Consider the following 144,179-nt stretch of genomic DNA (forward strand, 5'->3'; position numbering starts at 1 on the left):
AAATGGTACACTTAAAAATGATTAAGATGGTAAATTTTATGTGTATTTTACAATTTCTTTTTTAATTGAAGAAAAATCTAGTAGATAAATTAGAAAATTATTCCCTTCATAGGTTTATCTGCATTCGATTCTCCCATACTTGTACAAGGATTTATTTGTATTCAAATGGAGAAATTACATAATAGGAAATATTTGAAAATATTTATCATGGGTAATTGATATTTTCATTGACTTCCTAAGATTTTATGTAATAATCATTTGAGCCAATATTGATAGCTAATGTACTAATCTAATACTGAAATCAGATTGATATCTTTGTTACTTAAAGATAATTTGATTGGATCAACAGTTATTTCAAATTGATTAAACAAAAAGTTATAAAACACCTAGTTTGTGCTAAGCAACATAAGGCAGTGATCATACAGAGATAAAAGTCCTCACCTCGGAGTTAAATATCTACTAGGAAGATAGTAAGAATATGTGATGATACAAACTTGAGCACAGAGCACTCTGAGAGTGTGGCAAGCATCATTTTAAGTAGTCTCACCAGCCTCATGTTTCCCTCATATACATCATCCAGGTCAAGGTTCAGTCAGAGAAGCAGAATATATGTTTATATATAAGGAATTTGACTACCCTGTTGTGGGAGCTAAACAATCTGTAAAGCTGTTAGTGTTCTTTCTGATGCTGGAACTTGAAGTCCACACGACAGTTGGTTAAGGGAAGATGGATGTAAAATGGGAGACAGTGAGAACAAGTGGAAATAACAAGCACAGACAAACCCACGGCAGTTTGTATCATCTCTGGCCTTGATAATGTGGTTGTTCTGTATAACCCCATATCCAACACAAACACGTGGTTTAGAGAAACCTGGTTAGAGAAACGAGTGATCCAGGGAAAGGATGGGAAGTTGTTCAGCTAGCTATAAAACAGCTGCTGCTTCACATTCACCCTCCAAATTTTGCTCAAGACTTGTGACTTACAGAACATTGAAGGAAGATAATTCTGGAAAATTTAGTTCTGCCTGACCAAGCTGACATTACAAACCACCACACTAACTATCCTATCAATAATTGTTAACCTGAATGAATAATGCTTAAAAATTTCAGCCTCAGGAGATCAAGTAAAACATGGAGAGAGAGGAAAGGTGACAGGTCGGAAAACAAATGGTGTCTGAGCTGCCATTTGGAAGTTAGCCGAGAGGGTGTCTCAAGGATTAGATAGAGTCCAGGAAGATGGAACAGCATTTGTGATTGTAAAGATGTAGCAGAGTGTGACATTTTAAAAACTCTCAAGTTTGAGTGAAATACAAATATTTAATTTATATTAATGGGTTTTGGGGGTTTTTATGTTTTCATTTTTGTTTTTGTTTTGAGATAGTCTGGCCCTGTCACCCAGGCCAGAGTGTGCAGTGGTGCAATCTCAGCTCACTGCAGTCTCCGCCTCCTGGGCTCAAGTGATCCTCCCACCTTAGCCTCCTGAGTAGCTGGGACTACAGGCATGCACTACCACGCCCATCTAATTTTTGTGGCGTTTTTGGCAGAGACAGGGTCTCACCATGTTGCGCAGGCTTGTCTCAAACTCCTAGGCCCAAGCAATGTGCCAGCTTCGGCCTCCCAAAGTGCGGGAATTACAGGCATGAGCCACAGCACCTGGCCTGTATTAGTGTTCTTAAATGCTGTGCTTAGAAGTTGGATTTTATTATGACAGAGGGCAGCCCCCCAAAAGTTTCAGGCAATAGGAATGATGACTAGATTTTTGTTTCAGAAAAATCACTAGCAACAGAGGATGGTTTGGAGAGGCAAGACTAGTTAGGCTGTTGAATCATTCTGGCTAACTGACATTGAAGGCCTTAACCAAAGGTCTTGGCAGTACAGATGGAAAGAATTGATGAGAAATATTAAAGGTAACATTTGTAGGACCTGACTGTAGAGACTACGGAAGAAAGAAAGAATCAGGTTGACTCAGGATTCTTGCTTGAGAGAGTAGAAAAGGGAGGCACTATTCACTGATTTGTAATACAGGGGAAACTGTGCTTCAGGAAAGGAAAGAATAGGGCTAAGTATACAGCCATGAAAGCACATCAATGTTTGAGGCATGGCAGATAAAAAAGAATTCTGCAGAAGTGGAAATGGCAGTCATTGGACGAAAACCAGAGGGGAGTAATGTCATAAAATTGAGAGAGTGGAAGTTTTCATCTATAGAAGAGTCAATAGTAACCAATTTTTTAGGGAGAAAGATTAAGAGAAGGACTGAAAGTGCCAATTAGAGCTAAGAGCTTAGAGGTCTTTGATGCCCTTACAGTAGTTTGGCTGAATGGTAGGGACAGAAAAAGATTACATGGGGTTAAAAGGATTGAATGGCAATGGAGAAATGGACTTAAATGGAATAATTTCCAGAACATGTCTCACCCCAGTAACTAGAGGGAACCAAAGATTGGCTCAGGGGAATGTTGTTTTAAGACAAGAGGCTTGAATGAAGAAAAAGTCAATGGAAGAAGAGGATGAAAAGAAAATGGTGAAGGAAGATAAACATAGTAAAATCCCTAAGTGGAAGAATAATATTCAGATGACAGGAATTAACAGAAGGTAAACATCTTCCATTGAAACTAGAAAGGTAAAGATGGACCTTGAAAGAATGACGTTTTTCAGTGGAGGAACAGGAAGCTCATTCAACAACCATTTATTTAAAAAAATACCATGTATCATGCTTACTGCTAGAAATTAAGGTAAGACAATATGTCATCTCCACAGACCTTACAGTCTAGCAATCTAGACATTGAATAGTATAAGGGTTACAATTGTTAAAACTGTAGGGTGATGGGGCATATGTGAGTAAACTTAATCTAGCATAGGAGATTATGAAAGGCCTTCTGGAGCAAGTAATATTTAAATTGGTATCTGTAGAAAAGAGAGATCATCAAACAGAGGGAATATTAATACCTTGTGCAAAACCCCTGAAATAGGAAAGAACATGGCACCTTGAAAAACAACCCTAGAAATGAATGACTGGAGCACAGAGAGGGAAAGGGAGGGTGCAGGAGATAATGCTGGAGAAGTAGATCATCCAGATTATGCACGTTTATGGCCTTTTTGACCATATTAGAGAATTCTATGTTTTTTTAAAAGAATGGAAAGGCGGTTCTTTTTTTAAGAGACTTTATGCAAGGTCAGTATAGATAATGTATTAAAAGAGTTACCAGCAAACTTTTCTTCTTTAGGGCCAGATTGTAATAGTTCAGACTCTGAGGGCCACATACAGTCTGTGCTACATAATCATCTTTATGTTTTGTTGTGTTTTCTTTTTACAACCGTTTGACCCCTGTAAGACTGTAGAAAACAGTAAGAGTAGGTGGTGGGAGCATCTAGGAAGCTATCAAAGTAGTCTAAGGAGTCTAGGACATAGCTACACTCATTCATTTACATATTGTCTCTGGCTTCTTTGTTACCATGTTGGCAGAGCTGAGTACTAGCAACAGAGACCACATGCTCCGCAAAGCCCAAAATATTTACTATCTGCCCTTCACAGAGAAAGTTTACCTACCCCTGGCTTCCAATGTGTTCAATTTTTAATGTGTAGGTGTTCTTGAAAAAAATCTGTACTCTCCAGATAACATATGCAGGGTTTTATATATGTTTATTAGATTAATCTTACTGACTGTATTACACAAATTTATATACTTACAACATTTTGTCTGCTTAATCTACCAAATACCGAGAAATGTAAACTAAATTTTCTAATTTGGCAGTGGATCTGTTAAGTTCGTTTTTTTTGTTTGTTTTGGGGCTTTTTTAATAGTTCTGTCGATTTTACTTTATAAATTTGTAGTTTAGGTAACTAGATGCAAATAAGCTTAGAATTGTTATCTCTTCTCACTGAGTTAAGCTTTTATCAGTATGTAATGATGATCTCTTTTTTTAACTAATAGTGTCTACATTAAGCCATATTTTGCCTGATATGAATATACCAGCTATCTTGTTAACATTTTTCCTGGTGTAACTTTTCATCCTTCTTCTTTCAACTTTTATGGCTCTTTAAGTCCTAGATACATCTTTTCAAATAGCATATAGCAGATTTTTTATTCAATCTGGTAGTCTTTGACTTTTAACTAAAAAGTATAGTCCATTTTCATTTATTGTAATTAGCAATTACTGTTCTATTCTGATTCATTCTCACTAATATATTTTATATTTTCTGTTTTGTGGCCTATTCTGGTTTTTGCTATTCATTGTTTTGGATTGACTAATTCCAATTGTTTTTTCTCTAACAGTTTGAGTTACTCTATTTCTATTATAATGATCACTCTAGAAATTTTAATATTTTAATCTCTCTTTCATGTTTTATCTTGTTGTCTCTCTGTGTTATATTTCTAGTCCACTATTTTTTTCTTCAAATGTTTTAAACTTGTTATTTGTCCCCAGTATTGAATTTCTGTCTTAATCCATTTGTGCTTCTATGACAGAATACCTGAGACTGGATAATTTATAAAGAAAATACAATTAATTTTTCACAATTCTGGGGGCTGGAAAGTCCAAGATCAAGGTGGCAGCCAGATTGGTGTCTGGTGAGGACTGCTCTCTGCTTCTGAGATGGTACCTTGCTTCTATACCTTCTGGTGGGAAGGCATACTGTGTCCTCACATTGCAGTAGGGACAGAAGGGCAAGAGAGGGCTGTTTTCAACCTTGAGCCCTTTTGTAAGGATGCTAAATCCATTCAGAGGACATGGTCCTCATGACTTAATCATCTACCAAAAGGCTTCCCCTCTCAATACCATCATAATGCTGATTAAGTTTCAACATGAATTTTGAAGGGGACACATCCAAACACAGCAATTTCTAATTTCAATGATAGGTTTAACATCTTTACATTCTACTTATTTGTTTTCAAATTTGCCTGATTATTTTAGTACTTTTTTGTTCCTTCATTACACTTTCAATATCCACTTTACTTAAAAATATTGAGCATACTTTTATTTTAGATCTGATCATTCTTATACCTACAGCCTTTGCAGGTCTCTGTCTCTAACCTTTGTGGTTTGTTATTTCTGCTGTCTCTTTCATGATGGCTTGATTACTTTTCGTGTTTTTGTGATTTGTCTTGTTGTTAGCTCATATTTATTGGAAATGTGTCTGTGGAAGTCTTTGACACCTGGTCGAAGAGGCATTCTTCTACAGATAACTTGCATTTTCTTCTCCCAGGGTCCAACTTAAACAACCAATTTAAACTTGGAATTTTGAGGTCCACAGAGAGTACAAAGTCTGGCCTAAAACCTCCTAAAGTTAGGTTTGTGGTTAGGAATGTCCAAGGAAAAGGTATTTTGTTTTGTTTTTCTTTTTGTCCCCTTCTATCCAGAGCGAAGCTTGTGATAAACGTGTGACAGGCAGAATTCTATAATGCCCCATGATCTCTGCTCCCTTGTGTTACCCCAAGTATAATCCTCCCTCCCCTGAATGTGGGTTGAATCTGTGACTTGCATCCAATCAATAGAACATGGCGAAGGTGACAGGCTGTCACTCCCATTATGACATTATGTTATATACAACTTTGTCTTAACAGGCTGGAGAGACTCTTCCGTGGCATTCAAACTGCCATCTTGTGAACTGCCTGTGGAGAGAATCACAAAGCAGGGAACTCTAAACAGCCTCTAGGACCTGCAAACAGACTCCAGCTGACAACCAGTAAGAAGCCAGGGCCCTCCGTCATATAAGTCACAAGGAAATGAGTTCAACCAACAACCAGACGGAATTTGGAAGTATATCTTCTCCTAGTGAAGCCTCTGATAAGAACACAACCCCAGCCAATACCTGGATTACAGCCTGGTGAGACCCTGAAGCAGAGAACCTTGATAAAACATGTCCAGGCTTTTAACCCATAGAAACTATAAGATAGCTGGGCGCGGTGGCTCACGCCTGTAATCCTAGCGCTTTGGAAGGCTGAGGCGGATGGATCACGAGGTTAGGAGATTGAGACCATCCTGGCTAACATGGTGAAACCCCGTCTGTACTCAAACTACAAAAAATTAGCCGGGCGTGGTGGCAGGCGCCTGTAGTCCCAGCTACTTGGGAGGCTGAGGCAGGAGAATGGCGTGAACCCGGGAGGCGGGGTTGCAGTGAGCCGAGATCGCGCCACTGCACTCCAGCCTGGGCGACAGAGCAAGACTCCGTCTCAAAAAAAAAAAAAAAAAAAAAAAAGATAAAGATAAAGAAAGAAACTAAAAGATAAATGTGTATTGTTTTAAGCCTCTAAATGTGTGATAATATGTTAGACAGCAATAGAAAACTAATGCAGCAAAGAGCTCTACCATCTCCATCTGTGGCGTGGATTTTTTTTTTTTCCTGGTCCACCCACCAGGGGTCCCTTTTCAGAGAGTATAATCCAAATCGCCACCTTTGTGCAGGTTCTAGACTTGGTTTCCTAACCTTGCATAGATGGCCTTTAAACCCAACCTTCAGATCACCAAAAACTGGTAGCCAAACCCAGAGCAAACACCCATTTCAGGTCTCAATCAACTTTCTTATTTCTTTGAGGATTTCCCACATCTACTTTAGCCATGCGCTTTTAAATTATGGTGTTTAAAATATTTTATCCAACAAGTGTTATGTTTTTTAACAAGAGGATTTCTTTACATACCTAATCTGCTATATGCCTGGGAATTTCCATTCCTGATCAGCCCCATTGGAGGTAAATTTCCTACTACTACCACACCCCAAGCTACTTAAGCAAAAGAGATTATGATCTCTTAATTGCCAAATCCAGTCAACTCTTTCCAGTCCTCATGTTACTTGGCCTCTCTTTCAGCTGCATTTGGAACAGTTGGCCACAGCTTTTCCTTCCTTTCTTTCCTCCTCTGGCTCCTAATCACATACGTTTATGCCATTTCTGCTGTCACTGTTTCTTCTCAATTTCCTTAACTGACTCTACTTTTTCTGCCTCCCTTTTAAATCTTGGTGCTCCTCAGAGTTCTATCCTAGGAATTTTATTCTCATTCTATAATACATATTATACGTGGATTACCTCATCCATTCCCATGGCTTCTACTATCATATACATGCTGGTGACTTCCTAGTCTATATCTCAAATTATATTTGGAAAAATAGATTAGGTTAAGTGAGATGAGATAATAGCTGGGATCATAGGTGTGTGACATTGCACATGTCAGATGCAATGATCCCAGCTCTTAGGGAGGCTGAAGTGAGAGGATAGCTTGAGCTTGGGAGTTCAAGACCAGCTTGGGCAACATAGTAAGACCTGCCTTAAAAAAAAAAAAAGAAAGAAAGAAAGAAAGAAAGAAAAGGTCGACCCAAAATCTCAGTAGATTAATATGGAAAAGTTTACTTTTTGCTCATATAGAATCTATTGAAGGTCCAAGTGACTCCCCAAAGAAACTGTCCTCCATATGCTGACTCAAGGATCCAGGGTTAGAACTCTCACCTTCACCTTCCCATCATAAAATCTCCATTGTTGTGGGAGAGGGTCAGAGGAGGTCTTGCATCAGCAATTAAATGTTTTGACTAAATGGGACATGCATCACTTCATTCACTGCCCATTGGCCAGAACTTGTCGCATGACAAGGGAGGTTCCACACAAGAAGGAGAGGAGAACTGGTTGTTGGTGAGAACTAGTACTGTCTACCACACAATTCTAGATATCTTTTGTGAGCCCCAGATCTGTGTATCCAACTGCTCTCTCAACATCTTTACCTGAATGTTCCACTGGCACCCCAAATCCAATGTGTCCAAAATTAAACTCATTATTTTTTCTCAATCCTATAACCCCTTCTTTTATATTCTCAAAGTTAGTTGATGGATACAATGCAGGAAACATAGTTATTACCGCCTCCCCTCTCTCTCTTACTTTCCTCTCACACCTAATAAATGACTAGACTCATCACCTATCTACTCTACCTCTTCCCCATGGCCATTGCCTCTATTCAGATCATCCTAATTTCTCACTTGGAACTCTACAACACCAAAGGATTCTTCACCCACTGTTTGGCACCTCACTGGTCCCCTCTACACTCTGTTGCCTTAACCCAAATGTGCTTATGTTACTCCTCTTCAGCAGTCGTTCCATTGCCTATAAGGGTAAAGTATGTTTAGGGCCTGCCATTACCTGGTTTTATCTATCCTCTCCAGCCTTTCCCCTTCCATCCCCCACCCTTATCCTATCCTCATTCCCCATAGCACCACCTATGCTGAGATACTTGCATTTCCCCAAACTCAAGTATTGTGCCAAAGCATGCTCTTGTTTACCCTGTCCCTCTACCTGGAATACACTTCCTTCCTCAGTCTGCCTAGAAAATTATTCATCTTTCAAGGTGCAACTCAAACATTATCTCCTCTATGAGGCTTTTCTTGACACCTATCCTCCCTCCTTATCGTGTAGCCTGGCCCCTTTGTTCATTGCATCTCACTGTATCCTGTACAGATGTCTCACATCTACAATATTTCATTATGCTTATTTTTGTGACTGGCCAGTCTGGAGCATGCTTTTGTAGATGAATGAACATATCTCTCTCTCTACAAGAGACAGATCCCGCAAGCCAAGAACTATGTCTTACTCATTATTGAACCTCCAGAGCTCGGCAGAGTGTTTGAGTAGGTGCTAAGTAATGTCTGATTAATTAGTTAATCCTCCCTCTAAGTCTTGAACTACCGCTGTTTCCTTCTCTGGCTCCTCTTCCTCCTTCTTGCCCTTTGGTGGTATCTTTGATCATTATCTGATCTTTTATCCCCCATTGTTTTTGCTGCCACTTTCCTAAATATCTCTCAAATCCATATATATCTCTTCATCTCTCTACTGCTACCATCCTAGTCCACGTTACTATTACCCTCCTCAACTGGATCACTGCAGTAATCTCTCAACCGGTCTATTTGTATCTATTCTGGCTAACTTCCAATCTGTTTGCTCCAGTTTTAGTGATTGTTCCATAATGCAAGCCTGATCGTGTCACCCTTGTTTAAATATGTTTAGTACAGATAAACCCACTTCTCTTAAAGACAAAAGTTGTGAGGGACTGGCCCCTTCCTGCCTATTTAACCTCATCCTCATCATGCTCCACCCCCTGCCCACACCCCAGTGCCACTTCACATACTTCCTCTTTCAGTTTTTGTCAAACTAGTCTTTTTTTTTTTCCCTTCAACTTCCTACCCTCCTTCTGGCACAGGGTTTTTAAATGTTCTATTCCCTCCAAACTTTCCCTTCCTCTTGGTCTAGTGGAACTCCAACTCACATTTCTGATTTCAGTTTAAATGTTGGGTCGTTTTATTTTTTGGCTCTAGGAAGGCTTCCCTGGTCCTCTTCCCCTCTATTGTAGGCATCCATGGCACAGGGTCCTGATCCTTCACAGCACACTTAACAATCACAATTTGCCATTTCTTTGTGTGGTAAGGGCCTCCTTTACTAGTGTGAAAGTTCCATGAAGGCAGGCCCTCATGCTTGTCATAATATCCTCAAAGCTTAGAATGGGACATAGCACATAGTAAATGTTCAATAAATGTTTTGGAGTAAGTGAATGAAGAAATGAATTATCTCAGCAACTGGGGTTCGAAAACTTGAAGTAATCATTGACTCATCCTACTGTTTTATTCCCCGTATCCAGGTCCCAAGTTATATGTCCTCCAATTTTATGATCCCTGTGGTTTCAGCCCACACCCTCACTACACAATACCCAGCATATCCCCATACCCTCTAGTTTGTCTCTACCCAAAATTTATCTTATATGATATGATACAATCTGTCATAAAGGTTATGTTTACCATGTTATATCTCAATCAAAAAGATTTAGTGTTTATTTTAAAAATATTTTAAATATATCTTGCTTGGATTTAAAGCTCCCCACCATCTGGCTAAAATCCATCTATGTCAACTATTTTTCATCTCCCACCCTCTCCAAATGCCCCTCCCTATTTATTTATTTATTTATTTAAGCACCCTGTCACCCAGGCTGAAGTGCAACGGCATGATCGTGACTCACTGCAGCCTCAAACTCCTGGGTGCAAAGGATCCTCCTGCCTCAGCCTCCCAAAGTGCTGGATTACAGGCGTCAACCACCACACCCAGTCAAAATGTTCCACTCTTGAACTGTGCTAATATCCTAGAAACACATCACTTGAATTTCAGCAACCAACCCTGGGCCTAGGACACTTCTCCCACAGCCCTTTCTTCCTCCATCCATCCAAAGCCTATCTGTGCTCCAGGTTTACCTGCACACATCCTTGCCTGATTTTTCCAGCTCTGCCAGCTGTGAGTTACTCTTCTCTCCACCTGAAAACCTCTTCCTCAGACTCTGTGCCTGGCTAGCTCCTGCTCATCCTCAAGTTCTCTAAGTGGAAATGTCCACTTCTTAGAGAAGCCTTCCCCAGTCCTCCATCTTCTCAAAGATGTTCTCCCAGTGTATTCTCTCTAGCTAGCACTCTGTTTCTTTCCCTCATGGCCCTAATACAATGTGTCATTGACTTATCATTTCCTTGTTTTTCATTTCTCTTCTCAATTAGGTGGTAGAGTCCATGAGGCAAGGAACTTTTCTGCCTTGCTCTCCAAAAAACCTATAATAACCTGGTCAGTTATTAAACCCATATAACCTGGTCAGGCACGGTGGCTCACATCTGTTATCCCAGCACTTTGGGAGACTGAGGCAGGCAGATCACCTGAGGTCAGGAGTTCAAGACCAGCCTGACCAACATGGTGAAACCCATCTCTACTAAAAATGCAAAATTAGCCGGGCATGGTGGCGCATGCCTGTAATCTTGGGAGGCTGAGGCAGGAGAATTGCTTGAGCCCAGGAGGTGGAGGTTGCAGTGAGCTGAGGTTGCACCACTGCACTCCAGCCTGGGCAACACGCATGAAATTCCATCTCAAAAAGAAAAAAAGAAAAAAAAAAACCTATAGCACCAGCCCACTGTATGGCCTATAGCATTTACTTAATTAGTATATTTATTAATATTATTTTACAGAAAAATTTATAAAGAAATGATTCGCCTTCCCTTTGAAGGGATCTCATACTCTTAACACATTTGAAGTCTGCACAGCTAGTACTTAACTCTTAACACTGTTTGCTCTTCGTTTTTCGTTATCAGCCTCATCTCCCTGGTTAGAATAGATGAGATTATAAGGTTTTTGATGGCAATAATAATGTCATACTGATGCGATCTCCACAGTAAATCTGGCACAGTGGTTAAAGTAAATACTTAGTAAATATTTAATTAGCAAGAAACCTGTCTTACCTCCTTACATTCTGGCATTCCTGTGTCAGACACAAAGAAAAGTTACAAAAGAAAGATGAAAAAATCATAATGTTGACCTCAAAGAGGAAGCCTACCCTTGAGTTTAGACAGGATCTTTGCGACATACAATGTGATGCTGGAAGTGGCAGGGGCAGTAATCTTTATTTCGTCATTTCTGAAACATAGGAGAGGTAACGGAAGCAAGTGAAATGCTCAATCTTAGACGATTGCGTCGTATGACCGGACTTTTTCTTGAAAGGTAAATGCATTTACCACATGCTCTTAATCTAGATTAAATAATCACTTACCAAAAGAAAATGTCGTCTAATTGTTAGTGGCTTCTATCACTTGTTTTATTTGGTGCGGGAAGGGTTGTATTTGAATGATTCTATTTAGTTGATGGATTTTACAGCAGTCAGTAAGATTCTCCAATGCTGGATGAAACGTGAAAAAGTATATATAGCACCGCTTCTCTTTTAATTTATGCTTCTGCCAAATGTTTAGGTTGTGCTTAAAGGGAAATGTATTTCCTGCTTTTCTTGGCCTGGATTTGTGAGTAACTATTTCCCTGTATGTGATGATTTTGTCCATTTATGTGAAAGTTCGGGTGGAGTGGCCTAACGTTTTCACAACGGCTATGGTAACATTTTTGTAAATTCAGAACTGCTGCAGTGAATTTCAGGATTTTACAGAAACCTATGATCCTATCTTCTTCCACCTCTTCAGTGGCAAAGCCTAGTGTAAGCTCATATTCTGTTTAGCACCAACGTATATTTCAATATTTTAAAAATATTATGTCAATATTTAAAGAATATTATGTCAATATATTATGATGGTCTGCAAAGAGCACCATTGATGTACAAGTTAGAAAAGGAGCAAAATGTGTCAGAATAATTACCACTGCCGATTCTGCTGAAGACTGTGGGCTTCCTATTCTCATGGCTCAGACTCCTCACCATATTTTCCCATTGGCCCCTTTCTTATCTGACATTGCATGATCTAAAAATGTTTGGTGAATTGTAAGGTGCTTGGTAATGTTGCTGTTGCTGCTATTGTAACAGGTATAGGGAGATGAGGTGTCCTCCCAGCCCTCCCACAGGTCCAAGGACTTGGAAGTTAACTTATGAGAACTGAACAATACAACAATAAATAATTGATGACATTTGTTTAAAGAAATGACCTTAAAATATAGAAGAAATAACAAAGCCAAAACATTTTGCCATGAGTTTGCCTAAATATGAAGTAACATTTTGGCCCCCTAAAAAAAAAAAAAAATCAGGGAGGCATACAATGTTTTATGCACAAAAATATCTGTTTCATTGTAATTGATTCAAATAAAAATGGAAACAATTCTATCAAGTGGAGAATTTGTTAAGCAAGTTATAGTACATAGCTAGAGCAGAAAGACCCATCACCACTAAAAATGTTATAAAAAGTTTTTAGTAACATAGAAGAATGTGTATGGCAAAAATGCTAAATATAAAAGGAAGATATAACCTTTTATAAAAAGAAATATCTCAACTAGCTTTTTAAAAAATGCATGGAAGTCTGACTAAAAGGAAAGACAGTAAAAATATTAATGAGTAGTAGGAGTTTGGGTGATTTCACTTTTCTGCCTTTAGATGCTTTATACATTTTGATATAAAGCCTAAACAAGACTATTGGCAGACTTGAGAAGATAATACGTGAGCAGATTAGAAGTGTCTAATGAGGTCTAGAGTAAGGGTCTCCAAGAGCAAGTTTGTCAAAGTTTATGTAGCAATGCCGGGGAAGAGTAAGACTGATACATCAGACCCAGTTGGCAGTCAGTATAAAAATCATCCATTCATCTTCTCTCATACTTACTTCAGTTCAGTGCTTATCAAGCGAAATTATTATTTTCGTTGGCATTCTTATATATTCCCCTGATAGGCAAAATTCACTGATTGCACCAACATGTACCTTATGTTATTTCAGTTTATACATCAGTCTCCTGTGAGTTGGTTGGTGGGAATCAGTTCTGGAGAAATCAATCAATTCTTGGTGCCCTGATAAGATCAAATTTCTGGACCTGCAAACCTGAAGGCTGGCTGCTGAGCTGCAGAAACAACACCAGAGTTGTTGACCTCTGATGAGTGGTCTGTGACCACTGATGGCACTAGAACACCCACAAATTGCCTCTCATTGTTACTACTCTTATATGACAATCACAGTCTCAGAGCCGGCCCTTCAGCTGGCTCTCCTCTCCAAGCTTTCTAAGAGATACCTTGTTTTATTTTCAGGAGATGACAGCATGGGAGGAATTAGCTCCACATCTAAACCCTACACTGGTGAGTTTATGACAGGAATAATTACCTGCCTCACTTCTGAGTTAAAATAACTAGAAATTGTGCTGAAGGGCTGTAATGGAAAGGCACTAGCTAGTGCATTTCTGAAGCTGGAAGAATCCAATTTTACCAGGATACAGAATCTAATGCCAGGAGGGGTAAAAGGGGGAAATCACAGAGACCTGCCTGGCCCTCCAAATCTGAGTAGAGTGTCTCTGCTCAATATCAAACTAGGTGGGTCATTCTCCCCTATTTGTGGTGTAGGCATTGGGAAAACCACTGTGGCTGTTTTTGGCTATGCACTGGTAATAGCTGCTCTGCAAAAAGAGCAAACAAAAAAGGGCAGCGGTTTTAAGGTCAAATTCCCCAAGGACTTTGGCAAGCATTTGTTGTTTCTCCCTAGCTGGGAGATGCTTTCCTTAGGTCAGAAGGAGCACATCTCTTCAGGGGTTCCTATTAAACTCTTTGAGGAGGGCAACACATGAGGTTTTTTTTTTTTTAATCAAAGGGACACTAGGCTTGTATTTCATTTATGTAGCTGATTTTTAAGTTCCAGTTCTAATTTTCATGTAAAAGTACTTGGAATCTAAAAAACAACATTCTCACATTTTTGCAAGAGTTGCAGGCCCATCCTTAATTTCCACTGGCTGATTGGGTAGAATGGGGCACATGGGGACATTTAAGCTGGAAGGATATCATGAAAAGTGACAGATACACTAATACACTAATTCCTTTTATGTTTTCTTGTAGAAAAACAAGGCCCTTTCTCCACAGCAGCCCCAACAACTAGCCCTGCATCGTGTCTCTCTAACCACCACAAGTAAATGAGCATTCTCCCATCTGTTTCATCTTGTACCACATAGGATTTGATGTTATGTTGACATCCTTGGCTTAGGGACTTGGGCAGGGAGACTGGGGAGAAAGGACTAGAAACAGTAAAAGAAAAAAGTCAGTTTGTGATCTCAGGAGTATGGCTCTTAATTTGGCATCCCCTAAGCTTCAAGAGATCCATGGATCCCCTAAGCTTATAGGTAAAATTTGCTGGGTGGGATATTATGAACATTGTGTGGGTTGAGGGAGGGGGAGAAGAAGAGGCCACAGCTTTCTCTGAGGCCTCAAATGGATGTGAAACTCAAAAGCAAAAGCTGAAAACCACTGGGTGAAAATTCATTAGTCAGTGTGAAAACAATTTCAGGAGTCCATCCATAGGCGGGAAAGGTTTCACTCTTTAGGAAAGACCTTCAAAAGCCCAACAGTTCATCCTCTGCCTTTCTCTGCCAAAACAGCAAAAACCATTTAATCCTTGCCTTTTGTGCTGGGGTTCTACTGACGCTGCTGCTGATAGCCTTTATCTTCCTCATCATAAAGAGCTACAGAAAATGTAAGTGGTCTCCAAGGGATAGGACAGCCCTTCTCTGTCTGCCATTGATACTAGAATTAGCTATGAGTGAGTAACGGGAGGAGGTAGGGGAGGGTGCAGTGTGATAAAACCTGCTTAGCCCACCCTGTCTGCAGACTGAAGACTCAAATCCCTTCATTTTTCTTCTGCCCTGCCCCCACCCACCTGCCAACACCCCCTCCCCACCCCACCCTTCACCCAAGATCGGAGGGAGAGGTTTCCCATTTCCCCAGGCCCATTGCTGAGATGGGTCCCTCTTCTTTCTGGCACCATGGCAGGTCACTCCAAGCCCCCGGTCCCGGATCCTCACTCAGATCCTCCGGCCAAGGTAAGATGACCACACTGTTTTGGCGACACTGAAGGGCTACCATCATTGGAATTCCCCTCCATACTCTGAATTATCTACTAGAATGGTGAGATTGATTTCCAGACACTGGGCAAGTGATTCTTTGACCAAAGTGCTCAGGTTGCTTCTAAAGAGCAACCTTTTTGCTCTAAACTGAACTCACTCCTTCCTCCTTTTTCTCCCTCTGCAGCTTTCATCCATCCCAGGAGAATCACTTACCTATGCCAGCATGACTTTCAAACTCTCAGAAGATAAGAGCAATCACTTGGCTGAGGACCGTTCTGCAGACTTTGACCCCATTGTCTATGCTCAAATTAAAGTGACAAACTAACCTGGCTTTTCCAAGGAGGCTTGAATCCATTTCCTCTCATCTCGGCCCCATCTTCACACATCACTTTCCCTTTTTTACAAATTTTGGATCACCACCTGTGTGAAACTGTAGTCAGAGTTGTTTAGGTGTGATCTGGCAATGCTATCCAGCAGCTTTGGACACCAATGGTCAGTCTTTTCCTGGCCACAGCAAAGATTGAAGGCCCTCCCACTTGAACTGACAGCCTGTGAGCCCCTTGGGGGCATAGACTGCCTTCCTTGGACCCTTCCAAAGTGTGTGGTACGGAGGTCAGTGCACAGAATATTCACCCAGCATCATGAATCAACTTGGGAGGAGTCAACCAAATGAACAGTCTACCAAGAATTTCAAATAAAGTCAAACCCCCCACAGTGCTGCCTCTGTCTTTATTATTTATTTGTCTGTTCCTGCCACCTTCTCCAGAGGTCAAGACTAAAAGTGCAGAGCTCATTCACAGCCAAAGACACCACCAAAAGTGATGGCACTTGGAAACAAGCTCAGATTTGACTGGGGTGCAGGTACCAAGCTATGCCACCAACTAGTGGCATTCATTTAGGCAAACTTGTTAAACTTTTCAAGGCTCAAGTCTTTCATCTTGAAAACAGAGATAACACTTACCACTAATGTTTAGTATGAGGATTAAATGAAATATCTTATACATAAGCATTCTACACATCCCAGAGCTCTACACAAACACAAGGTCCCTACTGTATAAAGCACTATGCAAATGGAGATTTCTACCTCCATCCTATAGCATAAGAGATATGCATAACAATATTATATGAGAACCAAAGATAAAGATTAATCTGAACATTAATTCCCCCAAAAACCCAATGAATAATCACATATAAAAATCCCATTAAAAATATCATCAGATGAATCCCAAAGGTGAACAACAACAAAATATCAATAAGATTATTTTTCAATGGGCAGGCTTACTCTGAATTTCCTACGTAAACCATAAACAAGACAGCAAATCCAGAAAAATGTATAAAAATAAATAATAAAAGTTATATGGGAAGGCTAGCCCTTGCAGCTAACTAAAAGTACCTGTTTTATTAAGCATCACTAATTAAAGCAATATGTTAATGGTACATGAATAAATAAATCAATTGAATAGAATTTAAAAACCAGAAATACATCAAAATACATAAGGAAATTTAGAGTATGATGAAGATGGCATATGAAATCATTTGGGAGAAATTGGTTTATTCTATAAGTGGTATTAAGATAACTAGACAACCATATAAATGAAAATAAAGTAGGATCCATATTTCACTTCTCATATGAAAATAAATCCCAGACATGTCAAAAAATTTAACTGTAAAAAAATCATAAAAGCACTAGAAGAAAATATGGGAGAATTTTAAAAAATATTTTTGTAGAGCATGCCCTTTGAATGTATGTCACAAAGCCCAGAAACCAGAAAAGATTAACTTGACTTCTAAAGTACAATTAAAAAGTCCAAAGTACCATTAAAATGTGAAAAGGCAAATGACAAGCTTAGAAAACACTTTCAAAGCATCTTATAGACATAGAAAGATCATTTGTAAATCAACAGGGGAAAAAAATGAACAACTCAATAGAAAGGACAAGGGATGGGGTGGGCAATTTGTAGGAGAGAATATATAAATGGCTCAAATATATGAAAAGATACTTGACTTCCCTCATAATAAGGTAAATAATGATTGCAACTACAATTAGATAATTTTTTTTCCATCAGTAAGACTGGCAAAATTCAAAAAGTTTGCTAATAGACCGGGCAAGACTGGGGGGAACCAAGACACACATACACTACTGGTGGGAGAGCACATTGGTACAGCTACCACAGAAGATCATTTGGCAAAAGCCAACAACATTCTAAATTCTTTTCTAAGAATTTATAAATAATCCTATTTCTAAGGATTTATCCTACTCAAATACATGGAAAATTGCCTACATAACTTGAATTGCAACAGTAATCAAATTGGCTAGAACTCACTGAGGCTTATTACACTTTTAGTACAAATCTAAGTGAGTGGCATGTATTCATGGAATCCTCACAGAACACTGTGAGGTTACAATTATTACAAATTGTATATACAGAAATGGAGGCACAGAGAGGTTAAGTAACTTGCCCGAGTTCACATTGCTGCTAAGTAGTGGCTCTGGAACTCAACCCTGGGTAGGCTGGCTCCAGAGTTTGCACGTTTATCTATCATGCTCGATTCTCTGAAACAGCAAAAGATTGAGAAAATCTTCACTGTACACGGAGAGGGGACTGGTTCATTCGGTGCAATGTAGCCATTAAAAAGAATGAGGCAGCTCTGTATGTTCTAATAAAAACAGATACCTATACTGCAAACTGTTGAACAGAATTATGAATATGCTCTACTCACGTGTAGTACAGTATATGTGTATCTATATATTTAGTATATCTCTGGAGGAAAACACAATGGATGGTCTTGGTGACAGCCTCTGGGGAGAGGAAATTGCTACCTGTGGGACTGAGGATCTCTAAATATATAGATATAAATAAGAGGACTCAGCAGACAGAAACCAAAGTATCGTCTTTATTATGAACATGGTCAACATTGGAGAATAGAGCTTATACTACAGCTGCAAAGGAGTTCAGAACACTGAACCCCACAACTGAGTTATAAACTGCACCACAGCAAGCCCACCGCTCCCAACAAGCAATGCAGTTGTTCAGCCTGCCCCTAAGGAGCTGCAGAAGAGATCACACACTCTTTCAAAGCTGTACCCAAAAGAGTAAAAGAGGAAGAGGAAGAGAGAAAGCATGTATGCCCAGTTCCTATTCCCAGTCTCCCATGTCAGACAGCCCCCTCTACCTCCCATAGGTGGTCACCGAGGAGTGTGACCTCAGTCTACACCAAAGGAAGCAGGAGTGGGAGAGAAACGCCCACCACAGAACTTTCAAAAATACATTAAATAATATTTTGGGGTCTGGGTGTGGTGGCTCTTGCCTGTAATTCTAGCCCTTTAGGAGGCCAAGGCAGAAAGATTGCTTGAGCCCCAAAATTTGAGACTAGTCTGGGCAATATAGGGAGACCCCATCTTTACAAAAAATAAAATAATCAGCCAGGCATGGTGGTGCACGCCTGTGGGCCCAGCTGCTTGGGGTGGTGAGGTGGGAGGATTACTTGAGCCCAGGAGGTTGAGGCTACAGTGAGCCAAGATTAAACCACTGTACTCCAGCCTGGGTGGCAGAATGAGACTCTGTCTTAATAATAATAATAATAATTGCAAAATCAAGTTAAGAAAATTGAAGTCCAAGGAGATGAAATAATTTATTCAATGACACCTGGCTAAAAATAAATGGCAGAACAAAAATTTAAATCAAGTCCTCTGGCTTCAAATTCTTTGCATCTGGCCTCCACACCAAGCTGCCCCACAGCACTTGCGGTGGCAAGGAGACGAGAAAGGCAAAGAGTCAAGTGATGTGATCCAGAGAGCATGTTCTTTCTGAGAGAGAGCAGCTGCTGCTGGAAGCTGGATTTTGAGGGAGAAGCCAGTGGAAGAGAGTTTAATTTAAAAAAGAAGTAGTCTGTCTGTGGGAGTGAACAGGTCTAGAAGAAAGACGGGTTTAAGGGAGATAGTTCAGTGAGGCGGCCACAGCTCCACCAGGGCAGCCAGCCCCACGAGGGCAGCAGAGACCCAGGAACGGTCTTCTCCCGTTCGCTGATCTTAGGAAGTGCACACAGGGAGGCCTCTTGAGCTTTCAACTGTTCCCAAACTCGGGGCTGACATCAAACAATCCTGCCATCCCTGAAGCTAGAGGCCATATCAGCTTTCCAGTTCAGGGCCAGCACCTTTTAAACATAACGGCAAGAGTAGAGTAAGCACTATCACATGGCATCTACTTGTATAAGAAATATCAAATTAATTGCCCTTTCCTGTTTTCTTGAAGCTGCCCATTTTTTTTTAAACGGTATAGCCCTAAACAGAGTCTTGTTTTTTTGTCTTCACACTATGCAGCCAGCCTTGATGGAGGATAAAATGAGTAATTAAATGATTGACCCCAGATTCAAAGATCTTTGCTAGGTAAGAGCAGGCTCTTGAATCCTGGATCATGGAATCAGAACAAATCTATAGGAAAATAGTTTTCCAGACATCGTGAGTGTAAATCTTCCAAGACATCTATAGATGTCTTCATCTGCTGTGGAAGATCTATGTCTGCTATCTTGCCTTGTAGAATGGAATATCCTAACCAAACCCAAACTGGATTGCTATTTGCAGAACTGATGGGTTAATGACCCCGTTTGTTTAAAATCAATACAGGGCCATAGGGGAAGAATTGGGGCTGTTTTGTGGCTAAGGGAAAAGAGAGCACTTTTGATGTTGTTTGATCTGAGCCTCTGGCAGGAACGTGGGTTGTTCAGAAACACAGAGGTGGGGTATCCACACCCTCATCTCTTCCCATCAGGACGTTGAGTAGCTGTGAATTCCCTACCTTTGGGGAGAGGAGTTAGGGTGGAAGCTGAAGGAAGTGTGTTCATGAAAGATTTTGTGGGAGTCTGGATCTAAACACGCAGGGGATGTGCAGAATCATATCAACAAACAACCTCTCTGTTCCAACTCTGCTCAGACCAGAAGGCCACTTGAGTACCCTGAGGACTGAGGCTGGCCAGCATGCCCATTAGAAGAGATCACGGCACGGTGAAAAGCAGGCTTGTGATGACGGCAGCACAGACAGTGATGGGGAGGCCCTGGAAACTCCCAGAAATAGCAGGAGAGGCCCTATATGGGGAGAGAGGGTGTGGATATGCGGGTGGGAGCTAAGAGTGTTGGTGATTCTGGCATGAATGGCAATATAACCTCATTCGCACCCATGGCTGCTGATGTCTTGTTCTTGATTTGTTTTTCCCAATTTGAATGACTATTTCACTTAAGCTATCACACCTTGGTTTCTCATTGATCAAAAGCAGCATCCCTTTAGTCAGGTGGCAGTTTCCCATAAAGGATGAGAAGAATGGCCTTTTCACCAAGAGAATCTGAGAACCACTGATTTAGTCTATCTCCCTTTCTTTGGGTTGGGCAGCATTTGATACCAATTCAGAAATGAGTTAGAATATTATTCTTTGAAAGAAACGTTTCCAGAAATACTTTTACAGTGATACCCTAGAAGAAGTAACTCATACTTTGCAGTTCATTCAACACTGGCTAGGAATTTATTGGCTAAAAAAATACAAGTGATTTCCTGGCCCCCGATCCAGATTCTCCACCTCTTCTTCATCTCTGACTGATGGAATGCATGAGAACTAAGATCTTGAGATGTTATTTGAGTGCAGCCTTGCTCGGGTTTGGTCCATCATAGCTCCTCTGACTACCGCCGTTGTTACCTGGCTGCAAATGATTGTTGGCAAGGATAGAGGGTCCTTCAGAATTCCTGGGAGATCGGAATCAGTCTCTGAGGTGTGGGCCATTTGTCATGGTGATTATTCTGTTGTAGCATCACTTTATTTATGAACTAAATAAAAGAAATCTTCAGTCACATCTGTTCAGTAGGAGCCATTTCCTTTGGAGTCAGGACACGTGAGAAGGGCTTCAAAGAGTTGCCTACTTGGTTGGGGAATAGAAAGGGAAAATGGAGTTGAGATCTATTGCCTACCCCTGAAGAGTGTTTCTGCAGCAAAAGTTCCAAACTCTATCATGGGGCTTTTATGGGGACTAGACACAAGTTTATTTTCAGGGCCGAGATCAGATATCATTACTGCAAAGCTCATCAGTAGGAAAGTCAATAGGAAGGCTTGGTACACAGAGATTGCAATCACCTCTCACCAAGTTTTGGTGATGTGAACACAACTGAACTTCTTCAGAACCCAAGAATGTCAAAGCTAGGAGCCTTGGTTCAGGCAGCCACATTTCAACTGCCTGAGTTTGAGGAAGCAGGCCATGGCAACAACAGGCTGTACAACTTCTTGCTAAAAAGGAATAGCATTGAGTTCTACAGCCTCATCTTTCATAGTATCATGTACTTTTCCTTCAGAGCACTGACTCCAGGTGGCAATGTTACATTTGGGTGTTGATGTGTGATAGTTTGTCTTCCTCCCCCTCTACAAGTTCCATGGACACAAATAGCATTTGTTCTGCCCATCTTTGTATCCCCAGCATCTAGCTAGCATGGTCATTTTTTGTTGAACTAATAAATAAAAATATTGGGGGGTATGAGAATGAGACCCTCAATTTCTAGAAAAGAAAACAGACCCAGAAAAGTATAAAGTTGCCCAAGGTCACACCTTAAAAAAGTGATAATGGTTTTAGCAAAAACCTAGACTACAACTGTGTCCCAAAGGGAATGGTCTTGGGCAGACCTGAGAAAGGCATTGTCTTGTCCACATGCCCCACCTTCGCAGTTCCCAAGGCTGCTAGAGGACAAAAGGTCAAGAATGCTATGGGAGCCGCTACTTTCCTTTCTTTAGGGCTCCTATTCTGACCACAGGAACAAAATATCACAGGGAAAGTATGAGGCCTTGCAGCCTTTGCTTTGCATTTCAGATTCTTCTGGCTATGGATCCTGGTGTGTCACTAGCAAGGGTTACTAGGAGTGTTTTTCTCTTTTTTTCTGAAATGTTTTTCTTCTACATTTCCATACCCACGGGTGGTTGCAGTCTGTTTTATAATTATGCCTACAGACTCTTCATTGCCTAAGGTGTTCCTGTGGTTTCTGAGAATAAAAAGAAAAATGTAAAACTACTATTAGCCAAACAGTGGCAACTGTGCAATGTTCTTTCTGCTCTGTGTACACTTCAGAGGTTGGCATATTTGCCACATGTTGGTCTGGAGGATTCTCCAAACGGTAAGACCAGCCTTGTCTTACTGACCAGTCATGTCTCTGGTGCTGCCCCACAGGGAAAGGTGGGCACACAGTCCCTTCTCTATTTAGGAATGGGGCAAGCTAAAGATCAGGCTTGAGGCAGGAGAATCACTTGAACCTGGGAGGTGAAGGTCGTAGTGAGCTGAGATCAAGCTGAGATCAGGCTGTACTCCAGCCTGGGCAACAGAGCTTGACAATGTCTCAAAAAAAAAAAAAAAAAAAAAAGTTAAAATTGGCCAGACATGGTGGCAGGCACCTGTGGGCCCAGCTATTTGAGCGGTTGAGGTGAAAGAATGACTTGAGGCTAGGAGCATGAGGCTGCAGTGAGCTATGATCACACTTCTGCAATCCAGCCTGGGCAACAGGGCAACACCCTGTGTATATGAAAAAGGAGACTCTTCTATACCTGCTTACCTATGGGTCCCAGAAGCTCATTCCTGTGCCAGGAGCCCAAAGTGTGTGTGCTGGGGAGGTAGGTGGCTCTGCAGATGGGAAACTGTGAGGTAGTTGTCTCAGGATCTCCTTCCTTCCTGATCTACACGTGTATCCACTTAAGAAAGCTGCAATGCTCCCTCTGTCACTTCTCATGATACCTCATCACCATCCAGCAGATATCTACCCCAGCCCATGGCTGGCTACATTGGTCTCTAGGTGACCAGACAATATGAAGAGCTCTCATTCACTCATTTGAAAGCTGCTCCTTGACCTCTTTCATTTTCTCTAATTCTTGCCCACCCTCTCCCCCAACAATAACTACTTACCCCTTCTATTCCTTTGACTTCTCCTCCTTTTGGTCAAATGACTGATTATAGAGATGATTCCCAAACCCGTGATCAGTATGCAAATGATGAGAATGGACGTCCTAGAAGGAACCACAGCAGATTTCATGTTCCTTGGAAGAAACTGCCTATTGGTTCTTAGCTCTAGATCCCTTTTTCTGGGATTTGCACCCCTGCCCCCACCCAACCCAGTTACAGTAGCTTCTGGCAACTGTATTCCTTTAGAGTGACCCTGTCCTTTGGACCACACTCAATGGGACCTGCTGAGCATCTGACTAAGCTGGGCCAATGAACCCTTTCCTCAGAAATTAACTGTGGATTGGGAATAGGAGAATCCAGTCTCAGACTTGCCAGTTTCTTGAATGGGGGAGAAATAAACTCAGGAACCACAAATGGATGACTGTTAGGGGAAAAAAGAGAAATATACAAGGGCAATACAGAGACAGAAGGAAGGAAACACACAGATTCGAGGCAGATTAGAGACTGAGGTAAATTCGTGATGATGCATCTGACAATTTCCAAGCGTGACCACAACCCTGCTCCTGCACCTCTCTCTCCTTATGATAAATGTCCCCTTTTAATTAAACCAGCTAGAGGACATTTTTGCTGCTTGCAACCAAGAGTCCTAAACTATATTTTTTTTTGGAAAGAAACCAAATACTCACATTAAGGATACACAGTTAAGGTGGAGAAATAATGTGCAGCAGAAAAGTTACTGGTACAAATCAACTGTCATATCATACTGTTGTCACGCCAGCCCCTACCTCCACCCCACCGCCCCAAGCCCATTCATCTGCCAAGACTATGACTCACCTGGAGTGGTCAGTCTCACCAACAACTTTGGGAGCCTTGCAGCTTCTGGTTTTGTTGCCTGATAGGTCTGAATCAGAAAGGATTTGCTAAGTCAGGTGAGGCCCATAGCCAGGTCCTGCCTCTGCCTCCCAGCTGTAGCTCTGCCTGTCATTCTCTCAGTCTCCAAAGAGTGAGTTCCCTGGTTGACTTCAGAGTAAAGCAGAGGCACCAAGTACAGTTGTATAAATGTGCCCGGCACAGGGAACAAAGCTGAGGGGACAATCAGGGACCAACATTTAGCCCACACTCTGCTTGCTAGGCCATGCACCCTGCCACTGGGCTCCATGCACCTGAAGGAAGGGGCCCCTTTTCCAGATTTGAACAAAGGCCCCAAATGGACTAGAAGTGGCCCATGGTTAGAGTCCCACAGAGGTCTCTTCCCCATAGAAGGGGATGCCAGAGGCACCAGAGGGCCAATCCTATCCTTAAAGAATTGCTCATTTGGTGATGTAATTGCCATGTTTTTCTTATGACAGCCACCAAAACCCAATGGAAGCAGTGGCACCACGACCACCTACGATGCCCCCTCTGATAAGATGTGGGAGAAGTCTGTGTTTCATTTAAACTAAGGAGTACGTTCAGGTGGGAACATTCTCTTGTCTGAGCCTAAGATTCAGGTCAAGATGCACAGTTAAGTAAAAGGAGAACCACACAAAGTAGAAACACTGTGGGTGTGAACGATATTACATTCCATAAGATGCTTGCTGAATCAATCACTAGTTGGTCAAGTGTTAGCAAAACTCTCTTTCTAGCATGGGGCTAGGTTTCCCAGGGTACCCCTTAAGCCCTTCTGGTTTGTTTTCCTACCAGCATTGTGCTCTGGACTGTAATAGAAAAGGACATCCTTTCTAGAAATGGAAACAAGGAGAAGGCACAGGGGAAAGGAAAAAAAAAAGAAGAAGAAAGAAAGGCTAGTGCCTTCCGTAAGTCCTCTGTCTGGGAGACAGAGGTTTTCTAGTGCAAAAGGAGGTTTTCATCATTCAGCAGAAGGAACCTGAGTGAATGTCTGGAAATCCTAAGTCTTAGCTCCAGCCAAGAGTCACAGTTGGTTAACTCAGACTTTTCTGCTGTGGGTTCCAGTTCCACCCATACCTTCTCAGCGGTCTCCAGATATAAACTGCACATTCCTTAAAAGCAAAAGAGGGTGCTTACTAGCTGGACCGCTAGTTGGATATTTATATCTGTAAATTATTATTATTATTATTTTTTGAGACAGGGTCTCATTCTGTCGTCCTGGCTGAAGTGCAGTGGTGCAATCATGGCTCACTGCAGCCTCAACCTCCCTGGACTCAGATGACCCTCCCATCTCAGCCTCCCGAGTAGCTGGGACTACAGGCAGGCACCACCACATCCAGCTAATTTTTGTACTTTTTGTAGAGACCGGCTTTCTCCATGTTGCCCAGGGTGGTCTTAAACTCCTGGGCTCTAGCAATCCACCAGCCTCAGCCTCCCAAAGCGCTGGGATTACAGGAGTGAGCCACGGCACCTGGCTACCTCCGTATATTATTAAATTATTTAAGCTGACAGTTAGCAGGCACCTGGGTCATTTTTTGCAGCCTCAGACACCCCTCAAGAAACTAATCTTCAAGATTCTAGACCCACAAGGCACACAGACATCTTCTTTTTTTTTTTTTTTTTTGAGACTGACTCTCACTCTATCGCCCAGGCTGGAGTGCAGTGGCACAATCTCATCTCACTGCAACCTCTGCCACCTGGTTCAAGCGATTCTCACACAGACATTTAATAACAACTTCAAAGCCTTTCAACACAAAGATCTCACATCTATTAGACCCTGTCAGCCCTCTTCTAAGGTCCTTAAACCAGATTGCTGCAAGGGAAGAGAAGTTCTAAAAGTGCCCCAGGGCACAGACACCCTCCTCGTCCCCAACTTCCACTATTCGCCAGCACTGTTAATGACCACCCTATGTTTGCTGGTGGAAGAGAGAGGCCAGGCAGGCCCAAAGTACCCCGTGGGAGTCTGAGTTGGGGCTCACTGGCTTCAGAGAGTGCTCTCTTAGCAGCAAACACCCATGGCCATGGGTCACATCCAGCCAGACCCCAGGCAGGCTCCTTACCTTTTCCAGACCAAAAGTCATTGGCCAGGGTTCCTTTGTTGTCAGTTACAATCAGCTCTGTAAAATCCATGTCATCCCTGGCAAAGTCCCGCTGGATGCCACACCAGTACCAGCCCGTGTCCTCTTTGGTCAGGCAGGACATAGTAACAATGAGCTGGTTCCCTGTGTCCCTCAGGGCCACATGATTGGTGCTGTTGGGGGAGAAGGCGATGATGTTGCAGTAGTCACGGAAATAGCCTCGGCACCAGTATTTGGGGTGATCCTTGTAGCGGGCATTGTAGTTGCAGATGGCAGAAGCCGTGTCCAGCACAAAGCTTTCCTTGACCTTTTCATCCATGACCATGGCATCTGTGAAAACACACACACACGCACACATGCACACACACAAGCACCATTGTTCTCTCAAAACATTGCAGCTCCTGCCCTCCTGAAGGATAATTAATTAAAGAATCGGAGGCTGATTTTTTGCCTCTTTTTGATTGGCAACTGTTATGGGCTGAACTATGTCCCCTTCAAAACTCATATGTTTCCATCCTAACCTCCAGTGACTCCAGAATGTGACTGTATTTGGATATAAGGCCTTCAAAGAGATAATTAAGTGAACATAGGGTCATTGGGGTAGTCCTTAATTCAATTCAGCTGATGTCCTTATAAAAAGGAGAGATGAAGACACTGACAATATAAACAGAGGAATGGCCCATGAGGACACAGCCAGAAGGCAATCATCTGCAAACCCAGAGATGGCCTCAGAATGAAACCAAACTTGCCAGACGCCTTGATCTTGAACTTACCACCTTCATAACAGAAGGAAATAAATGTCCATTGTTTCAGCTGCCCAGGCTGTGGTTTTGTTGCTGTTGTTGTTATCACAGCCCTAGTAAACTGATAAAGCAACCCTGGAGAAGTCTTTTTCCCTGGCTTAAGAGTGGGTAAAATATGGAGGCCTCCTACCACTGCGTGACAGAGGTCCTTGAAGAGCCTGAGGCTTACCGTTAGGAGGCCCTCTGTCCCTAGCTCCCAACCCACCTTAGCACCCTCAGAAAGAAAGTGAGGTTTGGAGGCTTCTGCTGGCTGCACAGGGCTAAAAACAGAGGAAGTCATGTTCTGTCTTTAGGGGATAAGAACTTCATGTTCCCTCCATACAAGACCAACATAGGCACCCCTATCATCTCAGGATATTGCACAATGAGGAAGTCGTGCACACCATGTCCAGCTTGACCATGGGAGGGAAAGTGTCTGACCAAGAAAAGAAGATGGGACAGCAGAGCCCATCCTTCTCTCAGCCTTCCAGATGTATAGCAAAGACTATTAAAATGCAGGCTCAGCTTCTTTATAACATTTTGTTTTCATAACAACCCCACAAGGAAGATAGCATGATCTTCAGTTTATAAGTATGAATGCTGACCCAGAGAAAGGTTCAGCAACTCTAAATGCCACGCAACTGAAGGTCAGACAGAGCTAGGAAAAGGCCAGTGTTCCACGTCTCATCTTTGGGAACAAGCACGAGTGGAAAGGGGAAAGTCATGTCCTCATATATGTGCACATATATTTTTGAGGGGACAAGGGGGAAGGGGAACCTGGGTGAACTAAAAGAGAAAATGCAGAGCTCTTTATTTTATTTTATTTTATTTTATTTTATTTTATTTTAGTGGAGATGCTGGGGAAAAATATGGAATGCATAATGAATTTGCATGTCAGCCTTGCACAAGGGCCATGCTAATCTACTCTGTATCATTCTAATTTTAGTATATGTGCTGCCAAAGTGAGTGCAGAGTCATCATTTTAGTCAAGCTTTTCAATTTCCTCACAAACTCTCTTATCTGAGCTAAGAACAAGAACTAATATGGACAAGACCTATTTTCATCGCCTTTTATTTTCCCATCCCATTCCTTAGACGGTTCGAGTTAATAAGCAGGGACTCCAAGTAGGAGAGGACTTCAGTGCAAAGTCTCTGGAAAGGGCACAGCTTAAAGGGCTGGAGCTGTTCCTTCCCCCATCCTACCTGAAAAGAGAGCCAAGAAGAGTAGAATGAAGAGCCACATGACTGGAAGGAAGCAAACTTTCAACTGGAATGACAGAATGCACCCAGGGAGCCCAGGAATTCTGAATCTGTTTAAGGGAAACACATATGCTTGAGTTTAATATGGCTTTATCCTGGTTTGAAGAGACCAATGAAAAAGGAAAACAACCAGTTAGTCCAAGCAGTGCTGCCACGTATAAGTACACCGCACAACGCACCACACCCCATGCTCTTCATAGACATAAACTTACTGATGGGGCAACCAAGAAAATTCTGGGCAATAGAGATCTCCCTCCTGCATAAATAGGCTCTGGCCCACACTCAGAAAAGCACACACAGACAACCATCACTGGTACCCATTTGTATGTGCTCTACTGTGCCCTGTCCTGCTGCCAATGTCCTGGCATCATCAGAGGCCACTTTTGTCTGTCTACCACTCTTGGAAGCCCAATTTCTTACATAGCTGAAAGAAATCCTAGTAATCAGATTCCTAACTAACCCAGCTCCCAAGTGGACACTGCAGGCTCATCTGGGGAGTACAGCCAGAGGTGGAGCATGCCAGCTGTCAGTAGCCTGCATGTCTGGGACGTGGAACATGTGAGCAGGTGGAAGTGTGGGTGTTTGGATGGCCGCAGTTTGGGCTGCCATCTTCAGACTTCCTGAAAGCTTTCCTGAGAAGAGGGACAAAACAAGAAGACTCGTATTTGCAGCAGCAGCAGCTTCTCCTGATTCTAATGGGACTCTTGTGCTCTGACCACTGGCTTTAAAAGTTTGAATTATTGAACCACCTCTCCGGTGAAGTTAAGCTGGGTGCTACTTATCACATCCCAGAGCCAGCACGTCCCATCAAGGGTCATACATAGATTGTTCAGGTTATGCAATAATGTCCTCTCTGAAGGAAGGGGAGCCTGTCTCTAATTAATGTGAAGTCAGCATGTGGGGCAGCAGCAAGCCTGCATCATGGTAGGTTTTTATCTACATCACCTCAGTTGTTCCTCATCAAAAACCTCCATGAGTTTCACAAATAAATTACATAAATATAAAAGGAAGGAAGGAAAGGAGAATCTATGGATCAAAAGGGACTTAAGAGACATAATGACAAATTATAATATGTGGAACTTAACTTGGATCCTGATTGAAGCAAACAATTTAGAATATATGGACAGCGATACTATTAGGATATAATTCTTCAATTTATTTTTTGAGATGTGATAATGGCATTGCCATAGCCAACCTTCATGATGGCTCCTGGAATTCATGCCCTTATGTAGTCCCTTCCCACACTGAATCAGGACTGGCCTGTGTGATCAATAAAATATAGCAGAAGTGATGGCACGTGATTTCAGAGGCTAGGTCATAAAAGGCATGCAACTTCCACCCTAGTCTCTCATGCTGCTCCCTCTTGGGAAAGTCAGCCACCATGCTGTGAGAACTCTTAAGCAGGCCATAGAGGGACCCGTATGGAAAAACCAATTCACCAGGCATGTGAGAGTTATCTCAGAAGTGGATCCTCCAGCCACTGTCAAACCTTCAGATAACTGCAGACCTAGCACACTCATGAGACACCATGCATTAACCACCCAATCATGCCCCCTGAATTCCTGACCCATAGAAACCATAAGAGATGATGAAGGATTGCTGTTTGAAGCCTCTAAGTTTTGGGTATAATTTGTTGCACAGCAATGAATAATTAATACAAATATTGTGGTTATATTTTTAAGAGGCAGTCCTTATCTCTGACAATACTTCATGCAAAACAAACACACTCAGCATTGCTCAGAGACGGCAACATGAAACCAAAGAAAGCAGCAAAAAGAGAAATGGATTGTGCACAGATATCGGCAACATACCCAAGACATGAAAAAGTATCTTTAAAGGAGAAATCGAAACTACTAGGGAAAGGGAGGGCCCACTGAGAACCATCCCACTAACCCGACCACTGCTGGCCTTCGCAGGACACCATGAACCGCACGGTCCAAACCGTCTTCTCTCCTGTCAACAGCGGCCAGCCCCCCAGCTATGAGATGCTCAAGGAAGAGCACAAGGTGGTTGTGCTGGGGGCGCCCCACAACCCTGCTCCCCCGACGTCCACCGTGATCCACATCCGCAGCGAGACCTCCGTGCCTGACCATGTTGTCTGGTCCCTGTTCAACACCCTCTTCACGAACCCCTGCTGCCTGGGCTTCATAGCATTCACCTACTCCGTGAAGTCTAGGGACAGGAAGATGGTTGGCGACCTGATTGGGGCCCAGGCCTATGCCTCCACCGCCAAGTGCCTGAACATCTGGGCCCTGATTTTGGGCATCCTCATGACCATTCTGCTCATTGTCATCCCAGTATTGATCTACCAAGCCCATCGATAGATCAGGAGACATCATTCAGGCCAGGAGCTCTGCCTATAAACTGTATCCCACGTGCTCCACCTTCCATTCCTTGTCCTGCCCCCGGAGCCGAGTCCTGTATCAGCCCTTTATCCTCACACACTTTTCTACAATGGCATTCAATAAAGTATACATGTTTCTGGTTACAAAAAAAAAAAAAAAGTGTCTTTAAAGTAAATGAAAGTGCTAGAGTTACAGAGAATGAATGATGTATCTACTAGTATTCTGAATATTACTTGGTGCATTAATTCCATAGAATTAACTTTCATTCTATTTAGATGTGTAAATACGAAGGTAAATAGGCAATAAGAATAAACCAAATACTTTTTAAGACATCTTTTAGAAATCCAAACTGAAAAGTTTATAGATGAAATAACTTAATATCTAAAATTTCAAGATAGTCAGGCAGGGTAAGCGGATACAGGCACAAATGAAACAAGATTGGCCATAATTTGATAATTACTAAACAGGATAATAGATAAATAAGGGGTCCTTCTTCTAGTCTGCTATAGTTTGTATATTTGACCCTCCAAACGTCACACTGAAATTTGATCCCCTATGTTGGAGGTGGGGTCTAGTGGGAAGTATTTAGGTCATGGGAGCGGATCCCTCATGAATGTCTTGGTGCTGTCATTGTCATCATGGTAATGAGTGAATTCTCAATCTATTAGTTCCCATGAGAGCTGATTGTTTCAAAGTGTCTGGCACCTCCCCGCACCCTGCTTCCCTTGCTTTCACCATGTGATCTCTGCATGCTGGCTCCTCTTGGCCTTCCACCATGGGTGGAAGCAGCATGAGGCCCACACCAGAAGCCAAACAGGTCCCAGCACCATGCTTCTTATACAGCCTGTAGAACTGTGAGCCAAATAAACCTCTTTCCTTCATAAATAACCTGCCCTCAGGTATTCTCTTATAGCAACACAAACAGACTAAGACATAGTCACTCCACTTTTGTATGTTTGAAGTTTTCCATAAGAAAAAGTAAAAATCAAAAAACAAAAACAACTTCGACACAAGTATTATTAATCTGATCTTACGAATGAAGAAAATTGAGGCTCAGAAGTTTAAGTAGCTTGCCCACATTCACACAGCTAGTAGAGCCACTGTGATTTGGTGGTAAATCTGGGAGGAAAACAAACATTGTGCTGCTTTCCCAATAGTGATAATACTGTAAAATTGTAGAGCATATTAGAATTTACAAAGGATCTTTACAGACATCTGTCATCTGAGTAGCTGGAGCAAAATGCAGCCCAAGTTTTCTTATGCCCATCATACTCGGCTATAGTAGCTAAGAGCAGTTTCTCTAGAAAATGTGCATTTTGTTAAAAGAAACTGAATATACAAGTGGACTATGGCCAGAGCATATATGAAAATAGAATCCTGACCTGCAACCTGCAGCAACCTGCTCAGGAAACCAACTGGTAATCAATAAATAGTAAGCCAGCCTGCTGTAAGTCAGACTAACAGGAAGTCAGATTGCTATCTTAAGCCAGAAAGCCAAACAATAGCCCCTTTAACAATCAACCCAAAATGGCCAGGACTCAAAGCAGTCAGGCAAGAGACATAAATAAAGGGCATCTAAATAGGAAGAGAAGTCAAACTACCCATGTTTGTGGATGACATGATTCTATATCAAGAAAATCCCATAGTCTCAGCCCAAAAGCTCCTTCAGCTGATAAACAACTTCAGCAAAGTTTCAGAATACAAAATCAGTGTATACAAATCACTAGCATTCCTATAAACCAAGAAGAGCCAGGCTGAGAGCCAAATCAAGAATGCAATCCCATTCACAATTGCCACAAAAGGATAAAATACCTAGGAATACAGCTTACCAGGGAGGTGAAAGATCTCTACAATGAAAATTACAAGACACAGAAAAACATACCATGCTCATAGATAGGAAGAATCAATATCATTAAAATGGCCATATTGTCCAAAGCAATTTACAGATTCAATGTGATTCCTATCAAACTACAAATGATGTTCTTCACAGAACTAGAAAAGATTACTTAAAAATTGATATGGAATCAAAAAAGAGCCCAAATAGCTAAGGCAATCCTAAGCAAAAAGAACCAAGCTGGAGGATATGACATTACTCAACTTCAAACTATACTACAGGACTAGAGTAACCAAAACAGCATGGTACTGGTACAAAAACAGACACATAGATGAATAGAATAGAACAGAGAACCCAGAAATAAAGCTACACACCTACAACCATCCGATCCCTGACAAAACTGACAAAACAAGCAGTGGGGAAAAGACTTCCTATTCAATAAATGGTGCTGGGATAACTGGCTAGCCATATGCAGAAGATTGAAACTGGATCCCTTCCTTACACCATATTCAAAAATCAACTCAGGCGGATTAAAGATTTAAATGTAAAACCCAAAACTATAAAAACCCCGGAAGGCAAACTAGCCAATACCATTCTGGACATAGGAATGGGCAAAGATGCCATGACGAAATGGCCAAAAGCAACCACAACAAAAGCAAAAATTGACAAATGGGATCCAATTAAACTGAAGAGCTTCTCTGCACAGCAAAATAAATTATGGGAAAAGCATTTACAAACTATTCATCTGACAAAAGTCTAATATCCAGCATCTATAAGGAACTTAAACAAATTTACAAGAAAAAAACAGCCCATTAAAAAGTAGACAAAGGACACGAACACTTTTCAAAAGAAGACATACATGTGGCCAAGAAGCATGTGAAAAAAAGTTCAATATCACTGATCATTAGAGAAATGCAAATCAAAACCAAAATGAGATACCATCTCACACCAGTCAGAATGGCTATTATGAAAACGTCAAAAAATAACAGATGCTGGTGAGGTTGCAGAGAAAAGAGAACACTTAGATATGCTGTTGGTGGGAGGGTAAATTAGTTCAACTAGTATACTAATTGAACCAATTACTAAATAAAATTAGTTCAATTCATATATAACTAATTTGTGAAAAGCTGTATGGCAATTCCTCAAAGAGCCAAAAACAGAACTATCATTCAACCCAACAATTCCAATACTGGGTATATACCCAAAGAAATATAAATTGTTCTATCATAATGACACATACATGTGTATGTTCACAATAGCAAAGACATAGAATCAACATAAGTACCCATCAATGGCAGACTGGATTTAAAAAAAAGTGGTACATATACACCATGGACTACTATGTGACCATGAAAAAGAACAAGATCATGTCCTTTGCAGGAACATAGGTGGAGCTGGAGGCCATTATCCTTAGTAAACTAATGCAGTAACAAAAAAACAAATATTGCATGTCCTCCCTTATAAGTGGGAGCTAGATAATGATAAAACATGGAGACAAAGAGGGAAACAATAGACACAGGGGCTTACTTGAGGGTAGAGGGTGGGAGAAGGTAGAAGAGCAGAAAAAATAATTGTTGGGTACTAGGCTTAGAACCAGGGTGATGAAATAATCTATACAACAAACCTATGAAGTTACCTATATAACAAACCTGCACAGGTATCCCTGAACCTAAAATAAAAGTTTAAAACATAAAAAAAATTAAAAATTTTTAAAAAGAGATGTTAAAAAATACCCAGGACTTGATTAGTAACTGAAAAACTCCCCTAATTTTTGTCCCCAGTTTCAACTTAGGATCAACCAAGAAAGCCAAATATGTGCCCCCAGTTAATCAAATAGGCTACCCCATTTCTAGTTACCCTGCCTACAGCTTCCCCATGCCAACAGCCTCGAATCAAGGTACCCCTAAAGCCTTTCCCTTTTTTCACTAATGAAAAAAATTAATTGAACAGCCATTAGTCAAAGATGGCTCTGGCACCTCGGATTCCTACATAACAAACTGAAACCCAACTCAGTGCAAACAGTAAAACAAAACTTAAGCTTAACGAATCAGAAAACACCAAACTAACCTTGAACTAGGGACTTCCCACTTTAACCAATAAAATATATTTTCTTTGTCTTACTTTCACAAATATCTCATAAAAGTTTCCTCTCTTGCCCCCTTTGGTGGTGCACTGAACCACTTGCACTCTGGTGCTGCCCAATTCATAAATCATTGAATGCTCAAATAAACTCATTAAAATTTGAATGTGCCTAAGTTTGTGTTTTTATGCTACTATAAATGTTTCCCACTCTTCTGCCTACCTTTGAGTCTCTGCCAAAATGCAGGTGACTACAGCTGACCCCCTTGCTATAGCAAGCTCAGAATAAATAGCCTTTGCTTCTTCTCATTAGGTGGGTCTCTACTTTTTTCCCCAGTTGACTTGATTTTTAAAATAAGGCAAATAAACCCACTTATTCAACATCCACCCTAGTTCCAGCTTACTCATATGGAGGAAAGGGAGGAAGCAAACCTCAGTTTTGTCTGGGTGGCCTTTTTAATCTTATTCCTTTAGAATAAAAGTCCGCAGTTATCCTTTACCATTTAGCTGAAAGAGAGCAAGCCAGAAGAGGGGCTCCTGGGAGATTCCTGTGACACTAATCTCTAAACCTGAAACCAGAGTGGATCTTGTCACTTCTAACCAAGCTCCTCACCATGATTCTTCATTCATCTTTTTTGAGTTTACTTTGAAAGACATTTATTTTCACTGTAAGGACTCCTGGGCCTATGGAACACCTTAAGTCAGAAGATTCCCGTTAGACAAAAATAAAAAAACAACTCCCAGCAAGCTATCAGTGGACTTGCTAAGCAGTGGCAATCAGAAAAAGAAAAAAAGAGAGAGAGAGGGAGAGACAGAGAGGAGGAAGAGGAAGAGGGAAGAAAAGAAAAAAGTAAAAGCAGTTCTGAAACTCAGAAGCTAAGGATACCAAATGACTCAGGACAGAGTGCTGTTTTGTCTTGAGGGAAGTGGTCCATTTAAATCAAGTTTTAAAAAACAGGGCAGTGTTAAGTGTTTCTATGGCAACGTAGTGTACAACGTAGTGTATCTACGTTAGAAGCTGTTTGTAAATTAAGAAGCATGGTGTGGGGATTATCAGGAGACTGAGGGCTGCAGGACCCTTCCTCTCATTTCTCCAATGGGGCAAAAGTTGTTCCAAGGTGAACAGTGTGCCTGAGACTCCCGAAGCCCTAGAATAAACCTAGGGCCTCATCCTGGAAGTGCCTTTTAAATACCACAAGTTAGAAGGGAAACACCTAGAATTATTGATTCCTGGGCTGGCAGGAGGAGAAGCAAGGCTCCTTTGCTGAAATGAAACGTTAAGATAAATTTGGTTATCAGGCTCTGGCCTAAAATTAGGTTCAGGATAAACCTTCAGAACTGGCTAAGAATTAATTTCATTTTCAGATATGCTTACCCACTCTGATGCTGTTTAATTGAAATCTCCATCTTATTGCTCTTGTCTAGCTAAAATATTGTCTTGAAAGTGAGAGTTCACAGCAGCAAATTTGGATAGATCAAACCAGAGATGACACCTTGAATCTCTAGAGCCACATTCAATGCTCAGAAGATGTAACTGGCACTCTATCCTGTCTAGTATCCTGATTAATTAGAGATCAGCAATAGTAGCTAAGGCAAAACTCTGGAAGTCCTCAAGTGTACAAAGCTGTAGTTTATACCTATCTGTTAATCGTACGTAAGATGAGCTTGAAAGTTTGGGCTTTAATGTTACAAGTTCCTCTTTATGTCTGAGAATGGGTGGCAAGAAGCTTGAGTTCTACAAGGCAGGGGTAAGCTTAAATTCTGGCTCTATTATTTGTTAATCATGAAACTATGGACAAGTTACTTAACTTCTCTGTGCCTCAGTTTTTTCTTCTGCAAAATGGAGATGATCACTATAGTGGTACCTACCTCACAGATTGTCAGGATCAAAGGAGACAATGCATGTAAAGTACTTAGTGCATAGAGAGTACTCAACAGGCCAGGTGCAGTGGTTCACACCTGTAATCCAACACTTTGGGAGGCCAAGGCAGGAGGATCACTTGAGGCCAGGAGTTCGAGACCAGCCTGAGCAACATAAAGAGACCCTGTCTTTACAAAAAAAAAAAATTAAAAAATTAGCTGGGCTTGATGGCTTGCACCTGGTCCCAGACATTTGGGAGGCTAAGGTGGGAGGATCCCTTGAGCCAGGGATGTTGAGGCTGCAATGATCTGTAATCGAGTCACTATGCTCCAACCTGAGTGACAGACCAAGACCTTGTCTCAAAAAAAAAAAAAAAAAAAAAAAAGAAAGAAAGAAAGGAAAGAAAAGGGCTCAACAAATCATAGTTATCCGTTGTCTCTTTTTGCCCTATCCCCATTACTCCTATGAGAATGAAACACCAGGGGAAATGAATAGGATTCTTTCTCTCACAATAGATGAATGGTTCATAAAGTTGACAAATACTCTGATGAACCCAGGAATAAGGATCAGGGTGTTCTGGGGCTAAGAGTAAGAAGGTGTGTATGCCACCACATGGCTCCAGGTAGCAAGCAGGCTGAGTGCCAAAGACAGCCAGCTGGGTATTTAAGCTCCAAGTTACCCCAGCAAAGAGCTACATGAGAGTTAGCTATTATCTTTTATTTACTCAAAAACATCCACAGGTGAATTCAGCAGTTTAAGTCCCCCTTAAACTCAGTTCATTCCTTCTGTTCCCAACATCTCCTAGGCATCCTCCGAGAGCAGGTTCTCTGCTCAATTCCGCAATGACATGGAACTGAGTCACCACCACACACATGTTCAGCCCAACTAGAGCCTTTGGTCAGTAAATCAACTAGGCACCCTTCAGGCTCCATGACTTATTCTTCTATTTGGGAAGGAGGAAAACAGACAATAGTATCAATAATATGTTGTCCTCAAGTCAGGCCTCCAAAACATTGAATACAGAAGAAGGCCAAGAGAAAAATGAAATGGAGGAAGAGTAGTGGAGTGGGGGAGATAAAATTGGGGAACACCAGAGATGCTCCCACCTCAGTGGAAGTAATCAAGGATGTAAAAATCCCTTGGCCCAGGCATACAGGCCCTCAAGTGTTTGTTGATGGTGAATCTGAAGGTCAATGAGACAGAGAGTCATCTCTGATGGATAACTACTCAGAATTCTTCTCAATGCTTGTGTCCAAAGAATCAGAGGGATGGCAGACCACACAGCCTTTGAGGATGAAAAGGTAGGTTTCCTTGAACTTCTTTATTTTATAGGCGTAGACGATAGGGTTCATCATGGAATTGGCATGGGACAGCAGGATGCCCATGTACAGCACAAGCTGTGGTACCTCACCATTAAAGTAGATGATGCAGTTGATGATGGATAAAGGCAGCCATGACAGAGCAAACAAGAAAAGAACCAGAAACAAGGACTTAGCTGTCTTGAACTCCCGTCCATAAAATGCACCTGTCTCTTTGGAGTTAGAGAAGTTCTGACTGAGTTTGTTCCGGATGATGTAAAAGATGTCAAGATAGATGGCACACATGACTACCAGGGGGATGAAAATCCAGGTGAAGAAGCTGAAGTATACCATGTAGTCCATTCTCATGACAGAAAGGAATTGGCATGAAAGGAAGGTGACATTTCTGTGGTACTCTGAGGTCAGTTTCATGTTCCAGCCAAACATGGGGGTCAGTCCCACCAGGAATGACACCAGCCAGCAAAGGCCCAGGGCCAGCCATATTCTTCTGTGAGTTGTGACCCTCTTGTATCTGTGTGAATGAAGAGAGCCAGTGAGTTCATAACAGGAATTGCTAAAGGGTAAGGGAGATGGAGCTGGTAAAGGAGAGAGAGAGAGGTGAGATAAGGCATATACTCTCTTAATTCTCCAATCTTCTGCTAAGGGAGGGCGGCGTTGGTATTCTATGGTGATTTCAGCTAAACTCCACTGGATATGAAGACAAGATGAGCAGACAACGATTGGAGAAAAATCCAGGAAACGTCTATGGGGACTTTTCTAAAGAAGAACACTCTTGAATGGATAAGGAAGATGTTGCCTAGAGTCAAGTGCTTACGTGCCCCACTCAGGGCTCCACTTCCTGAGAGCTATACAACAGTTACCTATCTTTTTCTTTCTTTTTTTTCTTTTTTTTAACTCAAAAACATCCACAGGTGAATTCAGCAGTTTAAGTCCCCCTTAAACTCAGTTTACTCCTTTTGTTCCCAATAAGGCGTAAGCCCAAGAATTATTCGATTCCTGGGAGCTAAGATTCATCTAAGTCTCCGAGGATTGTCTGCCTGGTGAGAAATGATATTCTCAAAGCAAGCTTGCCTGCTGCTCTTGGCACTGTTCTGTTTGGCTGTTGTGCAGATTTTCATAAATTATACTATGCCTCCCCAACACTTCCCCTCTACCTGTGCCTGCTCCTGCTTCTCTATCTGCATGGGCATCCATACTTGGTATTTGAGTTAAATGAATCAATGAAGTTACAAAATTGTGTTGAAGTGTTTCAGAGACCTGAAAAGACTCATCCAGTAAGAGTCCTCATTTCTCCTTAAACTATCCTTCCGGACAACAGCCTGTACAGACCACAAAAAGGAAACAAATATAGTTAAGTATCAATAGATTTTTATCTCAATTACATCTCACAACAAACAGGAGATATTTTATTATAACCTCCATTTTATTGATGGCAATTGTGAAAATAATAGTAATGACAGCCACCATTTATTGAGCACAGACTGTGTGACTGGTATGTTTCTAAGAGCTTTACATATGTTAACGCATTCCATCTTATGAGGATACTGCAATTATCCCCATGTTATAGATTAAAAGTGAAACACAAACAAGTAACTTTTACAAGTTGGAAGTGGTGGGGCTAAAACTAAAAAAAGGTAAGTCTGAGTTCCGAGCATCGTCACCACCGTGATACAGAGTGGAAACCAAAGGAGACAAAGTTAAACAACTTGTTCAAGATCAGATCTCACATCTGGGATTTGAACCCAGACTGTCTACATCTAAAGCTTGTTTGTAGCTCCCTCACTCTGCTCTTTCCTCCAGAGAAGTGAAGAGAAACATGAGACCAATGCAATTTGGGTCGCCCGGGGAAGTAGATTTCTCCATTTGGCAGTCCGTTCTCTTCATATAGTCACATGTAATGAAAAATATTTTTAGGAAAAAAGCTCTCACATCTCAGGAGGAGAAGGAGGAAAATATACATACACACACACACACACAGGATACATATATTTAATATAATAAATATATATATAGGAATATATATATATATATATATTCCAAGAATCCCTTTCTCAACATTGAAGTGGGCACAGAATAGGAAGCTAAGATAAAATAATAACCTACATTTGCAAAACAATAGAACCATCGGTTTATCTCCTCTTATTCTTATCTGCCTGCTTCTCCTAAAATAATACGTCTTATCTTAGTAGGCTTTTATCATTTCTAAAACTGAAGAGAATTTTTTACTAATTAAAGATGCATCAAGATTTCATCATTTCTAGCCAAGGATTAGTAATTACAGCTGGAGGGATTGAGCACCCACCCCTATCAGTGGGGAGAGGACTGGAGCATTCCTCTGATTCTAGCTCCTGAATCCCAGCTCATTGTTGCTAACCCCCTCACAGACCATATCACAAAAAGACACTTACTGCCCTCTTTCAACATCAAGGGCCAATTTGGATTCATTTTTTACTCAAAAAGTCTGGGCTCTGGGCTTTGTAGTCTCATTTCCCAGGTGCCTCAATTGCTGCCCACCCCACCCTGCAGGCTACCTGACGGTAAGCTTGACCCGCAAGTATCGGTCCACAGCGATGGCCAGCAAGGACATGATGGAGGCGTGGGTAAAGATCAGCAGTAGGCAGGCCATAAAAAGGCAGCTGTAGAAGTGGATTGTGATGCCCAGACTGACGACAACGGCCAAAGGCATGACCAGCACCCCAACAGCAATGTCAGCCAGGGCTAGAGAGACAATGAAATAGAAGGTGGTGGTCTGCAGGCTGGGGTTCAGCTTGACCACCCAGACGACCAGCACGTTGCCCACTATGGCGCAGAGTCCAATGAAAATCTCCATGGTGATGTAGGTAACATCGGTCAATGACGGAGCAGTGCTGTTGTTGGGCATCTTGCCTTCCCAGGGGAACCTCCACAGGGACAGGTGAGCCAGCAAGATCCGTCTGTAGGGCCAGTGGGCCTAGCTCTCGCCAGACGTCTTCCCAGAGGTCCATGTGCAGTGACAGTCTAAAATTCCCAACTCGCTCATTCCTACTCTTTTCTGGTGGGGTGATCTCTTAGAAGGGCTCATCACAGGTGGATCACTTCCAGCCCCTTTACGCGCCGCACATCCTCAGGTTCCCAGAACCCTGGAGGACAGTTCTATATGGACTGAATCTGAAAGTGCTGCTGCTCTTAGTTCCCCAAACCGATGCCCTCAAGGCCTCTGCCTGCAGCTTTTTGGCTTTCTGAGTTCCATCGAGATAAGCAACCCTCTTCAGGCTTGTTTCAGGAAGTGAGATGGGCCAAGAGGAAGTACAGAGCCAGGAACTCTCAGTAGAAAGATGGAAAGAGCAGAGAAGGAGTCACGAGTGGCACAGAGAAGGCTCAAAGCAAGATTGGGTGCCAGAATTCATTCATTCAGGGACCAGATGACAGTGCAGAATCAGGTGGGAGAGGAGCTGGAAGCACTGACTATGCAATCTTTCTGCCAGCTTAGCAAAAAGATCTCATGACAAGCAGGCAAAGGGGAGAAGAGGAACAAAAGGGACTTTAGTGGCAGCCTCCTAACCTTAGCCAGAACTATTCCTGCTAAGTTCTTGCTCCATTGAGCACAGCCGATACCCAGCCTTTGCAGCAAGGATCCTTGATCAAAGGGATAAGCAAAGATTCCCTGGTCAGAAGGGCAAAATCTCAGCACCTCTGCAAAGCATCACACCTGCTTAGCCTCCACCTCTGTTTCTCAGCTCACACCCCAGCAAAATCACACTGGCCCTGACACTGGCAGCCGGCCAATGTCCAACCTATGTGAGGAACGACAGAAGAGCAGAATGACCAGACATACAGAAGGAAGGGAAAAGAACGTATGCAACAGAATCAAATGGCATGTGCTCCTGCCCACACTCCCCAAGCCTCAGCCCCATCCCCGCAGAAGCAGGCAACTGCCTGGGAATCAGCCCCCTCTCCCTGAAGCTGCTTACCTAGTCACCAACTTCTGGGAACGAGACACTTGCACACCATTGTTATTTGCGGAGTCCATCTGGTTCAGATGCTTCTCAGCACCACCCAAAAGGATTATTTTAACCAGGCATGTTAGAGAGGCAACAAGAAGGAACACTTGGACCGAAGCCCACACAGTAGCTTGAGAGCTTTATTATTTTTACCTTAAGCATCTAAATATGTACAGCCGAAAACAAAATTCAGCAGTAACAACAATAGTGTTTTGGTGTTTACTAACAAACACTTCGGAGTGGGACATAAGGGAGAGGCCTCTGCCTGGGGCCCATCAGGGTCCTCTTGTTAGTTCCTCTGCTTTGGCATCATTCATTGATTCCAATCCCTACCACCACCACTGTATCCCAATTTGATCCAAGTCTTACCAAATCCCATATTCATCCCTGCCAGACTTGTCATTTCTCCCGGAGCAAACTCCCCAGACATTAAAAAGGGGCAGTCCTCTCCAACTGAATTTCCATCATTCTAGTATATTCCAACATCAGTTCTGCCCACATCCCTGCACTGCTGGAACTTGAAAAGCTTCGTCAGCCTCCAATGCATCCTCTCACAAATGTTTCTACTGTAATTGCTTTCTTTATCTGTGCTTCAGAGAAGGAAGTTACTGAGAGAAATTTCTAAGAGGCTGTATGCTACCAAAAAAAAAAAAAAAAAAAAAACCCCAAAAACCTTTCTCACTATATAGCACTCTTTGAACCTTGGTTAAACACTGCAAAAAACCCTCCCTCCCCTACTCCAGTATATAGGTGAGTTCTTTTGTAATCAGTCCATCTCAGCTGGGTCAGAGAAACCAAGGAAAGGGGTTTGTGTCCAAACCCAGCATGCTGTATGCAAGATAACACATGAAAGAATAACCCACTAGAGAGAAGAAAGGCAGGAGACACACTTAGGGTCACCAACCTAGCCACCTCTGCCCACCTGGGAATTCTACCCTCAGGATTCTCTGCACATACCATGGGGGGTTTCTTTTCTGTGAACAAGGGAAGCCCTTCCTTCATGTTCTCTGAATAGACAAGGTCCATCACTGCTGGGGTTGGGGTTGGGGGTGATTTGAGAACAGAGAGGAAGGACTTTCACAGTCACTTAACATTTTGACCTGGAACCCGGCCCTAGATTGAAAACCAAAAGGCAATCTGGGAAAGGGGACAGAGAGGCTGGGGCAGAAGACCACCTCATTTGCCCATTCCTACTGCTGCACCCACAGCCCATGGCGCGCAGCCATTCTTGGTCATGCACCTCATCACATCTCAAGTAGGAGATGCTGCAGCCTCCTACTCCGCGCCTCAGGCAACCAGAGGAACCATGCCAGAGCTCAACACCCAGGATGACCCCTGCCGCTTCCAAACCATTTAGTCTGTGCATTGCCTCAGGATCAAGTCCAGACTCTTTAGAGTGGCTTACACCCTTCTGATGGGTCTCCCGGTCTCTGCAGTCTCCTGACACCTGGGTCCGCTATGCTGAGCAATTCGTGGCTCAGAGTCATTCTCTTTCACTTCCTCTCCGCTGTGCACACACTCTTTGCCTGGTTTGCAGGGCCCTTCTGCCCCAAGTCCGCCTAGAAAACAAATACTTTTCCTCCAAGACTGTTCCCCAACAGGACCTTGAAGAAAACTTCCCAGTCTTCACTTCTCCTCCGGGACGGCACTGTGCTGGGTGTATATGACTTCCCCACTTAGCCTGTGAGTTCCTGGAGGGCAGGGACCACCACTTTCCATTGCTGCATTTCTCGCCCCTACTATGATGCCTGGCAGATCACACACACAGGTGCTCAGTACATTTTTCATGAATGAATAGGAAAGCACTTCAGTGAATCAGGTTGCATAAACTAGGCATTGGGTATATAAGGAAACAATAAAACAGCGAGGACTCTTAAGTGCTCTCCATCATACCAACTACTCAGTGTTAAGCAGCTTACATTCATAGACTCATTCAATGCTCTCGAATGAAATAGATACTACCATTATGCTGAGCAACTTCCCAAAGTTGTAAGCTAGGCAGTGGCAAAGCCAGCATTCAGACCTAGGCTTCTGCTTCAGAGCCCAGGTTCTGAATGGCAGCCCTCAGTAAGTAAATGAGCAAATAAACTACACAAACCTTTCAAAAGTACAAGGAGTCCCTGGGTTTGATGTTGCCATGCTATCAAAATCAGTAGAGATCAGTATTCTCAGATCTAAAAAAGAAAGCAGCCACCAAGACTATGGGCACAAAGCGCAAGTATAACGTAGATCTGGCAACTGCTCTGAGCTAGGAAGAGATGGCAGGACCAGATGACTGCATGAGCAGACCGCTGGTAAGGCTGGGGCCCCAAGGTGAGCTCTGGGCCAGAAAGGAAAACATTTTTATTGGCTCAAGGTGCAATTTTTTCTATTAAAAAAAAAAAACAACATATATATGTTAACTGTGGTTAACTGTGGTTCAGGAGAATTTCCCACCTAAAAGAAAGGCCATGGCTGTTTTCAATTCTGCTAGAAGAGGCTGGGTGTGGTGGCTCAGCCTGTAACCTTAGCACTGTGGGAGGCTGAGATGAGAGGATTGCTTGAGGCCAGGAGCTCAAGACCAACCTGGCCAACGTAGTGAGACCCCATCTCTATTTTTTTTAAATTAAAAATAAATTTTAAAATTCTACTAAAAGAACCTGAACTCCATCAGGGAAGCAAAGATCTAGGAGAAACCATTGGCTTAAATCACAGGAAGAGTGACTGGAGGGGAAAGGCCTCACCTGTCCTAAGCCCTGGCCTGGGGCCCACTTGGGTCTGATGCAACTGGGCACAGCTCAACCACAAGGCTGCAACCTTGCCCTTGGGGTTCCGCTTAACAATCTGAGAGGCTGGCAGGAGAGATGATTCATCTGATCCTTTGCAGCTTCTCAGAAAAGCCTAGAAAACCCCAGCTGCCAGCCTACGAAAACAGCAAGATGCAGTGCTAGCAGGAGCCCAGGGAAAAGGCCTCTGGAGCCCTAGAGCTGGTCCCCGGGCAGCTGAGACCGGATGTCAGGCAGGCGAAAGGTGGGGCTTCTGCCCAAGGCTCTCTCCCACCCCACGGCGGCCTGCAGAGTTGCGCAAAATTAGCTTGCTCACTTCCTCTTGACCCCATCACCACTTCCCCAAAGCCTTATATTTTTATAGAGCTTCATGTTTGCTAGCCGACAGCAGAGGCTTAGAAAAGACAAGTGTTCAGGGTCAGCCCCGAAGGTGCGGCTCCCTAGGCCCCTCCCCCACCACTCTTCCGGGTCTGCCACTCCATCAAGCCCCAGGGGTCAGGCCGGGCTTTCCCTCGCCCAGGGGCTGGTCTGGAGCCGCTCTCCACAGGGGCCTTCTAACCAGGGCCCAGCCACTGAGGCCAATCCAAGGAGCCCAAGACTCACAGGCTGTAGTCTGAGTACCTGGAATTTCACTCCGTGCCAGCGTTGGTGGGAGGGAGGGTGAGGCCTGGAAAGGGAGGTCAAGGTTCCTTCACTCTGAGCAACAGGAAATCCTGCCCAACGACGGGGAAATGCTCTGGGCGCTCAGCCTCACCCACCAGACCCCCCACCCACACCGAGTGTGTCAGGAGGTCTCCAGGCCCTAGGAGGAAGAGAAGGATTCAGCTAACTGAATTCAAGGCACTCAGAAAGTGAGGAAGCGTTTCAACTGCCGGAGTCTTAGCACGGTAGCATCAGCTTCAAGCGTCTGAAAGAATGACTCCTGCGTCCCAGCTGAAGCGCTATGCTCAACGGTGGCCACCAGAGGGCAGCACGTTCCTGCTGTCATTCGGGACCCAGGCTGCTGCTGAGAAAGAGAACGGGAAGAACTTGAAATGCTCCTTTGAAACTGCTTAACCAGCAACCTCAGATGGTGCAGAAAATGAAAGAAGTGAGAATTAAGGGAAGGCAAAGGGGACAAGAATAGGTAGCCAACTGCCTAAAGTCAATCCAATCCCATAGAATATTCCTGGGCAGTACCAAATTCAGTCCTGCTGACTCCGGAAGGTTGAGAAGCAGCTTTGCCTTTCAAACCTGTGACTGTTCCAATAAACACAGTATTTGTGTTTTGCTTTGTCATGTGCAAAGCTCCTTACGCAGTAAACTTCACTGAATTAACCCAACAACCCCACAAGACAGGTATCACCAATCTCATCTCACAGAGGAGGAAACTGAGGCGGGGGAATGAGTGATCTGCTCAGGATCATACACCGCCGGGCATGGTGGCTCATGCCTGTAATCTCAGCACTTTGGGAGGCCGAGGCGGGCACATCACGAGATCAGGCGTTCTAGACCAGCGTGGCCAACATGGTGAAACCCTGTCTCTATTAAAAATACAAAAATTAGGTGGTGTGCGCCTGTAATCCCAGCTACTCAGGAGGCTGAGGCAGGAGAATCGCTTGAACCCGGGAGGCAGAGGTTGCAGTGAGCTGAGATCACACCACTGCGCTTCAGCCTGGGCAAGAGAGCAAGACTCCCTCTCAAACAAACAAACAAGAAAACAAAAGCAGCACCAGGATGGGAGCCCAGCTCCTGGTCTCCTTGCTTAAGATGAGAATGGAGAAGACCAGGAGGGATTTGCCAGTAAGCGGTTGCAGTGGGATTTTTAGCCACATATGTCATTGATCCTTCCCTTGGCACCTGTCAACCTCTGACCTATCCTTCCCCTCCTGTGAGTGCAGGTCGCACTGGTCAATTTTCCCAGCTTTTGCTGGAGAGCGTCCAAGAATTTTACAAATGTCCTCATGTCTCTTGGCCACCCAGCCTTCTCTTTGTCACAGCCCTCGGCTTCTGGGTGCTCAGGCCCGGTGTCCCCACCCCTGTCAGGGGTTATTCACTGTGGTAGGGCCTCATCCCTTGATTTCACCCAGGAAGACTTTGGATCCTGATGTTGATTCTCATGCCCTTTATCTAAACACCGGGAGGTGTAGGAATGAGTTCTGGATATATCAACTATTGATCCCTAATGTTTACAGCAGGGCAATGTCCTGGTCTCCTTCTTTTAACGTGCTACCTATCAAATGGGACAAAACTTCTCAGAGAATTGCATGCAAACCCTACCGCCACAGTGAGAGATAAGCAATCTCCTGATTTTGATGACATGTGTCTTCCCCTCCTACTGCACAAGGTCCTTTCATAATTAGTACTGTAAGAGCTACCATTGATAAAATGCCAATTCACATGTGCCAGGCACTTCACCAGGTGTTTTGCACACATCACTCACAATTCTATATCAATCCTGCCGGCAAGTATTATTAGATCCGTTTCACAGATAGAAAACTAAGGATAGGAGACAATTGACTCACTCTGGGCAGCACAGCAGCAAATGGCAGAGCTAGGGCCTGAACCCAAGTCTATCTTGGCTGCAAAGCTCTGACTCTTTCAATGAGCCACACAAAAACAGTCCAATATCAATTATGCCAAAATCCAAATTGCCATTTTGGGCAGACATTCTTCAGTATCCTAATGGGTAAGACTTGCTTCCTAGGCTGGGCCAGCTATTGAAGGCTGTGCATTCTATGTCAATTGTCTACTCTCCAGCTCTTGTCAAAGCTCAGCCAAGAGTTTTATTCCAGGCCCATGGAGAGCAGCCAGCAGGCCCTTCCTCTACACTCCCTACCCGCAACTCCTGCGTCTACTCCCTGATCAGACAACAACATTGCAAAACCGTTTTACTTTAGTTCCCTGCTGAAATGCCTTCCCAGATGACCTTAGTTCCTCTGCTTTTTATGAAAGGTTAATATAAAAAAACTGTCCTATGAAGTAAGTCTCGGCATTTCATCATGATCGAAGATACTATCTGTTGCTATGTCTCTTACATAAAGTTTCATAGGATAAATTTCTCTGAGGAGTTTTAGTCCTAGAAAAGAGGTCGTTTTTCTTAATAAATTAGACTGCCTTGTTCATCTGGTTAGTGGCAGAGCTTTGTCTCATTCATTTGTGTGTGAGCAGCCGGGAGTGTCAGAGCCGATGTTCAGTCTCAGTAATCACACTTGGCTTAGGTTTTCTAGGATGTCTGCGTGCCCCAAATCATTCCTCGGCTACCGGTATTTTAGTAATTCTGTCAGGCCCTGTTTTCATGAGGAGCTGCACGTCGTTTCTGGCAGTATGCAAGGTATAAGAAATAACTCCATAGATCTCACGTTGGAAGGAGTACGCATTTGTTTCCAGGCATATTGCAGGTTGATCGGCCCAGTCTGTCATGCAGGGATAATTGTCAGTACCCCCAGGATTTGGGGGTGAGGATTTTTTTCTCCCACAAGTGGCCCAAATAACATTTTAGATTATCAATTTTGGCAAAAGAGAAAAAAACTGATGAGACTAAAAATGTCCCCTCATTTGAAGTGAGTCTTTTAATACAGCACTCATAGGCACCCACATCCGGCAATATTTAGGAAATGCTTCCTTAGGAATGGCGCTGAGTAAACCATAATGCTATGATTCCCCCAGGAAGAATGTATTTTTATTGATGTGAGCCCCACCTATTTCCACAAAGGACTAAAGTTACTGTCAAGCTGAGTCGATGGCTTCTTCCTCTGCACTCCCACATCAGCTTACACATTCCTCTCTTGGAGCACTTACTACACAATTCTGTAGTTATTTATTTACATGACTGCTTCTCCCACTAGCTGGCAAACTCCTTAAATGAAGAAATGATGCCTTATTCATTTTTGTATCTTCCTCCCACTCCCCTTCTCCCCAAAGCATGAAGATCCTAAAATACACCTGACACATAAGAAACCTGCAATAAATTCCAGTTGAATGTATTATGTATTATTCTCAGGTCTGTCTTCTCCTTACCTGTAAGAATGCTGGCTATACCTCTCTATGTCCAATGAGGAATCAGAAGGGATATTTAGAAGACCTCTCCCTAAACAAAAAGTAGATTTTTGCGTCTTCTAACTTCAGTCACAAACCAGTACAGCTAGAAAACACCACGTGACCTATTTGGGTCTAGTTAAAGGAACCCTCAGAGAGAATGTCTAACATTTACATTACAGTTGCTATTTCAGCATTTTTACCTATAACAGTCCATTTCATTCCTTCATCTCTGTGATCTATCTCAAATGGTGCCCTTTACACACACACACACACACACACACACACACACACACGCTCTCTCCATCCTCTCTGTGTATTTCCTATGCCGCACCTTCCACAGTCAGAGCTCGTTTGTTCGTTTACTTGTCTTTGATTTGTCCCCTTGCTTGTCTTGTTCACACTTCTATCTGCCAGACCTGGAACCACCTCTGGCCCTAGTTATCAGCTTAGTCTGACACATTACTCCTGATCACTGACCACTGATTTTGCCCCAAATCACTGTGTTCATGATGGTGTTTTTAGGGCGCAACACATTTGGAGTGAGATGGAACACCAGAGGGGATGGAGGCCCAGAGTGGCCAGTTCAAGGTCAAAACTGGAAAAGCAGCCCGCTTTCTTTGCTAGCAAGCCCCCTTCACTGGCTCCTTTGTCACTCTGTCCCCATTTTCTGAAACCTGGGCCAAAGAGCTTAGGGCCCTCCAATCAAGCACACAGCTGACCCTTCCTTCTTCATCACTGCACTTGCCTTTTGCCAGTTGGCCTGTCAACCCATGCTAATGGGTAGAACAGTGGGTGCTAATCAGTTACATTATCCACGTCAGCAGTGCCGTTCAGGCCCTCTCAAGCTGCGCCTAATGGATGTTCAGCTGCAGTGAGACACGGCCACCTGTGTGCCCAGCATAGCACGTACTCTAGTGCCTCCTCACTGGGCATCAGGCCTGCCCCACTCCACTCAACCCAACGTGCTCCAGAGGAGAAATCACTGTCAGGCTTCAGGCATGTGTTTCTGAATATGTTGCGTCTCTCTTATTTTGAACTCTGTTTCTAAATGGATGACTTGGCCAAACTGCTGAATCTCTGTGTCTTCATTTCCCCCTTTGATAAATAAGATACTTCTCTGTGGACTGGATGAAGTAACTCAGGCACGGCAGTTGGCACAGCACTCGGTCCCCAGCACCACCATCTCGGGCAGCTACCAGAAATGCGAGTACTACAGCTGGGTAGGGTCGGGGGCTGATGTTTCACTATCAGAGCCACTCCAGTGCCCAACCCGTGCTCCACTTCCACTTACAAGGTGCTTGGTGGAGGTTGAATTAAAGGAAAGTCATTCCACATCCACCACCCTGTGGGCTACTGAACTGTGAGATACAGACTTGTTGGGAAGCTACAAGGATGTGTTCCATAGACCCTGTCTTTCTGCAGGGCTGATTGTCTCAGTCTTTCTCTGGAGGTGCTCTATCCCTGTCCCAACTGCCCCAATGCTACCTCCAGCTTTAGCAATAGGAAGTATCCAAAAGAGATTGTGGGAGGCGGTACCATTTTCCTCTCCTTTCTCCATCCTTGCCAGGAAGCAGTGATTTGTCAGCATAAGCAGGCCTGCTGGGTGGACTTTGTGAACCCCGGGGAAAGGCTGCCCCAGGTCTGACAGTTCACAGCTTCCAGACACATAGTTTTCCAGGTCACCAGTCCCCAAGAGCCACCCAGGCTCCCTCAGATGCTGCAGGTGAAGCCCTCTAAGAGCCAGATATCAAGAACTAGAGTATTCAGAGCAATAGTCACAGTTTCTGTTTCTTGAGTGTCACTCATTTTAGAAGGCCTGGCGGATCACTCAGCACTACTCACTACAATAAAGGGGCCACCTCCTGCGCAGGGTGTGAGGGTTGCTGAATAACAGCAACAAGGGGGGGTATTACAGCCAACTCCAGCCACAACAGCTATACATGGGCAAACACGGAGGCACATGAGGCCAGTAATTTAATTTGCATTACATTTATTTGTATTTTCTCTTGACCTGAAATACAAAACATCCTCTAATCTTTCATTAACCCTGGAATCATTTCTGCTTTCAAAGAAGTAAAGAAATAGAATTTATTCTAGTTGAGAGTTTAGCCTCAGGGCTGGGCAGGGGAGCCAGGCTCTCCAGTCTCTCCTAGGCCTCCAAGATAAAATCTCATTCTGTTCTTGTCCCTCTAAGATAAGTCAACAGGCCTGCTCATTCCCAGAGGAAAGTTCGACACTGCTTCAGTGACCATGACTTCAGCAGGGCCAACAGAACTCTAGGTCACTGCAGATGGTCCAGCCTATGCCCCCTCCCTCCCTCTACTCCACCCACGCCTAGTGCCCATGACTAGGGCTTTTTGTGTTATCTCGGAGTTGGCACCCTCTCCATTTCCTCCCAATAATGCTAGCTGTTGTTTCTGAGCAAATGGAACAAATGACCAACGTGAACTCCATGCTGTCTGCGAACTGGAAACATCTGCAGGGAGGCAGGGCAGCCCCTAGTTGGGGTGGGGTTGCACGGGAGCTGGTGGGAGGGGCTGTGGGAAGAAGGTCCAAGAATCTCAGGGAGGAGGGCAAAGGGTGAAGCCTCAACAGAAAACCACACATAGGCCGGGCACGGCGGCTCACGCCTGTAATCCCAGCACTTTGGGAGGCCGAGGTGGGTGGATCACAGGAGATCTAGACCATCCTGGCTAACATGGTGAAACCCCTCTCTACTAAAAATACAAAAAATTAGCCAAGCGTGGTGGCGGGCACCTGTAGTCCCAGCTACTCGGGAGGCTAAGGCAGGAGAATGGCGTGAACCTGGGGGACAGAGGTTGCAGTGAGCCAAGATCGTGTCACTGCAGTCCAGACTGGGCGACAGAGCAAGACTCCGTCTCAGAAAAAAAAAAAAAGAAAAGAAAACCACACATAGGCACACAGGTCTCACAACCCCGTCCCTTCTTCTTTTACTCTCCAAACATTCAGTCTTTGCAGTGTCTTGACCAAGTGAAAGGAGGATGCACATATCCTTTTATAAATATCATTTAAAATGTTAAACTCTTGTGTGGTAAAGCCAAAATGGCTCTTAGAAAACAATAAGTACAACTCGCCATTTCAGAGATGACGACAAAGGCCCAAAAAGGGAGTAGATGTAGTAGCTACAAGTAAAGTCTAGGATGTGCGGCAGCTCACACCTGTGATACCAGTGCTCTGGAAGGCCGAGACAGGTGGATTGCTTGAGGCTAGGAGTTCAAGACCAGCATGAGCAACATAGCAAGGCCCCGTCTCTACAAAAAAAATCAGAAAAAAATTAGTTGGGCATGGTGTAAAAAAATTATAGACCTGCACCTCTAGTCCCAGCAACTTGGGACTTGGGAGGTCACGGAGGTCAAGCCTGGGAGGTTGAGGCTGCAGTGAGCCAGGATCACACCATCACTGCGCTCCAGCCTGGGTGACAGGGTGAGACTTTGTCTTTAAAAAAAAAAAGCAGCAGCAAAGTCTGAAGCATACCCAGAGCCGCCATCACCCCACTGCTAGTATATCAGTGTGCGTGCAGTGTGGGAACACACACACACACGCACAGACACATCATACCATGCTGCCTCCCTTAAAGTCATAGTGAAAAAAGTCATGCCTCCCTTAAAGCCAAGAGCCATGCTCAGACTTCCCCATGCAGTAACACAATAATGGTAACACTCCAGGGCTGTCTCTGGGCCTGGACCACACTAGCACATCCTCTAATCTTTCATTAACCTTGGAATACTCTTGTCAGAGGCTCTCCCTTGATCCTTGGCATAGCCCTGTAATAGAGCCTGTCATTTTCATCACCTTTTCTTTTCACAGGTAAAGATATTGACATTGAGCAAGGTCAAGCAACTTGCCCAAGTTTCCACTGCTAGCAAAGGGCAGAGCCCACCTTGACCTCAGGCAGTCCCATGCCCAGTCGCCTGTGTTACACTGCCTGGAGTCCCTCATTGAATCCAATTGCAACCTTGAGAAGTGGGATTGGCTCATTTCTGCAGATAGAAAACAGAGGCTGAGAGTTCAGAATCCTGAATTCAACAGAAAGACAGCCCTTGGTCAGCTCTTCCACTGCGGAGGGAATCTCTAGAGTGAGACCTAGTTCTTGACCCAGACTAACCTGGAAGTGATTTTCTGAGCATCACAGTGGCCGGCAGAGTGGGGAGGATCGACTGGCTCTTCCTGCCTGATTTCACTGGGGTCGCTGAACCAGAACTCCCACCTACTAAAAACTGAGCCTGGCTTCTCCTGTGCCTTGGGGAAATGCCAGTTCTCTACCCTGTGGCCTGCGATCCTTAGCCCTGCTTGTGCGAGGAGGGAGTCGCCGCTGAGAGGCTGTTCATGCCCTGGTTGTAGAGATTGGTAGAGGACAGGGGCGTCGTGTTCCCCAATGGGAGCTAGGGACGCTGCCAGTCCCCTTTCAGCAGATAACAAGGAAGAAGGTTCCTGCAGCAGCCAGCTGCGCCAGAGGCGATGCGCGCCGAGCCTCCTGGCAGCGTCTGGGTTCCGCGGCTGCACGGCCGCTCCCCTGAGCCTGGGAAGGAGGACACAGAGGCAGCCCAGGAGCAGCGCTGAGGGGGCCCTGGCGCCAGGGACTGTGGCCCCTACAACCCCCTAGAAGTCGCAGTGGCGTGGGCTCTTCTACCTTGCTCTACTGCTGCTGGCAGAGGGGGCGGAACTCTTGACCTGATTCATCCGAGACACAATTTGAGGATGCTGGGGCTGCGCGGGCCGGACGCACTCCTCCGGAACTCCGGGAGCCGGGGAGGCCGGAGGGAGGGGTGTTCCCCCGCAGCTCTCAGAGGTCAGCACAGCCCTGGCCCAGCCTGGAGGAACTAACCGCGGCGTTCCTACCGTTTATGTCAGGGAGTGGCCGGGACCTGCAGGTGGGACTGCATGATTCCTGCTGGAGGACTGATCGGAGGCCAGTCCCTGGGAGGCTGGGAGTCCTCTGCACAGCCCTATCATGAGAGCAATTGGGTTTGCCCCCTGCCTGCCAGGACAGCGCCCTCAGCACCCCTGTCTGCAAGGCCGCTGTCCAGGGCCGACAGCCCTCACCTCCCAGGGCCTTGCAGGCAGCACCTTATGCTAAAGTTGGCCTAAGCAGGAAACTGCTCTCAGGGCATTTGAGAGAGGGGAGTGGAAATGTGAGCCAAAAGGAAGTCACAAAGATCAACTTAAAAATAACCCCCTCCAGGTCAGTCAGGAGGAGGAACTTGCAGAAAAGCCAAGTTCTGATGGTGATGGCTCAGGGCTACGTCAGGAAGGCCCAAAAGCAAATCAGCAGAGGCCGGGCTTGGAGCACATCTCATGCTCTTATCAGCCTCAGCAAACCACTGCCAAGACCTCTTCTTCTCCTTAGACTTCCGCCCCAGCCAGCATCTGTTTCCTCGCCTAAATTTAAACAACCAGGTTAGTGAACTCGAGAGAGCATTTCTGCCCAGGGAAGAACAGACCCTCCTACGCCCTCAACAGAACACACAGGACACACAATGACACCAACCGAGGCCTGTGACCTGTTCTTGGCTCCTCCTCAGCTTCTGCTGGGTGAGTGGGACCCAGGGTTTCTGAGAAGGCCTCAGCTCCCATTATTCCAGGCAGAAAGCCGCAAAGCTGAAGTCTGAAGAAGACCTCAGCTTGGAAGAGAGTGGGCAGGCCAGATGGCTGGGTTGTGCCAGTATGAGCAGTGTGCGATGCCCTCCTACACGGGATAAGGTGAAGGGGACCCTCGGGAAAGCCAGAAATCCACAAAACAACACTTGTTCCACAGCCCCAGCCCTGAGTGTTGATGTATAAACCTCTTAACACAGCTAGTCTTGGGATAAATCAGACCTTTCGGCTTTTTCCAAGCACCATTCTCACTCTTATCTAAATAGAGCTGTTTGCTTAGGGGAAGGTGACAGCAACTACCTAGAACCTTTCCCTGGTTCTGCTGGCTTCTCAGTCCCAGGCTAACATGGCCCCATCCCACACTCTCTCACTCTCCCTCTCCCTTCCTCCCTCCCTCCCAAGTGCAGAAGTGCAAGCTTATGCTTGCGCACGTGTACAAACACACACACACGCATGCACACACTAGCCTCATGAAAACATTTAGTGCAATGAGGGATGTCTGAGGAACCCTCAATCTCTCCTGGAGAGACTGAGTCCATAGCCTTTCTCTTAGGCTATCACGCCTCAGACATTTCCAAGAAATGTTCTTTCTAAGTAGCTTTATGCTGCTATAGCAGTACAGGATGACTTCCTTGGATTTACCAGTTGTCAACAGAAAAAAAAAAAGCAAGCAAGGACCGCGCCTGTTAATTGCATCCTGCCGTCCAGATTGCCTGTCACTCTCTTCTCTACATACCCCAGGCCATTTGTTGCAGCCAAGCTACTAGAGCCAGAGGCTTGGTTTTAAATTTCTCTTCCTTTCCTTACATATAGAAACCTGGTTAAATGTTTCATATTCTGAGAATTTGCTGTGAGTAGAGCATTTCTGAATTTCAGCCCACAAAAAACACACACCAGAATCACGTTAGGATTCAAAACCCCAGCCCTGCCACTTAGTGGCTGTGTGAGTTTTGGCAAATTACTTTAATTGTTCTGAGCTTATTTTCACATCTGTGAAATAGGTTAATAAAAGCCACTTCAAAGAGCTGTGAAGGGGATTCAATGAGATGTTAGTTATAGATACCTGGCCCCTTGCCCAACAACTAACAGTGGGTCCTCAGTGGGTTGATGCACTTTCCTACTGCTGCATGGATGATTTATTTCTGTTTGGTGCGTTCCCTTTCACACTCCACATCAAAAACTTCAGAGCTTCTTATTCAAACCAGTGCCCCTCTCAGCATTAGCCTCATAACGACTCCCCCAGTAATAACAGCAAATACTAGTTGAGTACTTTCTATGCAGACTAGGTTCTTTTGTATGTTAACACATCCCTGTGAGGCGGATATCATGGTGCACCCATTTTATAGATAAGCAGGCTGAGGTTCAGTGACTTACTCAAGAACACATATGTAGTTCATGGTAGAGCCAGGATCTGGACCCAAGCAGGCTGGCTCCAGAGGAACCACTTTTAACCTTTTTGCTATACCTGTGCTGTTTGACAGATTGCAGCTACCACTGTTAGGGAGTTTTTCTGAATATAAGACAGACGTGGATGGTCTTCACTTCCCCAGAATCTGGGTTTTAATCAGCCACACTGAATTGATCATTTGACAATGGTAGCTACCATTCATTCAGCATCTACCTATTTTAAGCCAGACACTTTGCATACATTATCTCTAAACCAGGATTTCTCAACCTCAGTCCTATTGACATTTTGGACTGGATAATTCTTCGTTGTGAGGAGCTGAATGTGCACTATAGGATGTTTAGCAGTAACCATGGCTTCTGCCCACTAAATGCCAGTAACATCCCCCACATCCAACTCATGACAATCGAAAGTGTCTCCAGACATTACCAAACATTCCCTGGGAGAATTTGGAGGATGAGAATCACTCCCAGTTGAGAAACAGTGACCTAAATGAGAAGCCTAAAGTTCAGAGAGGCTAAGCAATTTTCCCAAGGTCATAAGGCTGGCAGGCAGCCGAGATAGAATCTGAAACAAGCTTTGCCTAACACCAAGGTCCAAGTATGATCATTACATCATGCTCTCTCCTAGTTCCTAAATAAGGAAGGTGTGAACTAGATACTGAAATCTATTTGCCCAGAAGCAATAACATTAATGCATTCTGATTCTCCTCTCCTAAAATGGTTCAAATTCTGAACTTACAATCTCTGGCTACTTATCAGAGAATAATCTAGATGTAAGATTTTTCGAGTTAAATCAACTGACCTAGGCCATCCTTCCCCATCTGGAATATTTTTGTCTTTTGTTTGTTTGTTTGTTTGTTTTTTGTTTTGTGAGATGGAGTCTCACTCTGTCACCCAGGCTGGAGTGCAGTGTCACGATCTCGACTCACCGCAACCTCTGTCTCCCAAGTTCAAGCGATTCTCCTGCCTCAGGCTCCCAAGTAGCTGGGATTACAGGTGCCTGTCACCACGCCCAGCTAATTTTTGTATTTTTAGTAGAGACGAGGTTTCACCATGTTGGCCAGGATGGTCTCGAACTCGCGACCTCAGGTGATCCTCGGCCTCCCAGAGCAGTGAGATTACAGGTGTGAGCCACCGTCCCCAGCCTCAACTAGGAATTTAAGCTCTTGCTTACAGTCCTGTGTCCCCTGCGTGTGCTACGAGGCTTGGTTTGAGCATCTAGTCCACTAGTTCTACTGGAACCACTGAGAAGATCATGGTCTTGGGAAATAATGGCAGCACTTTGTGTTTCTTATCTTCAGTCATTGTTTAAAAAGAGCTGAGGGCAGAATCACAACTCAAATTTCTGCCTGAGTTTCATTTCCTTTTGGTTCCAGATTAATTTATTAAAATCTTTATGAACACAAAATGGACTGAATTTGCAAATGACCCTACAGCCCGTGACAAGGAGAGATGTGTAATTAAAGAGAGACCACCAGGCACATAATTATCAAGTTGCATACAGGAAGACTCATTCATAGCAGAGTTGAAACTAACCCAAGCCCAGGTTTCATTTTTTTTGTTCTCTCTTTCCCTCTTCTAGCTTAATGTCTTTCTCTCTCTCTCTCTTTTTTTTTTTTTTTTTTTTTTTTGAGATGGAGTCTTGCTCTGTCACCCAGGCTGGAATGCAGTGGCACGATCTCGGCTCACTGCAAGCTCCACCTCCCAGGTTGGAGTGATTGTCCTCCCTCAGCTTCCTGAGTAGCTGGGATTATAGGCACCTGCCTCCACACCCAGCTAACTTTTGTATTTTTAATAGAGTTTGGGTTTCACCATGTTGTCCAGGCTGGTCTCGAACTCCTGACCTCAGGTGACCCACCCGCCTCGCCCTTGCAAAGTGCTGGGATTACAGGCATGACCCACCACACCTGGCTGCCTTTTTCTCTTCTTTGCTGAGCCATGTTGTACACAGACCCAGTTAACCACTGTTAATGTACTGTACGTTAGCGAACAGGACAAACAGGAACCTCTTTCCATATCGTCTTCAACGCACAGGCAAAAACAACAACTAATGGTAAATTCTTCAGGAAACTAAATAGGTTGTCATAAAGAGTGGGTTCACTGCCAGAGCCAGCTTGCTTTATTTTATGGAGGAAACGATAGTTAATAGCAGCTGCTACCCATGTTAGTGAAGTCCAAAGGCCTTGGCAACCTTAGTACATGTGCAGTCAGGTAGCTGCCATCTCAGTGTTCCCCAAAAGCTCCACATGTGTTCCTCCTGACTACAGTCATCACAGAAAAGTTTTTATTACAAGATCACAGAATCAACAATCTCCCCAACAAGATAATAAGATGATGATGGCAAAAGGGTGAGAGTAAATCTCAGTCTCCGATGCAGGAAACTGGAAGATTAGTACTTTTACTTTAAGGCTGTATAATTTCTTAACCAGGTGAATAGAAGGGGAGATGAAATTTAGTAGTAAAGACAGAAACTGTCTCAGAGGGGCTTGTCAATGTAACTAAGAGACTGTTTTGGGTGGAAGCCATTCATTTTTCAAATATATCTGAAGCCAGTGTTTTTCAAACTACAGGTATCACCTCGTTCAGGAATCCTGAAATCAACTTAATGGATCATGACCACGTTGAATTTTCAGTTAAATGGAGTGGAATGGATATGTCAGATTACACTGTACATAGTAATGGTATTTTTGTTTCAGTTATATGTTTGTGTGCTGGTAGGTAGTCATCTGAAATGAATTCTTTTTGTTTTATACCTTTATTGAAGTCTGATTAGCATGCAATAAATTGCATATATTTAAAGTGCACACTTTGACTTATACAAGTTTTGGCACATGTATACACCTGTGAAACCATCACCACAGTCAAGATAATAAGCATGGCCATCGCTCCCAAGCCTCCTCATGCCTCTTTGTAATTCCTCCCTCCCACTCCTCCCCACCCTGTCCCCTAACTATTGATCTGCTCTCTGTTATTACAGATTAGTTTGCATTTTCTGTATAATTTTGGCATTCATCCATTTGTTGTGTGCATCAATGGTTCATTCATTGTTAATGTTGAGTAGGATTCCATTGTGTGGATCTATCATAATGTGCTTGTGCATTCACCTGTTGATGGACATCTGGATTGTTTCCAGTTTGGGACTATTACAAATAAAGTTGTAATAAATATTTGTGAAGAAGTCTTGTGAGGACACGTTTTTTGGGTAAATACCTCGTTGTGGGATGACTGGATCATACAGTGGATGTATTTCACTAAAGAAATTGCCAAAGTGTCTTGTAAAATGATTATTTCATTTTACATTCCCACCAGTAATGAATGAGAGTTCCAGTATCTCCACATAAATCCTCACCAGTGCTTGGAATGGTCAGTTGCTTTCATTTTAGGCATTCTAGTGGTTACATAATGGTATCTCATTTTAATTTGCATATGCCTACTAACCATTGAGACTGGGCATCTTCTTATGTGCTTTTTTGACATTTGCATATCAATAGTGGAGTAACTATTAAATTTTGTGCCCATTTTTCTAGTGGGTTATTCATATTCTTAATGAAGTTGTCAGAATTCTTTGCATATTTTAGTTATAAGTCTTTTGTCAGATATAAGATTTGCAAATCTTTTCTCCTGGTTTGTGGCCAACCTTTTTATATTCTTAAGAGTGCCTTATGAAGGACAACAGAATTCATCTTTATTATTTGTTTTCACTTGTATATTTTGTGCTTTTGTGTTATATTTAAGAAATCTTTGCCAAACCCAAGGCCACTTGGACCTTCTCCTGTGTTTTGTCCTAGAAATTTTATAGTTTTAGTCTTATATTCAAGTCAATGTTACATTTCAAGTTAATTTTTGTATATGGTATGAGGTAAGGGTTGAGGTTCATTTGATTGCCTATTGCTATTTAATTGCTTCAGCACCATTTGTTGAAAAGATTGTCCTTTACCCATTCAGTTGTTTTGGCACTTTTCTTGAAGATCAATCGACCATATAGGTATGGATTTATTTCCATTTTTGCTCTGCATTGTGTTACGTCAATCTATTTGTCTATCTTTATACCAATGCCACATCATCTTGATGGTTGTCATTTTATGGAAAGTCTTGAAATCAGGTATTATTGGTACTCCAGCTCGGTTCTTTTCCACAGTTGTTTTGGATATTCTAGGTCTTTTGAATGTTCACAAAGATTTTGAAGTCAGCTTTTCAATTTCTTCAAAAAAGTCTTCCAGGAATTTGATTGGATTGTGTTAAATTGACAAATCAGTTTAGGAGAGAATTGCCCATTCAATCTATGAACACACACATCATATCTCTCCACTTTATTTGTCCTTCTTTAATTTCTCTCAGCAATGCTTTGTAGTTTTCAGTGTTCAGATTTTACAAACCTTTTATTAAATGTATTATTAAGTGTTGTTTGTTGCTATTATTTGTCTATTTTTGTTGCTAATGCAAATGATATTGTTCCTTTTTTTTTTTTTTTTTGAGACAGAGTCTCACTCTGTCACCCAGGCTGGAGTGCAGTGGCATGATCTCAGCTCACTGCAACCTCCGCCTCCAGGGTTCAAGCAATTCTCCTGCCTCAGCCTCCTGAGAGTAGCTGGGATTACAAGTGCGTGCCACCACGCCCAGCTAATTTTTGTATTTTTAGTAGAGATGGAGTTTCACCATGTTGGTCAGGCTGATCTCGAACTCCTGACCTCATGATCTGCCCGCCTTGGCCTCCCAAAGTGCTGGGATTACAGGCGTGAGCCACCATGCCTGGCCGGTATTGTTCTTAAATTTCAATTTCTCATGTTCACTACTAGAATTGAACTTATGTAGGATTTTCTACATAGGCAATCATTTCATCTGCAAAAAAAGAAGTTTTACTCACCCCTTTCCAATCAGAATGTCTATTACTTCTTTTTCTTGCCTTATTCCACTGGCTAACTTTAGTACAATGTTAAATAGAAACGGTGAGAGTGGCCATGCTTACTTGTTCCTGATCTTAGGGGGAAAGCATTCAGTCTTTTATCATTAACTATGATGTTTGTTGTAGGTTTTTCACAGATGCCTTATATCCCATTGAGAATGTTTTTTCTGTCTCTACTTTACTAAGACTTTTATCAGTGATACTGGATTTTGTCAAAATTTTTTTCCTGCATCTATTGACATAATGATACGGTTTTTATTATTTTAGATGTTAATATATGGATTTTAAATTGGATTTTGCAAAGTGAATCCACCTCTCATTTCTGGGGTAAACCCCACTTGGACCCTATATACTGTATTATCTTTTTTATATATTGTTAGACTCAACTTCGCTCACGATTTTATGGGATTTTTTTCCCCATTTATCTGATGCAGGCTATTGGTCTATGATTTTTTTTTTTTTCTTGTGATGTCTGTCTGATTTCAGTAACAAGGCAATGTTGGAAACTAAATAGGTTGTCACAAAGAGTGGATTTCATTGAATGAGCTGGGAGGTATTTTCTTTAATTTCTGAAAGAGTTTATGTGGAAATGATAATCTTTCATCCTTAAATGTTTGATGAAATTTACCAGTAAAACTATCTGGGCTTGGAGTTTTCTTTATGTGAAAACTTATAATTATAAATTTATTTAGCTTTGACAGTTTGTCTTTAAAATTTTTTTTTCCATTTTATCTAAATTGTTGAATTTCTTGGCATAAAATTGTAAATAATATTTACTCATTATCCTTTCAGTGTGGGTGGGAGCTGTAGTGATGTGCCCTTTTTAATTCTTGATATTATTAATTTAGTCTTTTTTCTTGATCAATCAGACTAAAGTTTATCAATTTTATTAATATTTTCAAAGAACCTGCTTTCGTTTCAACTATTTTCTCTACTTTTCTCTGCCATAATTGTAAGTTTCCTGAGGCCTCCCCAGCCCTGCAGAACTGTGAGTCAATTAAACCTCTTTCCCTTATAAATTACCCAGTCTCGGTTATGTCTTTATTAGCAGCATGAAAACGGACTAATACACTCTCCCATGAGAGTGGCACATTTATTACAGTGAAAGAACATCCCCCACCAGAGTGGTACATGTATTATAATGAAAGAACCTGCATTGACATATCATTATCACCCAAAGTTCATACTTTATATTAGGGTTCACTGTTGATGTTGCTCATTCACTGGGTTTTGACAAATGCACTATGCATGTATCTACCATTATAGAATCATACTGAATAGTTTCACTGCCCTAAAAGTCATCTGTGTTCCATCTTTTCATCCCTCCCCACCCACCAACCCCTGGAAGCCACTGATGTTTTTATTTAGTTTTACTGCTGTTTGCCCATAGCTTTGCCTTTTTCAGAATGTCATATATTTGGAATCATATAGTATGTAACTTTTTTAGATAGGCTTTTTTCGGTTTGTAATATACATTTAAGTTTCCTCAATGTTTTTTTTTTTTTTGTCTTTTTTTTTTTTTTTTTGAGACCGAGTCTTGCTCTGTCACCCAGGCTGGAGTGCAGTGGTGTGATCTCGGCCATTGCAACCTCTGCCTCCCAGGTTCAAGTGATTCTCCTGCCTCAGTCTTCCGAGTAGCTGGGACTACAGGTGCACGCTGCCACACCCAGCTAATATTTTGTATTTTTAGTGGAGACAGGGTTTCATCATGTTGGGCAGGCTGGTCTCAAACTCCTGACCTCAAGTGATCTGCCTGCTTTGGCCTCCCAAAGTGCTGGAGTAACAGGCGTGAGCCACCGTGCCCGGCCCTCCATGTCTTTTCATAGCTTGATAGCTCATTTCTTTTTAGCACTGAATAAAATTCTACTGTCTGCATGTATCACAGTTCATTTATCTATTCACCTACTGTAAAATATCTTGTTTACTTCCAAGTTTTGGCAATTATAAATAAATCTGTTACAAACACTCATGTGTAGGTGTTTCTGTGGACATAAGTTTTCATCTCATTTAGGTAAATACTCCAAGGGACATGATTGCTTGATAGTATGATAAGAATATACTTAGTTTTGTCAGAAACTGACAAACTGTCTTCCAAAGTGGCTTCACCATTTTGCATTTCCCCCAGCAATGAATGCATCCTGTTGTTCTATATCCTTACCAGCAGTTAGTGCTATATTAATATTTTGAATTTTGACCATTCTAATAGTTGTGTACTGTTATCTTATTGTTGTTTTAATTTGCAATTCCTAGTGACATATGAGATGGATCATCTTTTCATATGCTTATTTGCCATCCTTATTATCATCTTTGGTGAGCTGTCTGTTCAGGTCTTTTGCCCATCTTTGAATTGGGTTGTTCATTTTTTTATTGTTGAGGTTTAAGAGTTCTTTGTATATTTTGGATAATAGTCCTTTATCAAGTATGTCTTTTGCAAAAATTATCTTTCAGTCTGTGGCTTATCGTCTCACTCTCTCTTAACATTGTTTTTTTGAAAAGTAGATTTTTTTGTAATGAAGTCTAGCTTGTCAATTTTTTTTTCATGGATCATGCTTTTGGAGTTGTATATGAAAAGGCATCATCATATCCAAAAGTCATCTAGATCTTCTCCTATGTTACCTTCTAGGAGTCTTATAGTTTTGCATTTTACATTTAATTTTATAATCCATTTCGAGTTAATTTTTGTGAGAGATGTAAGGTCTGTGTCCAGATTTTATTTTATTGCATATGGATGTCATTTTCTCATCACCATTGGTTGAAAAGACTATCTTTCTTACAATGGAGACATTGTATTATCTTTGCTCCTTTGTCAAAAATCAATTGACCATATTTATATATGTCTATTTCTGGCCTTTCTATTCTGTTCCACTGATCTACTTGTCTGTTCATTTGCCAGTACCACACCGTCTTGATTATTACAGCTTTATAGTGAGTCTTGAAGTCAGGTAGTGTCAGTCCTTTGACTTTGTTCTCCTTTAATATCATGTTGGCTATTCTGAGTTTTTTGTCTCTCCATATACATTTTGGAATTAGTTTGTTAATATCCACAAAATAACTTGGGGGAATTTTCAGAACTATAGATATAGTTGGGAAGAACTGACATCTTGATAATATTGAGTCTTACTATCCTTGATAATGGAATATCTCTTTATTTGATTCTTTTTTATTTTTTGATCTGAGTTTTATAGTTTTTCTCATATAGATGTTGTACTTATATTATTAGATTTATACCTAAGTATTTTATTTTGGGGATGATAATGTAAATAGTATTGTGTTTTTAATTTCAAAATTCAATTGTTTATTCCTTGTATAGAGAAGCAATTGACTTTTGTAATATTCACCTTGCATCCTGAAACTTCTTCATAATTGGTTGTTAATTCTAGGAGGTTTTTTTGTTGTTTGTTCTTTGGAATTTTCTATAATCATGTCATTTGCAAAAACAGGCAGTTTTGTTTCTTTCTTCCCATCTGCATACCTTTTTTTTTCTTTTTTCTTGTCTTATTGCATTAGCTAGGACTTCCAGTACAATAATGGAAAACAGTGGTGATAGGAGACATTCTTGCCTTGTCTTTACAATTGAGTATTTTAAATGATTCTGTTTTATCTTTTGTGTTGGCTCATTGGCTATAACTCTTTTTTATTATTTTTGTAACAAAAGATTTATAGTATACAGGTTACCCTCAAATAATATTACACTATTTCATACAAAGTATGTTAAAACAATATATATCCATTTTCCCCTTCCTGGTGTTAATGTTATACATTTTACTTCTTTATGTTATAAATCTTTCAATATAATGTTATTGTTTTCGTTTTACACAATTATTTTTAAAGAGATTTTTTAAATAATAAAAGATCTTTTATATTCACCTATATATTTACCATTTCCATTGCTCTTTATTCCTTTCTATAGATCCAGATTTCCTTCTGATATTGTTTTCCTTCTGCCAATAGAACTTCCTTTAACATGTATTGTTGTGCAGCTCTGATGGTTATGAATTCCCTTACTTTTTATATATCTGGAAAAGCTATTTGAAATGCCTGAAATTGTCATTGTTGATAGATATTTTTGCCAGGTTTTAACAAATTTTTTTCTTTCAGTACCTTGAAGATGTCGTTCCATAGTCTTCTGGTTTACATTATTTCTGACATGACATCTTCTGCCATTTTTCTCTTTGTTCCTCTGTATGTAATGTAGGGGTTTTTTTTCTGAATGTTTTTAAGATTTTATCTTTATCTCTGCTTTTGAGCAATTTGATAATGATGTTTCTTGATGTAATTATTCATGACACTTTTTGTTTATTTTGCCTGGTGTTCATTAAGTTTCTTGGATATTTGACTTTACAGTAATAATCAAATTTGGAAATACCTCAACCATTACTTCTTCAAACATTTTTGCTGTTCATCCCTATTTCTCCTCTCCTTTAGGGAACTCTATTTACAAATATGTTTGACTGTATGAAGTTTTGCCATAGCTTACTCATGCTTTTTCACTTTTATACATTCTTTTAGCCAGGCACAGTGAAGGCAGATAGGTTGCTTGAGCTCAGGAGCTCGAGACCAGCCTAGGCAACATGGCAAAACCTTGTCTCTACAAAAAATTCAAATATTAGCTAGGTGCGGTGGTCTGCACCTGTAGTCCCAGCTACTCTGGAGGCTGAGGTGGGAGGATCACTTAAGCCTGGGAGGCAGAGGTTGCAGTGAGCCAAGATCATGCCACTGCATTCCAGCCTGGGTGATAGAGCAACACCTGTCTCCAAAAAAATAAAAAATAAATAAAATAAATAAAATTAAAATAAAAATTAGAAAAACCCAAAACATTATTTTTCCTCTTTATGTTTCATTTGGTGTCATTTGTATTGCTATGTCTTCACATTTACTGATCTTTTATTCACACTATTTAATCTGCTGGATGTTAAATCTCAGATATCATCATTTTCATCTCCAGAAATTCATTCAGGTCTTTTTTCATGTCTTCCATGTCTCTATCTAATATACTCTTATCTTTGCCTTCTTGAACACATAAAATACATAACTACTACTAAACATTGTCTACTAATTCTATCGAGTGTGTCATTTCTGGGTCTGCTTCTTTCTATTTTGCTCCTCACTGTGAATCACATTTCTGTTCCTTTACATACCAGATGATTTTTTGATTGGATGGCAGGCCTTGTGAATTTTACCTTGTTAGTACTAGATATTTTTGTATCCCTGGAAATATTCTTTTTTAAATTATTTATTTATTTATTTTTTAAGAGACAGATTCTATGTTGTTCAGGCTGGACTCAAACTCCTGAACTTAACTGATCCTCCTGCCTCTGCCTCCCATGTAGCTGGGACTACAGGAATGTGCCATCATGCCTGGCTTCCTACAAATATTTATAAGCTTTGTTTTGGAATATAATTATGTTACTTTTAAACTTCATTAGGTGGAAAAAAAAGTTTTAACAAAAAATAAAGAAAAATGAAGGAAAAAACTTTGTTAGATGCGACCAGAGTTGCCATTGGTCTAGGGCTCATTTGTCCTACCACTGAGACAGTATCTAAGCATTCTACCCCAAACTATTAATTATGAAGTTTTCACTCTGGCTGAGGGGAAAGATTTTAGCCCTGTACTCTGCTTCTTTGGCATGGTTCCTTTCCTAGCTTAAGGTAGTTTTCTCACGTGCATGTACTGACCAGCACTCCCTCAGCTGAAGGCTTCAGGGAGCCCCTCTTCAAATCTCCAAAGCTTTCTCTCTCTGGGTACAACTCTCTCCTGACCAGTACTCTGTTCTGCAAACTAGCCACCTTGGTTTCTCTGGACTCCCATGTCCATCTCCTCAACCACAGGAAGGAGATATGAAGATGGCACCTCTTTATATTTATCACAATGAAAACATGCCATGCCCTAAAATGAAGTCCATCCAGGCCAAGGAAAAACTAAGAAAATCTCACTTGTACTTGCCAGAAGTATTCCAAGTGAATGGCTGTTCTTGGACTTGGCTGATAGTCCTTTAGAGGCTGCCTTTTCCAGAGACTCAGTCCCCGGGCTGGGTGCAGTGGCTCACACCTGTAATCCAAGCACTGCGGGAGGCTGAGACAGGAGAATCTCTTGAGGCCAGGAGTTCAAGACCAGCCTGGGCAACACAGCGAGATCCTGTCTCTACTTTTAAGATTTTTAAAAAGAAAGAACAAAAGGAAAAAAGAAACTCGGTCCCTCTTATAAAAGTGCCCCCATGAGCCCCTGAAAGGGGTGATGGTCTCTGTGGCACACCACTCAGAGCTGAGTGCTACCTAACCGTGGCTTATACCAGGAAGGCCCCGGCATGAAAGGCAATGGCACACTCCTTCTTCCAGAAACCTCAGCTCTAGTCCAAGGGTGAAGGTGGATGAGCTGATAGCGGACCGGGTAAGAGAGCTTCTGCAATCTACTGGAGTGAGACTACCTCACAAAAGCCTGAGGTGTCCCGCTAGTGTGGTTGTGGGTGGCCCTGTTTATCCACACTGCTCTGTAGAGGGGAAGAACAACCTGTCTTTGTCTTTTTTGAAGACAAGGAGACCACTCCTGCTTTAAAACAGTAACTGCCCCTCCTAACCAGAATATTTGGTCTCAGGATGGAGCCAAGCATGTTACGATCGGATCCCCAGGGCCCTCTGACTATCCCCCAAAAGTATAATTATTGGTTAACTTTTTAAATATGCAAAATACTTCATTTCTGTACACGGAGGACACAAGTTTTTTCCCCTCCACCGAGACTTCATATTTAAGTGTGGGTTTTAAAGCTGACGGTGTTAAATATCCAAATTCCTCACCATACATTGATTCCTGGAAAAATCTGTTCAATCTTTTTAACTAGTTACCACAGATTCAATGATTACCTGCATTCCTTAATGGAATTTAAAAATTGTAAACAAGTAATAAAATAGTTTAAGAATGATACCAAAAAGTATAAAAGTATATAAAATTAAAATATCCCTTCCTGTCTTTCATCCCACCTGTCATTTCCACATCTCTTAGCTAACCATTATTAGCAGTTTCTTGTGTATTTGTCTAGAATATTTCCGTACTTACACATTACTTATGGTACAGCTTTATTTCTCTATTTATTTTTGAGACACGGTCTCACTTTGTCACCCAAGCTGGAGTGCAATGGCGTGATCTAGGCTCACTGTAGCCTCCACTCCCTAGGCTCAAGTGATACTCTTGCCTCAGCCCCCTGAGTAGCTGGGATTACAGGCGCGTGCCACCACGCTTGCCTAATTTTTTGTTTTTATCATAGAGGTGGAGTTTCTCCATGTTGCCCAGGCGGGTCTCGAACTCCTGAGCTCAAGTAATCCACCCAACTCGGTCCCCAAAGTGCTGGGATTATAAGCATGAGCTACCACGCCCGGCCAGTACAGCATATTGGTTAATAATAAATACTTTGGAGCCAGTATGCTTGAGTTTGAATTCTAAGTTGCCCATTTACTAGTTGGGTCACTTTGGGCCAGTTACTTAACCTCTGTATACTTTGGTTTCTTCATATAAAATTGAGATAATATTAGTATCCACTTCATAGATTTGTTCTGAGGATAAGTTAATAAATGTAAAACATTTACAATAATGCCTCTATATAAGGACGATATAGATATTATTCTGTATTTTTATTATTGCTATTATGCTTGCATTTTTATCTTCACTATACAAATGGAATTGTGCCATGCATGTTGTTCTACAAACTTATATCACCTAATGAACATATCATGGGTATCTTTCAATATTAATACAACCTCATTCATTGTAATGACAACACAGCATTCAATTGTATGATTGCAGGAGTTGGAGTTGTTTTTCAATCCAGGGTATAAGAAACTGTAGTGTACTTGACAGCATATCACAAAACATGTCCCAAAATGACAGTCTTGGCATTCAGGATTGTAGGAATGTCAGGGAGAGGAGAGGTCAGAATTGGTGTTTGCTTTTGCCTGTGCTGAGCTCCTAAAGGACAGGACTGGTTTGCTGCCATGATCTGAGAGTTGACAATTGCATTGTCTCACTCTTAGATGTTAGGCGTTTACAGTTGCTGTTTAATTGATCAATGTTTTTAAGTGTTCTCTCCAAACATTGTTTTCTAGCAGGCCCTTTGAAAGGAAGTCATCTTTTTCCTGCCCCTTCTCATGACCTGAAGTGGGAAGAACTGATCCCTCAGGGAAGGTCTATGTATAACCTGGCAGGAAACGAGCCTCTGGGAGCACATGAATGATGTAAATGTAAAATCAAGGGGCCAGATTTGTGTGTGTGTGTATGTGTGTGTGTGTGCGTGCCAGCGCATGTGTTTTGTGTGCATGCATGTATGAGAATGTGCATGTGCGTATGTGTGAGTGTGGGCTCAATGCTGACTTCCTCTCTTACTCTCCACCCCCTATTTACTCTCCCATCACTCTCTATTCATCTTATTTATAGGAATCAGCGCATAAAGTCAATGAACAGTTAAGAGGTGTATTCCGAAGCAAAACACAACATTGATGTCAGGAAACCAAGAGACACAAAAGTTAGGGGAACACCCAGTTCACAGGAAATTAGTATAGTATCTACCTATAAGTACCAGATTTAGAAACCTGGCTCAACTACCTATCAGCTTCATGACAACCTATTTGTGCCTCAGTTTTCCCATTTTTAAGGTGATCAAGAGAATAACACATACCTTATAGAGTAATATTGAGGATTCAATGAATTAAATTCATAAAGTACCTCAACAGTGGCTGACACTGAGTAAGCACTGAATAAATGTCAACTATTGTATTGAAATGTATCAACCCACCCCACTTCTAAACCCTAGCTTCCTTTTGTGCCAACTTCCTTACACTTCATTCTGTTGAAAGAGAAATCACAGAAAAAATATCACACAGAAGCTTAGTGCAATATACAAATACATATCACTCTAGAAATTGTTCCAAGGAGAGGGTCAGAGCCATTTCAGGCACCATCTGATTAGATGCTGTAAGCAGTGGGCATGGAATCCCTCTGGACTTTTGAAATCAGATGGGCATTTGTTCAATACATTCCTGTAGGGGTAGTTTACAAAATTAAACTAACACGGCAAAAGGACCCAGCAATCCAAGAACTTGCCCACCTAAAATGGTCATCGTAGGCAGAGCAAATGTTTAAAGTGAGGATGCAGCGTTCAATTGCCCCTTGTCTTACTGAAAGGCATTATTCACATATTGCTCAACAATCACTGAGAACATGTGCCGAGGAGGGCTGATAACTTCTGTTCAGGATGTGCTACTTGTTTGTGAGACTTTACAACAATGACTGGCTAGAATTTTACTCTCCAGACTCACGTAGAAATGAGTGTGTCCTGTGGGATGTCTCCAACAGAAAAGAATCAAAAGGAATCAAAAAGATTCTAGCCATTGAGCTCTAGAAATCCAGCTGCCTTCTCCCGGCCTCTGGACACACAACAGCTTCATTGTATGAGGAGAGAGCATTGAACTGAAGCTTTCCTGCAAGCATATTTGAACTTGGACTGTCAGTGCACAGACCAGCAGCCAGCTTCCAGCCCAGGCACCCCCTCCTCTCCTCCTTTCTCTTCTCCATCTCTGCAAGAGAATTTAGCTCCATTTAAGTCCAGGAGATATGGCAAAAACAACACTCCAGACGCCACTTCCATTTATGGCAACGAGATCCTCTAAACCAGTGAGAAATAGCCCTTCAGCTCATAAGTCCTTTAACTTCTCCTGTGCCTCATACATTTCGTTTGCTCTGCTCACATCGGAGGGAAGAAACAGGCCTAAAGAGTTGGGGTTTATTTTTTAAGCTGTTTTTTTTAAGGAGAAAAAAACACTGATATCAACAAAAAGAAGGATCACTCATTTTTAATATTAGAAGGACATCAGCTAGCCACAGATCAACTTCTACATTTTTCAGATGAGGAAACTGAGGCCAAAAAAACTAAAAGCCCAAGCAGCACTTTGGGAAAATTCCTAGGATGAGCCATCTTAAGACACAAGATTGAAAGCCATGCCCTCATTTCCCTTACTTACTTGCACTATTAACTTCTTATTAATGATTACGATGAATTGCTGTATACTAAGTCCTATACTCAAGAGAAGGAAGCAAACCTGTACCCAGCAGGAGTTTACTGGGACTGAGTTAATTTCTTTTTCTTTGAATCCATTTCATTGCTCATACCCCCAATCCCTGTCAATGCAATGATAAACCATTTTTTTTTTGTCACTTAGGTTCAACTCCCTAGAGTCATAGTCATGCTTCATGTTCACTCCTTTTTTTGATACTGCAAGTCCTGTTAATTATCCACTTAAATATTCATTCTCTCAACAGGCATTTATTCATCTCCTTCCCTGTGCCAAGCCCTGTTCCTCCTTGTGGTTGTCCCTTCCTTTCCTCTCCAATCCTTCACTCATCCCCCAGGCCCAAGCTTTTTCACCTTCCAGTGACTGGTACTGCAAGAACTACATGGTTGCCTCCAGGCCACCTGTCTCCAATACGTTCTATCTGGCCAATTTTCCTTCAACATTGCACCAGTCATGCCATCAGGAAGTCTGCAGTTGACTGCTTCCTAGTACTTAGCAATTCAGGTTCAAATTCTTCCTCCTGGTTTTCAAGTTTTCCTGCAACCACTTTAGCTACCCAAACTTAAGCTCCCACTATTTTCACCTAACTCTTTAACTGGTGAAATTGCACTCATCCTTCAAGACCTGGAGTCATGTATCAGCTGCTCTCTGAAAAGTCCCTCTTCCTCACCATTAAAGCGATAGCTTCCTCTTACTCCTCCCAGGGCACTCACTTCTAGCACAAGGCTGTCCAGATTGCTGTATGCCTGTTTGTTCACCTGGATTCTGACCTTTTTGAACATAGGGACTATCCTTTTAAATGTTGTATTCCAATGTCCAACAGAGTGGAGGAGTTCAATAAATGTCTTGTGTTAGATTCATTTATAGCTCCTAGCACGTCACAGAGCGTTCCACGGTGCTCAGTGAAGACTTGGTGAGCATCTGACATCAGGGCATCATTCAGTGATGCTGGCAGGTATATAAACAGCAATTATGACACAAAAGATATGTTCATAAAGCACTGTTTTTTAAAGAAGAAATTTCCCTTTTTGAGAAAATGAGACCAAAGAGATCAAAAGTCCAAGCAGTACTTTAAAATTTATCTTAGAACATCAGAAAGGACACCAGAGATTTCGTCTCTAAAGGGGAGCTTTCCCTTTTATTATGTTAAAGGAGTGCCCCCATTATTTCAAAGAATTAGAAAGTAGTCTGAACTCACTCCATAATTGCTAAGGACTAAAAATATTACATCTCTGAAAGAGCAGTCTTATTTTACCAAGCCTAAAGACATAGCTAATCTAGAATAATACATGTTAAGTAAAATTAAAACAATCTAACTAGCAATATGAAACATATGGGGGCTATGATGACCGGGATGAAAACAGATGTGATCTTTTTTGTTGGACCACTTTACTATTCATTTATTTAAGGGCATTTTCCTCCCTGTACCCTTACTACTAAAATGGCCCTCTTACTATTTTTTAAAATGCTTTCCTTAAATACCTAAGCATTTAGGATATCAGGCCACTTATTTGCTATTTGTTAGCTCATATGGCATTTTCACAGTTTTTAAAAAGAGTTGGCTCAGAAAACTGAGCATATCAGGATGATGTTATGGATGATACCAGCCATGAAAAATATGCTTCCTATGATGTGCAGAAAACCACATCAATTTCACCAAAAAACACAATTTGTGCCTCTGGAATTGGATCTCATACCAAACATTTATCAAGTACATATGATGAACAAGATCCTCTGCAGAAAACCAGGTTGTACCTGGGTGACTCCTTGCTCTCAAGCTGACCATACAGGGAAGCGGGATTTGAGCTGGGAAGTTTATCACTCGCTCCCCTCCATGTGTCTACAGAAATGGCAAGGTCTGTCTAGTACCAGGCTCACTGTTTAGAAACACTACACATCTGTGTGTGACTAAAGGCTCTGAAAGCGCATGAGGAGGAGGTTCTGGTGAGGATGTCTCTCTTTTGTTGTGGCTGCTGAGTCAGCCTACTCCCCACATCTGGCCCTTAGTCGGGGGCATTTACCACTATTCATTTTGTCCTAAATGCATTTGTTTACCTTTGATGTGCCAGGAACCAAGCCCACTGAGTCTCCTTTGGGTTTAGAATTATATTGTCTACAAAACAATCGCAATATCTATAGTCATTGAAAGGCATTTGGAGAAACATTCTCAAGAATTTGAGAATTGAAGTTACACAAAGCATGTTTCCATCTAAATGCACTGGGGAATAAAAAAGGGTTCACAGGGCCTCTGGCATTGCTCCAGGAAAGGACTATTACACCACAGAGGAATTGGGTTTTTGCCCAGTGGCCTTTGGAATGACCTGAACTTTATATACTTTTTAAAATAGATGCCCTGTGTAGTCATCACCTGGCAGTAGGGAAATTTCCCAAGTCTGCTCTATGGAGTACATGTGATACATACATTCTTCTGCAAGCGTTCATATATTCTACACCCCCAGTGAGCCTAATCCCCAGGAGCTACATTAAGGATCTCTCCCACTTGCCAATGGTAGTGATATCCTACCCTTAGCAATAGGTCCTTGGCTTGGAGACACTGAATTCCTATTAGTTGTGTTAGGTTTATTTTTTAAATGTTTTACAAAATAATTTCAACTTTTACTTTAGATTCATGGAGTACAAATGCAGGTTTGTTACTTGGATATGTTGTGTGATGCTGAGGTTTGGGATACAGAGGATCCCATCACCCAGGTAGTGAGCTTGACACTATAGTACTTGACACTATGTTCTTCAGCCCATGCCTGCCTCCTTCTCTCCCCGTCTAGTAGTCCCAGTGTCTATTGTTCCCACCTCTTTTTTTTTCTATTTTTCTTTCTTTTGAGACCGAGTCTCGCTCTGTTGCCAGGTTGGAGTGCGGTGGTGCAATCATGGCTTACTGCAACCTCCATCTCCCGAGTTCTAGTGATTCTCTTGCCTCCGCCTCCTGAATAGCTGGGACTACAGGCATGCACCACCACGTCCAGCTAATTTTTGTATTTTTAGTAGAGACAGGGTTTCACCATGTTGGCCAGGATGGTCTCCAATTCTTGACCTCATAATCCGCCTGCCTCGGCCTCCCAAAGTGCTGGGATTACAGGCATGAACCACTGTGCCTGGCCTATGCTGTTATATTTTACCACAATAAAAAAACACAAGGAGCTACTGAAAAAGCAAGGAAGCTACTCATAACTTTGCACAATATCCCCCTACTCCCAGTCTCCACCGTCAATCATAACTTTCTGGAGAAGTAAATGGAGAAAGCATATTGCAGGTCAATTTGTGCTTGAGGCAGCTTATACTAGCCATAGAAAGGGGATGGATTTAAGTAGGACAAAAGGAGAGGCAGGGAGGCCGGTGATGTAGCGACAGCAATAAGGCAAAAGATAATGAAAGCCTTAACTAGCTCACTCCCTGCTAAAAGACAGACATTAGAAACACATTGAGAACCTAAATGTGTTTGGTGAGTGACTAATGATAATGATGAAGAGGAAGAAATCCAGGTACCTAGCTTTAGAAACTTAGCGATGCACCATTACTTGAGACCAGATACACAGGGAAACTGAAATTTAATTATTAAATAAGAAATTTTAAATATTTTCATTAAAATTTTAAATAATTTGATTACAATTGATAATTGGGAATGTGATTATGGTGGTTTGTAATTTGTTAACTTGGTTAAAAAGGCTATTTCCCAGACTGCTCTTTCCTATATGTTTCTGGTTGGGGTAAACCGTAAGAGACATTTTGCGTGAGTTCTGCAAGGTGGAAGTGAAGCAGCACCCAGAATGTTTTGACATGCAAAGGGTTGGTGCAGGAGTACTAGGCACTGATGCAGCTCACATGTACGTGATACCATTTATCTGCTGCTCCATCTCCTTGGCATGGGGCAGCAGCCAGTCCTGAGTTAGCTTCTCCACCTCCTCCTGGATCTTCCTTCAGCTTTTCTGACTCTTGAGCTGGGGGAGTATTTAGCTCCAAGACAAAGTGTGCCAGCTTCTCCTGTAGACACCCACATCATCAAAGTTAGAGGTGGGAGAGACTGACACAGGATCCATCCATCCTTCTGGGTTCCAGTTGGTGGTTCTAGGATTCAGCTTGTTCCTCCTCCTTTTCCCCATTTACATGCATCTTTCCACTTCCTGACTGCCAGTCATGCAAACTTCATGCTCCAGCATGAGACACAAAGACAACAGCCTCACAGAGACTGGCTAATCACATCTCACAATTGTGTAAGGTTCAATTGCTGGTGGTTTTGCTTCCCTGACAAACCCTGATAGAGAATTTGGTAGCAGATAAGATTCCAGGGGTATAGAACCTTAAGAATGAGTTGTCTAGACAGGTTTTGGGTTACTTGGAATTCATCCTCTGATTTTCCTAATGCCCTGTTTCCAGTGGTAAAGAGGACACTAGTATTATGCAATGGCAAACAGTTACACAAATTATCACATTGACACCTTTAATCAAATGCCTATAGAGTGAGGGTTGGCAAGCTTTTTCTGAAAAGGGACAGATGATAAATATTTTAAGCATTGGAAGCCACATAGTCTGTGCTGCGTACACTCTACCTAGATTCTGCATGGTCTCTGTCTCTACTTAACTCTGTGGTTGTAGCACAAAAACAGCCAGAGACATATGTATATGAATGAATGTGGCTGTGTTCCAATAAAACTTTATTTACAAAAATAGGGGCAAGCCAGATTTGGCCCAGGAGGCATAGCTTGCTGACTTCTGCCATAGAAGGAAAGCTTTGGATGAACAAGTATTTGCTGCCATAGAATATTTCAGTGAAAATACAAACCATAATGGGATTGATTAATTGCTTCTAAGTGTGCTGGAGAACTTCAGAAAAGAAAATGATGAGCTCCGGGCTTTACATTCTTAGCTCAAGGTCTATATAAGGAAGCTAAACTCTTCTATTATTACCCTAAAAGAATTCTGACTGATACAGTGATGACTGAACTAAAATCAGTAGATTATTTGCAGGCTAACTTTAAAAAGAAGCAATAAATTTGTAGGGGAGGTAATTTGGGACATGCCAAGTTGGAGATGTCAATGAAGTGTCCAAGTGGTGATGCTTGGCAGATGGTAGGATGCGTAGTCTGAAACTCTGGGAGAAACGTCCATTTGGAAATCACTCACACATACTCAATTGTTATAATCACAAGAATGAAAGAGATAACCAGGAAAAGGGGAGAGAGAGAGAGAGAGAGAGAGAGAGGTGCAGGAAGCTAAAGCAGACCCTAAGAAATCCAACATTCAGTGGAGGGACAGGGGACGAGGGGCCTATAAAAGAGCCTGAGAAGTTGAAGACCCCAGAAGAGAGTAGCATCACCAAGACCAAGGAACTGGAGAGTATCAAGAAACTGTCAGTGACTGCAATAAAACTGCACATGGCAGAAGCTGAGAAAGTCCTAAGTCAAAATTGAAACAAAAGATCCACTGCCTTCAAAAGAAACAACTGGAGAGGAGAGGCAAGGCGATTAATTTTTATGAGGTATGTCACCAGGAGCATCATTCATTCCATAAGCATTCCCTTCTTTAAAGAGGAATATCTCTCTTAACAGCTTAACTTGGGGTTATGCAAGGAAGTTAAAAGAGAAGTGTCTGTGGCTCCTTCCATGTGGGTGAAGGACTGTGCCAGCTGAGAGGTGGTAGAACAAGAAGCTGCCTGACGACCTCCATTTATTTGATAAAAGACTGGGCTCCATCCTTGAGAGAGCAAGTTGAGGGCTGTGTAGGAGTTGGAGGAGAGAAGTGAAATTTTGGAAGAGTCAACGGAAGGTGGGAAATTTTTATTTCATTTACAGCAGTACAGACTTCGTGCAGCAGAAAGTATGAATGCCCTTTCTTTTGTGACTTACACTGTAAAGGGAGCATTTCTCTTATGTGCAAACTAACCATAGTGGACATGTTTGTCTACGTCCAGACCAGTTCCTAGATTCAAAACTTGTCTCTTTTTTTCTTTTTTTGAGATGGAGTCTCACCCTGTCACCCAGGCTGGAGTGCAGTGATGCTGTCTTGGCTCACTGCAACCTCCTTCTCCAGGGTTCAAGTGATTCTCTTGCTTCAACCTCCGGAGTAGCTGGGACTGCAGGCGCGAACCACCATGGCTGGCTAGTTTTTGCATTTTTAATAGAGATGGGGTTTCACCATGTTGGCCGGGCTGGTCTCAAACTCCTGAACTCAGGTGATCCTCCCACCTTGGCCTCCCAAAGTGATGGGATTACAGGCGTGAGTGAGCCATGGTGCCCCACCATATATTTGTTTTATAACCATGAGAAACTGAAATCAAAAGTCTATTTGTAGATTCTCCTAGTGGTTTATAAAATCTGGAATATTTCTGAAGAAATTATTTCTGCCACACACACACACACAGACACATACACAGAGAGACAGAGAGACACACACACAGCGCAGGTGGCAGCTCTTTGGTAACTCAACTATGAAGTATAGTTTTTAGAGTATTTTCACTGATGAAAGATCAAACTACAGTGATTCTATGTGAACTCTGATGTGCGTGCGTGTGTGTGTTGTATAAATATCTATATATTTAACCTTAAAAGCAGAGAAGATCTGATTTTGAAAGAGCAACTGACAAATTTGATTTCCAAGGAGATTCACTGCCAGAAGGGAAAAACCATACTGTGTGGTCTCACCAAATACCATCTCCCTTCTAGTCTATTCGCCACTCAGCAACCAGAGTGATTTCTTAGAAACGTAATTGGGTCATATCACTCTTCTGCTTAAAACTCCCAATGGAGAGTGTTCACCAAAATGTTAACACAATCCTTTCTAGGGGTCTTAATGCTTTGGGAAAATAAACAGTTGATTTTCCTCATTAAAATATTAGGCTCTCTGTCTTAAGGAGGGGGAGGAAGAGGAGGAGGAGGAAGAGGAGGAAAGGAGAGGGAGAGGAGGAGGGGGAGGGGAGGGAGAGGGAGGAGAAAAAGAAGGAGGAAGAGGAGGGAAGAAGCCCTATTGCAGGTTGGATAGCTTCAAACAAAAATAGTATTACCCCTCCTCCTACATTTCATTCATTTTGTCATCCCAGGGTGGGCCATTCTTGAAGCTGGTAAAAGTTTATTTTAAAGCATTGGGACTTCTCAGAGAGAGAGAGCAGATGGTGATGGGCAAAGATGGGGCTCTCTTCTTAGGAGGCATTTCATACTCCCAGTCCCTACTAGAGTCTATGTTGAAGGTTTCTAAATTTTATTTCTAACCCTGAAGTCTCACTAGGCGTCTATGGGAAGTCATGGTTTCCAATCAAATGTAGAGCCTTCAGAATGAAGCATTTGAACAGGTTTAAAGTCAAATTTGCCATTTGTCCTAACATAGCAGGCTCCCTTTTCAAACTAACTCATCTCTGTCAGTGCGATATTATTCTCTAAGTTTATGCAGGCATAAAATCTAAAGTGAAGTCATTCATCTTTGATTTATCCCTTTTTCAAAAAGTTGAGATCAAATCCACGTAACATAAAATTCAGCATTTTACCAGTTTTAAGGTGTACAACTCAGTAATTTTTAGTATGTTCACAATGTTGCACAACCATCACCACTATCCAGTTCCAGAGTATTTCCCATACTTCCCAATTTCCTCCTCCCCTCATCCTGGCACTACCAATTTATAATCTGTCTCTATGGATTTGAACTATTTTAGACATTTCTATAGATGAAATAATAGAATATGTAGTCTTTCGTGTCTAACTCATTTCTTTCAGCATAATGTTTTGAAGGTTCATCCATGTTGTAATGTGCATTGTATCAGTATATCAGTCATTTTTGTAGTTGAATAACATTCCATTTTATACCACATTTTGTTTATCCCCTCATCAGCTGATGAACATTTGATTTGTTCCATTTTCAGGCTATTATGAATAACACTGCTATGAACATTGGTGTACAAGTTTTTGTGTGAACATATGCTTTTGAATTACACATTCAAAAGGTACATGAACATCCATTTTTGAAATTACCCAATTTCTTGGGTATATACCAAGAAGCAGAATTGCTGGATCATACAGTAACTTTATGTTCAACTTTTTGAGGAGCTACCAAATTGTTTTCCATAGCAGCTGCAGCATTTCATTCCCACCAGCAATATATGAGGATTCCCATTTCTCCCTATCCTTGCCAACACTTACTTTTCCTTTTTTTTAATTACAGCCATCCTGGTGGATGTGAAGTGGTATCTCATTGTAGTCTTAATTTACATTTGTGTAATGACTAATGATGTTAAGCATCTTTTCACACGCTTATTGATCATTTGTATGTTTTCTTTGCAGAAATATCTATTCAAGTCCTTTGCTCATTTTTAAATTGGATTATTTGTCTTTTTATTATTGAATTTTAAGGGTTCTTTATGTATTCTGGCTACTAGACTATTATCAGATATATGATTTACAAATATTTTCCCCCATTCTATGGTTTGTACTTTTACTTTCTTGGTAGTGCCCTTTGGTGCACTAAAGTTTTCAATTTTGATGAAGTCCAACTTCTCTATTTTTCTTTTGTTGCTTGTGCTTTTTGTGTCATATTTAAGAAACCATTACCTAATCTAAGGTCACAGTGATTTACACGTACGTTTCCTTTGAAAAGCTTTATTATTTTAGCTCTTACATTTAGTTATTTGATCCACTTTGACTTAATTTTTGTATGCAGTATAAGCTAGGAGTCTACCTTCATTCTTTGATATGTGGATATTCAGTTGTCCCAGCACCACTTGTTGAAAAGACTGTCCTTTCTCCCCTGGAACAGTCTTGGAAACCTTGTTGAAAAATCAATTGTCCACAGGTGGATGGATTTATTTCTGAACTTTCAGTTTAATTCAACTAGCCTATATGTCTAGCCTTATGGGAGTACCCTACCCTCTAGAATACTGTAGCTTTGCAGTTAAGTTTTAAAATCCAGAATTGTGAGTCCTTCAATTTTTTCTTTTTCAATACTATTTTGGTTATTCAAGGTCTCTTGCATTTGTATACGGATTTTAGGATCAGCTTGTCCATTTCTGCAAAAAAAAAAAAAAAAAAAAATGGTGGCAGTTTTCATTTTTGTAGGTTTTACATTAAAACTGCAGAGCAATTTGGAAAGTACTGCCATCATTTTTTTCTCTGTTCTTGTTTCAATTTGTTTGGTGTTTTGTTTTACCATTTTAAGCATTTTAAGTATTTTAACTCAGTGGCATTAAGTACATTTACATTGTTGTGCAATCATTACCACCATCCATCTCTAAAACTGTTTTCCTCTTCCCAAACTGAAACTCTGCATCCATTAAACAGTAACTCCCCATTCCTTCCTCTCCCAGCCTTTGGGAAGCACCATTCTTCTACTTTCTGTCTCTATGAATTGAACTACTCCAGGTACTTCATGTAAGTGAAATCACATAATACTTGTCCTTTTGTGACTGGCTTATTTCACTTAGCATAATGTCCTTAAGGTTCATTCATACTGTAGCATGTGTCAGAATTTTCATCCTTTTCAAGGCTAAATATTATTCCATTGCATGTATATACCACATTTTGTTTATCAGTTCATCCATTGATAGACATTTGGTTGCTTCCACCTTTGGGCTATTGTGAATAAGGCTGGTATGAACATGGGTGCACAAATATCTGTTTAAGTGCCTACTTTTAATGATCTTAGATATAAACCCAGAAATAGAATTGCCGGATCATGTGGTAATTCTATTTGTATTTTTTTTGAGGAATTGTCATATTGGTTTTCACAGTGGCTGCACCATTTTACATTCCTACTAGCAGTTCCCAAGGAATTTAATTTCTGCATATCGTCACCAACATTGGTGTTTTCTGTTTTGTTTTGTTTTTAGTAATAGCCATCCTAAAAAGTGTAAAGTGGAATAATGCCCAAGTATTGTGTTCTTTTTGATGCTATTGTACATAAAGTTATTTTTCTTTCATTGTTGGATTGTTCATTGCTAATATATAGAAATACAACTAATTTTTATATATTGGTCTTGTATCCTTCAACTTTGAATAGAAGTAGTGAGAATAGTCATTTTCTTTCTTTTTTCAACCTTTTACCATTAAGTGTAATGTTAGCAGTGGGTTTTTCAAAGACGACCTTTATGAGATTGAAGAATTTCCTTTCTTTTTCTGGTCTGGTGTGTTTTTAAATCATGAAAGGGTACTGGATTTTGTCAAATGCTTTTTCTGTGTCTAGAGATGATGGCTTTTTTCCCTTTATCCTATTAATATTATATTAATTTTTATGTATCAAATCAATCTTTTATTTCTGGAATAAATTCCACTTGGTAGTGATGTACAAGGAGAATTCAAATGTTCCTGAAAAATGGAATTAAAAATATAAAATATAAACTAGTTCCTCAACATTAAGCTCCACCAATTCAAGACACTTTTGTAAATGATGATACTAGCCGCTTAGTTCATCCCTAGAGAACTGAGGGTCCTGGAAATCTGATGTCAATGCCATTTTTTTTTTTTAACATTATTAACTGAAGAAAAATTGGTGCCTTTAACAGATTTTTTTAAAGATTAAGATATAGAAAGAAGTCAGAAGGAGCCAAATCAGGACTGTAAGATGGATGCCTAATGATTTCCCATCAAAACTTTCACAAAGGTGCCCTTATTTGATGAGAGGAATGAGCAGAAGCATTGTCATGGTGGAGAAAGACTCTCTGGTGAAGCTTTCCTGGGTGTTTTTCCACTAAAGCTTTGGTTAACTCTCTTAAAACACTCTCATAATAAGCAGATGTTGTCATTCTTTGGCCCTCCAGAAAGTAAACAAGTAAATGCTGTGAGCATCCCAAAAAACTGTTGCTGTGACCTTTGCTATTGACCAGTTCACTTTTGCTTTGACTGGACCACTTTTTTTGTTTGTTAGTTTGTTTGTCTTTTGAGACAGAGCCTCACTCTGTTGCCCAGGCTGGAGTGCAATGGCGCAATTTCGGCTCACTGCAACCTCCGCCTCCTGGGTTCATGAGATTCTCCTGCCTCAGCCTCCTGAGCAGTTGGGACTATAGGCATGTGCCACCACACCTGGCTAATTTTTGTGTTTTTAGTAGAGATGGGGTTTTAGCATGTTGCTCAGATTGGTCTCGAACTCCTGGCCTCGAGTGATCCACCCACCTTGGCCTCCCAAAGTGCTGGGATTACAGGGGTGAGCCACTGCACCTGGCATGGACCACTTTTTACCACTTGGTAGCCATTGCTTTGATTGTGCCTTGTCTTTAGGATCATACTGGTGAAACTATATGTCATCTCCTGTTATAATCCTTTGAAGAAATGCTTCAGGATCGTGATTCTGCTTGTTTAAAATTTCCTTTGAAAGCTCTGCTCTTTTGTGCAGCTTATCTGGGCACAATGGCTTTGGCACCCATCAAGTGGAAAGTTTGCACAACTTTAATTTTTCAATCAGAACTGGGTAGGCTGAACCAATTGAGATGTCTATGGCATTGACTGTTGTTTCTGCTGCTAATCACTGATCCTCTTCAATTAGGGCACAAACAAGATTAATTTTTTCCTCATAAATGGATGTGGATGATCTGCCACTGTAGGCTTCATATTCAATATCATCTCATCCTTTCTTAAAACGAGTTATCCATTGCTGATTTCTTTGGGGAGTTTTCCCCCATAAACTTTTTGTAAAGCACCAATGATTTCACCATTCTCCAACTCAAGCTGCACTACAAATGTGTTGTTTGTTCTTGCTTTAGTTTTAACAAAATTCATGTTGCTCTGACAGGGGCTCTTTTCAAACTGATGCCTTATCCTTCTTAGTGCTTCAATCTAGATCCTGTTCAGACATAAGTTAGTACAAGTTTATTTTAGTGCAAAACATTGAAATCATGCATTCTTTTCTGATATGTGTTTTCCATGACCTTTTGAAGACCCCTCAAATAATCATTTGCATATGCTACTGAAGTCAATTTGTTTGTATTTCATTGAAGATTTGTACATCCATATTTATAATGGATATTAGTCTGTCATTTTCTTTTCCCTGTTGTCTTTGTCTGGTTTTAGTATTAGGGTAATATTTGTCTCATAGAAGGTGTTAGGAAGTATCCCCTGCCCTTTATTTTTTTTTAAAAAAAAAGTTTGTGAAAGCTTAAGGATAATTATTTGAAAATTTGGCAGAATTTATAAGTGAAGTCATCTAGTCATGGGTTTTTTGTTTTATTTTGTTTTTGTTTTTTCTTGTCTTTTTCCTTTTTTTCCCCCTTTTAAGACATGGTTGGGCTGGGCACAGTGGCTCATGCCTGTAATCCCAGCACTTTGGGAGGCTGAGGTGGGTGGATCACCTGAGGTCAGGGGTTCAAGACCAGCCTGACCAATACGGTGAAACTCTGTCTCTACTAAAAAATACAAAAATTAACCCGGTGTGGTGGCTTGCACCTGTAGTCCCAGCTACTAGGGAGGCTGAGACAGGAGAATCGCTTGAACCCGGGAGGCAGAGGTTGCAGTGACCTGATATCATGCCACTGCACTCCAGCCTGGGCAACAGAGTGAGACTCTGTCTCAAAAAAAAAAAAAAAAAAAAAGAGAGAGAGAGAGACAGGGTGTCTCTCTCTCTGTCACCCAGGCTGGAATGCATTGGACAAATCATAGTTCACTGAAGTCTCAAACTCCTGGACTCAGGAGATCCTTCCACCGCAGCCCCCCATGAATCTAGAGCTACAGGTGCACACCACCATGCTTAGCTAATTTTTTTTTATGTTTTTATTTTTTTGTAGAGACAGGGTCTTGCTATGTTGCACACACTGGTCTTAAACTCCTAGCCTCAAGTAATCCTCCTGTCCCAGCCTACCAAAGTGCTGGAATTACAGGCATGAGCCACCACAGCCAGCCTTGTTTTGGGTTTTTCTTTGTTGGAAGTTTTTTGATTTCTGATTCAATTTGTTTACTTTTTATACATCTATCCAGATTTTCTACTCTTTCTTGAGTGAGTTTTAGTAGCTTGTGTGTTTTTAGAAACTTGTCCATTTTCTCTAGATTATAACATTTGTTGTTATGCAATTGTTCATAGTATTGTCTTATAATTCTTTTTATTTCTTTAAGGTTGGTAGTAAGGTGCCTTCTCTCATTCCTGATTTTTGTAATTTCAGTTTTCTCCCTATTTTTCTGGTCAGCATAGATAAAGGATTGCCTACTTTGTTGACCTTTTAAAAGAACCAACTTCTGGTTTCATTGATTTACTTTAATATTTTTCTAATCTCTTTTTCATTTACTTTTAGTCTAATCTTTATTATTTTCTTCCCTTTTCTTGCTTTGGGTTCAGTTTGCCCTTCTTTTTCTAGTTTCTAAAAGTGGAAGATTATGCTGTTAATTTGAGATCTTTCTTCTTTTTTAATGAAGGTGTTTACAACTAACTGTAAATTTCCCTTCAAGCATTCTTCCAACATTCCCTGTATCCCGTACATTTTTCTATGTTATGTTTTCATTTGTATTCACTCAAGTATTTTCTAATGTCTCTTATAATTTTCTTCTTTGACCCATTGGTTGTTTAAGAGTGTATTGTTTTATTTCCATATATTTAGGAACTTTCCTGATTTACATCTGTTATTGACTTCCAACATTTTTAAAGATGGGGGTCTCATTACGTTGCCCAGCAGGCCTTGAACTCCTAGGCTCAAGCAATCTTCACACCTCAGCTTCCTGAGTAGCTGGGATTACAGGCAGATGCCACTGCACCCAGCCAAATTTCATCTTAACGTGGTCAGAGAACATATTTTATATAATTTCAACATTTTAAAATTTGTTCAGACTTGCTTTGTGGCCTATCTTATAGTTTAACCTGGAGAATGTCCCATATGCATTTGAGGAGAACGCTATTTTGCTCTTGTTTCGTGGAGTGCTTTTTAGATGTCTGTTAGGTCTAGTGGGTTTATAGTGTTGTCAATAGGCCACTGTGCCTGGCCTATTCTTTATTTCTACTTGTGGATTTGAGTTACTCTAGTTACTCTTACTTTAGCATAAAGAACTCTCTTTAGCATTTCTTGTAGAGCAAGTTTGCTAGCAATAAACTCAGTTTTTATTTATCTGAGAAGACTTCCTTGATGATCTTCCATTTGTTCTATACATTATTGAAAGTGTGGTCTTCAAATATTACTGTAGAAATGTCTATTTCTCCCTTCAATTCTGCCAGTTTTTTGCTTCATGTATTTGGGTATCTATTGTTAGATGTATACATGTGTATCATTATTATATCTTCATAGTGGATTGACTCTTTTATCATTATAAAATGTCCTTCTTTGTCTCTCATGACAATTTTTGTCTTAAAGTTGATACATTTGTCTGGTTTTAGGATAGCCACTTCAACTCTCTTTTTGCTACTGTTTGCAGGAAATACTTATCTTTTCCCATTCTTTTACTTTCAACCTGTTTGTACCTTTAAATCTAAAGGGAGACTTTTACAAACAGCATATAGTTGGATCATGTTTTTTTTAAATTCATTCTTCTAACCTCTGCCTTTGAGAGTTAATTCATTAACATTTAATGTAATTACTGAAAAGAAAGGGATTACTTGTGCCATTTTGCTATGTATTATGTATATGTCTTACATCTTTTTTGCACCTCAGTTCCTCCATTACTCCTTTCTTCTGTGTTAAATAGACACTTTTCTAGGGTGTCACTTTAATTCCTTTATCATTTCTTTTACTACACACTTTTGAGTTATTTTCTTGGCGATTTCCCTGGGAATTATAATTAACATCTTAATTTATAACAATGTAATTCGGATTAATACCAACTTACTTTTAATATTATACACAATTTTGCTCCTATATAGTTCAGTTTCTTGCTTTATGCTATTACTGTCACAAATTATTTCTTTTTTTGTTTTGTTTTGTTTTTTTTTTGGAGACGAGTCTCGCTCAGTCGCCCAGGCTGGAGTGCAGTGGCGTCATCTCAGCTCACTGCAAGCCCCGCCTCCTGGGTTCACGCCATTCTCCTGCCTCAGCCTCCCAATTAGCTGAGACTACAGGCGCCCGCCGCCACGCCCGGCTAATTTTTTGCATTTTCAGTAGAGACGGGGTTTCACCGTGTTAGCCACGATGGTCTCGATCTCCTGACCTCGTGATCCACCCTCCTTGGCCTCCCAAAGTGCTGGGATTACAGGCGTGACAAATTACTTCTTAATACATTGTTTTTCCATCAACATAAATTTATAATTATTGCTTTATGTAGCTGTCTTTTAAATCAGATTTTTAAAAAGGGAGTTACAAACAAAAATACGTTAATAACATCTTTTATATTTATCTATGTAGTCATCATTACCAGTGGCAGTGGTTTTTCGGTTTTGTTTTGTTTTGTGGTTTTTGTTTTGTTTTGTTGAGATGGAGTCTTACTCTGTTGCCCAGGCTGAAGTGCAGTCATGCGATCTCGGCTCACTGCCGTCTCCACCTCCTGGGTTCAAGTGATTCTCCTGCCTCGACCTACCAAGTAGCTTGGATTACAGGTGCATGCCACCACGCCTGGTTAATTTTTGTATTTTTAGTAGAGACAGCATTTCACCATGTTGGCCAGGCTAGTCTTGAACTCCTGACCTCAAGTGATCCACCCACCTCGGCCTCCCAAAGTGCTGGGATTACAAGTGTGAGCCACTGTGCCCGGCCTATTCTTTATTTCTACTTGTGGATTTGAGTTACTCTAGTTACTCTTACTTTAGCATTTCTAGTTACTCTAAAGAACTCTCTTTAGCATTTCTTGTAGAGCAAGTTTGCTAGCAATAAACTCAGTTTTTATTTATCTGAGAATGTCTCAATTTCTTCATTTCTGAAGGATATTTTTGCCAAATATAGAATTTTAGTATGTTTTGCCACTGCCTTCTGGCCTCTATGGTTTCTGATGAGAAGTCAGCTATTAATTTTATTAAAAATCCCTGTACATGATGTATTGTTTCTCGTTGCTTTCCATGTTGAGCTTTTGAGAGTTTGATTATGATGTGCCTGGTTGTGGATCTGCTTGAATTTGTCCTACTTGGAGTGTGTTGTGCTCCTCGGAGTGGTAGATTAATATTTTTTATCAAATTTGGGGAATTTTTGGACATTATTTTTTAAAATATTCTTTCTGCCCCTTTCTCTCTCTCTCTCTCCTTTCTTCTGGAACTCTCATTATGCATATCTCACTTTGCTTAATGATGTCCCACGGATTTCTTAGGCCTTGTTCATTTTCCTCTTTTCTTTCCGTTCCTCAAATAGGATAATCTCAGTGATTTATCTTCAAGTAGCTGATTCTTTCTTCTGCATCCTCAGTTCTGTTATTGAGCCCCCTCTATTGAATTTTTAATTTAAATATTATACTTTTCAACTTTAGAATTTTTATGTGACTTCTTTTCTTAATTTCTACCTCATTATTGATATTCCCTATTTGGTGAGGCATCATTTTCATGCTTTTATTTAGTTCTTTAAATATGGTTTCCTTTAAGTCTTTGGACACATTTTAAATAGCTGACTTAAAATATTTGTTTGGTAAGTCAATGCCTGAGCTTCCTCAAAAACACTTTCTATTGATTATTTCTAGTGAATGGGCCACAATTTCTTGTTTCTGTGCAATATGGTTAGGCTTTGTGTCCCCACCCAAATCTCATCTTGAATTGTAATCCCCAGGTGTTTAGGAAGGGATGTGACTGGATTATTGGGGCAGTTTCCTCTATGCTGTTCTAGTGATAGTGAGTGAATTCTCATGAGATCTGATGGTTTTATAAATGGTAGTTTTTCCTGTGCTGACACACAGGCTCTCTCTTTCTTTCTCTCTCTCTCTCTCTCTCTCTCACCTGCTGCCATGTAAGATGAGCCTGCTTCCCCTTGTGCCATGATTATAAGTTTCCTGAGGCCTCCCCAGCCATGTGGAACTGTGGGTCAATTAAACCTCTTTCCTTTATAAATTACCCAGTCTTGGGTAGTGTATTTATAGCACTGCAAAAATGGACTAATACACTGTGCATGTCTCCTAATTTTTTTTTTTTTTTTTTTTTTTTGAGACGGAGTCTCGCGCTGTTGCCCAGGCTGGAGTGCAGTGGCCGGATCTCAGCTCACTGCAAGCTCCGCCTCCCGGGTTTACGCCATTCTCCTGCCTCAGCCTCCCGAGTAACTGGGACTACAGGCGCCCGCCAACTCACCCGGCTAGTTTTTTGTATTTTTTTAGTAGAGACGGGGTTTCACCGTGTTAGCCAGGATGGTCTCGATCTCCTGACCTCGTGATCCACCCGCCTCGGCCTCCCAAAGTACTGGGATTACAGGCTTGAGCCACCGCGCCTGGCCTATGTCTCCTAATTTTTAATGGACGACTGGACATTTTGAATAATTTGGCAAGTCTAGAAATCGAGGTCTAATCCATCCATAGGGTTTGTTGCTGCTGCTTGCTGTAGCAAGTTTGTTTAGTGACTTTTCTGAACTAATTATATAAAGTCTGTATTCTTCATCATGTGCAGCCACTGCAGTCTCTGTTCTGTTAATTTAGTGGTCAGTTAATGATTGGACAAAGATTTCCTTAAACACCTGGAGCAAAAAAAATCTCCCAGTCTTTACAGAGGGATTCTGCATCTTTGTTGTGGCATGCCGTCAGCACTCAGCCGAGCAGTTTACAACTTGGCCTTGGCCTTCACTTACTGTTTGCTCAGGTAAACCAGAGGGGATAAATTGGGACTTTCTCTGGTCTTTCTTGAGCATGTGAACAGTTCTCAGCACACACATGGCCTTCTAAATTCCCAGAAATGTAAGAGCTTTTCAAAGTCCTTATTTGCCAAAGCATCTCATTTAGGCTTTTCTCCCAAGATATTTGGTTAATCTATTGTTTGCCCCAACTATTATCCATTGTCTCAGTAGCAAAGGCTAAAACATTTACCTGTGTTTTCAACAAATGACTCCAGATAGTGACTTAGGGCTGGGCAAGCTCTGAAACAAGATAAAATGTGACTTTTGAGCCCATCTCTTAGGGAGTCACCAGACAATCAACCAAGGACAAATATTTCCAAATGACGACATTCATTCTCCTTCTTCTGGTACTGGTGCTAGAATGCAAGCTGTTATCTTCAAGTGGCTATCTGCCACTGAGCTGGGGAGCTAGAGATAGAATGAGGGCAAGTTATAATGTCACAAATCTGTCTCTCCTATGAAGGACTCAGCTATTTTTCCTGAATACATGTTCCCTGAGTTGCTCCAAGTATTTGGTTAATTTCCAGGGTTCTGAAAAAGTATATTCTGATCATTTTTGGGAAATTTTTAGTTGCTTTTATGGTGGAGTTCATTTTTGGAGTACCTTACTCTACCATCTTCACAGAGACCACAACTCACCATTTTTTTATCCACTCTATCCAGAAAATCACCAAAGCCAGCCAGTTATTCCTTTAAAAGTCACCTTTATCTGTTTTTCTTAATCACTACCACCACCAGGCAGGCCTTGAGAGGCAATTTATTATACTATTTAAAACCACCAGTTCTGGAATCATACGTTGGTGTTTGAATACCACCTCTACCACTTCCTATATGTATGACCTGGAGCAAGTCAATTAAAACTTTTTATGCCTCAGTTTTACCGTCTGTAAAATGAGATAATAAAAGTATTGCTATGAAGATTAAATAAATTAACACTCGTCAAGTGATTAGTACTAGTGATCACTCAAAAATTGTTAGGCACTAAATGCATCTAGCAAACATTTATTAAAGCTAAATTTATTTAGATTATATACTCATCTCTAGGACTATTACAATGAGCGAGACTAACAACAGGTAAGATCTCTACTTTTGTGGAGCTTACATGAAATATCCCGAACACTTCATGTTCAGATTGCTATTTCTCAGATGACTTCTGTTGGGAAACAATTTCTCATGAATTTCTCATGTTTCTTCCCATCTTGTAAGCAGAGACACAGAGGGCCTTATTTTTGGACTGTCTTCCTCTAGAGCAGTGAACAGGTTTGTTTATTGTGTAGTAAAATAAAAATGTCTTTCTCCAAGGTAAAGGCCAGGCAGGTATGCATACATTCCATTATAGAAGATTTGCGTTTCCAGGCTTAGGATCCCTCCGCTCTGGCAAAAACTCATGACATATACAGCATTCATTCTGCATCACCTCTGTGGAATTCGAGGAGCACAGGGAATGGATATGAAACTGACATTCATGCTGCCACTATGCTATGAGTAATAGAGTCCTTTGTCTCTGACTCAGGAGTCTCAGGTCTTCCACCATCATCCATGCAACAGGATACCTTTTCAGCGTACATGCAGAGTAAAATCTCAGGTGTTTCAGTTTTTGACAACTTCTATCCAGTATGCTGTTACAAAGGCATCTTCCTTAAACCTAAATTCTACTGATTACATCTAAATTTCTTTATCTGGCTTTCAGGCTCCTTCCTACCTACTCAGCTGAATATCTATTTCTTCTTGAAAAAGACTTTCTGCTTCATAGACCAGTATTTTCACACATATACTGTGATATTCCTTTCTACCTCTGACATTAGGCTCAAATTCCACTCCACCCCCTTTTGTTGCAATTCCTTTCCTTTCCCCTTTTATCCTATTTAGTCAACTCAAATCCATCTCTTAACACTTATATCAAGTCCAAAACTGTCAAGAAACTTCCTCATTGATCACTCTTTCTGCAAACATCTGTAGAACTTAAGAACCTATACAAAGAGTTTGAATATATATTGTGTTATTTTCTAGTGGTTCCATGTGGGTATGCATTGCTTCCCCATTCTGATTGTAAGCAAGAAGGAGTGCAGGCACAAAGCAGAAATGGAATGTGACTGATTGGAATGGTTACGTGCATATGCACTAAAACCAGAATTCCCAGATTTAGATCCCCACCACTTATTAGCTATATGGCCTCGGGCTTATTATTTAACTTCCCTATGCCTCAGTTTCTCCATCTTTAAAATGGAAATAATTATAATGATAATACCTATCTCATAGACTTCTTGTGAAAATTGAATTAACACACATAAAAACATAGATCAAGTTAGAAACATCTCAGAGTTTAGAACTGTAAGAACCTGTGGAGGTATATAGTATTACAGAGGAATCTGAAAAACCTTTCTTAAAAACCTCTCAAAACTACCAGATAAAAGAATTAAAAACATCTTTCTTTTGACAAGAAAATATAGGAAATATTCAAAGGTCAAAGGTGGCACGGCACAAATCTAAAGAGGAGGGTGAATGCTAAAGCTGGTAGCTGTTCTAGAACATTTCCTGGTCCACAGTAATCCAGAGCATTTGTTTCGGTGGCCACTTGGCTACAGAACAATAAGTCTCAGGTCTACACAAATTCAAAAGTAAGATTAGAAACCCAAACATTTATCCAGGATTGCAAAGGATCATATGCTCAGTGAATAATTAAAAGAGACACACATATACCCCTCAAAGGAATATGGTGAAAAAATAATGGCACGTGGTACAAGGTCGAAAAGTCTTCTCTTGAGAATTTTTAACAACATGTGAGACTTCAAATAAGATTACAGCCTGAATTCACATTTCTTTCATGTTTCTTCAAAGTGATCCGGGTTAGTAGACCCCACCAAGCCCCTGGCAAAAGCAAATACAAATTCTCTCCACTCAGGAATCTAAGAATTTAAAAAAGTTCCAAAGAATGTTAGCTCACAATTTACAAAAATCACAAAATACACAAGGAAACAAAATTCCCTGAGTAAGAGACAGCAGAAACACCATGTAAGGAAAAAATGAACTACTGAGACTTTTTTTTTTTTTTTTTTTTGAGACGGAGTCTCCCTCTGTCACCCACACTGGAGTGCAGTGGCGCGATCTCCACTCACTGCAAGCTCCACCTCCCCGGTTCCCGCCATTTTCCTGCCTCAGCCTGCTGAGTCGCTGGGACTACAGGCGCCCGCCACCACGCCCGCCTAATTTTTTGTGTATTTTTTAGTAGAGACGGCGTTTCACTGTGTTAGTCAGGATGGTCTCAATCTCTTGACCTCGTGATCCGCCCGCCTCGGCTTCCCAAAGTGCTGGGATTACCGGCATGAGCCACCGCACCCGGCCCCGAGTGTTTAAATGTAGTTATTAATGCTACAGAATACTTTTTAAGTATGTATAACACATTTAAAAGTAAGATAATTAATTGAAAATAGGAGAAAAGAAAAAGAGGCTATCAAAAATGATCAGACAGGCAGGGCACAGCGACTCACACCTGTAATTCCAACACTTTGGGAGGCCGAGGCAGGAGGATCAGTTGAGGCCAGGAGTTTGAGACCAGCCTGGCCAACATGACCAGACCCTGTCTCTACTAAAAATACAAAAACTAGCTGAGCAGGGTGGTGCATTCCTGTAGTCTCAGCTATTCAGGAGACAGAGGCACAAGAATTGCTTGAACCCAGGAGGCTGAGGTTGCAGTGAGCCAAGATTGTGCGTGAGACTTTGTTAAAAAAAAAATTACCAGACATATTTGAAAAATAACTAAATAGATCCAGAATAAAAATTAATGTAATAATTAAATTAAAAACTCTGTAGATGGGCTAAATAGTAGACTCACCCAGAAGAATTAGTAAATTGAAGAATAGCTGAAGAAATTTTATAGAATTCAGCTTAGAGAAATAATGAAATGGAAACTACAAAAGATTAAGAAACACGGAGAATGAAGTGAGAGTTATGTATGTATCTATTCAGCTTCCCAAAAGAGTGATTAAAAAGGTAATATTCAAAGAGATTATTGTCTTTTCAACAAATGGTGTTGGGAAAACTGGATAATAACAAAAAAATAAAGTCGGATGCTTACCTTATACCATATACAAAAAATAACTCAAAAGGGGTCAAAGACCTAAACATAAGAATTAAAACTATAAACCTCTTCGAAGAAAACATAAGAGGAAAAGCTTCATGGCATTGGATTTGGCAAGGATTTCTTGGGTATGACATCAGAAGCAAAGGCAACAAAAGAAAAAAAATCAATAAATTGAACTACATCAAAATTTAAAACATTTGTGCATCAAAGGACACTATTGATAGATTGAAAAGGAAACCCACAGAATGGGAGAAAATATTTGTAAATCATGTATGTGATAAGGAATTAATACATAAAATGCACAAGAAACTCCTGCAACTCAACAATGACAGCAACAAAATACCCTTGATTTTTAAAAGGGGCAAATTACTTCAGTAAACATTTCTCCAAAGAGATATACAAATGGTCAATAAGTACGTGAAAAGATATTCAACATCAGTAATTATTAGGGAAATGCAAATAAAACCCACAATGAGATACCACTTTACACACATAAGTATGGCTATTACCAAAAAAACACACACACAGATAAAAAGTATTGGTGAGGATATAGAGAAATTGAAATTATTGTGCACTGCTGATGTCAATGTAAAATGGTACAAGTGCTCTGTAAAATAGTATGGCAGTTTCTTAAAAAATTAAAAATAAAATTATGATATGACTCTCCAGAAGAACTGAAAGTGGGGACTTGAGCAGATAATTGTACACCCATATTTATAGCAGCATTACTCACAGTTGCCATAGGGTGGAGGCAACCCAAGTGCGTATAGATGGATGAATGGATACACAAAATGTAGCGTTTACATACAATAAAATATTATCCAGCCTTAAAAAGAAAGGAAATTCCAACACAAGCTGCAACATGGATGAAACTTGAGGACATTATGCTAAGTGAAATAAGTCAGTCACAACAAGATGAATATTGTATGATTCCATTTATATGAGGTACCAGTTGAATTGGGACCGAAAGTATAATGAGTTGCCAGGGGCTTGAGGGAGGGAGTTAGTGTTTAATGGGTATAAAGCTTCAGTTTGGGAAGCTTTTTGAAAAGTTCTGAGGATGAATGGTAGTAATGATTGCACAACAATGTGAATGTGCTTAGTGTCACTGAACTGTACACTTAGAAATAGTTAAAATGGTACATTTTACATTGTGTGTACATTGTGTGTGTGTGTGTGTGTATATATACACACACATATATATATATAAAACCACAGTTTTTTCAAAACTTGGGGAAAAATAATAGTTGAGAATTTTCCAGAACTGATAAAAGATGCAAATATTCAACTTAAGGAATCACAATGAATCCCTCATAAAAGAAATACGTATCTAGACACTTTGTAAAATGTCTTTGTAAAACCACAGATCTATAAAGAGAAATGTTAAGACTAGTTAGAAAGGTACTACCTGCAGAGGGATGATATTTACACTGACAACTGATTTTTCAACACTGCAGTGGAAGGCAGATGGAAAAACATCATTTCTTCAAAAGACTGAAATTAAAAATAAGTTTACCTAAAAATGTATATATTTTTAAAATCTTACAGAAGGCCAGGGGCAGTGGCTCATGCCTGTAATCCCAGAACTTTGGGAGGCCGAGATGGGCGGATCACAAGGTCAGGAGATCAAGACCATCCTGGCTGACATGGTGAAACCCCGTCTCTACCAAAAATACGAAAACAATTAGCCGGGCATGGTGGCACGTGCCTGTAGTCCCAGTTACTCGGGAGGCTGAAGCAGAAGGATCGCTGGAACCTGGGAAGAGGAGGTTGTGGTGAGCCGAGATCACACCACTGCACTCCAGCCTGGGCGATAGAGTGAGACTTCGTCTTTAAAAAAAAAAAAAAAAACTTACAAAAATAAGGAGGAAAATAAAAAAAATTTTGGATAATTAAAAATTGGAATTTTACTAATAGACCCAAATGAACTTCTAATGAATACATTCTGAGAAGTAGAATGATATTAGAAAAAAGGTTTGAGATGCTAGAAAGGATACTAAACAAATAGCCTGACAAATATATAGACATAGACAGAAATCTAAAAACAATTGATTATATAAAACAAAAAGTAAAATAGCTAATTTATGGGAGAAGAAGTAAAACAAAAAGAAATGTGAACAGTGACAGCATAAAAATTGGGGGAGATTAATCTGAGTAACAGCACTCTAAGCTTCCTTGAATTGTTAGAAGATGGGAGAAATGTATCAAATAGCTTTAGCCTGTATTAAGAAAATTATGCATGTTAAGATTTCTAGGGTAACTATTATAAGAATAGAACATCTATTACAGGGGGAAAGTTGAATAAAGGCATAAAATCTGAATGCAAAAGAAAGAGAGAAAGGAGTGGGAATAAACAAACAGCAAAAGCAGAAGAAATAGAAAGTGCACATTTAGATAATAGAAGTTAATCTAAATATAACAGCAATTACAATAAACAGACCAAACTCTTTGGGTTAAAAAAGTCAATATGGAATTTTTTTTTCTTTTTATTTTGAGACAGGGTCTCACTCCGTTGCCCAGGCTGGAGTGCAGTGGCACAATCTTGGCTCACAGCAGCCTCCACGTCCCAGGCTCAAGTGATCCTCTCACCTCAGTTCCCTGAGTAGCTAGGACTACAGGCACATGCCACCACTCCCAGCTAATTTTTCTTTTCTCTTTTTTTTTTTTTTTTTTTTTTAAGACAGGGTTTGGCCGCATTGCCCAGGCTGATCTTGAACTCCTCCTGCCTCAGCCTCCCAAAGTGCTGGGACTACAGGCATGAGCCAAAGCACCTGGTGGGAAATAATTTTTAAAAAGGACTTTTTAAAATCCACATTTGCTATTTACAAGGCGAACACTCAGAACATAGAGACAAAGAAAGGTAGAAACTTAAAGAATGGCAATGTAGTAACTGAAAGAAAGCTTTGTAGTTATATTACATGACTATCAGACAGAAATATTGCTAAAATAAATAGGTTACTACATAACCATCAATGTTTTTATTTCTCAAGAAGATATAAACTTCTAAACTTTTATGTACCTAATGAAATTTAAACTATATAAAGTAAAAAATGACAGAATTATTAAAAAATTGACACATATACCACCATTGTGACAGATTCTAGCATACCTCTTTCAGTAACTGATAGAATCGCTGCTTAAAACATCTACAGGGGATTATTTAAAGAACACCATAAGTTTGATGCAACCGATTATATATAAAACATAGTAACAAGTGAAAAGTATACTTTTACAAAAATCAAGCATATATGAGGTCATAAATTATATTCTAGCATATTAAAAATAATCAGTTTCACAGAGACCAAGTTCTCTGAACATAATGCAATTAAATTACAATATACATCCAGTTTTAAAAGATAATTTTTAAAAAACATATATTTAAACTTTAGAATTTGAAAATATTTAGAACTAAGTGATAAATAATAATAATGAAAATACATATCAAAACTCGTGGGATACAACTAAACTAGTATTTAGAAGGAAATGCACAGTCTTAATTGCCTATATTAGCAAGAAAAAAACACAAAAATTAATGAGATAATCAACTAACATAAGAAATTAGGAATAAAGCAATTAAAACAGACTCAAAGAATTAGAAGGAAGGAAGCAATTTATTCACACATTAAACTAATGTTTACTGAACACCTACTATTAGGCATTTACGATTCAGCAGTGACTTAAACAAAATCATTTTCCTTATGAAACTTAGTGCCTCCAAAACCAAATATGGAAGTCCTGGTCATCAAGAGATTGGAGTTGCAGTCCAATTTTTCCAGTACCCAGCTGTGTGTCTTTCGGTAAATCATTTTTTCTCACTTTGCCTCCTTTTTCTTATCTGGAAAGGAGACCATAATTTCTATCCTATCTATAATGATATAATCAAATGGTATCCAGTGACACAAACTATATTTTGGAAAAGTATAAGCATTATACAAATATAAAATTATTATTACTAATATTTAAAACATCCATGTTCCTTTTGCTATTACTGCCTTCCTAGTCTTGGGGAAATAAAATGACAGCTTAATTTAAAACTTTCCTTCCTTTAATTGGCTAAAAGTCATAACATGAGTCTAGCTATGAGGTGGCTTCAAATCTTAATGCTGGGAGAGACTGAGTGTTGGGTCACCTGTTACTGTGAAATCAACGATGCAGCATGAATTACTAAGTCTACTCTCATGTATGCCTTGTATTTCTGCAACTCTGAACAGTGGAATTTTCACAGTAGAATTTAGCACTTATCAGTTTTCCTGTCCCACACTTCAAGATCAAAGGTTCTTGACACATCAAACACTGAGTTAAAAATTGCTGCTCAGAGTAGGCAATTTTTTTCATTCAACATTCTTTTACAAAGCATTGCTTATGTGTTAGTTAATAGATTGAGCATTGGAAACTCAGAGATTACAATTCAGTTGGTGACGCTGACAAAATTGTCTAGCATTCTCTTAGCATACTTATCCAAACACATGAGATCACAAGGGAAGACTCCCCCACCTACACACAAGCCCAACCTCGTCTTACCATCTTCAGAGCTGAACTAACAGAGTGAGGTCAATTGTTCTCAGCCTTTTGACTAAAATCAAGAATGGAGAGTGAGGGCAGAGGTAGATGGTCCTGGTCTCATTTCTTGTTTCTGTATTCCTAAGGCCTAAGGCAGGGGCTGATGTTCACTAAGTTCTTAACAAATATTTGTTGGGTAAATGAAGAGACTGTGTGGAACAGATTGAAAGAAGACCTTGGTAGCAGGCACACAATATCCAATAAATACTTTTTAAATATTTTATTTATTAATTAGAGACAGGGTCTTCTGTCACCAAGGCTGGAGTGCCATGGCACTATCATAACTCACTGCAGCTTCAAACTCCTGAGCTCAAGCACTCTTCCCGCCTCAGCCTCCCGTGTAACTGGGACTATAAGCATGCCTCACCACTTCCGGCTAATTTCTTTTCTATTTTTTGGAGAGACAGGGACCCACTTTGTTGCTAGAGCTGGTTTTGAACGCCTGGTTTCATGTAATACTCCAGCGGCAGCCTCCAAAAGTGCTGGGATTACAGGCACGCACCACAGCACCTGGCTGGGTAAATACTTCCTTTTTTTTTTTTTAGACAGCGTCTCGCCCTGTCACCTAGGCTGGAGTGCAGTGGCGCGATCTCGGCTCACTGTAAGCTCCGCCTTCGGGGTTCACGCCATTCTCCTGCCTGGTAAATACCTCTTGATTGTCTTAGAGACCAAGAAAAATGTATTCCATCAACTTCCCTCCGTCCTCCCAAGCCCTTGCCAGGACTTTCCCTCCTGCCTCAGGATCTGTAGCCCAATTAGCTCTTCCTCCTGTAACAACCGCACCAGATCTCTGGCTGGTCCAGAAGTCAGGTGAAAGAGTGCTGTCATCCTCTGAAAGCCCATTCTGTACTAGGCTGAATTTTGCCTGGTGTCCAGTGAACAAGGTTGACTTGAAAGAGGACTATACCCTGAAGAAGAAAATAATAGGACTTTCCATCTTCAAAGCTCCTACCTACACAATTTTGTTTGTTTGTTTGTTTGTTTGTTTGTTTGTTTTTGAGACAGGGTCTCCCTCTGTCACCCAGGCTGGAGTGCAGTGGCATGATCATGGCTTACTGCTTCCTCAACCTCCCAGGCTTAAGTGATCCTCCCACCTCAGCCTTCCAAGTGGCTGGGAGTACAAGTGCACACCACCACGCCTGGCTAATTTTTGTATTTTTTGTAGAGACGGGGTTTTGCCATGTTTCCCAGGCTGGTCTCAAACTCCTGGGCTCAATTGATCCACTTGCCTCAGCCTCTCAGTGCTGGGATTACAGGCGTAAGCCACCTTGCCCAGCACCAATTGTTAATTTTAGATGGAGGATCTGGTGACCAGCTGGCAGCTATTATTAATATGTGACAGAGAAGCAGATTGTGTGTGTGCTGGGGGAAGGAGGGTGGAAGGGAGGAGGAAATACAAACTGAGATACAGAGGTCATAGACTCCACATCAAGGCCACATGGTCAGGTCAAACACAGAGCAGAAGGTCACAGAGTTTTATTCAATCATAGGCCATTACTCTTCTCTCCTACTGCTCACTACTATAGAATTTTTTGTAATTTTTCCTTCTCATTTGTGGAAGTGTCTCTTAATGGAGTCTTTCTCTCATATGTGTGTGTATTTGCGTGTATGTGTGTATACGTATAATTCAAAGAGGGTCCTGCGTTGGGTCCATTCTGTCAGAAGTCTGTCTGAATTTAATCCCCTTCCTCCATTCCCATGGCTATAGTCCTAATTCAGGGCCAATCATTTTTGGCCTGGACTTTTTCAACACTCCTCCCGTCCCCTTCTTGCCCCTGGCCTCTCCCTACTGCATTTACCCTCCCTACTGACACCACATCATCCCTAGTTTAAATTTCTGCTTAGGATAGAATTCAAACCCTCCACACTCTGAACCCAAATTAACTTTTCAATCTTTTTTCTCAACTGCCACAGTCACCCCACCCTGTGATTCAATAACATCATATGTGTCTCCAGGTCTTCGCTTGTGCCATATCTTTTCTATGAGATGGTCTTTTCTTGTGGGCAACATGGACAAATCTTAGCTATTCTTCAGACCTGCCATTTCCTCTGTGAAATTTGTTCTAACCCCACCACATCTTCCCCTATCTTCCGTATCCATATCATTTTGTACATAACCCTTAAAACAGCACTTCAGCATTTCAATACAGTTATGTGTCTGTTTCCTCAACTATAATAGGAGGTCAAGAATTATACCTTGTTTTTGACTCCTAGAACCTGTTGGTAGAGTTCAGTAAGGGTTTCTAAACTGTTGTCTGTGTGGTTAAATTAAACAAATAGCCATAGAAATAAAATGTTAATCATTATTGGTCATGTACACCTGCATTTGTGTCCATCAAATTTTCTGAACAAAAATCAAAATGTGTGGTCTGAAAATGTGACAGATGATTTGAAAGTGGAAAATGTCCTAGAAAATTTGTGTCATATTGCCCCATACTTGTGTCCCATAAACATCCCATCAACATTTCAGGACTAAAATTGCCAGTATTCCCTCCCTCTACCTAAACCCACTGCCATGCTTCAAATGAAATTTATCCATTGTCAATCCAAGAAAATAAATTGCCTCTATATTGCTGTTTACTTCTCTGCCTGGATCAGGAGGCCATACACCTTTCAGTTCCTCTTGATAGGCTGGAAGACTAAAACCAAGATTAGCTTTGAATTGCTCTGCTTTCTTTGGTTTACTTTTAGTTCTCAGTCAATCAAGTATTTTAGAAAAGCCCAATACTAGTAGATGCTTAGCCTTGTGCTGGTAGCTATTGCCAAGAAGATACATTGATTAGTCTTTTACTATGTACCAGGTACTGGATTAAGAACTTTAGATAGATTATCTTTTGTAATTCTCACAATAGCCCCTTATAAATTATTATTATAATGTCAATATTGTGGATGAGAAAACTAAGGCTTAAAGAGAGTAAGCAACGTACTCAAAGTCCTACACAGCTAGTAAGCAAGCAAAGTTAAACCTTAAACCCAATACTGAGGCTGGGCGCAGTGGCATGTGCCTCTAGTGCCAGGTGGCTGAGGCAGGAGGATTGACTTAGCGCAGGAGGGAGGCCACAGTGAGCCGTGATTAGCACCACTATACTATAGCCAGGGCAAAAGAGTGAGATCCTGTCTCAAAAATAAATAAATAAATAAACAAACAAACATAGTACTGAAGTCTGTGCTCTTAACAACAGGCAGCTTACTGTCTGTCTGGGGAGATAACACATTCACATATGAAATAATTGGAAAACAGTATTCCTTGAAATGTCAGGATGTGGCTCCTTAAGTTCTCCAAGGCCAGATTGAGATTTGTTTTTCTGAACCTTGAGGGACATTCAGGAGAAACGAGCCTGAGTTTTATAACAAAATAAAAGTTTACAAGAGCCCTGAGTTATATACAATAAGTTCAATGATCGAAGATGTAGGGTGGGTAGACAAGAGAATTCATGGGAAAATGCCTCCAGACCTAATAACTGGTATTTGTCAAACACTTTCCAGTTCACAGAGCATTTTCACATATACTACGTCACATCATCTTCACAACCCTGTGAAATACAAATCATCTTTATTTTACAAGCTAGGACAAAGCATTGATTAAGTAGCTTGCCCCATATCATGAATATATGTTCCAAAGTGGTCAGCATGCAGACTCAGACCCCAATCTCTGCCTCCCAGCAACTCTATTTTCTGCCGTGACTCACTGTGACTCAGGAGCCGAGCAGCCCAGTGTCCAGTCTGGCTGCTCTTCCCAGGAGCTTTCCCACCTGGCCTCCTGCTCAGTGGGTGCTGCTGGAGTCCCTTCCATTGGTCCAACTGGTGGTCTCTACCAACTGCCACAGAAGCTTCCAACAGCCACATTCCACCCATCCAACCCTTCTGCCATTAGAGAACCAGGAATTCCCTGGTTTTGGGGGCAAAGAATGGGACATACTCATAAAGCCTCAAGCTCCTAAAACTCATGACTATCCTTTTACTCCTGCCTCAAGTTTTACACATAAATCAATGAAAAGCTGGTCATTGTGTGGCTTTCCAAGCCATTTGGATGCTGTGAAACTTGAAATGGGAGAAACATTGAAATTCCTGGAACTCTACTTCTGAGTATCTTATTGCCTTTTCCCATTCCCTAACCTTCCCTGTGATAGTCTTAACATTCCTGCAGTCAATAAATATCAAGCACCTGTTAGGTGCCGGAACTATTCTAAGTTGGGATTGTAGGCCTAGCATGGTGGCTCATGCCTATATCCCTAACTACTTGGGAGGCTGAGGTAGGAGGATCACCTAAGCCCCAGAGATTGAAGATGCAGTCAGCCATGATTGCACCACCACTGCACTCGAGCCTGGGCAACAGAGTGAGACCCCAACTCTTTTTTTTTTTTTTTTTGAGATGGAGTCTCACTTGGTCGCCCAGGCTGGAGTGCAGTGCCGTGATCTCAGCTCACTGCAATTTCCACCTCCCAGGTTCACGCCATTCTCCTGCCTCAGCCTCCTGAGTAGCTGGGACCACAGGCGCCTGCCACCACGCCTGGCTAATTTTTTGTATTTTTAGTAGAGACGGGGTTTCACCGTGTCAGCCAGGATAGTCTCAGTCTCCTGACCTCGTGATCCACCCGCCTCGGCCTCCCAAAGTGCTGGGATTATAGGCATGAGCCACCACGCTCAGACTGTGAGACCCCAACTGTTAAAAAAAAAAAAAAAAAAAAAACTTACTTGGGTGAATGCATCACTGATCACCCCAGAAAAAGCACCTCATGCTTGCTATCATGAAACTTGCATTACAGTTGGGACAGACTAACTAAATAAATAGCATGCCAAATGGTGATGGACATTATAATAAAAAATAAACTTAGGAAATTAACTGGTGGAATGGGGTCTATGTTGGAAAGAAGTTGTTCAGGGAAGGCAGATTTAATAAGACACCTAAATGCAATACAGGAAGAAGCAAAGCCAATTGGCCCTCAAGGGAAGGGTTTTCCAGGCACAAAGAACACAGTGCAAAGGCCCTAAGCTTCCCTCATACTTAGGTTATTCACAGAATGGGAAGGAGGCCAGAGCGGCTGGAGCAGAATGAACAAAGGGGAGTGTGGTAGAAGATGAGGTCAGAGTGAGCAAGTGAGGGACCTGATTTTGTAATGCCTCATAGGCCCATAGAAGATTGTTGTTTTTCAGGCATTCAAGCTCATTCAAACAAACCAAGCAATTATTTTAGGCCAGAATTGTTGGGTGCTGACGATACAGAGATGAATAAGACAAAGGCATTACTGTCAAGAAGCTGAGTCTGATGAAGAACAGAGACAAGTAAGCAGACAGCTATATCACAGTGTAACTGGTACTGCGAGAGGGTTAAGCCCTGATTACTGTAGTAACATATGGAAGGCACCTACTGCAGATGGGAGGTCAGAGAAACTGAAGTCTAAACCTGTGCCATTCGGAAGGAGACCACTGGCCCAATGGGGTTATTAAAGATGTTAAATGTGACTAGTATGACTGGGGAACCAAATGTTTAATGTTAATTAATTTAAATATAAAACTGAAACAGTGTGAAATATTTTTCCCTTAAATTCAACCTTACAGTTTTGGTAGGACTACTTCTACTTTTGTCATTGCGTCCCATAAGATTTCATGATTGTTTTGTAGTGCTCATGTACTTTCTACTTTTACTTTTAAAAAATGTTGCTACTACAAAATCTACAATTAAATAAATACGTGTCTCACATAATATTTCTACTGGACAGCACTAACCTAAACTCAAAGTGGAAGAGACAAGCCAGGGATGTAGAAGAAACCTCAAGGCAGAGGGGCTACATGTGCCAATGTCCAGATCGCAGACAGAGCATGGCACCTTCGAGGACACATGGCACAAATAACTCAGAATGATGAGTCCTGAAGTGTCAGCAAGCAGGTAGGTGGAGATGAGGCAGAAAAAGTAAACAGAAGCTGGGTCTGAAGGTCTCGTGTGTAATTCAAGGGAATTTGAGCTTTATCGTGAGTATAACAGGGAGCTACCGAGGGAAGACACCCGGCCAGCTGGGATTGTTGCAAAGGTCATTCTGACTATCATGTGGAGCATACAATGAAGTGGGGCAAGCATGGAAGGAGGAAGACCAGTTAGTGCTGCTTGCAAAAATGAGGCAAGAGTCGAGGGCAGTGATAGTGGAGGAGAAGAGAGAAGTGGGCTAATGTGAGACATTATGAGAGGTCAGGTTGGCTAGACTTGTCATTGGATAGGTATGAAAAATGAGGGTAACAGGATGGCTTAGAGATCAGTCCCTAACACTGTAGGCTCTGAAAAGCAAATGACTACTGCCCTCCAAAGCCAGGTGTCCAAGCAAATGACTGAGCTCCTAAAGGGATGCAGGGTGTGAGGGCTGACTTCAGTGGCCATACTTCCCTCAGACCGTAAACAATATGAATCAAGAAACATCTCCTGGAATTCCACCTGGGCATCTTGTTTGTCTTTGATTAGTATAATTTTTAGAAGTCAATGTATTCCATGCTGCCAGGTACACTGCTCCAGCATTTGCATTTCCTTTGATCAGAGGATGGTTAAGTGGCAAGATTACATCTCTCAAAAATAATCTCAGGAAAGGAGAAATGTATTTCAGGTGCTTCCTTCTCCTCAGATGGCAAACAGAGAACATATATTCAATAGAGTCACACCCATCTCAGCAACCCAGGGGCATGCCCAGGTTTTGTGGAGCCTAAAATTTATATAGCTGTTGGTTGAGTTTTTTTTTTTTTTAATGGACCGGGGAGGAGGAAGGGTCTCTTTAAGGAAAATAATACCCAATTATGAATTTAAAATCACTAGGTAGGTTCTCATGCAAATGAGGGGACCTGACCCTTAAGCTTCACTAGCATATCGATTGTTTGAGAAGGCCATTTTTTAAAATCCATTAAACATGTATCAGCTGATGGGTTATGGGCACTGAGCAGTACATAGAGATATAAACGTGAATGAGAACAGACATAGGCCCTGCCCTCAAGAAATCTACCATTTAAAGAAGGAGATACATAAATAGGTCATTGTAGAACTACATTATAAATGCAGGTATAAGAGCTCTATCCACAGAGTGTAGTGGGTGCAGAGAGGAGGGGCACTCAACTCACCTGAGGTGAAAGGTGCTTGGGTATCTTCCTGAGGGATGTGCCACCAGCGGGATGTGTAAGATACGTGAATTACTTAAACACTAGGTAGAAAACAGGTTTTGGATAATATTTTGTGCCCTATGAAGCTGGAAACTTTGTCAGCTAAAAGTAGAAAGGCCTTAAATGGCAAACCCAGTTCTTGCTAAAATTCTCATCACTGCCAAGATTAACTCCGTACTACTAGCTGGAGATTCTCCCCAGGATAAAATGACAATCCTATTGTGGACTGAATTATGTCCCCCCAAAATTCATCTATTGAAGCCCTAGCCCCAAATGTAACTGTATTTGGAGCTATGGTCTTTCAGCAGGTAACTGAGGTTAAATGAAGTCATCAAGGTAGGACCCTGAGCTGATAGGATAGGTGTCCTTATAAGAAGAGGAAGAGACACCAGAGACATATATGTGTCTCTCTGTCACTCTTACACTTTCTCTATCTTCCCCATCACCACCCCCCAACCTTCTGCAGGGCACAGAGGAAAGGCCTTGCCAGAACACATTGAGAAAGTGACTCTCTGTAAGCCAGGAAGAGAGTCCTCACCAGAAACCAAATTTTCTGTCACCTTGATCTTGGACATCTAGCCTCCAGAACTATGAAAAAATTAATTTCTGTTGTTTAAGCCCCCCTGTCTGTGGTACCTTGTTATGGCAGCCTGAGCAGACTAATAAAGATCTTTAGAAAAATATGGTCCATTTATCCCTATGCCTGGCCCCTGAGCAGAATATCCAGGAACAGTGGGCTATTACTGTGCCTCCTTGTCCACATTTCCAGGGGAAATCCAAGAATGATGTTTAGTGTCCTCTTACCACCTTGGGCTTTATTCCTTCCTTCTCACACTTTCATACCTCTAGGCCACTCTTAGAGTCATGCCCCAAGGGTCATAGTCACTGTGTTAGTCTGTTCTTGCATTGCTATAAAGGAATACCTGAGGCTGGGTAATTTATAAAGAAAAGAGGCTTAATTGGCTCATGGTTCTGCAGGCTGTACAGGAAGCATGACTCTGGCATCTACTCAGCTTCTAGTGAGGCCTCAGGGAGCTTTTGTTCATGGTGCAAGGCAAAGCAGGAGCAGTCACATGGCCAGTGAGGAACCCCAAGTGGTGGGGAGGAGGGCAGGCTCTTTTAAACACCCAGATCTCAAGTGAACTAACTGAGCGAGAATTCACTCATCACCAAGGGGATGGTGCTAAACCATTCATGAGGGATCCACCCCCATGACTCAATCACTTCCCACCAGGCCCCACCTCCAACACTGGGATTCACATTTTTCAACATGAGATTTGGAGGAAATGAACATCCAAACCATATCAGTCACAGCTAGCTAATGATTCTTTGCTCATTCATTAGGGAGGTAGCCTAATAATGCTGAAAGAGTTCTGGTAATACATTTGACCCCTAAACAACACAGGTTCAAACTTTACAGGTCCACTCACATATGGATTTTTTCAATAAAAGTTACACTGAGTATGCCCGCCTCTCCTGCCTCCCTTCCACTTCCTCCATCTCTTCCGCTCCTGCCACTCCTGAGACAGTAGGACCAACCTCTCCTCTTCCACCTTCTTCTCCTCAGCCTACTCAACGTGAAGATGATGAGGATAAAGATCTTTGTGATGATTCACTTCCACTTAATTAATAGTAAATACAATTTCTCTTCCTTATGATTTTTAATAACTTTTCTTTTCTCTAGCTTACTATATTATAAAAATACAATATATAATACATATAATATACAAAATTTTATTCTGCATATTATCGACTGTTTATGTTGACTGTGTAAGGCTTCTTAACTGTAGGCTGTTAGTAGTTAAGTTTTGGGAAAGTCAAAAGTTACACTCAGAGGCCGGGCACGGTGGCTCACGCCTGTAATCCCAGCACTTTGGGAGGTCGAGGTGGGCGGATCACGAGGTCAAGAGTTTGAGACCAGGCTGAGCAACATAGTGAAACCCTGTCTCTACTAAAAATACAAAAATTAGCCAGGAATGGTGGCGCGCACCTGTAGTCCCAGCTACTCAGGAGGCTGAGGCAGGGGAATTTTGAGCCCAGGAGGTGGAGGTTGCAGTGAGCCGAGATCGCACCATTGCACTCCAGAGTGAGACTCCATCTCCAAAAAAAAAAAAGTTACCCTTGGATTTCCGACTTTGCCAGGGGTCAGCACCTCTAACCTAACCCCTTCATTATTCAGGGGTCAACTGTACTTGGAAATAGCCCAGCTCAGCTGCTGTACTGGGTGCAAGGTCCCAGGCAAGTCAAGTTCTGTCTCTGTACTGGAAAATTAAGGAATGAGCTAGGTTATTTTTAGGCTGTCTTCTACCTGAATGAGTCTAGGGTTCTAAACTGTTATCTTTCTGGGGTTCACTTTTAAGAGCCTCCAAAGACTTCATGAATGTCTCCAAGGCCCACATCAAGGAATCATTATCTAAGATGGGGAGGTACCTTTGGCCAGGAGTTCTTCCCAGAAGTCTTCAAATCGTGTTTGGTGTACAGGTAGCTGCACTACCTGCTCAGAAGTATTAGAATCTCCCACTTTTTAGCACTTTGGGATTCACAAAATGTTTGGGGTCTCAAAGGTCTCAATGGAAGGTTCTGATTAACAGGAAATATTACAAAGTCTTTTCCCACTGAGAAGAGGAGTCTCTGTAGTATTCCTTCCATGTGGACAGGGAAAAACTAAAAGCAAAGTATAAAATGTCAGGGAGGAAACTGCTTGAGTGCTATCTCCTGACTGTGTAGAGAGGGGAACCTTCTTAATGTCCCAGGGGACAGGCAAAGTTGTGCCAACCTAACTTGCATTTTGGCATGGGATCTCAAATGCCCTGTGAGCAAACAGCCAGCATCCTGCTCTCACTGCCACGCCAGTGTGGTGATTGGTGAGTGTGGCAGATCCTCCTGGAAACAGGCTTCAAAACCAAGCCTCAGAGGCCACGTAAGAGGCAAGGAGCCATTTCACAGTCCTATTGTCTGTGTGCCTGAGAATCACAGAGTGAAAATACGCTAAAGTTGAAAGGGACTTCAGGGTCAAACCAAGGTTGAAGGTTGGGCACCTATCAAAATGGCTTTGAATTGTACATTTTTTCATGTGCATTTGAACCCGCAGCTGATTGTAAACTCTGTAAGTAACCATCTATTATTTTCGTGTCTCCTCCTTTGTACTTAGTATGTTCATTGTATTTTCTGATGCCAAATGTGGGGGAGCACGCAGTGGGGAGATTCCACACTGATTCTTCAATTCTCCAACACCAACTTGGTGTCCGTCTTAGTCCATTTTGTGCTGCTATAAAAGAATACCTGAGACTGGGTAATTTACAAAGAGGTTTATTTAGCTCATGGTTCTGCAGGCTAAGAATTCAAGGATGTGGTCCTGGCTTCTGGTGGGGGTTTTTGCGCTGTGTCATAACATGACAGAGAAGGTCAAAGGTGAAGCAAACGTGTATGAAGAGAGAAAAGCCTGAGGGGCATCTGGCTTTATAACAAATCACTCCCGCAGGAACTAACCCAGTCTGGCCAGAGCAAGAAGTCACTCACTACCACAAGAGCAGCACTAAGCCATTCATGAGGGAGCCACCCCCTTGACTCAAACAACTCCCACCAAGCCCCACTTCCCAATTCAGCCACATGGGGACCAAATTTCAACATGAGTTTTGGTGAAGACAAACAAACCATAGCAATGTCCAGCAATTCAATTCAATTCTAACTACTGGAGCCAGCACAGACCTCACAGGGTAAGGGCTCAGTCTCACAAGACTACCCCCACTTCAGGTGCCCAGGCTACCTGCACTTCTGCCTGACTACAAATTCAAGGGTTGCCATGACTCCCCCTCAGGTTTAATCATTGGCTAGAATGACTCACAGAATTCAGGGAAGAACTTTGCTTACATTTACTGGCTTATTTTAAAAGATACAACTTAGGAATAGCCAAATGGAAGAGATGTCTGGGGCACGGTATGGGGCAGGGCACGCAGAGTTTCCACGCTCTGTCCAGGTGCACCTTGTCCCAGCCCATCCCTGTGTTCACCAACCCAGAAGCTTCCTGGGTCCCATTGTTCAAGACTTTTTACAATCAATTTCAAGAGCCCTGCTTCCCACCCTTTCTGGAGTTCAGGGGATGGGACTGAAAGTTCAGTCTTTCTGGTGACCAGCCTCCATCCTGGAGATACCTAGGCACTCCAACCTGAGTCACCTCATTAGCATAAATCCAGATGTGGTTAAAGGGGTTCCTTATGAATGACAAAAGGCACTCCTGTCAGTCGGGAAGTTCCAAGGGTTTTAGGAACTTCTTGACTTGAACAAGAGACTAAAACCAAATGTATTTTTTATTGCACCACAATTGCACACAGGTTCTTAATTAAACACGTATCAGTTAATTCACTGACTAGCTTGGAACACAGGAAGCATGATGAGGGGCTAAAAATGGCTAAGAAATCCCTTATCTCTGAAATCAGAAAGATTATGGGAAACCCTTTATTTTGGGACAGGTCATTCTGCTAGAAGAACATATAGCCCCAACTCCATACATAACCTTGAATTTGGTGAGAGGATAGATAAAATGGCATAGATTTTTGGCTATTTTTGTAATTTAAAAAGGCTAAATTTCTTATTTGGGAGTTTTCCCAGATTTAGTTAATTATGAGGCTCTCTGATTACTCCTTATTCTCTGACCCTCTTTATTGAATCCTGTGAGCTAACAGAATGACAGAAAGCAGGGGCTGCAGCACAGTGCCCTTGGCACCTCTGCAGCTGAGAAACCTGCTATTTCCATATGCACAAGCTTGCCAGAGCTGCCTCTGAGCAAGTTGCGAAGAGATAACTGACAGCAGAAAGATGCACCAGCACCAGGGAGGTATCAGAGCCGGTCAGCCAGGGTATGCCGTGGCAATCAATTATGTAGTAGGATTTGGCTGCCTTTCAGAAGCTCCTTTCACCACATTCCAAAGGCTCTTGCATTAAAAAGCATGCAGCGCTCTGTTCTCCTCAAGATGGCAAACTCAGAGAGGATTGCCTGGGCCATCCCACAGCTTCCTGCCATTAGAGTTTCTTACATGTTGTGAATTGAAGCTGAGATTAAAGAAAGATGCTTGGAGATTTGCAACTCAGGAATCCTCAGCCTGAAATACCTCAAGAGATCATCTTGTTCATTTACAGTGTTCATGCCTACATTGAGAATGGACAATGCTTGAGATGTTCCATTTATCCCCTGATTCACTTCCCATCTTTGGAGGCAGTAGACTGGACTAGATTATTTCTACTTCAGCAGTAGAGACAGGCCTGGGTGAAGCTGAAGTTTCACCACCCCATCAATCTGCTCTGATTCTGAAGTTAGACCTATTTATGTGATGCTTGATCTTTCCTCATCCTCTATGTTTTCAAGGCCCAGACTGGGAAATAGGAGGGTGACCAACTGTCATGGTTTTCTCAGGACTATAGAGGTTACTGGGAAATAGAACTTTCTCTTTTTTCAACTTTTATTTTAGGTTCGGGGTACATGTGCAGGTTTGCTATATAGGTAAACTCGTGTCACAGAGGTTTGTTGTATAAATTATTTTATCACCCTGGTACTAAGCCTAGTACCCAACAATTATTTTTTTCTGCTCCTCTCCCTCCTCCCACCCTCCACTCTTAGGGAGGACCCAGTGTCTATTTGTGTCCATGTGTTCTCATCATTTAGTTCCCACTTATAAGAAAAAATGTGCAGCATTTGGTTTTCTGTTCCTGTGTTAGTTTGCTAAGGATAATGGCCTCCAGCTCCATCCACGTTCCTGCAAAGGACATGATCTCATTCTTTTTTGTGGCTGCATAGTATTCCATGGTGAATATGTACCACATTTTCTTTATCCAGTCTATCACTGATGGGCATTTAGTTGATTCCATGTGTTTGCTATTGTGAATAGTACTCCAATGAACGTATGTATGCATGTGTTCTTATGGTGGAACAATTCATATTCCTTTGGGTGTATACTGAGTAATGGGACAAATGGTAGTTCTGTTTTTAGCTCTTTGAGGAACTGCCACACTGCTTTCCACAATGGTTAAACTAATTTGCACTCCCACCAACAGTGTGTAAGGATTCCCTTTCTGTGTAACCTCACTAGCATCTGTTTTTTTTTTACTTTTTTTTTTTTTTTTGGCCTCGTGGGTTGAAGCAATTCTCCTGCCTCAGCCTCCAGAGTAGCTGGGACTACAGGCATGAGCCACAATGCCCAGCTAATTTTTGTATTTTTAGTAGAGACAGAGTTTCACCATGTTAGCCAGGCTGGTCTCGAACTCCTGACCTCAGGCAATCTGCCCACCTTGGCCTCCCAAAATGCTGGGATTACAGGCATGAGTCACTGCACCCAGCCTTGACTTTTTAGTAATAACCACTCTGACTGGTGTGAAATGTTATCTCATGTGGTTTTGATTTGCATTTCCCTAATGCTTAGTGATATTAAGCTTTTCTTCACATGCTTGTTGGCCACATGTATGTCTTTTTTTGAAAAGTGTCTTTTCATGTCCTTTGCCCATTTTTCAATGGGATTTTTTTTTCTTGTAAATTTGTTTAAGTCCCTTATAGATGCTGGAAATTAGACCTTTGCCAGATGCATAGATTGCAAATATTTTCTCCCATTCTATACTTTGTCTGTTTACTCTGTTGATAGTATCTTTTGCTGTGTAGAAGCTCTTTAGTTTAATTAAACACCATTTGTCAATTTTTGCTTTTGTTGCAATTGCTTTCAGCATCTTCGTCATGAAATATGTGACTGTTCCTATGTCCAAATGGTATTGCCTAGGTCGTCTTCCAGGGTTTTTATAGTTTTGAGTTTTACATTTAAGTCTTTAATCTATCTTCAGTTGATTTTTGTATATAGTGTAAAGAAGGGGTCCAGTTTCAATCTTCTGCATATGGCTAGCCAGTTCTCCTAGCACCATGAATTGAATAAGGAGTCCTTTCCTCATTGCTTGTTTCTGTCAGCTTTGTCGAAGATCAGACGGCTGTATGTGTGCAGCCTTTTTTCTGGGTTCTCTATTCTGTTCCATTGGTCTATGTGTCTGTTTTTGTACCAGTGCTGTGCTGTTTTGGTTACTCTAGCCCTGCAGTATAGCTTGAAGTTGGGAAGCATGATTTCTCCAGCTTTGTCCTTTTTGCTTAGGATTGCCTTGGCTATTCAGGCTCTGTTTTAGTTCTATATGAATTTTAAAATAGTTTTCTCTAGTTCTGTGAAGAATGTCATTGGTAGTTTGATACAAAGACCATTGAATCTGTAAATTGCTTTGAGCAGTATGGCCATTTTAATGATATTGATTCTTCTGATCCATGAACATGGAATGTTTTTCCATTTGTTTGTATTATCTCTGATTTCTTTGAGCAGTGTTTTGTAATTCTCACTATAGAGATCTTTCACTTCTCCTGAGACACAGAAATTTCATGCTAAAACTAGTAAAGTCCCAGACACACTAAGATGAGTCAGTAACTGTAGGAAATAGTTGGAACTGACCTGAAACAAGTATAGTCCCAGACAGGTTTTTGGGAAGCCAAATTCAGAGCCTGGTTTTGTTTGGAAGGTAGCGGCTCTGCTATACCATTCTTTTGAATTTGGCAAGAAATAATTATGTGATCTGTGGCTGCACAAAAAAATGAATCGCTATAGCAGTAGATAGTGTAAGCATATAGACTCCAAAATAAAAATCCACAAAAATATATGTTTTATGAGAGAAGGAATAATTTTTTCTATATTTCTATCACTTACTATAATGCAAGCCACATAGTAAATATTCTAATAAATATTTGTGAAGTAAATGAATACATGAATTCCAGCTCTGTCTGGCTCTATCATTACTACCTGTATGACATTACCTAAGTTACCGAATGTCTTTCTTTTTTTTTTTTTTTTGAGATAGAGTCTCAGTCTGTTGCCCAGGCTAGAGTGCAGTGGCACGATCACGGCTCACTGCAACTTCTGCCTCCAGAGTGCAAGGGTTCCAGTTATTCTTGTGTCTAAAACCGAGTAGCTGGGATTACAGGCATGCATCACCACACTCAGCTAATTTTTGTATGTTTAGTAGAGACAGGTTTCGCCACATTGGCCAGGCTGGTCTCAAACTCCTGGCCTCAAGTGATATGCCCACCTCAGCCTCCCAAATTGCTGAGATTACAGGCATGAGCCACCACACCCAGCCTGAAGGTACTAAACGTCTTTAAGCTTCTGTTTCTTCATCTGTAAAGTGAGAATGATAATAATTAGCCGCTTCATAGTTGTTATGGGCTAAATGAATTGTGTCCCCCTGCTCAAGTTTATATGTTGAAGTCAACCCCCAATACCTCCAAGTGTCCTTATAGGAATTGGAAATATTGACACAGAGACACCAGGCACAAGTGCACACAGAGAAAAGACCATGTGAGGACACAGTGAGAAAGTGGCCACCTGCAAGCCACAGAGAGAGGCCTTAGGAGACACCAAACCTGCTGACACCTTCATCTTGGACTTCTAGCCTCCAGAACTGTGGGAAAATAAATTGCTGTTGTTTAAGCCATTCAGCCTAGAGTATTTTGTTATAGCAGCCTTATCGAACTCATACAATAGAAGAAATAATGCCCGTAAATCACCTAGCACACGAATGCTCAGTAAATGTTTCTAATAATAAAAATATCTGAGCAGGGCATTGAAAATATGTAATATACACAAAAACATACAAAAGGGAATCAGCAGAATTATTTGTCTACACCTGAGGACCTTGGGGGACAGAGAAAACTGAACCTGCCCTGCATACTATTCTCTGCACTGGGATCATGAAAGAGTGTATCCACACACGACATTCTAGTCCAGGACATCTCAAACCTTAAAGTGCATGTGGATCACCTGGGGAACTTGTTAAAATGCAAATTCTGATTCAGTGGGTCTAGGGTCTGCATTTCAAACAAGCTCCCAGGTGATTCTGATGCTGCTGGTTACAGGACCACACCAGGCAACACTGAAGAAATAGGTTTCTGAGTCCTAAGGAGAGTTATAAACCACTGGATACACAAGACACAAAACCAAATGCATCAAGTGGCTAGAAAATACTCAGTAAATTGAATACTGTATTTGTATATATCATGACTAGAGATGGCAGTGCCACTTAAGTATATATATAATTCAGGACCATGGAGTTAAAGTGCTCAGGCAGGTAAAGTCATCTGGAGAATGCCTGAAGGAAGAAAGGAAGACACTTCATTCAGCAGGGGAAAATAAAGAAAACATTCTCTGCAGGAGAACCCCTGTGGGTTACAGCGACCTTAAATAGTTCAAGTCGAGTTGTATTTAGTTCCTTACTTCCCTACCCTAATAAGTACAGGGGCGGCATTTTGCTGCTCCTCTGGAAGGGTGAGGGGAGGGAGGAACGTGTGGGTGTGCTTATGGCACTGTTTGCTCCAGCTAGCTAATGTTTGGCTTCCTTATCTTTGGAGAGTGTAATGGGTGTTGGTGCCAGCTTGGAGGCCACCTGATCTCAATCAGACTCTAAAGTCATTAACGAAGCTACTAGGAGGTAAGCCTCCATGTGGCCTGCAGCCAGAGCTTTAGGAAGAGGGAACATGGAGAGGGAAAACAAACTCAACCTTGGGTTACCTAAGATGAACATCTTTACTAGAGCTCCAGAGTCTGCATCACCAAGGCTCTTACCATGCTCCAAGATGTGGTCCCTTCCAGATACCTGGCCACACACAGATCAGACTTTCCTTGTCCCCTGAGACCCAGGAAGTTCCATGGGGCCATCAGATGTGGATCCAAGCACTTGGGGATGTTTATGTTTTTAGTGGTTTTTCTAGAGTTGGAGGCTGAATCATGAAAGAATAGCAGAAATTCGGCGGGGTGCGGTGGCTCACACCTGTAATCCCAGGACTTTGGGAGGTTGAGGCAGGCGGATCACCAGAGGTTAAGAGTTTGAGACCAGCCTGGTCAACATGGCGAAACCCTGTCTCTACTAAAAATACAAAATTAGCCGGGTGTGGTGGCATGCGCCTGTAATCCCAGCTACTCGGGAGGCTGAGGCAGGAGAATCCCTTGAACCCAGGAGGCAGAGTTTGCAGTGAGCTGAGAGTGCGCCACTGCACTCCAGCCTGGGCAACAGAGCAAGACTCTGTCTCAAAAAAAAAAAAAAGAAAGAAAAAAGTAGCAGAAATTCCAGACCCTGAAAACTTGGATTAATCAGCTGACATATGGGTATTCTTTTGTAGAAAAGTGAGTTTCTTCTATGTTAAGTGGTCAAGATGATCCCTGATGGTAATATCTCCATAAACAGATTTTTTTTAGGGCTTCATTCAAACTGTAGGATCATATATTATTGGGTTTAGATTAGGAGCTTGGATTTTGGAGATTTGCCAGCTGTTTCATCTGGGCAAGATCCTTAACCTCTCTGAAGTCTCAATTTCCCAAATTTAAAAAATAATATTTATATCATGGATTAAATGAGACATAAAGCATACAAAGTGATTGGCTTTTATTACAATTTTTTCTCTTCTTATCCCACTTAATTATGTTCTTCCCATGAAGTAATGTCAGGCTCTATAAAGGCAGTTGGGGCTGTGGGCCTATTTCCCTCTTCTCCACTCATCCTGAAGTCTGCTACATTGCTTCTCTATTAGAGAATATTTAATTGAGCATCTCCTGTATGCCAACTAAAAGACACAGTCTTTGCACTTAAAGGAGTCCACAGTCACTTAGAAGGAGACAAGATGAGTCAGCAAATAAATATAATTAAGTATCTTAGGTGCTCTGGCAAATGTCTAAATGGACAAGGAGTGATGAAGCAGAGCATGTTTATTTCTAGTTTGGAGACTTAAATAAGAAAAGGATTAAAAGTGGATGTGTTTGAACTGAGTTTTGAGAAATGAGAATTGGCCAGATATTCCAGAGTGTGTGTTTTGTGTGTGGGCACTTAGTGGAAGGGGAGGATTGGTGGGCATGGGTCACCAAGAAACAAGCAACAGCCTGACTTATCAGGGATCTGGAAGAGGTTTGAAGTTGTCAGAGTGTGGGATGTGTGGGGAAGGTGGTAGAGCAAGAGATAAGGTTACACAGCTAGATCAAGGTCAACTCACAGAGGATCTCCTAAGCCATACTTAGGAGTTTGGGCTTGACCATGAGGGTAATGAAAACCAATAAGAGGGGAGTGGTTTGGTCAGACATATGGATAAGTGTTATAAGGAAAAATTTTTCTCTAGTTGCAAAAATAGTTTATTTTCAATGGTGGGGGAGGTGGAAACACAAGAAAAAAACTACATATGAACTGACTACCAATACCCAACTCGTAATGTACTGGAGCGAGTTTTCCAGAGAGAATAACAGAGTGTAAAAGGAAAAAAACTTTTTTTCCTACTCTCCCTGCTCCCTATTTACTCAATACAGATCACTTCTTAGACCAGATGTGTGTTTTTCCCCACACATCAAGCAATTCTCCAGCAGACCCTCACTGGGTATCCTAAAATCCAATTCTGATTCTATCTACCTGGATATAGCATCAGATCCCAGTGGTTGTGGGCTCAGTCCCACAAAACTGCTCTCACTTCAGAGGCCAGTTGCAAGTCTGGGCCACCTTTATTTTTCACCAACTGGCTATAAACTGGGAGTCCCTCAACTTTCTGCTTGGGTTTGATTAATTTGCTGGGATGGCTCACGGAATTCAGGGAAACATTAACCAGCTTATTAACTGTTTTACCAGTTTATTACAAATGATATTACAAAGGATACAGATAAACTGCCAGATGAAGAGACACATGGGCAAGGTATGGCAGAGCGGTTGCAGAGCTTCCATGCTGTGTCTAGGTGAGCCACCCTCCTGGTGTCTCCTAGCGTTTAGCAGTCCCAAAGCTCATCAACTCTTATTTGAGTGTTTGTAGAGCTTGATGTTCAGCAACACCCTCCCTCCCCTTCTTGGAGGTTGGAGGGTAGGGTTGAAAGTTCCAATTCTCTAATCACTTGGTCTTTCTGGTGACTGGTCCTATCCTGAGACTAATGCCCCTACACTAAGTCACCTTATTGGCATAAATGCTGGAGTTATTAAAGGAGCTCATTATGAATAACAAAGATGTTCCCATCACCAAGGAAATTCTAGGGGTTTTAGAAGCTATGACAGGAACCAGGAAAAAAAAAAAAAAACACCAAAGATATTTTATATTATATCACAAGGGGAAGGGGAGCCAACATGTACTGCGCACCTATTATGTGGCAGGTATTTTATGAAGTTTATCTCATTTAACATAACTCTAAGGTTTGCTGCTCCATGTGGGTCCACAGCCAGAGGGTTTTGAAGAGGGTCTACAGAAGGGGAAGAATAAACTCAGTCTTGCATTACAGAGGCTCCTCAACTTATGATGGGGTCACATTGTTGTAAGATGAAAATATCATCGAAGTCAAAAATGTATTTAATACACCTAACCTACCGAACATCATAGCTTAGCCTAGCCTACCTTAGACATACTCATAACATGTATGTTAGTTTACCATTGAGTAAAATCATCTAACACAAAGCCTATTTTATAATAAAGTGTTGACTATCTCCATTTATTTATTTCTTTATTTATTAAGACAGAGTCCTGCTCTGTCGCCCATGCTGAAGTGCAATGGTGTGATCTCGGCTCACTGCAAGAGATTCTCTTGCCTCAGCCTCCCGAGTTACTGGGATTACAGGTGCACACCACCATGCCCAGCTAATATTTTTTTATTTTTACTAGAGTCGGGATTTCGCCACGTTGACCAGGCTGGTCTCGAACTCCTGACCTCAGGTGATCCACACGCCTCGGCCTCCCAAACTGCTGGGATTGCAGGTGTGAGGCACTGCACCCTGCTGCCTGTAATTTATTGAATACTGAACTAAAAGTGAAAAACAGAATAGTTGTATGGGTACTCAAAGTATGGTTTCTACTGAATGTGTATTGCTTTTACACCATTCACAAAGTCGAAAAATGGTAAGTTAGGGACTGTTTGTATTAGCTAAACTAAGGAGAACATCTTTACAAAAGTGCCAAATATTTGTATCGCCAGGGCCTAATGCTCTCACTGTGCTCCACGGGTAGACAAGAGGAGGAAGGGAAGGTGGGAGGAGAAGCAACTTTGGGAAGATGAGATGAGGATAATAAGTTCTCTTTGAGATGGTTGTAAGGCACACAGGTGGATGTATAGGTTTAATACTTAAAAGAGAAATCGGGGCTGGAAGTAAAACCTTTGGAATTGGCATTTACATTAGATTTAAAGCCATGAGAATAAGTGAATGTGCCCTAGAAAGACAGAAGAGAGAAGATCAAGACTAGAGCCCTAGTTGCCAGGCACGGTGGCTCATGCCTGTAATCCCAGCACTTTGGGAGGCCAAGGCGGGTGGATCACGAGGTCAAGAGTTCAAGACCAGCCTGGCCAAGAAGGTGAAACCCTGTCTCTACCAAAAATACAAAAATTAGCCAGGTGCAGCAGCAGGTGCCTGTAATCTCAGCTACTTGGGAGGCTGAGGCAGGAGAAACACTTGAACCCGGGAGGCAGAGGTTGCAGTGAGCAGAGATCACGCCATTGCACTCTAGCCTGGGCGACAGAGCAAGACTCCATCTCAAAGAAAACAAACAAACAAACAAAAAACAAATAAACAAACAAAAAAACAACAGAATAGACCCCTAGGGAATGCCAGAACTTAAGAGGCAGAGCAAAGGAGATACCACTAGGGCCTGTGAAGGAGGGTCAAAGAAGAACCATGAAAGAAAGATCCTGGAATTCACCAACTTTCAGATGTCACACAGGACAATCAAAGTGAACAGTACAAAGAGGACACAGGGTTTTGCCATTTCTCAGTAGGAGCTTTGCCAGGGCCCTTTATGAAGTGGGATGCAGGGAGCCTCACTGCAGCAGGTGGAAGAATGGATGGAAAGTGACAGTAAATGCAGTCTGTACTTTTAGAGAGCTTGACTATGATGGGAGAAGGTTTTGTGGTTGATTGATTTGTTTTGCTTCTAAAGACTGGAGAAAACAGCATATTTTTATGATGGAAAGGAGCCAATAGTGGCTGAGCATGAAGACTAGAGAGAGGGAATAACCAAGGGTGCAAAATTCTACATCAGTTTTTCTCAACCAGGGACATTCAATATTTGGAAACATTTTTGGTTGTCACAACTGAGGTAGAGGAGCTGTTACCAGCATCTACTAGATAGAGTCCAGGGATGTTGCTAAATATCCTTTAATGTACAGCACAGCTCCTCATGACAAAGAATTATCTGGCCAATGCCAACAAGCTAGAAGTCAAGAAACCCTAATCTAAAGGAAGAAAAAACAGACCAAGAATGCAAGTGATAGGATTAGCTTCCACCCGATATAACTCAATACATATTTGTTAAATAAATTAATGAATTTAAAATTCCATAAATAGATTCCATCCTATTTCCTTTCATCTTTGGAAGCCCTACAACTTAAGCATGGCATGAAAAATTTGAATACTATGGTACTACAGACTCAAAGATAAGATACAAGCTCATACTCTAAGTTTTGAATAAAATGATGCTGCCTAGAGAATTCAGGGAAGCCTTGCAAGATGGGAATAGGGAAATAAAATTGACTTTCATTGAGTGTCTACTTTATATAAGCACTTTAAATACGCTTTTATACAAGCACTTTATTTAGCTGTGTGACTTCATATGCACCACACTCCGGTGAGTGAGATATTAGCTCCATTAACTAGGGAGGAAACAGAGTCACAGAGGTCAAGTTAACTTGTCCAAGGTCACTCATCTAGTGAGAAATGGAACCAAGAGTTGAACCCAGTTAAATCTCACCCTAAAGTCTAAGTTGTTTCCACTGTACTATGCTGTCTTCATGCAATAACCAAGTCAAGTGACATCTCAGCCTTGAACGATGAGCAGGAATTTGTAAAACAAAGAGAGGCAAAGAGAAGACTGGGCATTCCAGATATTATGGAGCACATGCAAAGGCCCTGAGGTATGAAACAGCCATTTGGTGAGGCTGTGTGACTGAAATAAATGGCACAGGGCAGGGCAGGGGCAGAGGTGGACCACAAGTGGTGGAGAAGTACCATGGCAGCCATGCAGCTAAGTCTTTTCTAGAAGTCAGCAGCTCTTAATTTTAGCCTTTCCTAATGCTATTCAAATAACTGAGCCTCCCTATCCTCTGTTTTACATGGTTTTTCTTTTGCCCAGTGTTAAATGTTTCATATTCCAAGTACAGAGGTGTCTAAATATTGGTTTAGGGTTTAGTAAATCTTTTTCTTTCCTATGACAGCAAAAACGAGCTATGTAACTTGCAACTCCCTTGAGTGAGACATTCATTTTACAAGCAAAATGAGTTATAGATTAATTCGGGAATGTTTAAGCTCCGGTTAAGCAGCAGTGGGCACGCAATTGCCTAGAACATAAAATCAGGACAGTCAGGGAGCATCTCTAGCTTGTTAACTGTAATGCCAGATAAATGTCACCCTCTGCTCAGGCTTTTTAATCATTTCTTAAAAAAATAAAAAGTATTCAGTTGTACTTCCTAAGGCATTTCCTGTTTAGAGGGTGTGTATTCTAACAGCTGTGTTAGAAAGTGTGACCTAAGAGCTTTCAGACTGCTTGTCCTTTGAAGCTCCTGAGTGCCAAGCTAGGGGATTACTCCCACCTAGGCCAGAGCCTGGCCTCCTGGCCTGAACCTGGCTATCCTGGGTTCCCAGCTCCTACAACCATATAGTCCTGTGATAACTGCAGAGGATGTAGGGTGCATGGAGGTCTAGAAGCCAATCCACCTTCATGGAAAGTATCATTTATTTGGAAAGTGGGAAAAATAATGTTTACAAAGTATCTTGCAGAGAGTTCTATATTTCCGGGTGGCAGAGCAGAGGCTGACAGGCACAGATCGCCACTGAACCTCTAAACATTCCTATTCTCCTCCACCCCCAATGTCTTTCCCTGTCCTGGAAAAGTGCAAAAAAGGAGTATACATCCCAGGCTGCTGGACATATGCCCCATTATTCTCTGGGGCAAGAAGTCTACCCCTGATAGTGATATATATAAATGCTCATGCTTAAAAAAAAAAATACAGTCAGTTTAACCAGGCGCAATAGTTCACACCTGTAATCCCAGTGGCTGGGAAAGCTGAGGTAGGAGGATCACTTTTAGCCCAGGAGTTCAAGGCTGCAGTGAGCTATGATTGTGCCATTCCACTCCAGCCTAGGCAACAGAGCAAGACCCCATTCAAAAAAAAAACAAAACAAAAAAAAACAAAAATTACAGTCAGTTTGAGCAGGATGTATCACTTTCAGGTCATGAGTTCACTAATTTCTACTCCAGTATATTTTTAAAATCCCAGTCATAGTTTTGCAACTTCTATGTAAGTCTCATTTCACACAAAAGATTAACGCATAAAATTTTTTAAAATAGCATTGCTTACAGTGAAAACCTGAATTGAAAAAAAAAAAAAAAACCTGAACTAAAAAATAGCCAAAAAATCAAATGCAATTTACAATCACAAGAGAATGGGTAAAGAAAGTTATGGTACATTAACAGTAGATATTTTGCAGCTATTAATAGTTATACTTAACAAGAGTAATACTAACACAAAGAACGATTATATAATAATGTTGAATAAGCAAAACAAGATACACAACTGTCTGTACAATTGTTATTTCTTTCTTTTTTGTTTTTGGAGACAGAGTCTCACTCTGTTGGCCAGGCTGGAGTGCAGTGGCACAACCTCAGCTCACTGCAACCTCCACCTCCTGGGTTCAAGTGATTCTCCTACCTCAGCCTCCCTAGCAAGCTGGGATTATAGGCACCCACCACCATGCCCAGCTAGTTTTTGTATTTTTAGTAGAGATGGAGTTTTACCATGTTGGCCAGGCTGGTCTCGAACTCCTGACCTCAGGTGATCCACCCGCCTCGGCCTCTCAAAGTGCTGGGATTACAGGTGTGACCCACTGCACCTGGACACAATTGATATTTCAACTGTGAATATCATGCATAGAGAAATGATTGGAGATGTACGACAAGATGTACCACAGATTAATTTTACCACTAGAAAAGGCAAAATCTCCCTATCTGTTTGCTTGGGCTGCTATAACAAAATACCTTACACTGGGTAATTCATAAACAACAGAAACTTACTGCTAATAGTTCTGGAGACTGGGTAGTCCAAGATCAAGGCGCCAGCAGACTCAGCATCTAGTGAGAGCCGGTTCTTCATAGATGGTGGCTTCTGTGTGTCCTTATGAGACAGAAGGAGCAAGAAAGCACCCTCAAGCCTGTTGTATAAGGGCACTAATCCCATTCATTCAGGTGGAGCCCTCATGACTTAATCACTTCCCAAAGGTACCGCCTCTTAATACTATTACCCTGAGTATTAGGCTCTAACATATGCATGTGGGGGGACACTGCATTCATACTGTAGATAGAAGGAGCCAAAGAAACAAACAGACTCTCGTATAGTGCTGTATACATCCTTCTAATGTCTCTAGAGCAATTCATACATAAATAGGGAATACTTTATATGCCTGATGTGGCTGGTGACCACAATGCTGTTATTTAGGAAGAGTAGAAAAAGTAACAGCTCTGATAACTAAGGAAAACAATAAACCCACAAATATAAGGCTTATTCAGTCAAAATACCAAACCTAGGAGGATGAGCTTCAACTGCTGGCCATAAAAATCTCACTACAAGAGTCTACAACTTTCCACTGCAAAACTAGAAAATTAAGTATCTTTCATCTTTATTTTCACACCCTTTACTGTATATTCTTATAATATTAGGAGCCGTGGATGGTAAATCAATAGATTGTTTCTATGACAGCATGGACCAAACAGAATGGGGTAGAAAGAGATAAGTCTATCTCTAGCTATTCCATTGTGGCTTTATCAATTGGACAGAATGAATGTCACCTCTATTCCCAATTTAATCCTCCTCTTTCAAGTCTGGACACCTGCATTCCTCAACTATCTTAGCTCCAGGGGAGGACTAACAGGGAGGGAATTTGGTTTTTTTTAGGTACTGAAAGATAATCACATCAAATAATAAATTATTCTCTATATCTATTTAAAACTGTCTCATGTGTCTTCAAAATGTCATGGGAAAAATAAAAAGGTACACTGAGAGAGTGTGCTCAATGAAATATTTAAACCATAAAGCCAGCAAGGCCAGTGATTAAGGAGATTAAGTATATCTGGATGATGGATATAAATCAGAAGCATGTTGTCAAAGATTAGTAGTTATTAAAGCTGTTTATTGTCCTTCCAATAGAAAAAAAAAAGCAATCATATGGTTTTTAGTGTCAGCCTGAGCCATCAAGTCATTATGTAATTTTTATCTTTTCTTACTCCTTTTGCCATGAGGCAAGACAATTTATTTCCCCTGTAGCAAATAAATTTCCTCTGCTCAAACATGCTCTGAGTGTAATCCTGGGCTAGCCACCCACCTCTTAGGATTCACTTTCCTCATTTGCTAAAGGAGGGAATTGGTTCTTATAGTTCTGACATTCTGTGTTTCTCCGAAAGATGTTTAGAGAGTTCCAGGACGTGAGTTATCATATATTATCTACTCTAAGACACATTTGATTATAAGATATGCCATTATTTTATGTACTACTAACAAAGAAAAGATCCTGCCAACTAAACTGTGACACAATACCCTAACTATAGCCCTGTGACCCCGGGATTAATCACACCAGCCTCTCATGCTTTGAAATAAAGGACAATTCCTACCACCCTCCATTGCATGGCTTGGTTGATTTTAGACAGTTCTTTTGTATGTATCTCACTAATAAAACAACACAATTTTGCTTGTAGGTATCTTTCTTTCTCAGGTCCCATAGAACTCTTGATTCTTGTTTTTTTCAGAATAATATATGGAACTGCAATCATTTCTCTGATGATGAATATTTGCTTCACTAGTATCAAATTCATGCCCCACTATGTTCATGCCTTCTGCAAATACAGGAATCATAGTATAGTTTTTTTTATAATTTAAACAACAAGTAAGCTCAACATATTATTACCAACAGTGTCCTTAACTAAATGGAAGTCGTGACAATATGAACAGTGATGACTAATTTTGAACCTGGGCAGACCAGGACAGCTCCATCATGACTACAGTCTAACTGACATCCCAAATGACTTCAGAGACATTAAAAAACAACTGGGAACCTGGGCAACAGGGTGAAGCCCCATCTCCACAAAAAACACAAAAACTGGCCACGCATGGTGGCAGGCACCTATAATCCCAGCTACTCAGGAGGCTGAGGTGGGAGGATTGCTTGAGCCCAGGAGGTCAAGGCTGCAGTGAGCTGAGATTATGCCACTGCACTCCACCCTGGGCAACAGAGTGAGAACATGTCTCAACAACAACAAAAAAGTGGGGGGTGGTGGGGAGGAGAAAAATATGTGATTTAGAACTGATGAGTTGAGTGAGATGTCTTCTTTGCCTCCAATGAGAGAGGAGTGGCATACAGTAAGTGTTCCCTAAATATTTGCAGGTTGTTGAAGGATTGAATGAAAGTATGGATGAGAGGATGAACAAACAAACAAGTAGCTAATTGGGAATGTTGAGAAGGAGCCTTACTGCCTTCCTTGAGATTGCTTCTTATGGCAAACTGCACTGCAGTCTTGAGTCATCATGGCTGGCTAAAATCATGGCGCCCCAGCCTTCACCTAAGACTTTGGAATCTGATTCACATTCCCATCCCAACCCCTGCTAAGCTCTTATGCCTCTATCAGACTGTGAAACTAAATGCCAAGGTCCACGTAGAAGGCTCAATGTAACACAAGATCTTACATTTCCTTGACTCCTCAATACCAGTGGCCTTGCCTTCTTATCCTCCCCTGCAGCTGCTCTCAACCCTCCTCCTCCTTGTCCTTGTTTTTCCACTATTCTATGACATCCCATCCCTGCATATCGACTTCCTGCTTTCTGCACCCAAGTGGTTACAAGCAATTATATAGATTCATTTGCTTCAACTTTAGGTGACTCTCAAGCTGCTGCTAACCTGTTCCTTCTGCCATTCTTCTCAACAGCTCTCTCATGCATTCTCTTTTTTCCTTAAACCCTCAACACCTTCGTCACCTGCAACTTCAGTAAATCATCTTTCTACTTTATGAGAAAATTAAAGCTACCAAGTTGGAACTCCCTGAGCTCCATCAACAACACCTAAAAACTCTTAGTCTAATTCTAACCCTTCTTCTTTCTCTCCTCTCAGGACATTTTCTCTAGTTCAAAACTAATCCCTCCATCTGGCCTCTGCCTACGCCTCAGGAAACTCTTACTCTATTAGTTATCCTCTCTACCTCCTTTACTCCAAGCTTCCCCTCTACTTGATCTTTCCTGGCAAAATATAAATATTATCATCTCTACTCTAAAAACAACTTCCACTCGCCCACTCTTCTCTTCTAGCTCTTAGCCATTTCTCTCTTTTTCAAAGCCAAGTTTTTAAAGTCTACCTATTATTGTTGCCTCCATTTTCACCTCCCATTCACTTACAAGTCTAGTGCAATCTGGCAAACATGTTCACCATGCCAACAAAATTGTTCCCTAAAATCACTAATTACCTGCACAGGCCTATCCTTAGCTCACTTGACCTCTATACAGTATTTAATGCTGTGAAATATTCCCTCCTCGACATCTCTTCCTTTTGGTTATTGTGATACTGCTCTCTCTTCCTTTTTCATGTCCTTCTGTGTTTTATTCTTTGGTCAGACAGAAAAAACGGTTTTTGCTTTCCCCAGTCTACTTATGAGCTCTCTTTGGTGATCACAAATACACTATGTTAGCTTCTGCAAATAACCACAGCCTCAAGTCTCTATGCCCAACTGAAACTTCTCTCTGCATTGATGATAACAGGTCTCAAACTCATCATCTTCCCCCATAAGCCTGCTTCTCTTCCTGCCTCAGGTGTCAAGCCATGTACACAGGTGTCAAGCTGGAAATCCGTCCTTCCCTTTGGACGTGCCCCTCCTCACTCACACATCTGATTGGTTACTTAGGCTTCTAGAGCTTGTAAGCTGCCATCTCTGTAATCCACTTCCACTGCTTCTACTTTAGCTGAGGCCCTTGACATATGTCACGTGGATCATCATAGTGGGCTTCTAGGTGTTTCTTCTCTAATCTATCTGCCACACTGCTGCCACATATCACATTACTACCAGAATAATCTTTCTAAGATGAAAATCAATCAGATCATGTTTTTTTCCTGTTTAAAAAGACTTTGTTCTCCCAGTAGATTTCAGGATGGAATTAAAACACCTAACAAACAAGGTCCTCCATGAAATGCCCCTGCCCACATCTTTAGCCCCTTATTCCACCAAGTACCTCTAATGGTTTCCTGTTTTCTGATCACACTTGACTGTATACACATGATGTTTCATGCCCCTGAGCTTTCTCTGGGGATACTCTCTACCCTCTTATCTCTGGCACAGCTTACTAACTGCTGAACATCCCTCTCAAGTATCTCTTCCCTAGGAAGCCTTAACTACTTCAACACAATTGGGAGCCTCTCTTCCATTCTAGAAGAACAACTGTTGCATACCTCTGTCACCTCTATTATCATTAATGATTTGTTTATACATCTGCACTAGAATTTACCCTCCATGAAAGCAAAGACTGTATGATTTTGGCTGAAGATGTTATAAATTTTAGCATAAAATAAATGACTAAATGAGCAAACCACTGAGCTTTTGGGTCTAAAAACAAGGTCAAGTGAATAAGGTGTTTTTTATAATCAAGACAGAGTAAAACTTGTAGAAAAATTAAGTAGTGATAACAGTGAAAGAACTGCAAAAAAAAGTGCCTTATTGTAATTAGATATCTATATTTATATCTTTCTCTAAATTGTATCATCCCCTTAAATGTGTTAACACAGCTATTATTGTTTTGGTGTCTTAATGATATTTTAATTTTAAGTGAAGAAACTAATTTATTAGTTTTAACATCTGGATTCAAACTCCTAACAAAATAATTCAAGTAGAGCCAACGTACTTGAAACACAATCTAGACACCATAGTACACCTTAGGCAATTCAGGTTTTCTTACCAAATACCTTAACTGGGTATTTCAATTTCTCCAAAACCAGGCATAGTGGCACATGCTTGTAGTCCCAGCTACTCAGGAGGCTGAGGCAGGAGGATTATTTGAGCTCAGGAATTCAAGTCAAGCCTAGGCAACATAGCAAGATTCTGACTCTATAAGACAATAAAATAAAATGTTTCCAAGATTTTATCCCAATATACCTTTCACCATTATTCAGCACTAAATCTACATTCAGGTTAAATTAAACTTCTAAACACTCCCTGAAAATGCTCCACATTTTCCTAGTATGTTATTTCCTCTACATGGGCGTTAATTCCTTCCACTGAGAATCTCTTTGCTCTATTTCTACCTGTTTAAATACTAAGTCCAACTCCATGCAGATACAGTTTTCTGATTCCTTTCAGAGAGATTTTGTGCCTTTTATTGCATCCAGTTTTATTTATTTATTTTTATTAATTTATTTTTGAAACAGGGTCTTGCTTTGTCACCCAGGCTGGAGTACAGTGGTGCTGTCATGGCTCACTGCAGCCCTGAACTTCTGGGCTCGACTGATTCTTCCACCTCAGCCTCCTGAGTAGCTGGGACAACAGGCACATGTCACCATGCCCAGTTAATTTTTCCTTTTGTTTTTGTTTTTTTGTAGAGATGAGGTTTTGCCATGTTGCGCAGGCTGGTCATGAACTCTTGGGCTCAAGGGATCCTTCTACCTCAGCCTCCCAAAGATTTGGTATTACAGGCATGAGTCACTGTACCTGGCCTACTATAGTTTCTAATTATTTGTTTTTTCTTAATTTGGGACACAGTTGATTTTTGCATTTTAATCTTGTTTCTATGGATTTTGCTGAACTCTCTTAATAGTTTGTAGATTGTGTTGAATTTTCTGTGTAGATAATCACATTGATTGTGAATACAGTAGTTTGTTTCTTCCTTTCAAATCCTTATACATTTAATTTTTTTATCTTATTACTGCTTGCTAGGACCCCCAGTACTAAATTTAACAGAGGTAGTGATGGTAGACATTCTTGTCTTATTCTTGACTTGAAGGGAATGCTTCTAACAAACATTTAACCATTAAGCATGCATACTAAGCATATTATTTGCTGTAAATTTTGGATGAAGATCCTTTATCAAGTTAGGGAAGTTCCCTCTGTAATGATTAGCTAAGAATGTTTACTGTGAATTAAATTTTATAAAATGTTTTCTCTGCATCCATTAAAATAATTTGAATTTTTCTCCTTTAATGTATAAATGTAGTAAATTATAATAATACATTTTCTAATTTTTTTTTTAAAGATATGGGGTCTTATTATATTGCCCAGGCTGGTCTTGAACTCCTGAAAGTGATCCACCTGCCTTGGCCTCCCAAAATGCTGGGATTACAGGTAGGAGCCACTGTGCTCAGCCTCTCCAATGTTCTAATATTGTATTCTGGGATAAGCCCAAAGGGATCACAAATATTAACTTTAATGCATTACTAGATTTAATTTTCTATTATTTTGTTTAGAATTTTTACTTCTGCATTTATGAGAGATTGGTCTATAGTCTTCTTTGTCTGGTTTGGCATCAAAATTCTGCCAGCACCATAAAATAAGTTGTAGTCATTTCCTCCTTTTCTGTTATCTGGTATAGATCGTACAAGATTATGATTCTCTTGTTCTTAGGTGTTTGGCAGAATTGCTTATAAACCCCCTTAGCCCTGGTATGTTTTGTTTTGTTTTTGTAGGTAGATTTTAAACTACCAATCCAACTTTTCAAAAATAGCTATAGTTTTCTAATTAGATTTTCTATTTCTTCTTGAGTCAGTTTTGTAAGTTTTATTTTTCTAGGGAACTGGCCATTTCACATAAGTTTTCAAATTTGGTTGCATGAAATTTATAATCATCTCCTATTGTTTAAAAAATGTTACATATGTAGCGATTTTCTTTTTTTATTCCTGTCAGTTTTATTAGTCTTTTCAAGGAACCAGCTTTTTGTTTTCCTGATCCTTTCTATCATAACTTTGTTTTAATTTTATTAATTTCTGCTCTGTTAATACTTCCTTCCATTTACTTCCTTGTGTGTGTGCTATTGTTCCATTATCCAATGTCTTGAGATGGACATGTGGTTCCTTAATTTCCAGCGTTTCTTCTTTACTAAACAAACATTTTAAAGCTTTTGTAAATTTCTCTGCATAAGTTTTGGAATATATTTCATTATTTAGCTCTCTATATTATCTAACTTTTGTTACAATTTGTTCTTTTATTTAGGACTTAATCACAATCGATTTATTCCTAAAGTTATTTAGAAGTGTTTTAAAATGTCTGAGCACATGGTGTTATTAAAGTTTTTTTTTAAAACTGATCAGATAACATGATCTATATGATACTGACTTGTCTGGGCTGAGACGGTGGCATGATGTCATCAGAGACCTGGATCCTTCTATCTTTCTGTTCTGTCATCCTAATTCATGGCTTCCATCACAGATCTTTTTTGTATTTCCCACTGTTTTCGGTAAAATGGTTTGCACATAGCAGCTGTAGGGGGCTGGGAGCTGGGTTGCGTTGGCTTGCAAAGGTGAGATCAGTGCTGTGGCTTGTCACACACATCCTACATCATGCTACATAAGAAGGATTTAACAGCCCAAGCTCAATAATCACGAGATTTATCATGAATCAGTCTCATCAGCCTTTCTCTTTCAGAATTCAGAATTTGAAGTTCAGAGTCCCATTTGGGATTTGCTCATCAGAGGTCTGCACTCTATCCCACACCCCAGCTCTGGACCTGGAGGGCTGGCTCCAACATTAGGCATTTGGGGAATAGTTGTTAGATTAAATAATACCTAAGTAGAAAAGAATGAATACTCCCTGCATGCGAATCCTGCTAGCCCCAAACTAGAAACGGATGGCAAATGTCACAAATAGTAATTCAATACTCTTTCTAAAGAGATTGGAACACAGTCTACAACAAGGCAGACTTATAATGCAAGCAGAAGCATCATGTACTGCACAATCTTGGGGAGAACAATTTGAGGAAAATTAATGTCTAAACAATAACATTCTGAAAGCCTCTCAAACATATATATTCACAAATCTCCTGGCTGACCTGTCACAAAGGGTCACTGTTGTTCACAGCACAAGCAGCGTCTGTCTACTCAGGACAGCAGCCATTCAATTCTAGATATTGTGCACAGAGCAAATCTAGGTATATGAGCCAAAGGCATGTGTATATTGGGAAGCAGGAAACCCGAAGTTTAGGGTAAATGATTTCTATCATGTTCTGTAGGCCATGCTTGACCGTCCTGTAACTGCACCCTTCCACCTTGCTTTGGCCAAGTCAACATAGCTTGGGTGTGGTTGCTCATAAATATTCCCAAAGAGCAATGACGATTCTTTTGGATTCCTGAACACACCATCTCTGTTGTGGGAGAACTCTGGGGTGTGTTTCCAGCTCTCTCAATGAAGTTTTAATCAAAGCACTGTTTCCTTCCTGTTGTTGCTTTTGGAATGGCCTTATTCTCTGAGTCCTAGCTTTGACAACAGCAACTGCGCTGAACTTTTCCACAGCAGCTCTTGGATTTCTGCCCCACCCCCTCCCATCTGCACGCCCCCATTTCCTCTCTTCTCTGTTTTGGCTCTGCGTAGCTCTTCTGAGTAAAGTGGCTGAAGAGTAATGAACCCAAAATACCTAAGTAACAAATGAGTCACCACACTTCCACAGCAGAGCTCTGAGGATCAGCGGGTGTGTTGGGGGGTAAATAGCAGAGGAGGTGGCTGCCCAGAGACAGGGAGAGAGAGAAAAAATAGAAACAAAACGAGCAAGTTGGCAGAGGTAGCTGAGAGCAGCTGAGTGGGCGGAGGGGGCGGGGAGCTGGGTTGTGTTGGCTTGCAAAGGTGAGATCAGTGCTGTGGCTTGTCACACCCTGGCTGACTCAAGTTAAACCCAGGCCCCTCGGGAACTGCTAACACTGGGCTGTCTAGTAAAAATCAGCTAGACAAGTCGCCTAACTGCTGTACTCTTGTGTTTACAAGTTCTGAGTTGTAGGGCTTGGAATTCTTTGTTCAAGTTGCTGCAAAGCTGCTAATCAGGAACCTGCAATGATACTGCTCTAAGGCCATTCCCTTTCTGGTTATATGGTATCTGGGTGACAAGAGTCAGGGCAGATTTTAAATTTCTTATTTGTACTTTTTTGTTTGTTGGGAATGTTTAGAATGCATCCTTTTTTCAAAATCTGATCTTGAAATGTAGTGGTGGAGCTGGATCGCCACCTCAAAGCTAAGGCTCCAGGCAGCATTGATCCCGACCATGCCGAGCACCCTAAGAGGATGAGGCTCTGCTGAGAGATCCTGGGATGCTGCCCCATAGGGCCAGCTTTGCTTAGAAGCCACTGGGAATTTGTCCTGGTAGCTTAAGATATGACTCCTACTTTTTTTTTTTTTTTTTTTTACCTTTCTAAGTAAAAAAGGAGTGGAATAGGCTGAGCCCTTGGAACAAGACAAATGGTCTGATTTCATGAGGCTCTGCCTGGCCAGCCCACAGTGCACTTTTAATCTGTCACGAAAAGACCAGAAGGAAAATCCATGTGTGCAAAGAACAAGGCCTAAGATGCGTTCAGGACTGTTTATGTGAAATGACCTCCAGGAGAATCTTTTGAAAAAAGAATTATAAAATGTCTCCTGAGGCAGGTGGTCTCAGATCACGAGGCTGACAGGATTTGATCACAAGCTGTCTGGTTTTCTCTTAGGTCAAAACCAGGAAGTTCAGGGACTAGCTTACAAACAGAGGAAAACAAAATAAGTTGATTTTGATTTTTAAGCCTCCAGCAACGTTTCGCTTCACTTGACCCTGCAGTGGGGGCTGGTGTCAGCCTTTGGTTTTTATCTTCTGCAGTTCTCCCACCCCTATCCCGCATAAGTATAAAAACAGATGCCACGACTTGGAAAGAGCAAAAATTTGATCTTGAGAAGAAGTGGGAAAATGTAAAACTAACACAGCTTTGGCAGCTAGAAAGAAACAACTATAGCCCCTGCAAAGAAAGATTCACACCCTAGGCAACACAGTGAGACCCCATCTCTACAAAAAATAAAAAATAAAAGAATTAGCCGGGTGTGGTGGTGTGAGCCTGTAGTCCCAGCTACTTGGGAGGCTGAGGCAGGAGAATCGCTTGAGCTCAGGAGGCCAAAGCTGCAGTGAGCCGTGATCATGCCACTGTGCTCCAGCCTGGGCAAGAGAGATAGACGAAAAACAGAAGGAAGGACTGAAGAAAGAAAGGAAGGGAGGGAGGGAGGGAGGTGGGAAGGAAGGAAGGAAGGAAGGAAGGAAGGAAGGAAGGAAGGAAGGAAAGAAGGAAGGAAGGAAGGAAGGAAGGAGAGAGAAAAGAAAAAGAAAAAAAAAAAGACCGAGACCCAAGACTTGATAAACGTGAACTTTCTGAACCCATGAACTTCCTTAAGTGCTGCCTCTGCTCATTTTGACTTCTGCTCAACTGAGCCCACTGGTGAATAAATGAAACTCTTCTTTGGAAATGATTCATGAAAATCATCACAGGGAAGCATATTCTTGGCCTCTGAAGTCTTCATTTCAAAATGAAGTTTATAGTTTAAGACTATAAACAATACATGATTGTCATAAAAATAAAAGTAGAAACAAAAAATATTAGCCATAGTTCCAACCCTCAAATGTTAACACTTCAGTGTGTTTCCTTCAAGTTCTCTTATAGGCATATAGACTTATTCTTGTAACACAGTTGCACTCATTCTGTATATAAGGAATTGTGTATGCTGCTTTTTGCTAAATATATATTACTATTATCATATAGACAATTATGCCACCATCATTATTAATAGTTGCCTAATAACCAATACAGTTAATCAGCCCATCTTCCCCCACTATGTTTTGAACATTAAATTTGTATTCAGCTTTTTAAACTATAAGTCTTGATTTAATTAATGTACAAAATTTAGAGCTTTTTGAATCAGCCCCACTACTTAGCCATGTGTCAAATCTTACCAATCTCTGGACCAGCAACCTGAAGGCTGCAGGAGGAACCTGTAGGACAGTCAGAGGCAGGAAATAGTACAGATTCCTTGGGCTATAGGAGTTTCTGGTACAGGGGTCTTGAAGGACAAAGAAATTGCCTGAGGTAAGGTCACCAGCCCTCTAGTTGTGTATTCCCTGTCTAATGTCACCCACAAGCTTCATCTCCAGCTCAACATCTTCAAGTATCCTAGAGAAAAGAGAGGACATTTTCAATGAGTGAAAAAAACAATAAAACAAAGGACAGGGATAACACATGGCAAAGCTGAGGATCTTTTTTGTTTTAACATAAAGTGACATATTGTCTCTTATTCTCATTTCTTATTGGAGCATTCTGACATCTTTATTTTGGGCTTCCCTAGTTAGGTTACCTGCTGGAGAGGTGTGTTTAGAGCTGCAGTTAGGGCAGCAAAAGCAGAGAGAGTTGGCACCTGTCAGGATGGGCAGAGTTGGCTATGGATATAGTCTATCATTTGCCAAATAGCCCAAAGTTGTATGAATATCATTAAGTATTTCATGTAAATGCTGTTTTTTTTTTTCCAAGGGCAAGTCCTGTTTCATAGAAAATAAGTTCCTGAGCATAGTAAAGCATAGTAAAGCATGTGCTCCATACTAAGCACTTCTAAGTGATTATTTCATTTAAGAATCTCAACAATTCAGAGTTAAGTGCTCTCTTCTCCAGTTTGCACATAGGACAATTAAACAGCAGAAAAGCAAAATAACTTGCCAAGGGGACTTGCTAATAAATGTTTGAGCCAACATTAGAACATAGGGCTGACTTCAAAGTTTGTGATCTTTGCTCTACATTATGCTGCCTCCCTTGTTAAACCTAATAGATAAACATACTTGCAATTTAAAAAAAGAGTTAACGTTTATTGATTAAAGGCAGGGCTTTCTCTGAGATCCAGGAGTCACCATTATGGGTAGGCAGGATCATTTACATGTTACAAAACATTATTTTGAGGCGCCCTTTAGAAAAAAAGGAAAAATGACTGCCAGGTCAACTATGGATGAGGAACTCTTCCCTGGAGTTCTGAAAGGCCATACAGAGGCTCTGACAACAAGGAGGCCACAGGACAGCTTCCACCTCCTAGTTTGTCCTAGGCCAATCCTTGGGACATGGTGTGGTTGATGGAAATGGAAACGATTGCTTCTTGGTGCATTTTTTAAAGGAATGGTTAAATTATAACATAAGAGTCTGTTTTCCCACTAGACTTGAGTTTTATAATATCAGGGACCACGTCTGTCTTCTTCATTGCCATAGTCCCATTCCTTGTACGGCGTTTGGTCCATAGCAGATGATCTTAGTCCATTTGAGTTGCTATAACAGAATGCCATAGAGTGAGTAGCTTATGAACATCAGAAATTTATTACTCACAGTTCTGCAGACTGGGAAGTCCCAAATCTGCAGTGCTGAGAGATGTGGTGGCTGGTGAGGGCCCGCTTCCTGGTTCATAGATGGCAGTCTTCTCACTGTGTACTCACATGGTAGAAGGGGTGAGGAAGCTCACTGGAGTCCTTTTTAAAATAGCACTAATTCTGCTCTTAAGAGCTCTACCCTTATAACCTAATCACCTTCCAAAGGCCTCACCTTTAAATATCATCACATTCAGGATTAGCTTTCAACGTATTCATTTGGGGTTAGGAGGTCATAAACATTCAGTCTGTAGCATAGATGCTTAACAAAGTTTGTTGAATGAATAAATAAATGAAAATATTATCTGGGCCAAAGGTGTAGGCTGGAGTTATGGACGGCTCACGGTCAATGCCCTGCATATAGATGTATTCTTCAAGATGTGTAGTCTGAATTGAGGTGGCCTAAATCAAGATATGTCAGGAGTATGTGTTGTCAGTTTCCATTTTTTAATATCCATAATAAACCCTTGGTCATAAGCATGAAGCTATCTGAAATGAGGAGTGAAGAGTTTCCTTGTTTCCCCTGTCATTACAGCATGGAGAGAAGAAAAACTTTATTTTTCTTACTTCTCCTTGATTCCTCAATCAAACTGGATTTATGATAGGCTTAGGAAGACAATCCCTACTATACAGAGTGTTTATAGGATCCTGCTTTTTTCCCAATGGGAGAATTGGGGCTGAAAGTGTGCATTAAGCCCAGTCTTTAAGCAATTAATATTGTGCCCAAGAAATAAAAAGCATGAACATTACAAGTGGATTTTGTCATAATCCTACATATCCCAAATGTGTATACTCCAGGAAAGTCCAGATCCCCAGCAGAAGCCCATCTGCTATATTTCTAGTGTGATACTCCTCTGTTTATATTTGCTCATTTCTCTTACAGAGTGCCAGGAAAGAAAAAGCGATATTTAAAAAAATCATCTGCTAGTATTTATGCAAACACATTTCTCTCCAAGTGTGGGTTGAGCAATGTGAGTAAAGCAGACATAAATGCCTCCGACAGACCACAGAGCAATTTTCATAAAGAAAGGGGGGAAATATACACCTAGAACAATTGAAGTTGGTGGTGGAGGGGTGGGAACTGTCCTCTGACCAGCAACACTCAACAGGGGAGACATTCTAGGTCTCATGCCTCAGACTTGGAGGCTCGTTTGAGCCGTGAATGATGCTATTGAGTTTCTACTATGTGCTAGCCGGTTTGGAGATTATAAAAGCTTAAGACTCCTGGTTGAGAACACAATAGTAAATAATCATAAGACAGCATATTACTGACACAGGAAAAAGGGGAAGAAACACTGTGAACCTCAGTTAGGTGCCACTTTTTGCTAAGTGTTTCACATATATTATTTCATTTAATTCTCACAACTATCCTATGATGTAATTATCCTCCTTTTTCAGACAAGGCTCACAGTGGCCATAAGAACTTGCTCAAGATTATGTAACTTAGGCTATTTTGAAAATCCCTGTTCTTTCTGCTATACCATACATAAGATGTTTCCCAGCTTTGTAATCGAATGCTATATATGTTTGGAATCTAAATAGCTAACATTTGTTGAGTGCTTACTATGAGACAGGCAAAAGTCTTTTTTATATATGTTAACAGATTTAAACTTTGTAAAAACCCTAGGAGGTAGATACTGTTATTATGCCATTTTAGGATGAAGAAACTGAGTTTACAAATAAGTAAAGTTGTCCACATCACAAGGAAATACCAGAGTCCAGTCTGGATCCAGATTCCGTATATTTAAGCATTACACTACCCTGCCTCCCCTTTGAGGAGCACTTTTTTTTTGTCCCACAGACTTCAAAACTGTTGAGGAGCACTTTTAAGCACCTTCTATTACATACCCCAGATCAACCATCCCAAGCCTACATTGAGCAATGTTCAGCAAACCACAGTATGAAAGTGGAAAAATTCAAACTGTGTTTCTCCTCTGCTTTCACACCACAACAATCATCACAGAAGACTTCTGTGATGAACAGAAGTCTGTGTGACCACAGAAGTCGTCTGTGACCAAATGCGTGGGGTTTTCTCCTCACACATCAAGCAAGCAAGCAGTTCTGCAGTGGATACCAGCTGGGCTCCCTCTAATTCTGTTCCAACACTATCTACCTGGCGATAGCAGCAGAAACCACAGGTTGAGGGAGGGCTCAGTCTCACAAAGCTGCCCCTACTTCCTACCAGTCGCAAGTCTGGGCCTCAGAACTTCCGACCAACTGACTGCAAGTTGGGATTCCTACGATCCTGTCTTTGGGGTCCATTGATTTGCTAGAGTGGCTCAAGGAACTCAGAGAAACACTTACATTTAACTGGTATATCATAAAGGATATTACCAAGCATACAGATGATGAGATGCATAGGGCAAAAAAGGGGCACAGAGCTTTCATGCCCTCTGGACATGCCACTGTCTAGGAGCCTCCAGATGTTCAGCTATCCAGAGGCTCTCTGAACCCTATTCTTTTGTGTTTTTATGGAAGCTTAATTACATAGGCATGATTAATTCTTTTTTACTTATTTTATTATTTTTACTTTTTTTGAGACGGAGTATCGTTCTGTTGCCCAGGTTGGAGTGCAGTGGTGCGATCTCCGCTCACTGTAACCTCTGCCTCCCAGGTTCAAGTGATTCTCCTGCCTCAGCCTCCTGAGTAGCTGGGACTACAGGCGTGTGCCACCACACCCGGCTAATTTTTTGTATTTTTAGTAGAGACAGGGTTTCACCGTTTTAGCCAGGATGGTCTTCATCTCCTGACCTCGTGATCCGCCTGCCTTGGCCTCCCAAAGTGCTGGAATTACAGGCGTGAGCCACCGCACCCAGCCACATGATTAATTAAAACACTGGCCACTGGTGATCAACTTGAGCTTTGGCCCCTCTCTCCTCCCCAGAGGTTGGGGGTGGGCTGAAAGTCCCAACCCTCTAATTATGACTTGGTCTTTCCAGTGACCAGCCCCCATCCTGAAGCTTCCTAGGGGCTGTGAGCCACTAGCCACTTCATTAACACATAAAAAGACAGCACTCTGGAAATTCTAAGAGTTTTAGGAGTTGTATGTCAGGAAGAGGGGTTGAAGACTGATATGGTTTGGATGTTTGTGCCCTCCAAGTCTCATGCTGAAATATAATCCCCAGTGTTGGAGGTGGGGTCTGGTGGGAGGTGACTGGATCATGGGGGCGGATCCCTCATGAATGACTTAGCATCATTCCCTTGGTGATTAGTGAACTCTCACTCAGTTAGTTCTGTCTCGTGAGATAAGGCTTATTTTTTTTTAAGTGTGTTGCACTGTCCCCTTCTCTCTTGCTCCCTTTCTTGCTATGTGATGCACTGGCTTCCTCTTCTCCTTCCATCACGATTGTAAGTTTCCTGAGGCCCTCATCAGAAGTAGATGCTGACACCATGCTTTGTGTATAGCCTGCAGAACCATGAGCCAAAATAAAACATCTTTTTAAAATAAGTTACTCAGCCTCAGGTGTTTACAGCAACACAAGAACAAACTAAAACAAAGACCAAATATGTATTTCACAGTGTCACACACAGTATTGCCATTCCTCTCTAAACCCCGCTTTTTTCAGCTCACATTGCAGAGGCCCTGCCTGGCCTAATGCCTTGGCAGGTCAGGTCACAACAGCTTGAAAAACAAACTAGATATTCTACAGTCTCTAGAAGTTCATGAACCAAGTCTCTGATTTTAGAGTTTCCCTTAAGCGTAAATGGATATTCCTCTGCCTGTGATAGAGGCTAGCAAGCCTCCTCTTTCAGCCAGTGCTATGAGAGGTAGGGAGTGGCCACATGCCAGGTAGCAAGCTGTCTTCTCCTAGCCTCCTCTCCAGTGTTCTGCCTGAAGAATGAAATCGATTAAAGAACATCAAGAACAAGAGAGCTCTTTCCCCATTCCCTTTGAAATTCCTTGTTAGGACACTGCTTTGTAGATGGCCCTGCACCACCATGTTTAAGAGGGCAGAGCAGTACGGGGAGGGCACCAGGGGACCTGGTCTGAGAACCACTGGTGCCATTTACAGAGAAGAAACCAGAAGAAGCAAGGAATCTGAAACACTCTTTTATCCCAAAGTCAAAAAGTTAAGCCTAAAGAAACTGCTTACATAATTGCATCAGACTAGTTTTAAAATCTATTGAGCTAAAATTATGTTTTTCTCTCTTGCTACCCAGCAGGTGAGGACTCATAAGGGAGATGAGGGTGATTAAGAGAAAAAAGAAACTCTACGTTCTTTACGCATGTGAGTGGAGTGAGTAATTTTGCAACCCTGTTTACACATGAAGCGTAGGCAGATGTGAGTTTCAGCAGTCAAAATCAGAAGCTGAGGTTGCTGCATCTGGCTTACTCCCCTCTCCATAACAGCAGAGGGTGGGATTTCCAAGACCTTTCTTGAGGGCCTGGTCTCTCCTCAGTGAGGTCCACATACTTATATTTAGACTATGTAAGAACGCGTTCATTAACCTCAATGACAATGTTCAGTGTGGGTAAACCACCTGCTTCTCTTTGTGAGGCCTGTGATCACAGTGGGATCTTTTGTATCTAAGAAGTTGAATTTCAACCACTCTCTGATTTCAATCACACCTGTTGTCCTGGGTGTCCAGGACAATGGCCATATCAGAGAGTGGTAACCCACTGCTGAGAAAGGAGATCCTTGTCTATGATCACCCCTCACTCCTAACACAAAAGGAAGATGCCGAAGACCAGCTGAGGAGAAGGAAAGGGAGGAATAAAGCTATGTAATGACTAAGGAGGACTAAGAGATTGTACTGAATAGACTTATCTAGCAGGTTAACATGAATGTGGGTAAAGGGATTTGGTGCTTTCTGTGACAGAAGATTGCTATTATTCTAGAAATGGAAAATGAGAAAAATATCTCCTTCTCCAAGTAAAGAAACAAACACCCAGGAAAAAACTCACCCTTCCTATCTATGTACAATCTTCCCTGATGACAGGTAGCAGAAACTATAGTTGAGAGGTGCCCAGGTTTGAAAGTTCAAATCCCAGTTCTGCCATTTCTCTCCTGTGTAACCTTGGACAAGTTTCTTAACCTTTTTGTGCCTTTCATTTGTAAAAAAGAGAAAATAATAATACCTTCCTCATAGGATTGTTGGAGGGTTAAATGACACATATAAAGCCTAAAGAACAGCTCCTGGCACATAATAAGCCCTCAATAAATGTGGCTATTATTATTTTTATTACAAGGGTAAGAGTAACATGATTTCAAAGGTCCATCTAGTTTAAGGCATGTGTAAATTTATTGAGAAGTGATTCAGGGTAAACTTTAACCGAATTTTCAACAAACAAGCCATAGGGTTTCTTCCTCCACAGTCCATGACCTGCATCCCCAACCATGGAAAGAAATGTGTTCATTCAGTGAATGAGATCCTTTAGCCAAACAGCGTTTGTAAACAACCACTTGGCATCCTGACCCTTTCTGTCACTGAGGGTGTTCTAACAACTATGTTGGGTAATGAGACAGTACCCACCTGCGGTCCTTTTCTTCTTGTAGGTTATGTTCAGGATCAAGTCGGGCTTCATTTGAAATGGGCACTTCAGCAGGATAACAGGAAAGAAAGAGGATTTTGGAGTCAGGAAGCTCTGGCTCTTAAATTTTGGTCTCATGTTTTCCTAATTGCAAGAGCTGAATAGAGTTATCTTTAAAAATGGGGATAATAATATCTACATAGTAGGGGTTTTTAATGGAGGATTAAATTCAACTATTTATGTATAGTGCCCAATATAGAGTTGGCACTCATTAAATGTCAGTTTCTCTTCCTCTTTCCTCTTTTCCTGCTGAGACACAGAGTTAGACTACTCTGTGGGGTGGGACATTCATCAGGTGGTGTGTTGGTTTATTTTTCTCCCACTTTTCTGAGGCAAGAGATCATGCAGAATATAGGAGGAAGCAAACATCTACTGCTCTAACCTTTTCTACTTAGTGAACATTGTTCATCCTTCTCTTCTGCCACTTAAAAAAACAGTAAGTCCAGCTGACACAGAATTATTTAGATACTCTAAGGCCATTTTTATCAACCTAGAAATAAGTGTCCTGTTTATTTTCATTAAAGGTGGATACAAATAAAACCGCAGGAAAATCTACCCCAGTATCTACATGTTATGCCCCTTTCCAAAGTTGAAGGGATATACCTAACACCCAAGGGGGCAGGGCAAGTGAAGTGTGTAGTCAGGTGTGGCCATGGCACTGTGATGCATCATTATCAAGGGAGGACATAGTATACGTCCTGCTAGCTCTTTCCAATCCAATCGGCTCTCCTTACAGTAATCACAATCACAGAGCCTTTCTTCCCCTCTTAGATTTCCATTCAAGCACCCAACCATCAAACTCACTGAGGCCTCACCCTACTTCCCCACCCATCCCATTCTCTTCAACTGCCAGAGGGCTTTCCTGAGATGAAGCAGAGGCTGAAGACCTGGGGCCCTTGGACGAGAGACTTAGCTACTGACACATACAAGTGCTGACACTGGAAAGTACCAGTGCTGAATCAAAAAGCCACTTCCCAGAGATGACATGAATGTTCAAGGTTTGGTTCCTGGAACACCACCGATTTGGTCCTGAACCTTGAAGCCAACATCTTACCTCTGTTCTTCCATGCCTCAGTTGCCCAGTATGTGGGAAGGGTAATGACAACAAAGGAAAATTGCCACCTATCGCCCAACCTGTCATCACTATAATTTGAATGACTTGGCCAACTTTAGAATGTTGTGGAAATTAGTGTTTACTGGGGACTCTGAGATGAAAGGTACCAAGTTTGGCAGAGCTGAGGCCACTGGTAGGATGTTCTGGGGTGCACTGAAGATTCAGCAGAATGTTCTTTAGCTTGTAAATTGAACTTTCATTTTTGTCAAAGTAGAAAATTTTAGGTAACAAATATTTCATTTTTTCCTTTGTAAAATGTTTTCTTCTCTCCCTTCCCAAGTTTGGGGCATGAACAGTTGTGTTGGAATACAAAACCCACTCCTCCCAGTAAAATGTTCACAACGGCAGTTTAAAAAATGATGAACATCTTTTAGATTATTTTTCATACCATGCCAACTAAGGGGGTACTATCTAGCTTTTTAAAAAACTTCCTTCTCTTTTTAACAAAACAAATAAAATTTGCAGGATTGCAACTCTATGAGATCCTGCCCAACTTTGACCCTGAAAGCTGTCTTTGGCTCCAGCTACATTTTCAGATGAGCTTCATTTCAGACTCATTTTAGAAATGTAGACATTTTGCTCCTGGGCCACTTTTTCGTTGCCTCTCTGCTTAGACTTCAAGAGTACAGACGGAAGAGTTTGCAAAGATCATTTGCAATGTGCCATCCCAAACCTCTGATGTAAGAGATGCAAAGCAGGCTCCAGTGGGCCTTAGTGTCTCTGATGAGAGGAGCAACGTGAATGGGGAGGAAGTGGGTAAGTGAGAAGAGGCCCTGTGGCTGCGGTGGTGACTCTACCAGCAAAGTCAGCACCTACAGACTGATGAAGGCAGCAAATGAGCTTGTGTAGTGCTCCACAGTGAAGCTGCCCTATCTGTCAGCATCAGGAGGGCTGACGAGCCAAGTTTCTGCACACTGTGCACTGCTAAATGCTGTCAGTGACACAGGCATGCTTTAAAGTCAGGCGACTGTTTCTTGCAGGACTAAAGCCTCTGCTTCACTTTCACCTGCTCAATGCTTCCCCTCACTGCCACGCTTTGATCCAAATTCTTCTTGTGAGTGGAGTCCCCATTACATTCTGTGTTTTTTTCTACTTTAACTTAATTCCCAGTGGCAGGATGTCCACCGTTCAGCTTATGCCCTTAAACTATAAAAACAAAACAAAAAAGTCATCATCATCCTCAAAATAATTTTTAAAACCAGTTCCCCACCTCTGACAATTTTGGCTTGGATTTGTTTACAATGCTACAGCTTCTACCCCCTTCTTACCTTGTATTTTCATTTATCTTCTTTGGTGCCCTTTTCTTTGTTCTTCCTTTTAGACCAATCTATTGATAGCCACCCTGCAAAATGGCTGGGAGGTGAATCTCCTTTCTCATAAATTCATCCTCAAAATAATTGCATGATTAAAACAGTTGTGGGCCCTCCATCAAGAGTAATCAGCAATGTGCTTTGAAGCCTGGGGTCTGTTGACTCTCTGATGGCACCTGGGACCATGTTTATCTCCATTTATACGTTTCAGCCACCACTCTGCCTCACTGGGTTCCCTGCTGTTAGATTGTTTTGAGGTCATTTGGGAGAGGAAGATCTACTGCCAGAGCTTCTAGTTAGTAGTGATAATTCCCCATTGGACTCAGACAGGACACCGACATGGTTTCTTGCCAGGCAGCAGTTAGTGACTACAGGACTAAAGTGGTTTCCAAGATTCAGAATTTGCCTAGTAGTTATAAGAGGCAACAGCCAATAGAGGAAGAGGAGACCCAAACCCAGCCTATCCTGTGGAGTGTAGGGCATGACTGGTATTCTAAGGATGGTAGTTGTCACATTTTTGTGGCTTGTGAATCACTTTGGCAGGATAAAATTTTCCAAGAGCCAATTTACCTGAGCGATTGCCACTTGCCAATGCAAAACCAAATAAACGTACATGTGTTTATTGAGAAGAAAACTAAAGCTTTTGGAGAGTACAGGGACAATGTCTTTGGATCCCCAGGGCCTAATGGTCTCAAAAAATATTTACTGAGGTCATCTGATTCTTCTGAGAGGTAAAGCATACATAATTTTCCAATCATTTTGGTCTTTGTACTATATTCAGAGAGTCAATCTCTGTGTTAAGTACAACCAGGTGATGGACTATGGGCGGATTGAATTTTTCATTTTTATCAAGCATGGTATGGAAGAAGCAGCAGTAGCCTGAGCTTCTCAACTGCTTGGAATTCATGGATTAATTTACTGATGATTTGTTAAAGATGTTTCTCTCTTGGTAGGTGAAGAAAGGAGGAACTAAAGTGGTCACCCAAAAGGCCAGAAATCCAAACACTGTTACAGGCCAAAGTCTTGGCCTCGGAACAAAGAAAATTAGGCAATAGGATTGGGCTGTGCCTTTCTGAAGTCATGTCAGCAGTCTCCTGGGCCGCAGCTTTGGCTTGCTCAGATGCAATTTGTTCAGGCAGTGCAGCTGGGGGCAGCAGGCTTCAGCTACAAAAGTGTTGGCTGGTAAGAGGAAATCAAAATAATCCCCATTTAGTTCCCATTATCTTAAAAATTAGAAACTCTAATGAGAGGCTTCCAGAGCAAGCTGAGCAGCAGGAGGGCACCTCTGATGGATGCTGTCTTCTGTGAGGATGTCACTGTCGTCACCAGGGGCAAGCTGAGGGCCCAAGTGCCTCTGCGCAGTTTCCCTGGAAGCAACCAAGATTGATCAGGCACCCCAGGACACAGGAGCCATAAGAATAGACAGAGAAGCAGCCCAGAAGCGAGGCTGTCATGGAAGGAGACACTTGACCTGAAAGGTGATCATTTTTAACCCTGAATTTTGTTAACTGTTTCTCAGAAAGTCTCTCTGAATCGATTTAACTTTTATAGTCCTGAATTCTTCTAGGTGTGGTGTTGCCTAAAGACAGGTAAAATGCCCCCTAAGGGAATTCCTTACCTCTATGGTTCTAAAACTGGGTTCTCCTCATATTTCAGGATGAGGAACCTTTTTTTAAAAAAAAATGCCTTCATTCTCAGAGCACGAAGAACCTATTATGAGAAGAAGGTAGCTGGAGAATGCTTGTTCTCCTGGCAAATAGCAACTGTGGAAACATTATTTTCATATAGACCTGGCAAATGGCTTCCAGTATTTTCTGTCCAAATATTACATCTCCTCACCAGCTTTGCATATATCTTGGCACTGCACGGCCCAGTAGTACCACATCATTTCATGGCACTGAGCCAAGAGTGTGCCCAGCAGTGCTTAGCACCATACAGCGAGTCTACAGGGCCCTCCAAGCTCCCACCACCACACTCCTACCGGAGCAAAAGGGGAGACTATCAGGCAGCAAAGTCACGGTGTTGTTATTATTACCCTGATGTGTAATAAATCTGTGTAGTGCAATAAATTAAGGCAAGGCTGTGTTCTCACTTTACAGGCTGCCAATAGTTTTATTGTAACAGCTTAAAGATGTGAGTTTTCCTTTTTAGGCAGAGTAGAGGAAGCTGTGAAATTCGAAGAGAGAACAAAAGGATCCTCGAGTATAGTTTGTAAGACAGGTATTGTACAAGAACTGGTTCATCAGGACATCCAGCACCTAATGTTTTTCTGTTTAATGATATTAGAGAACAGCGAGGCCTTACAATGGCCACAAGAATTCATTTGAATCCATTTTCATATCCATATCTCACTGCTGAGTTCTGCTGAGCTGATCTCTTGCACTAGACTTACAGTGCTTTCTTTTGGTGATAAACCTGAGCGATTTTAAGATCACAAATTGGTTCTAGAACTCATTAAAGTCAGCAAGTGAGCATTAAAAGATACTTGCATAGGCTGAGTTTGTGATAATCTGTCTATTTTGGCAATTACAGCTCAGAGGATGAACAGAGGGGCGGTGAGAAAAAACCCTCCAACTCCCAGCAAGATGATAATCTACTTCAGATGTCTGTCAAGGATGCACGTGCCCTGGCTTTTCTTCCTTCACACCTTGAACCCTGGGTGCAGGAGGCAAGGGAAGGATTTGAGAATGCTTCACCTCTACCCTTCGCCAAGTTCAAAGCCCAAGTGAGCCCTTCAATCAGGTCCCTGGCACACCTGACACTTCGTTATTGTTATTACTTTTTTAGCAAGAGCCCCCTTCTTTGGGGGCAAATTCTTCTATTCTCTATTTTAGAACTCGACCCTTACTTTTTTTTTTTACTCAAATGTTAGTCATTCAAGAGTTCTTAACCTTTTGGTTACTAAGTCTTCCATCTTTTTCTTCTGTCTTCGTCTGGAAAGGCTCATAGGTTATTTCTGCCTAAATTAGACACACTAGGTGCTGCTGCTCTACTCTGTGTCATTGTATCCCCTGAACACTGGG

General features: G+C 41.5%; 2 protein-coding genes, 1 non-coding gene and 1 pseudogene across 13 annotated transcripts; 2 read left to right on the top strand and 2 right to left on the bottom strand.

Annotated features, from left to right (window-relative positions):
• The first annotated feature begins 11,362 nt into the window (after positions 1-11,362).
• On the top strand, positions 11,363-15,997 carry C1H1orf162 (chromosome 1 C1orf162 homolog). Of its 2 annotated transcripts, XM_021925900.2 has the most exons (6): positions 11,363-11,485; positions 13,488-13,535; positions 14,283-14,352; positions 14,819-14,913; positions 15,210-15,259; positions 15,468-15,997. In XM_021925900.2, the coding sequence occupies exons 2-6, from the start codon at positions 13,499-13,501 to the stop codon at positions 15,606-15,608; spliced, it is 393 nt and encodes a 130-aa protein (XP_021781592.1). In that variant the 5' UTR covers positions 11,363-11,485; positions 13,488-13,498; the 3' UTR covers positions 15,609-15,997. The 2 variants fall into 2 exon arrangements, with proteins under 2 accessions (XP_021781592.1, XP_009213529.1); XM_009215265.1 differs by lacking the exons at positions 11,363-11,485; positions 14,819-14,913 and having other exon boundaries at positions 13,491-13,535; positions 15,135-15,259.
• A 4,777-nt stretch (positions 15,998-20,774) lies between these two features.
• Positions 20,775-100,496, bottom strand: LOC101001693 (adenosine receptor A3). Of its 9 annotated transcripts, none has more exons than XM_009215300.3 (6): positions 100,347-100,496; positions 28,152-28,258; positions 26,150-26,497; positions 24,036-24,102; positions 23,205-23,305; positions 20,775-21,188 (listed from the first exon to the last, which is right to left on the bottom strand). In XM_009215300.3, exons 1-6 carry the CDS (start codon positions 100,448-100,450, stop codon positions 21,118-21,120), a joined length of 798 nt encoding a protein of 265 aa, XP_009213564.2. In that variant the 5' UTR covers positions 100,451-100,496; the 3' UTR covers positions 20,775-21,117. The 9 variants fall into 9 exon arrangements, with proteins under 9 accessions (XP_009213564.2, XP_009213550.1, XP_009213543.2 ...); XM_009215286.4 differs by lacking the exon at positions 100,347-100,496 and adding an exon at positions 40,178-42,247 and having other exon boundaries at positions 20,775-21,096; XM_009215279.4 differs by lacking the exon at positions 100,347-100,496 and adding an exon at positions 40,178-42,246 and having other exon boundaries at positions 20,775-21,185.
• Positions 27,813-27,919, bottom strand: LOC116271986. Its single transcript, XR_004180719.1, has one exon. It is a non-coding gene; the product is annotated as a U6 spliceosomal RNA (small nuclear RNA).
• Positions 30,053-30,694, top strand: LOC116269399 (annotated as a pseudogene). Its single transcript, XR_004176860.1, has one exon. The product of XR_004176860.1 is annotated as an interferon-induced transmembrane protein 3 pseudogene (transcript).
• Positions 100,497-144,179: the final 43,683 nt, after the last annotated feature.

This window comes from Papio anubis, chromosome 1 (genome assembly GCF_008728515.1).
Source record: "Papio anubis isolate 15944 chromosome 1, Panubis1.0, whole genome shotgun sequence".
In the NCBI taxonomy this organism is placed as follows: Eukaryota; Metazoa; Chordata; class Mammalia; order Primates; family Cercopithecidae; genus Papio; species Papio anubis.

Bases quoted from the DNA above. Each gene is read 5' to 3' on its own strand.
- LOC101001693 (XM_003892382.4), bottom strand. From the start codon at position 40,527: ATGCCCAACAACAGCACTGCTCCGTCATTGACCGATGTTACCTACATC. The intron at 28,259-40,177 runs GTAGCCTGCAGG...TCCCTTAAACAG, and splicing joins CGGGTCAAGCTTACCGTCAG to ATTCAGAATTCCTGGGCTCC. The intron at 21,189-23,204 runs GTAAGTAGTTAT...TCCCCAACCAAG, and splicing joins AAGTCAAAGGAATAGAAGGG to TAGGCAACTCTTTGAAGCCC.
- C1H1orf162 (XM_021925900.2), top strand. From the start codon at position 13,499: ATGGGAGGAATTAGCTCCACATCTAAACCCTACACTG. The intron at 13,536-14,282 runs GTGAGTTTATGA...GTTTTCTTGTAG, and splicing joins CACATCTAAACCCTACACTG to AAAAACAAGGCCCTTTCTCC. The intron at 15,260-15,467 runs GTAAGATGACCA...CTCCCTCTGCAG, and splicing joins ACTCAGATCCTCCGGCCAAG to CTTTCATCCATCCCAGGAGA.